At 55.0% G+C, this 127,717-nt stretch overlaps 1 protein-coding gene across 4 annotated transcripts; it reads left to right on the forward strand.

Annotated features, from left to right (window-relative positions):
- Positions 1–34,939: 34,939 nt before the first annotated feature.
- On the forward strand, positions 34,940–121,555 carry PTPRF (protein tyrosine phosphatase receptor type F). 4 transcript variants are annotated; one of them, XM_059374433.1, is made up of 35 exons: positions 34,940–35,124; positions 42,473–42,549; positions 49,410–49,545; positions 58,144–58,289; positions 58,440–58,581; positions 72,106–72,294; positions 80,979–81,089; positions 89,693–89,962; positions 91,449–92,030; positions 92,269–92,405; positions 92,870–93,014; positions 96,662–96,967; positions 97,574–97,767; positions 100,622–100,648; positions 101,915–102,032; positions 102,112–102,690; positions 103,328–103,425; positions 103,608–103,861; positions 103,958–104,051; positions 104,638–104,853; positions 105,171–105,325; positions 108,010–108,125; positions 112,165–112,197; positions 112,955–113,052; positions 115,660–115,783; positions 115,938–116,113; positions 116,825–116,944; positions 117,230–117,384; positions 117,466–117,751; positions 117,844–118,022; positions 118,240–118,366; positions 118,577–118,702; positions 118,963–119,117; positions 119,216–119,351; positions 119,779–121,555. In XM_059374433.1, exons 3-35 carry the CDS (start codon positions 49,455–49,457, stop codon positions 119,845–119,847), a joined length of 5,754 nt encoding a protein of 1,917 aa, XP_059230416.1. In that variant the 5' UTR covers positions 34,940–35,124; positions 42,473–42,549; positions 49,410–49,454; the 3' UTR covers positions 119,848–121,555. The 4 variants fall into 4 exon arrangements, with proteins under 4 accessions (XP_059230416.1, XP_059230419.1, XP_059230417.1 ...); XM_059374436.1 differs by lacking the exon at positions 112,165–112,197; XM_059374434.1 differs by lacking the exon at positions 100,622–100,648.
- The last annotated feature ends 6,162 nt before the right edge of the window (positions 121,556–127,717 follow it).

Here is a 127,717-nt window from a genome sequence, read left to right on the forward strand (position 1 = left end):
TTGTTTTAGTTTACCATCTCATTACTTGTTTCTATTTATTCCCTATGTTCTTTCTTCTCTTTGTTTTTTTTAGTGAATATTTATTTTTTTAAGATTTTATTTACTTATTTGACAGAGAAAGAGAACACAAGCAGGAGGAGCAGCAGAGAGAAAGGGAGAAGCAGACCCCTGGCTGAGCAGAGAGCTCAACACGGGGCTTGACCCCAGGACCCCAGGATCCTATGTGCTAGTATTTTTAAAACTATAGTTTTAGGGCTGCCTGGGTGGCTCAGTGGGTTAAAGCCTCTGCCTTCAGCTCAGGTCATGATCCCAGGGTCCTGGGATCGAGCCCCGCATCGGGCTCTCTGCTCAGCGGGGAGCCTGCTTCCTCCTCTCTCTCTCTGCTTATTTGTGATCGAGCCCCGCATCGGGCTCTCTGCTCAGCGGGGAGCCTGCTTCCTCCTCTCTCTCTCTCTGCCTATTTGTGATCTCTGTCTGTCAAATAAATAAATAAAATCTTAAAAAAAAACAACTATAGTTTTATTGCTTCACATACCATACAATTCACCTACTTAACGTATAATATTCAATGGTTTGAATACATTCACAGAGTTGTGCACCCATCACCACAATCAATTTTAAAACATGTTCAACATCCCCCCCCAAAAAAACATATACCCTTTAGTCTCCCTTCCTTCTGGGGGGGAACCATCGCCTAGCACTAGCCAACTACTAATCTACTTTCTGTCTCCATAGAATTTCCTATTCTGGACATTTTGTATAAATAGAATGTTCTATCATATGGCCTTCTGGGTCCAGCTCATTTCAGTTAACATAATGTTTTCGAAATTCATTCATGTTATAACATGTATCAACACTTCATATTTTTATTGTCAAATAATATTCCATTGTATGGATATACCAGTTCTGTTTATCCGTTCATCTGTTGATGGATGCTGGGTTGTTTCTCCTTTTTGGCTATAATAAATAAATTGCTATGAACATTTGTGTATAATAAGTTTCTGTGTAAACATGTGTTTTCATTTTTCTGGAGTATCTACCTTAGAGTTTAGTGTTGGGGTTATATGGGAACTCTATGTTTAAGCATTTGATGAACTGCTAGATTGTTTTCCAAAGCAACCCATTTTACATTCCCCTGGCAAAATATGAGCATTCCAATTCCCACATCCTCACAAATACTTGTTAGATATGTCTTTTTTATTATAGCCTTCCCAGTGAGTGTGAAGTGGTATCTCATTGTGCTTTTGATTTGCATTTCCCTGATGGGGAATGATATTGAGATCTTTTCATGTGCTTATCAGCCATTTGTATATCTTCTTTGGATTCTATTGACTTTTTACCTCTACCAGCAAAAGGGAGTGGGATGAGAAAATTCTAATAGCAAGTAGCAGGTGGACTGTGTCAAGATCACTTTCCTTTAGGGGATGGTAGGGGTCCATCAGGCAGATTACCTCCCTAGTGCCCACCAGCTGATTCCTGACTGACTGGTTTAATATTCCATTTCTGGGAAAGGCTGAAACTGTAATTAAGTCTCTGTTTCATGATGTAGGGCTTTACCTAAGTGACTCCATTTGGGGCCTATTGTCTAGTTTTTAAGAACTGCTTCTCCTAAAGTGGGCAGCTAGTAAAGTCTCTCTGCTCAGCTCTTTGAGGCTTCCAGCTGTTGTTTCTCCCGTAATCTCTTTGGAGTCTCTCCACTCATGTAGTTTAGGGATCAGCCAAGGGTTTTAGAAAAATTTATATATAGATTCAGTGCTGCCCCTTCTGTAACTCCCTCCTTTCTGATTTTCCCTCCTCAATGTCCTACTGCTTTGGCAATCCCAAACTCTGTCCTGTGACTACTCAGGCTAAGCTTTCTGTTTTTTTCTTTATCCCTCTGTTTTGTAACAACTGGGAAGTACTCTCGGAGGAGAAACCATAGAACTGTGGTTCTCACCCATACAGTTGCCTTCTTTCAATAATTGAATTCCCTTAAGTTTCTGCCAGCTTTTTGTCCTTCCAGGGCGTCCCAGTCATTTGTAAAAAATGTTCTGACCAGAGCTTATAATTTTTATCCACGAGAAGGCTAATCCGCTGTAAACCAAATTGCCAGAACCAGAAGTTAGGACCTTGTTCCTGCACGGTTAGTCTTTTACTATTGGTTGTAAAAAGTATTTATTATCGTATCGGGGTGCCTGGCTGGCTCAGCTGGAAAAACATACAACTCTGATGAATCTTGGAGTTGTGAGTCTGAGCCCCATGTTGGGCCTAGTAGAGATTACTTAAAAAAATAAGATCACAAAAAAGAAGTGTTTCAATCTATTTTGTTATACAACTAATAAATACTCCTGTTGAAAATTACCAAATAATACATAACTATGCGAAAGAAAAATTAATTTTTTAGTAATTAAAAATATACATAGCTTTAGTTCTTTATTTATTTATTCACATCTCACCCCCTTCTCCAATAATAGTTTGATATCTCTCCTTTATTAACACACACACACATTATTTTTACATGAATGGTATGATGCTATGCGTGTTATTGGACAATCTGCTTTTCGTTCACTTACTACATGTTTTAGAGCTTTTCTCTGGGTACCTATTTATTCTTTCATCACATATTCATAGAGCATTTACTGAGGGGCGCCTGGGTGGCTCAGTGGGTTAAGCCTCTGCCTTCGGCTCAGGTCATGATCCTAGGGTCCTGGGATGGAGCCCCGCATAGGGCTCTCTGCTCAGTGGGGAGCCTGCTTCCCCCTCTCTGCCTGCCTCTCTGCCTACTTGTGATCTCTGTCCAGTGAATAAATAAAATCTTTAAAAAAAAAAAAAAATAGAGCATTTACTGTGTGTCAGGCACTGTTCCAGGTCCTGGGAACCAACTCAGTGAACCAAACATACCCAAAACTTGGCTTCGCAAAGCTTACATTCTGCCGATGGGTAGGAAAAAGTGGACTGGAAATAAGCACTACATAAAATAAATAAGGCGCTAAGTGCTGCAGAGAAAAGTTAAACGAGAAAGGCAGTAGAGTCCTAGCCCTCTGGAAGCCATGAAGGAAGGTGGAATCTACATGACATTCCATGGAAGGGGACATCTTGACCCCTTGAACCATTAGTATGTTTTCTTTGGTTGATACCACATGGTGTTCCCGTTGAACCTGCCCGCGCCACCACCCCCTCCAATCCAGTGAATGCTCTTCTCCTCTGTTGAAGGACAAGTTGGGGCCTGGGTCTGTATTAGTAGAGCTGCAACCCAGTGATAGTGTCCCCAAAACAATGCCATGCCAAGGTACTCTGGCCTACAGGGCAGCTTTCCCTGTGATCTCTAGGATACTCATTTTGAGCCTGGATCCCACCTTCTTCACGGTCATTCCTCTCTTGGAAACCATGGTGTTCTTCCCTCCAGCAGACCTACATCAACACTTTGGTGCTCCATCTGACCAGGTCAGGTCTGCTTACGGTCCAGCATCAGAAAAGGAGGGCTCTCACCGCCATCCCTTCCTTTTCACAGGCCTGGGGCTTCCAATGCAAATCAGCTTACCTTCTCCTCACAGACCAAGTCTCCACACCAAGGGCGTATGTAAGAATCCTGCTTTTATGAAGCCACAGAAGGCTTCGTCCCTCCATTCCCTCAGGGCAAGGGGTGCCTATCTAACACGCATTCCCATAAATAATGGATACCGCTAAGGCTATCCTTCTCTGAATGGAGGAGACTTGTTTCAAGGTGAAGCATTAAATCTGCCTAAGCTGAGAAGAGGGCCAGCGGCCTGGCACTCTCTTACATATGGATATATCGTAATTTAATTGATTGTTCCTCTACTTTGGGGTATTTGTTCCCCTCATTTTTTTATTATTATAAATAATTCTGCACAAGTATCTTGGCATGAGTGCAGATATTTCTGTAGAAGATTCTTGAAAGCTCAACTGCGGGGTCAAAAGACACATGCATCTAAATGTAAACCGTTCCCAAATTGCCCTACAAAATGGCTTTACTGATTCTTATTCCTGTGCTTTGCCCCACTCCATCCTCATCACGAAATATTAAGAATCATTTTTCACTTCTGATATTAATATTGTTTCAATTTCCATATCTCTGATTACCAGTGAATTTAAATATGTTTTTATGTTTATTGACCATTTTTCTCTTGCTGTGAACTGTTTGCAACCTTTGCTTATTTTTCTATTGGATAGTTTGTCATTTGCTTATCTTGCACACATTGTTTTAAGTGTATTCCTAGGTATCTTGAAGTTATCATTGTTAATTGATTGCTACAGACAAATAGAAAAGCTATTGATTTTGGTATGTTGGCATCCTTTCTGAACATTTTTCTTGATTTTAATGGTTTTACAGTTGATTCTCATTCCTTTCCTACAGAGACCATCGTATCATTTTCAAATAAGTTTACAGTAATTACTGATGTATTTGGATTTATGCCTACTGTTTTATTCTATATTTACTATTGATCATGTTTTCTGATTTCCTTTTTTCCTTCTCTGCCTTTTAAGGTTTGATAGCACATCTTTGAATCTTTTGTGGTCTGGACGTCCTGCATTCCATTTCTATCCTTCTATGGTTGTCCTCCAAGTTTTGTTAAATACTGAAAAACACTTTTTCTATCAATGTCAAGAATCAAATTAGTTAATGACTTTCACCCAAGCAAGGTAAGATCATAATACACCTGAACTCCATTCCTGATCCCTCATGTCCCGTTTTATTGAATCATTTAAAATCTTAGCACTAGATTATTTTTCAAAATCTTTCTTCACGTTCCATCTCTATTACTTAGGAATCCTTCACTTTGTGCTTTTTGCTATACAGAATGCTCTGGGGGCAAGCGGCTAGCTCAGTCGGTGGAATGAGCAACTTCTGATCTTGGGGTCGGGAGTTCAAGCCCCACGTTGGGTATAGATTACTTTTTTTATTTTTATTTTTTTAAAGATTATTTATTTATTTATTTCTCAGACAGAGATCACAAGTAGGCAGAGAGGCAGGCAAAGAGAGAGGAAGGGAAGCAGGCTGCCCGCTGAGCAGAGAGCCAGATGCGGAGCTCCATCCCAGGACCCTGGGATCATGACCTGAGCCGAAGGCAGAGGCTTTAACCCACTGAGCCACCCAGGTGCCCTAGATTACTTTTTTTAAAAAGCCCTAGAATGTTCTGTTTTCCTTTGTCACCTCCTTTGGTTTAAAACATTGTGATCATTTTTTAAATTTCACTAGTGATTGACTTTTATATCAGCAGATATATTCTCAATTTTTTTAAAATTTTTTAAGAGAGAGAGAGAGAGAGAGCGCGCACATGAACGGGGGTGGGAGGAGACAGAGGGAGAGGGAGAGAGAATCTTTTTTGTTTTTTTTTTAAGATTTTATTTATTTATTTGACAGAGATCACAAGTAGGCAGAGAGGCAGGCAGAGAGGAAAGGAAGCAGGTTCCCTTGGCATGCCTATGCCTGTCTTGTCCTCTCCTCACTCACTTCTCAGACTTTCTAAATATAATGGGGTTTATAAATCCAACTTACATTTCAACTATCTATATCCTTATCATTGTTCAATTCTTATGATATATTTAGTTGGTTTTAATGCTCACAATTATAGTATTATAATGTTCTCACTTTCAAGTTCTTGATTTTAATTCATTTCTGGAGCAGCTGAAGTGCATCTTCAAGTTGTTTACTTAGAACACAGGAGTGGTACATTCTTTTGGACATTCTTCTCTGTAAATCTGGAATGTATTTCGTCATTTGTGCAAGTGAATGACAGTTCGTTGGGTACAGAACTCTTGTGTCACAGTCTTTTATCCCGAAGCTCCAACCATTGCTCCTTGTCGTCTAGTGTTCAGAACTGCTGAGGCAAAGCCTGTGTTCCCTTTGTCACCTGACTTAACGTATGGATCCATACAATATTATTCTCTCTCTTAGAAAAAATAATTTTTTCATTGCCAGGATATGCCCTCATACAATCCTTCATTAATTTTCCCTGAAACTCATGGGCTTTTATTTACCTCATCGTTTCTCAGCACAGGAAGGCATTTCCATTGGGTCTGTAAATATTACTTCCGTTCATTTGCTCCTAATGATTGTAAACATCGCTTGGCTGTGACTTCCTCTCTGTCATCCCTCTCCAGGGCCAATACAGCAACCTTCAAACTCTTCTCTGCGCTCTTCCTCGACCCCCTATTCCTTTCTCACTCTCTACCTTCATTTACGACCCTTGAGGCCGTGGACTCTGATCACTTTGTTCACTGCTCTGAAAACTAGCTCCCCACTGCTCTCAAAGTATGATCCAAATCCCGAGTGTGGCCACTGTAGCCTCCGGTTAGTGTCCCACCCCCACCCACCACCTCAGGGCCCACTAACCTCCCCCTGCTCCCTCCTCTTCGCCCTACTGGCCTTCTCCCTCCAGCCCCACCTTCACAGATCCTGTCCCTCTACCCTTGCGACCCGGCCAACCCCTCTGTGTTCACTGGAGGTCAGCTTAAACGTTGCTTCCTTAGGAAACTCTCCTCTTATGTCCGGAACTTTGTCCTTTGTTCTTTTTTTTTTTTTTTTAGTAAATATTTACTGAGTATCCCCTATGGGCTGGGCACTGTTCTAGACCCTGAAGGTAGGTCAGTGAACCAAAAAAGACACAGGTCTCGCCCTTAACGGGGCTTAATTCAGTAGGTATTCTGCATAGAGCTTCTTGAATGACTATGTAAAATTACTGATGGTGGAACTGTTTTATTCGGCCTCTCCCACAGCCCAGGCTTGATAACTGAAATACCACCCCCTGTGGAAGCTGGGACTCTGTTACAATCCAGCTCTAGCCGTAGCAACCAGAGAGGGGCAGGGGCGTGGATTCTTGAGGCCACTCCCGCGGGAAGTCTGCGGGCAGCTCCAGGACCACGCAGGGCTGGATTGAGAGCCTCCTCAGGCCCAGCAAGCCCCGCTCTGCTTCCCAACGGTGTGTCCATCCTCTCCAGCCCTGGATGGATCGCCTCCATGCTGCCAGGGCAGACAGCTGCCGCCGGTTCCAAACGCACACATTCTCCGCTTAGCAACCCCAGGGAGAAAAGCGTTTCTCTCCCCAGGTGCCCGGCCGCGAGGCCCAAACAACTGGTGATTGGCCCAGCTTAGGTCACATGACTTTCCCCGCCCTATCACGGCATCGGAGAACGTGGGGGCATTCTGATTGGCCAAGCCTGGGCGGAAGTCAGGTGGGCGAGACACCAGGACCTTAGCATCAGGAGGTCTCAGAGTGGGGTGCCTGGGTGGCTCAGTGGGTTAAGCCGCTGCCTTCGGCTCAGGTCGTGGTCTCGGGATCCTGAGATCGAGTCCCGCATCGGGCTCTCTCTGGGAGCCTGCTTCCTCCTCTCTCTCTCTGCCCACTTGTGATTTCTCTGTCAAATAAATAAAATCTTTTAAAAAAAAAAAAAAAAGAGGTCTCAGAGTTCAGGAGGGGATTCCCAGAGGAATAGCAGGTGATACCCGCAGGAAGAAAGACAGGTGCTCCTAGGCCAAAAACAATAATGGGCCATTCTCACACGATGGGTTTTCTTGTATTCTTTACTTCCTGCAGCTCATGTTTTTGCACACACCTCTCGTGCTCAACCTGTTCCTTCGGTTTTCTCTTTGGTAGCTGTTTCCAGGAGGTGCTGTCCTCACGCTGAGTGTAGGTAGGCAATGGGGGAGCCCAGGGAACCTTGAGCCCGCTCTGCACAAGGCCACCTGGTGAGGACAGTGGCTTCCGATGGCTCTTTCAGACTTTGGGGAGCTCTGTCCCAGACAGCTGCTCCCCTGGAGAAGTACTGTGCAGACTCAGCCGAATCACCCTGCACCTCTGAAATCACACCTGAAGACCAGGTCCGTAGAAGGCCCGGACCGATATCAAGCGCAAGGCGCTAGCCCATCTCTGGAGTGGGGCTGCCCCGACGTCCAGATGCCTGGCTGTGTTCAAAAGTCGGCAAGGGGGCGCCTGGGTGGTCAGTCGGTTAAGGGACTGCCTTCAGCTCAGGTCATGATCCCAGGTCCTGGGATCAAGCCCTGCATTTGGCTCCCTGCTCAGCAGGGGTCTGCTTTTCTCTCTTGTCTCTGCCTGCCACTCCCACCTGCTTTCGCGCTTGCTCTCTTGCTCTCTCAAATAAATAAATAAAATATTTTTAAAAACAAGTAAACAGCGGCGCCTGGGTGGCTCAGTGGGTTAAGGCCTCTGCCTTCGGCTCAGGTCATGATCCCAGATCCTGGGATCGAGCCCCGCATCGTGCTCTTTGCTCAGCAGGGAGCCTGCTTCCCTTCCTCTCTCTCTGCCTGCCTCTCTGCCTACTTGTGATCTCTGTCTGTCAAATAAAATAAATAAAATCTTTAAAAAAAAAAAAAAAAACAAGTAAACATAAGTCAGGCCCAGGCCAAAGCCCCCCGCCCGCCGTGTGCCCCTCAGCATTTGCTGCATCAGTGTGGCTGCCTCTGGCCCCAGGGCCACACTGTTTTGAAGGCCCTGCATGCTTCGCTTTCCTGCAGCATGGAGTTAGGGCCTTGGTTCAGATTATTACCAATAGGCCATCCATTTAGGTGAAAGTCCAGTGGGCTGGTCCCAAGTCGGGCAGGGTATAGCCTGCTTCTCTCCTGCGTAGGACTGTCCTAGGTTTGTGGAGCACCACCATCCCTCACGCCTGATCCCTGACTGCCAAGGACTCCATCCAACATGAAGGCAACCAAAACTATAGTCACACATTTTCCAAACACCTCCTGGGGGGTCGTCAACACACTCTTCCTCAAGCTTTTGAAGACTAACCTCTCCCCACACTCCCCAGTTTTGCCAGTATCCTTAGTGACTTCACTGTCCTCATGGATAACCCCTCCAGAAATGGAGCAAGCATTATGTAGAGAGAGGGAGGGAGGGTTGGCCTTGGTTTTGCCCAGAATTTTCCAATACCTGCTCACCATTCTGGAAAACCACAGAGAACAAACCCCCCAGAGATCTGTTTGTGCCACACACTATCTTTGCAGCCTTGGTGCTCCCAGTGATTCCATATTCACATATGGAAGCCTTCTCTGACCCCCTCATTGTGTCTTCAGTTGTGCCTGAGCATTTAGGTACGGATGACACACAAATACGTCATCTAGCACCATTCTCCCTATATTTCTCCTTTATATTACTCTTGGGGCCTTACTTAGACATTTTTGACATTTGAACAGTTTAGACATTCGAAACTACAATATTGTAGGTAATCTTACCTACGCATTTATTTCAGGCTAGTAAAGGAGATGTTAGGAAACATTGGTGAGAAATGTACGTTGAGTGTGAAGCATGGAGAACGACAGATCTAAAAGCTTGGCGGATGTCAGCAACAAGAAGGAATATTTTTTTTGTTCAGAGCTATCTTACTTCCCTTAAATAACAGACCCACAGTAAAGACGTAACCTGCCTTGGGCCAGGCTGATTGGTCTTTGATACCACTGGGGACCCAATGACAGCTAAAATTCAGGTTTTCCACCTTTTCCCTCACAAGCATTACACCTAGACACCGCTGCTCCCCAAATGACCCGGTCCCAGAGAGGAGAGTCCTGGCAGGGACAGACTCACACAGACGTGGAGAGAGGACTCCTCCTGTGTTCATCAGTGGTCTATATCACTCGCGTTTCCTGGGGTCTCATCAAGTTCCTCATTTTTTTTCCTGAACCCCCTATGGCTCTGGAAGTTTCCTACTTTGTGGGCCTAGGATCACATTCAGGGCTAGCACATGGGCTCCCCCATCCCCCTTTCCCCCTGGTCTTTGTCCCCTGAAACACTGCAGGACCTGGCCAGTTGGAGTTGGTCTCCAATGCAACAAAGCCCTCCCTCTCCATGCTGCGGGAGAGGAGAGCTGGAAGCCTTCTCTGAGTCGAAAGCTATTTCTCCTGGGTGAACCACCTCTCGGGGGCTGGATGGGGTCATGTTTGTCCTGAACACAGAGGAGCAGAAACAGGAGGTCTTCATTGGGATTCTGAGCACGGGGGCCTCTCTTACGCCTCCACTTGAACCTTCTCTGGGTTTTACTGGCTTATCATGTCGCCCGCATGTGAGTGGACCAAATAGAAGATCTTTCTCTGACTGCCCGGAGGCCTGTTCCTGTGTGTCTCTATGTTTCTGCATCCCAGACACACAGAATTCCAGCTCCCGAGGCAGCAATAAATGATTTGGATTTTCCTGCAGGTTTGTGAGATGACAGCGGAGTGCTAATGCTCCCCACGTGCTCCCTCGCCCAAGTTCTCCTGCCTGCAGCACGTCCCTCCCCTCTCTGCAGCCTCTCTTCCTTACTCTCTCTTCATGGTGGCTCCAGCCTCCTTACCCATTCTCTCTCAAAATCAGCGTGCAAACCTCCGGCATCATTAGCCGGACAGAAGCTGCTGGTCATTCACCCAGGCATCCCCCAGGAGGCCTGGGCTCACCTCCTCTCCCTCTCCTGCTTGGCAGATGGCTTGTGGTCTTCAGCAAAGTGCAGTAGGTGTGGGCCCCTGGGTGGCTCAGTGGGTTAAAGCCTCTGCCTTTGGCTCAGGTCACGATCCCAGGGTCCTAGGATCAAGCCCTACATCGGGTTCTCTGCTCGGCAGGGAGCCTGCTTCCTCCCCCTCCCCTCTCTCTCTCTCTGCCTGCTTCTCTGCCTACTTATAATCTCTATCTGTCAAATAAATAAATAAAATCCTTTAAAAAAATAAGTGCAGTAGATGTGTTATTGACTTGTGTCCTAGAGGCTCTTTGGGGTCAAGCCCCGACCACAGGCCCCTCCTCTTTCTGCTCCTCAGCCTTGCCCTCACCCCTGAAGCTTCCCTTGGGAATGTGCTTTCCAGCACCGGCCTGGCTATTCAGCTACTCTTCCTTCCAGGGCCTCTCCTTGGACCCCAGCTGGCCCATAGGGGACCCTCAGGGGTAACCAAAGCCTTTGGGTGGCACCTGGGAGCTAAGGACTGGGAGACTGTTAGGGAGGCAGGGAGCCAGCTTCTACCGGGGCTCCTGGTACCCCTTCCTCCTCCCTCACTCCCTCACTCCAAAGGGAGCAACCAGGGATGCTGCTCTCCCTCCTCCAGGCCCCCGTCCCCAGGAGGAAGGGAGTATTTGCCATGCCCCTTTCCCACGGGCATGGTCCGCTATAAGATGCCCTTCAAGGCCTCAGTCCAGTCTTGTTCACAGGCAGGAAAGAGTGCAGGTTTTCATGCCACAAAACCCTGGTGTTTGGACTTGTCTCGGAGACTGCCAGACTTTTGGTGGGACCTAGGGCTGCCGAGAGACCCAGTAATCCCAAAGGACCACTCTGAAGAAAGTAGGGAGCAGGGGTGAGCCAGGTCCAAGGCCTGAGGCGTCGTCAAATGAGGGTCCCTCTCTTCCCCCGTCCCCAGGCTTCACTTGCAGAGAACTGGAGCTACGTCCTCACCAGCCCCCTCTGATGCCAGCCCTGATCCTAACCGCCCTCTCTTGCTCCTCGTTAAGAGCTAGAATGCAGATGGCCCCTCCAAATTCAGGAGGGTCTAAAATTGTCCAGGAAAGCCTGGCTAAATCATTCCCACATTGACTGGCTTCAGCCCTCCCAGATTCTCAAAGCTGAGTTTGTGCCCCTTGTCAAACCGCTCGCCCAGAATGTTCCCAGAGACGGTGCACACGTGTGAGAGCACCTCCCCTCCCCGGGGTGATGTGGGGTTGCTAAGTCAGCACTGCCAGCTGACAGGCCCACAGACACTTGGGCTGGGGCCTTGGAAGCAAACCCTCAAAGTGGGAAGGGTATGCAGGTGATCTAAGAGTTCCCAGGAGAAACTAGTGGGGGCGGGGTGGGGGCAAGGCCAAGGAAAGGGGTCAAGTGAGGCAGAACAGAGAGCAAAGTCCCACAGAGGGTAACTTGGGCTGGATCGCACAGTGGGCTTGGAGGGTGGTATAGGCACTCCCAGGCCTGTCCCGATGGGGAGCAGGGGAACCCCGCCGTCACCGGTAAAGACTGCCCCCGCCCCAAGTCAGTTCTCAGGCTTAGCTGAAGTACAGGCTGCTAGGTGGGGAGGCCCTCGGGGAGCTGGTGTGCCAAAAAACAGTCCAGGGGAATGTGGACGGAGCGCTGACCGGGCCAGCCTCGGCCCCTCTTCCATTACCTCTAGTGCACTCTTCAGAGCAGAGACCATACTCCTCTGGCATGTTCTAGTCACTTGCTAACTCAACTCCCATCCTGGGGGCAGAGTCCCTTGTTGCTCCATTGCCTGTCCCACGCATCTGCTCCAGGGACAACTCCAAACAGTCCAGGGCTTTGTGGCATGAAAGCCTCCACTCTCTCCTGCCCTGAGTCCGGACTGAGGGATGGAAGCGTGGAGGAGGCAGAGCAGCGTCCCTGGTTCCTCCCTTTGGAGTGAGGGATTGAGGAAGAAAGCGTACTGGGAGCCCCAATAGAAGCTGGCTCCATTCCTGGTGAGTCTCAGGACTTGCAGGTGAAGCAGGACTGGACCCCAAACTAGTCCAGGTGTATTTCTTCCCAACTCTTCCTTCCTCCTGGAAAAGACCCAACGCCTTAAGGAATTGTAAGTCTGTCCAGGCTCAAGTTTCCTACTTCCTCATAATGGAGGGACACGGATCCCTTCTACACAAAAGGTATCAAGGGGAGCCCCACAGAGCAGGCACCCTCTAGACACGTGGGGTCTGTCTTGGATAAAGCCATCCTCTAATCCATCAGCCGAGTGACTGGTGGATTCCCCTGTGCCCCCTCTGTTCCTCCTGCCACCTTCCCTCCGTGGTCCTCTTTTCTTCCTCCTTATCCTCTGCTGTCTCCAGATGGAGTGCTGTAGAGAGGGCTGGCCACGGCCCCATGGACAGTCATGAATGTTTCACCCTGGCCTGGGATCAAGGCATCACCGGACTCCCATTCCAAAGGGTCACCAGGCACCCCCCTCACCATCTGTCTCCTCACCTTGTCCTGTCAAGGGGAGGCTGGCTTTTCCTTGGTTTCACTGGAGCATTTCCTCTTGAGCAGGCTTTGGGGTTTAGGGTCTGTGTCCCTCTAGGGTAGAAACTTGGGTGGACTGACAATCTTAAGAGCTCTGGCCTCTGGCTGCATGTTATAACCTTTCAGGGATCCTAAGCAGTGCCCCCTCTGATAGGGGGGTTCCTTTACTGCTGAACTGTCCCTTGGCTACCTGGGGCCACCAGATCCATCATGAAATCCAATCTCCAGTCTGCAGCCCTGGTTCTCTACATGGTGAATTAGCAAGAAACCTCTTCATTGTGTTGATGAGAACATCAGCTCAAATTGCTTTGAGTAGAAGGGGAACGTCCTGGTTTGTGAACTGAAAACTCACAAAGGCAGTCATTTCAGGATCAGCCGGATCCAGGATCTTGAACAAAAGGCTGGTCAACTACAGACCATAAGTCACGTCTAACCTATCGCTTGCCTTATAAATAACTTTTTATTGGGACGCAGCCATGTTGATCTGGTACACGTTGCCTGTGGCTGCTCTCTGAGCAACCACAGAGCGGAGGAGCTGCAACAGAGCCCATATAGCCCGCAAAGCTGAAAATATTGGCTCCTGACCTTATATAGAAAACTCTGCCAAGCCCTAGCTTAAACAAGATCGTCAGGAATCTATCTCTCTTCTTCCTGACGGTGCTGTCATTTCCCCTCAGTCCTGGCCCCCAAGCTGTGGAGACAGAGGAGCTGAGGTGTGGTTCCCCAAGTGCTGGTCAGAGTGTGGTCCGCAAGAGGAGAGATGGCTTCCGAGCAGGCCGGAACAACAGACGTCCACTCTTCAGGCTCTGATCTTGTCTTCTGAACGGTGTTCTACCAAGCTGCCACGGTGACGAACCCTCAGCCATCTGGAGGGGATCCTTCAGCCCAATGGCATACAAAGTGAGACTGTCCCTATGTGTCCCCTTGTTGTCAAACCCAGAGTGATATCGATAGTGGCTGTGGCTTGGAGACAACGGTCGTGATTGAAAAGAACATAGTCCGTGGTGCCGTCCCCAAGGAACCATGGGGATTGGAGTGGCCCTAGACCAGCACCGCGGCTGCTTTTGATCTGGATGGAACATCCCACGCACGTTTCATAAAGTTCTGTGAAATCGCTTGGCTTGGGGTCCCTTTGGGGGATCAATCCTCGCCTTACCATCACAACTCTGCCGGCAAGACCATCCTCAAAACCTCACAACTTCTTGGCCAGGATGCCTAAAAATGGGAAACCGGTAAACGGTGAACCTCTCCTGCCACACCCCTGCTGCAAAGGAAGCTTCTTGACCCCTGGTGGGAGACCCAGGCACAGGAGGAACTGTGTGGTTCTGATTTTGACCGTCTGGCTTCAGAAGACAATAATCAAGGCACACCATTTCTCAGAGTGCGCCACTCCGAGTCACCTCCAGATAGGCTGCTGGCTGAGTGGTGCTGTCCACATAGAGCCCTGGGCGCAGGTGTCCCATTTTATTTGGACATCTTCTGCCATCCTGGGCTGGAGGAACCATGCTCTAATTAGCCCCAGCATCTGCTCCCTCCCCAAGGCCCCAAAATCATCCTGCGTGGACCTCAGTGCTACGGGGCAGCCGTTTTGAACCAGTACCAACTGCTTCCACACTTCATTTATGAAGCCCACGGAATCCTGGATGCTACCCACTAATTGGGGCGGTCTCTATCCTCCCTGGAGTAGGACGTTCAGGCCATTAGAAGAGTTCTGTATCCCTCCTGCCAAAGGACCCACTTTTCCCCTTCACTGTCAACAGCTGAGCACTTCCTTGTAAAGTTCCTGGCTTGTCCCCCACCTCCATCTGGGGCTGGGAGGCAGACGTAGGTCACGTAATTCAAGGTTGCAAGGAAAGCTGCAGAGGGTTGCCCCAGGCTGTCAGCCGAGGCTCTTTTCCAGACCCTTCTGCCATTCCAGTTGGCCTGGACTCCCTCATTAAAGATGGTTCTTGCGACCCGAGGAGGTGACCTTTGTAACGCAGCAGCTGCACCTTTAGAGCTATGATAACAACACTGGACTTAATCCGGCCTTCCCTCTAATATCTGGTTCAACCCTAGGAAGTGAGGCGGGTAGCAACCCACTTTGGTGCGGGACTCCATATTCACATTCCTTAAGTATATTCTCGAGAATCCACTCCAGCATTAAAAACTCGATCGTCTGTTAACTCTGTAGTCTGGGCCTCACCGCCAGATGGGCTCTGATGAGCAAATATCATCATTTTATTCTCCCCACTGACCTACTCTAACAACTTTCATCCTTTCGTCCTAGACCAAGGTGGTTTGCATTGCCTCCTTTCCTTCAGAGAACCTCCCTCCTTCATTTCCTGTGGTTTAGATGGCACAGATCCCCACTCAGTCCCCACCTCTGGAGCCCAAAGGTGGATATGCGACACAGGCCTACAGACCATGCCTTTTCTCCAGCCTAAGTGATCAGTTCAGGGATGGGAGGGAGCACGCAGAGCTGGGCCAACCTGGTTCTTCCCTGGGAGTTTTCTGTCAGACCCATGAAGAGAGAAGGCTCTCCATTCCCAGAGAGCACCAGCTGGAGCTCCCTGTGGCCATTTCATTGTCCCCAGGGAAGAAAAAAATTTACAACAGAAGAGAATGAGGCCAACAGGCCAATCCAACCAGAGATTAAATAGAGCTGAGAGATGAACAGGCAGAAAAAGAGAGAACTCTGGTGACCATGATTTGAGCCTCTGGCCCCAACCATTTTAGAGCATCTATCCTTTGAGGAAATAAAATATTTCCCAGTACCGCAGTCTCTTATGCTGTCTTTGTTTAGAATTGTCTTTGAAACCAGAGGTTTTAGTAACAATAAATAAGGAATCATAAGAGAATGAGAAGTTACTGGCAAGAGGGCTTTTGAGAATACAAAGCATTGGCTGGATATAATTTTTTGTGTGGCAAAGATTAGGAGTAAGTTGAAAAGTACAAGGCAGGGTGCCTGGGTGGCTCAGCAGGTTAAGCCGCTGCCTTTGGCTCAGGTCACGATCTCAGGGTCCTAGGATCGAGTCCCATATCAGGCTCTCTGCTCAGTAGGGAGCCTGCTTCCCTCTCTCTCTCTCTCTGCCTGCCTCTCCATCTACTTGTGATCTCTCTCTGTCAAATAAATAAATAAAATCTTTAAAAAAAAAAGAAAGAAAGAAAGGTACAAGGCACAGAAAGAGAGAGGAGGGAGAAGGAGAATATTAACCATATGGAGTTAAGATCTTATTTCAAATTACATTTATTCTTATTTTGTATCTCGTTGTGATGATATTGAGTAGTTTGTATGCAAGAAGCTCTCCTATAATATTCTGCCCTAACTACAATGGTTTATTGTTTTATAACCCTTAACCTTGAGACTGTGATGCTTGTTTATTGTAGAAAATTGTATTTACTCATTGTACGTTTGTTAGAGGATATTGAACTTTCCATCAACCTTGTAATATTTAACCTGCTGAGGATGACTTCAGCGGTCTTGTTTTATTTAACCAGCAATACAGAACCGGTAGATTTTCTTGGCATTTAGGAGAAGTACTTGTAGGTTCTTTCCCCTGCACCCAAGTTGTGCAAGACAAACAGGTACTGATCAGAGCACAGTCACGTTAAAAGCACAATACAACGGCGAGCCCCGTTCGATGTAGGAGAGCTGGGAGTTCTCGCCGCAAGGAGAACACTGTCTTCCTTTTTATTTTTATTAATAATTTTTAATAAAAATTTTATTTATTTATTTGACAGACAGAGATCACAAGTAGAGAGGCAGGCAGAGAGAGAGAGGGAAACAGGCTCCCCGCTGAGCAGAGAGCCCAATGAGGGGCTTGATCCCAGAACACTGAGATCATGACCTGAGCTAAAGGCAGAGGCTTAACCCACTGAGCCACCCAGGTGCAACGCCCCTTTTCTTCTTTTTTAAAATTTTGTCTATACAAGAAGATGGTTGTTAACCAAATCTATTGGGGTAATCCTTTTGAAATATATGTAAACCAAACCATCACGATACACACCTTAAACTGACGGAGGTCAGTAATTTCTCAAAGGGCTTTTCACTTCTGCAAACCAATGGGTTTTTTTCCTTTTTCTTTTTAAATGTATGTATTTATTTACTTTAAGTAATCCTCTCTCCACCCAATGTGGGGCTGGCATTCATGACCCCGAGATCAAGAGTTTCTTTTCCAACTGACTGAACCAGCCAGGTGTCTCAAGGCACAGATATATTGACTCAACTTTCCCAAGGCCACACCAACTGTCCTTTCTTTGCCACGTGCAGGGGGAAGGATCCTAACTAATACACCTTCTGAGAAGGAGTGGTGAGGGAGGCCTAGGCTAGAGGGGTCAGCAGACTCAGAGGAGCACAGACGAGCTGATCCCTGGGATTCTGCATACACTGCCTTCTTTCAGGGCCCTGGGCTACACCAGGGATTCTTGGGCACTGACACTTGACCTAGCATTGATTCCTAGGGCTCTAGGATGCCCCCGAGGCTCACAGGTTAGAGAGGGAGTGGATGGGGTTGGCACAAATGGAAATCTGGACCTGAGTCCACCTTACAGGAGGCTCCGGAAGGCTCCAACCCTAGCCTGCCATCATTCATCTACTTCCCGAGAATGCAGCTGGAATGCCCAGCCCGAGTAGCTCCCCATCTCTGCCCACTGCCTAGATCCCTGACCTGTACAGATTAAGAGCTTTTTTCATAGAAAGGACCTCATGTGAGTTCCTGGATTCTCCTTCCCAGCTAAACAGAATAAAAGGCCTACTCCACGCCTGACCATTACAGATGCCAGTCAAATCACTCACCCCTTGAGATATACAAAGCTAGTGATTCCCATCAGCTGACAACTAATTCTCCAACCTTTTTTGACACAGCCAGAGAAGGATGGATCTTGGGGAATGGTAGGGGGTCACTACATGTTTCTTCTGTGATGACTTTGCAGCGACTGTTCACGGTTTGGTGGGATCGAACGTGTTCTCACAGCTCCCTGCAAGGGCTGCCTCCCATCCACGACGTCCATGGCTGTGTGGTTCTAGAATTACACCCTCCAGCCGTTCTGGAGCTAGGCGTGACTGTGGCCTCCACCTGGTCTCTCCGCCCCAGCCCTCTCATGCCCAGTGTCCACTGCTCCTCGGACGCCGCAAGGGAGCCCGGAGCTCACTCAGCTCAGTAGGATGTTTGGGTCTGGTCACAGCTGACACCTGCTTTGGTCAACACTTCTGGGCGGTTTTCCCTCTAATACTATGCTCTAAACACAACAGGGAGGGAGAAGCACTGTTTATCGTAAATAACCGTACTACTGGCCAGAAACACACATACCCAAAGTGCAGAAAAATATACAAAATCATGGTTGACTTCTGACTCGAGCTTTTCTTCCAAGTTCCACAGGCATCCAGAGAACTGAGCCACCCAGGCATGGGTGGGGGGGTGCTTTTCATGCAGGCTCTCCCTGCACCTAAAAGGCCCACCAGCTCCACACCAGGAGGAAGAGTTTTCTTTCAAACTCTCCTGCTCTCTGCTTCCGCTCCACCTGTTTGTGTATGCACAAACCTTCCCTCTGGCCCCGCTGGAGCCTGCCTCCTGGGACTCAGTCAAAGCTGTCCATTGTTTGGTCCCTGCTGGGTTCACACCTGGTGAGGGGAGGCGGTGCTGGGGCTGGGGCCACTGGTTCAAGTATCTACAGGAAATAAAGACCGACCTCCCTAATACCAGCATCCACATCCTCTTGGCATCCGGCCCACGTGCCATTTATGCAGAAAGAGCTGTTGATGGTCCATTTGGAGTCACGTGACCACATGGTCCTTTTGTCACTCTGGTCTTTGAATGTCCCATGCTTCGGGAAGGCAGCTAGGGGCCCAAAGGGGACCTCCTACCGCTGCCATTGTTATCTCTATCTCAGAGTGGTTTCCACAATTTCCCCCTGACTTTGAGATGGGATTCCAAATTTCATTACAGCTCAGGCTTGATCAATCATCATTTCTTTGTGCTTTTAAATCTGCAAGCTTGGCAGTCAGAGCGCGCTTCTTCTCCTCTGGAGCTTGAGAAGAAAGGTTTAATCCAAGATGTAGCCTAGAACCATCACCTGTTAAGTTAAAAAAAAAAGTCTCCGACTAGGCACCCCCACCTCCCACCAGTGGATTTCCTTGAACCATTGCTTGAAGTCATATACCATGAAATCCCCCCAGATACAAACCTAACTGCAGTGGGACCAGAAGTTTTGGGCAGAGTTGGGAGAGGGGGCTACATTAGTCTCTGCAGAGCAGAAACCCCTCAGACATGTGCTTCTGGAATACCCCTCTCCCCGAGTCAGAACTACACTCTCTCTCTCTCTCTCTTCAACCCCATGGCTTGGCGGTCGGTCCCTGCCAGCCAGGCTGGCTCAGGCCCTCCCTGCTCTGTGTATCAAAATCCTGCCAGCCTGAATATTCCACTCTGCAAACCAAACTAGAAGCCAGCCAAAGGGCGCTTTGCAAAACAAAAGCCCAGTCATTAGCTAAGCTGAACTAATCAAATGTTGTTCCTCAAATGTGTCCCCGGTGGGCCTCTGTGTCCCCCACCACTCCAGGACACGTACCAGCATCCAAATTTGTCCTGTGGTTTGAGATGACATTTCCACTCCTACCCTCAACCCATCTTTCTGCCCATCCCCTTCTCAATGCGTGCAGTTACGAAAATAGATTGAGAAGTTCCATCCCTCGTGTAATGTGTGTGTCGCTCGTAAATACTGATGGGGTGAACGGTGATTATCTGGTGCTCAATAATAAGATGTTTCATTGTGTGAATAAACTGGGTAAAATTACATCAGAGAATTGACCCTTGACTGATTGGGCTGAGAGGAGAGGAAGGTGGAAAATATACAGGAAGAGACCAGGACCACCCCCAGATCAAGGGTTCTGCGTGGGGGCACCTGGGTGGCTCAGTGGGTTAAGCTGCTGACCCTTGATTTGGGGTCAGGTCAGGATCTCTGGCCTGGGATGGAGCCCCACATCAGGGTCCTCTTTAGGCAGGGAGTCTGCTTCAGGATCCTCTCTCCCTCTGCCCCTTCCTCCTTCAAATAAATCTTAAAAGGGTTCCACTTGTTGCCATTAAATTGAAACCAAATGAAACACCTTTTTTTAAAAAAAGAGATTTTATTTATTTATTAGAGAGAGAGAGCCAAGCAGGGAGAGTGGCAGGCAGAGAGAGAACCAGGTTCCCCACTGAATAAGGAGCCCGATGTGGGGCCCGATCCCAGAACCCCGGGACCATGACCTGAGCCAAAGTCAGCCATCCAACTAACTAAACCACCCAGGTGCCCCCGCCAAATAATTTTGCTGCCTCACAGTTTTACTTTTTTTTTTTTTTAAGGTTTTCTTTACTTATTTGTCAAAGAGAAAGAGAGCACAAGCAGGGGGCCACTGCTGGAAGAGGGAGGATCCCTGCTGAGTAAGGAGCCCAGTGTGGGACTAGATCCCAGGACCCTGAGATCATGGCCTGAGCAGAAGGGAAACTCGTAACCGACTGAGCCACCCCAATGCCCCACAGTTTCACCTTCTCTACACAAGAAACATAGTTTCCTGAATATTTACATTAAATTTTAAGCTCACAACTTTAATCAAGTTTTATAAAAATTAAAAATTAAAAAGTTCTGCCCTTGCCAAGGTTGGAACAGGATCACTCTTTCCCCAGCATTCCAAGCTCTGAGCTTACCTGTTTTAATGAAACGACCCTCTGGCCTCACACTACCCAGTAGAACTTTCTGCAGTGACAGAAACATTCTATAGAGGCACCCTCCAATATGGTAGCCATGAGCCCATGCGGCTACTGAGCAGTTGGAACGTAGCTAGAGTTACTGAGGAAAATAAATTTCTGATTTTATTTAATTTTAATTAATTTTAATTAAAGTAGCCACAAGCAACTGGTTGCTACCATGTTGGGCAACACGACTCTAGCCTAATTCCACCAATGACAATGAAGGCCATCATAAGAAACTGTCAGGGAGGGGTACCTGGGGGGTGGCTTAGTCATTAAGCACCTGCCTTCGGCTCAAGTCATGATCCCAGGGTCCTGGGATCGAGACCCACCTTGGGCTCCCTGCTTTTCCCTCTCCAGCTCCCTTGTGCTTGTGCTCCCTCTCTTGCTATCTCTTTCTGTCATAAATAAAATAAAATCTTAAAAAAAAAAATAAGAAACTGTCAAAGGCAACTCAAAATTACAGTGATTGTAGGATAGAGGTTGGGGTGTTCCCTAGCTCATATGCCGTCCTCTCTCTAGGAGATATTTTTTCCTCGGACCTAAGGCCCTGAAGAGGCAAAGGTGCTCTTTAACAACTAAGAAACAACGTTTAAAAATGTTGTTTTAAAAACATTTTGGGGCGCCTTGGTGGCTCAGTGGATTAAGCCGCTGCCTTGGGTTCAGGTCATGATCTCAGGGTCCTGGGATCGAGTCCCGCATCGGGCTCTCTGCTCAGCAGGGGGCCTGCTTCCTCCTCTCTCTCTCTCTGCCTGCCTCTCCGTCTACTTGTGATCTCTCTCTGTCAAATAAATAAATAAAATCTTTAAAAAAAAAAAAGTTTTGTTTTGTTTTCTATGAATTACGTACTCAGTCATGTTTCCTTTTTCCTTCGGCTGTCAGGAAGCTCAGCCAACTTGAGACCCTGCGGTGGATACCAAGATCGCCCTGAGTTCCAGCAGTCCCTTTCCCACCCCGTTGTCTTTCTCACTTGTCTGTTTTGTCTTTAGCGTCTCCTTCAACGATTGTTAGTACATTTACAGAGTGGAGAGACTATCCCACACACGTTTCCATCACCCCAAAAAGAATCCTTGTGCTCATTTCTAGTCACTCCATATTCCCACAGGCAACCACTAATCTACTTTCTGTTTCTGTAGATGTGCTTTTTCTGGGCATTTTATATAAATGGAATCCTATCGTATGTGAGTTTTTGTGTTTGGCTTCTTTCACTGAACATAATGTTTCTGAAGTTCATCTGTAGAATCCATCAGTACTCCCTTCCTTTTTATTGCCAAATAGTATTCTACTATACACATACACTACATTTGGTTTATCCTTTCTCCAACTGATAAAACATTTGAGGTGTGTCGGCTTTGGGGGCTATTGAGAACACTGCTACTATGGACTTCCACTTGGGAAGTCCTTCTTCAGACATATGTTTGTGTTTCTCCCAGGCTCAAAGCTACAAGTAGGATTTCTGGGTCACCTGGTAAATGAATGTTAAGAATCGGCCAAGCTGGGGCACCTGGGTGGCTCAGTTGGTTAAGCCTCTGCCTTCGGCTCAAGTCATGATCTCAGGGTCCTGGGATTGAGCCCTACATTGGGCTCTCTGCTCAGTGGGGAGCCTGTTTCTCTCTCTGCCTGCCACTCTGCCTGCTTGTGCTCACTCTCTCTGACAAATAAATAAATAAAATCTTAAAAAAAAAAAAAAAAAAGAATCAGCCAAACCTGTGCCAAGTACTGTACTTTCATTCCCACAAGCAACAGGCGAAGGTTCCCATTTCTCCACATCCTCATTGACACTTGTTATTGCCTGTCTTTTTTATTATAGCCATTCTAGGGGGTGAGTGGTGGGATCTCACTGCGGCTTTAATCTCCATTTCCCTAACAACTAATGGTGAGCATCTTTTCACGGGCTTATTGGCCGTCCATATGTTTTCTTTGGCAAAATGTCTATTCAATGTCAACGTCTTTCACCCATTTTTATTTTTTAAGATTTTTAAGATTTTATTATTTGTCTCGAGAAGGAGAGCAGGGGGAGCAGCAGGCAGAGGGAGAAGCGGGCTCCCCTCTGATCAGGGAGCCCCACACGGGACTCTGGGATCATGACCTGAGCCAAAGGCCAAAAGCAAACCCACTGAGCTACCCAGGCATCCCTCACCCATTTTTTAAATTTAGTTATTTGTCTTATCATTGAGCGGTCTATTCTGGATACAAATCCTTTTTGGCAGACGTAAGATTTACAAATATTTTCTCTCCTAGCCTGAACCTGGTTTTCACTTAGTGTTTTTTGAATTGAAAAGTTTTTAATTTCTGTAAAGTCCAATGTATCATTTTTTTCTTCTCTTACTTATGCTTTTGGTGTCATGCCTGAGAACTCTCCTTAACCCAAGTTCACGAAGATTTATTTACTCCTGTGTTTCTTCTGAGACTTATAGTTTTAGCTCTATGGCCCATTTCGAGTTAATTTTTGAGTACGGCATGAGCTAAGAGTATAAATTAATATTTTTGCATGTGAATATACAATTGTCCCAGAATCATTTGTTGTGAAGACTATCGTTTCCCATCAAATTGCTTTGGCACCTCCAGCAAAAATCAACTGACCATAATTATGAGGGTTTCTTTCGGGACTCCCAATTCTGTTCCATTTATTGGTATACCTATCTGTATGCCAGTATCACACTGTCTTGATTACTATTTTTGGTTTTTTTTTTCTCACTTTCTTCATACACTTACTCTTAATTTTATTTAACTGGAAGAATAGGTCATCCCCTTTCTCTTTCCCCAAATTGATATTAGCTCTTGGCAAGAATGTAATTGGGGCTTCCTAAAATCAAGCCATCAAAACCTCTCGTGTGAAAATCATTGAGAAGTCATTAAAGGGACTATGACCATATTCTTATTCATACAAATCCCAAAGGGGATCAAGAAAGGAGCAGACATTCTACCCTTGCCACAATAATCGGATTTACTGATTCCCAGAGAGAGGGAAGACATACTGCTAATTATGAGGCAGTTAAGGAGTTATTTCCTTTCTCAATATGGCTTTAGAATGTGTTAGACCTAAGAAGTAACGTCTGTCTTTGAGCTACGGGTATGAATGCATTTGTTTAGCAAGTTCAACATTTAAGGAAACCCATATGGATATACCATATCAAGAAGAAAGCCCTCGAAGAAAAGAAACACACCTAGAAAGATGGGATGTAGGATGCCAACTTCCCTCACATTACCGACCCACTTAATGAAGCAGCAGACGTGACTCCCCACTTATCTTGACTTGAGGAACTGAAGGGAGCTGGGGAGATAGATGTGCCCTGCCCCATACCAGTGAACACCAAGGGAATTTTCTGTAAGTGGGTTACAAGGGGAAGTTAAGGCAGGATGAAGTCCAGAGAGAAGCTGTACAATGGAGGACAGGAGAGTAAAGTTAACATTTAATTATTGAGATACTAGGGGCACCTGGGTGGCTCAGTCAGTTAAGCCTCTGCCTTCCACTCAGGTCATGATCCCAGGGTCCTGGGATAGAGCTCCATGTGGAGGGAGGCGGGGGATCTGCTCCTCCCTCTCTCCCTCCTCCGCTCCCCCCTCCTCTCAAATAAACAAATAAAACCTTCAAAAAAAAAAAAAGAATTTTGAGATACTTTTCTCTTTGGTCTCTAGGAACGTCCTACTTATTGTCCGGGTATAATTTTCTCTTCCTGCATTATAATTACTCTTTGAAGCTGTCTTGCCCTTCACTAAAGTAAGACACATACGACAGCCCAGCCTCATGTGATGGTCTTGGGGAGAATTAAAAATGTGCTGTGATGAATGGAGCAGGGGTCCTGCTCTACCCTTACCTCATTGCTGGGGTTCGTGGGCAGGGAGCAAAGTTTTTTGTTGTTTTTTTTTTTTTCAAAGATTTTATTTATTTGACAGAGAGAGATCACAAGTAGGCAGAGGCAGGCAGAGAGAGAGGAAGTGAAGCAGGCTCCCCATCAAGGAAAGAGCCCGATGTGGGACTCGATCCCAGGACTCTGGGATCATGACCTGAGCTGAAAGCAGAGGCTTTAACCCACTGAGCCACCCAGGTGCCCCGGGAGCAAAGTTTTCTTAAGGTATCTACATCCCAAGCTCCAAGTGGTGACAAACATTATGAGATGTGATCCCCTTTAGAACTTAGAAGAACATTGAAAATGGCAGGCCAGCTCCCTGTTGAACAACTCAAGGGAGGTCTAAGACAGCCTTCCACTTCTCTGCTTATGTGAGATGAAACCCACCTTTGAAGGCGATATCGGGGAAAGGTGAACATCGATGCGGTATTTTTATTTTTTTTTTAAGATTTTATTTATTTATTTGACAGAGATCACAAGTAGGCAGAGAGGCAAGCAGAGAGAGATTTGGGGAAGCAGGCTCCCCGCTGAGCAGAGAGCCCAATGTGGGGCCCAATCCCAGGACCTTGGTATCATGACCTGAGCCGAAGGCAGAGGCTTTAACCCACTGAGCCACCCAGGTGCCCCGTCGGTGCGGTATTTTTAAATGCGTTCATTTATCCACAAAGATAGAGAGTCCTACTAGGTACTAGGCATCTTATAGTGCATGTTCTTTTCTAAGTCACCAAAATCCTTTGTGAAAGAAGATAAGGAAGAGAAAGAGGAAAAACACTCAATAAATCTTGGTTGAATGAATGAATTGCAGGAACCAGATGGCATGAGTCTTAAATGAGCAGGGATTTTTCCATGAGGCTGAAGGAATAATGATCTGGGAGTGGCTTTTGAGAGCGGGGAGGCTCTGCCCCTGCCTCATCACTCTGTGGTCCTGGAGGATGGCAGCTGCCCTGGAGACAGCGGCTGGGTCCTCAGTTAGGCAGGAATTAGAGGACCTCTGAAGGGGCTGAGGGCTTCTGGAGGGCTACAGGGAAGGTTGAGGAGGGAGCAGTGGGAGGCTGGATCAGGGGAGAGGAAATGCAGAAGGTTGATGGAGGGTGAAGTCAGCTCTCATTCAGATCGTGGCTGAGGATTACCAGGCTATGGGGCCCAGTGGGATTAGCTTTTAAACAGTCCTCCAAACCGGTGCTATTAGAGGCCTTGATTATGCTAATTCTAATAATCATCAAATAGCTTCTATTTTCAAGAAGCTGTGATTTGAAGCTCTGGTGAGCTCTTTATAAACACAGTTTCATGTCATTCTTACAATGCTGCAGAGTAAGTGGCGTCCCCTTTATATAAAGGGGAAACTGAGGCTCAGAGAAATAATTTGCCAAGACCACACAGCTCGTAAGTGCCGTGGCTGTAATTCAGATCAGGGATGTATCCCTCCGGATGCCAGGCTTCCCCCAGCATCTGGTCTGTCCTGACGGGGGCCAGTCCAGTCTGTGGCGCTGGTGGCATTGGCAGCATGTGGGGAGTCCCTGGAAACCTGGAGGTGGCCATGATATGCAGCTCTGCAGCTCCAAGCCCCCAGCCAGAAGCTCTCAATGCACCTTTGAATCCCATTCTCCACATTGCCTGAGATGCCCACAGACTCCACCCACCTTCCTGCACAGACCTGGGGTCCCAGAGAGAGACATACACGTCATTCCTGGTGGAAGAGACAGGGCTCTGTAAGAATGTCTAACAAACAACCCTGATCTAGACCAAGGGTCAGGGAAGGCTGCCCCAAGGAAGTGACGCTTGAACCAAAAGGGAAGATGAGGTAAAAGTAAAACAGGTGGGTGTGGGGCAATCATCTAGAAAGACTGGGGGAGGGGGGAGAGGGTTGGGAATGAGGTGTTCATGTGTGTTTGAGGAATTGAAGGAAGCTGGCACAGCAGAAGGGAACCACGCAGGGGGGAGGGTGATGCTGGATAAGGTGGTCATAGGCCAGGGGAGGGCATTCGGCACAGGGTAAAGAGCGGGCTTTTTATCCCAGGAGCAATGAAACGCCACCAGAAGGTCTTAAAGGGGAGTGTCTTATCCTTAAAAAGGATAAGACAGGAGAAGGGCAGGACAGGTGCAGTGAGATCAGTTAGAAGCCACTGTAGGAATCCAGATAAGCCGCAGTAGTGGCTGGGACCCGTGCGGTACCGGCAGAGATGAAGAAAAGAAGGACATCTCAGAGAGATGTTTTAGAAGTAAAATTAGCAGGATTTGATGGTGGCTCCTAGGACACTGGCTTGCCTCTTAGGTGGACTGTGGTGCCATTCACTGAGACGGACAACGTTGGAGAGCGAGGTAGGTCTTGGACACGCTGGGGTTAGGTGCCTTTGAGACATGCTGATGAGGCAGTTGGCCTGGCACCTGCTGGTCAGGAGCTTAGACAGGAGGTTCCCTGGGGCTGGAGACGCACAGGTGTGAATCATCAGCAGAGGCACGGTAATCGAAGCTATGGGCATGAATGAGATCTCCGGGGAGAGTCCACGGTGAGAGGGGGGAAAAGCCTGGGAATCGGCCTTGAGGCATAGGAGCATTTGGTGGAGGAGGGCGACCCCACAAAGAAGCCTGAGGAGGAGACCAAGAGACAAACCAGGAGAGTACAGTGTCCAGGGAGTCAAAGAAGCCAGTGTTTGAAGAATGTAGTAATCAAGAGATCTAGTAAGATGAATACGGGGTGGGGGGGGCATTCAGTTTGAGATATGGAGGTCATATCTCAAGCATCATGTTCTAGGAGAGCTGTGGGAGGTGAAAGCCAAATCTGACTATTAGAATGAACAAGAGCCCATAGGGGCCAGCAGTGAGGAAGGGAGCCAGGTGGAGGTTGCAGGGGGCAGGTGGAGAGCAAGAGGGGATAACAATGAGTGAGCGGCCTGGGGAATGGAGGATGGGCAGGTGCACCGGCCTGAGATAGGAGGAGGGGGGCTTTCTCTAATGCAGCTGGGGAGAGGGCAGATGTAGGGAGATGTGGGCTGTGCAGGTGGGAGACGGGGGCGTTCCAGTCTGGTGGCTTTAATCCTCTCTGTAAAGGAGCAGCAAGGTCACCTCTGCCATTGAGGAGGAAATGGGCTGGTGGGAGACTTAAAGAGAAAGGGGAAGGTTGGAAATAGCCATTGCAGGGATCGGGTGGAGACACATGTCGAGGGCCCATATGCCGTCAGGGGCTCTGATTTATGGGAACGTCAAGCTGACCTGTGGAGTCACTTGGCTGCTTGAGCACACAAGATGGGAGATAGGAGGGGCGCCTGGCTGGCTCAGTTGGTAGAACATGCGACTCCTGAAAGTTTGAGTAGAGATTACTTAAAAATAAAATCTTAAGGGACCCCCGGGTGGCTCAGTCAGTTGAGCTTCTGCCTTCAGCTCAGGTCATGATCCCAGGGTTCCTGGGATGGAACACCCCCCCACCCCACCCCACCCCTACCCCTACCCCGCCATCTCGTGGAGCTCTCTGCTCAGCGGGGAGCCTGCTTCTCCCTCTGCCTGCCACTCCCCCTGCTTGTGGCTTACACTCTCTCTCACTCTGACAAATAAATAAAATATTTTAAAATAAATAAATAAATAAAATCTTAAAGAAAAGGCAGTTAGGAAGGCTCATTGGGGCTGGGGTTGTGCGACACAGATATGATCAAAAGGCAGAGAGGCAAAGGGTTTGGGGTATTGGCAAGTGTTGTCAAAAATGCAGGGCGTTGGTGGGCACCTGGGTGTCTCAGTTGATTAAGCGACTGCCTTCAGCTCAGGTCATGATCCTGGAGTCCCAGGATCCAGTCCTATATTGGGCTCCCTGCTCAGCAGGGAGTCTGCTTTTCCCTCTGACCTTCTCCTCTCTCATGCTCTCTCTCTCTCTCTCTCTCTCATTTTCTCTCTCACATAAATAAAGAAAATCTTAAAAAAAAAAAAAAAAGTGGGGTGTTGGCATCTAAGTTGGCCCAGAAGAAAAGGGAAACAAGGAGAAAGCTGATATGTTAGGAGAACCCCAAGAGATGAACAGGGCGGGGTTCTGAGGAGAACCAATAGCTATCTTGAGGTCACATGGGCAAGGTGGGAGCAGTGAAGGTTGTGGTCAGAGATGAGGCCAGGGCCCAGGAAGGATGGGTGGCCTGGGGCGCCTAGCTGGTTCAGTCAGTGGAGCATGAGGCTCCTGATCTTGGGGTTGTAGGTTTGAACCCCACAATGGGTGTAGAGATTACTTTAAAAAAAAAAAAACTTAAAAAAAAGCATGGGTGGCCTAAATGGTCTGTGGAAGATGGACATTGATATGACGTCAAGGAACTGGCCTGTCTGCGCTTGGATGGAAGTGACCCAGGCAGCTGGCAGGAAGCAGCAAAGGCCGCTGGGAAGTCCACTAAGCTGAAAACAGAGTTTGGCCATTGGTTTTGCAAAATGGAGGTGAATGGTCATTATGTCAAGAGCAGTTGTCGTGGAGTGTTGGCACAAGAGCCAGGGTCTCACACCCAGGGAAGCTGACTGTGAGCATGAGATGGGAGAGGGGAGAGTTCATGGGCTCTTGGGTTTGCTGCGAAGGAGAGCAGAAAAATGCTCAATGTTTCCCACTCTGAGGGGAGTGTGCGGTCAAGGCAAGGAATTTCCCCTAGGATGGGAGAGATCTAAACATGCAAGCTGGTGGGAATGATACAGTAAAAAAGATGGGGGTGGGTGGTGGGTGGTGGGGGAGGGGGAGAAGCAAAATCCTGGGGGAGGGGGAGCTGGAGCTTCCTGCACCCAGGTGGGGATCAGCCCCTGCTGTGGTGGGAACCAGGAGGGAGTGGGGGGCGGGGGGGGGGGGGCCGAGGGGGGGAGGGGGGTTTGGGGGTGGGGGGGAGGGATGATGGAGTCCTCTGGTGGCTTCTGTTTCCTCGGAGAGGCTTAAGGCCAAGTCATCCCCCCCCACACACCCAGTGTTCTGTTGAGAAATTAACCCCTGGCTCATTTTCCCCCTTACAGTGACTCATCAGGAAGGAATGAGAGGCATTAACTGGGCTTTTGTGTTTGAGGCCTGAAGCCCCACACCTGAGAGGGTAAACACACTGCTTTGCAGTTTTGGATTCCCAGCTCTTTCTGATAGGCTAAGAGGGAGAACACCAAGTATCTCAGGGAGTTCATTGGCCAAAATGGAAGAAGAGGGGGCCAGGGGTCAGGCATTTGCCATCCCCCCGGGATGTGGCCTCTAGGAAAGTAGCTGTGTAACACCAAAAATGCCAAGATCTCAAGCCTGCCACTTTGAGCGTCTAGGGGGAAAGGCCCCCTTGAAAGGGCCTGGAGGGAGGGAGAGGGGGGGCCCCTTACCAAAGCCCATGCTGGACAAGGGAGGCCCTGCAGATGAGAGCATGCAGTGGAGGCCCCACAGCAGGGACAGCTGATGGCTGCAACAGTGCAGTGGCCTGAGAAAGACTTCAGCCCTTCCCGGCAAAGCTGTGGAGCCCACAGGGCACCTGGGTGGCTCAGTCAGATAAGCATCTGCCTTCAGCTCAGGTCATGATCGTGGGGTCCTGGGATCGAGTCCTGCATCAGGTTCCCTGCTCAATGGAGAACCTGTTTCTCCCTCTCCCTCTGCCTGCTACTCTGCCTACTTGTGCTCCCTATCCCTCTGCCAAATAAAAAAGCTGTGGAGCGCAGACTGACCATTTGGGGGTTAGGCAGCCCCTGGAGTTTTTACACAATTGGAGGGAGGTGGAGGAGTGTTGTGAGTGATACGGAATTCTTACAGATCTGCTGGGTAGGGACTCAAGCTGAGGTTAATCTGATTTAGATGGACTAAGAGATGTATTTACAACATGAGTTTGAGGAGTGCATCCGGTGGGCCCGGGCGCTGGACAAAGGGTGAGCAGTGAGTGGGAGCTGACATCTGGCTCTCCCCTCACCCTGCACCCTGGGGCTGAAACACAGCAGACACAGAACTACCACGTGGCACCGCTCGGCCTTCACAGATGAGCACAAGGACGTCCCTCCCCGCCAGGCCCGGGAGCAGGGAGGCAGGTCAGTCCCACACGGACCCGGTGCTCAGAGTCTGGCAATCTGGACAGAGCCTTGGCTCCTCTCCTTCCGTAGCTATCACGCACTCACAGGCCCAGACACCTGAGGTCCTTGCCTGTGTGGCCCTGGGGCCTGCAACTCCCGTTTCTCCACCTTGGCCTAGCGTCCGGTTGCATGTGAGGCCCCAGGCTGGCTGCACACGGCTATCCTCGTGCCCTGGCTCAGTCCACACTTGACCGCAGGAGGTACTGAAAGATGGGTGAGCAGGGGACCAGAGCCCAGAGGGCTGTTTCCAAGACCACTGTGTCCTTGTGGAGGCTGAAGAAGAGCCTGGTTAGCACAGCGGAGAGTGGGGTCTGCTGGCTTCCACCACAGGCCTGTAAAGGCCCTTGCCCGCCCCATAAAGGCCCTTGCCCACCCCTCCTCCAAGTGGTGTATTCATAGACCAGGCTGGGGTGGGCGGGAGGGAACTCAACAGCCGGAACTTCAGACCTCGTGAGGTCCAGGCTAGCTGGCATGTGGGTCAGCAGACATCACAAGCCCCTCTTGAACCTATGCTGGGCCCAGGTAGGGATGAGATCTGAGGCTTGGTCAGGGAGCTTTTTCCCTCCCTAGTCATTATGTCTGATGGATCCCTGAGCACAGAAGAGGAAAATTGACCTTTCCACTCCTCAAACAAATACCTATGGAACCTACTGTGAGTTAGGCCCTCATGTTGGCCACAAGGATATGGCGGTGGACAGCACAGTCTCATCCCTCCTGCCCTCAAGGAACCCACACTTTGTGGGGTGTTGGTATCTAGCACTTAGCTTTTAGGCAGGGGAAGCCCTCAACCGAGCCAGGGATTAAGAATGGCCTCCAGGGGTGCCTGGGTGGTTCAGTGGGTTAAGCCTCTGCCTTTGGCTCAGGTCATGATTTGGGGTCCTGGGATTGAGCCCCACATCGGGCTCTCTGCTCAGCAGGGAGCCTGCTTCCTCCTCTCTCTGTGCCTGCCTCACTGCCTACTTGTGATCTCTCTCTCCGTCAAATAAATAAATAAAATCTTAAAAAAAAAAAAAAAAAGGCTTCCTGGAGGAAGCAATGGCTATAAACAGGTTCCAAGTTACCTACTTAGGGGCACCTGGGTGGCTCAGTCGGTTAAGCATCTGCCTTCAGCTGAAGTCATGATCCCAGGGTCCTGGGATGGAGCCCCAGCCTGGCAATTGGGCTCCTTGCTCAGCGGGGAATCTGCTTCTCCCTCTGGCTGCTGCTGCCCCGCAACCTCCCCCACCAGGCTTGTGCTCTCTCTCTCTCTCATTCTGTCACAAATAAATAAATAAATAAATAAATAAAATCCAAGGTACCCTTTAAGGAAGAGCAAATTTTTTTTTTTAAACATTTTATTTATTTATTTCCTTGTCACAGAGAAAGAGAAAGCACAAGCAGGCAGAGGGAGAAGTAGGCTCCCAACCAGGCAGGGAGCCCGATATGGGACTCTATCCCAGGACCCCAGGATCATGACTGAGCCAAAGGCAGATGCCCAACCGACAGAGCCATCCAGGCATCCCAGAAAGAACAGATCTAAAGGGGGGTTCCTTAATGACTATGTGCAAGGGATTTTATGACCAACTGGTTTTGTATGGACTGAAACCCCCAAATCAGAAACTCTCTCTCTCCACCCCCTCACCCCTTTCCTTGTCTTTCCCCCTACCCCCCCCCTTTATGTCCCTCACAGAGCCACGTGGTCTCTAGTCCCTTTTGATTTTTCAAGATTTGCAGGACTGATGACTGATGGGATGGGGGTGCAGGAGAAAAAGAGTCTGTGTTTCTGGCCCTGTGACAAGATGAATGAGGATGCCATGGCCTGAGATGGGGACTCCTGAAGGCCTGCAGATCGGGGGTAGGAGAGAGAGTGAATTCAGTTTACCCAATAAACGTCTAGGAAGTGGTATGGAAAAGGTTCTCGGTTAGATGAGAACTGAAAAAGAAGAAAATAAGAAGAACTGGGCCAGATGAGAGGCCCAGACTGGAGACAGATTGGAAGCCAACAGCACACGGTTGACGGTGGCCAGGATGGTCCAGGGGTAGGAGCGGAAGGGGAAAAGCCACGTCCTAGGATAGACCCTGGGAGGAGCAGGAGATGGTAAAAGAGATTGAGAAAGGGTAGCCAGTGTGGAAAGTATAGGCCAATGAAGCCCAGGGGAAGTCAGCAAAGAGCAGGCATAATTGGCTAAAAAGTATGTTTTTAAATTTGGAAATCAAAACCAAGAAACTAAACGGGCTCCAAACTCAGAAAACCAGGAAAAATGTCTAAAGATACATAAAATTTACAATGCCTCCCCCGCAGTACACCAAAATTACCAATGGGTAAAAAACCACTGACTGGGAATACTCATTTTTTTTTTTTTTTTAAATATTTTATTTATTTATTTGACAGAGAGAGATCACAAGTAGGTAGAGAGGCAGGCAGAGAGAGAGAGAGAGGAGGAAGCAGGCTCCCTGCTGAGCAGAGAGCCCGATATGGGACTCGATCCCAGGACCCTGAGATCATGACCTGAGCCGAAGGCAGCGGCTTAACCCACTGAGCCACCCAGGCGCCCCGGGAATACTCATTTTTGATCTATTTGTCATGAGGATCTAATTGTTTGCCCAGAACCACCGGAGCCAGTCCATCCCCTTCTCACACACCAGGGGGCGCACATGCACTGCTTCTGAATCCAAGTGGGGGCAAAAGCAGGCAGTGAATTAGAGGAGAACCAGAACTTGACCCCTCAGCCCAGATCCCTAACCACCACCTACCTCCAGCCCTACCCTGCACATTACCCCCTGGATCCAGGAGCCTCAACAATCCCAAGCTTTATTTATTTCTCACCTGACCTCCAAACTCACAAAGGTATTAGGGAGACCCATACCCGATCAGAGACCCTGAAGGGGTCTACTGACTGAGGGCAGTAGGGGCAGGTTCCCATCTTTCCCAGGAAGGAGATGGTTCTGTGGCTGATTCTTAAATGGTGGTGATATGGACTGGGAGAGTGAGTCTGGAGCAGATGGGGAGGGGGTTGTTTTCGCGCCAAAGGGTGTGGCTTTTGGTTTGGAGCTCACCAAGTACCCCTCTGAGTTGGGACTTGGAATAAATCTTCACATAAGCTGTAGGTTTAGCCCAGAAATTTATAAGGTCAGCTTTTTTTTTTTTTTTTTTTTTTAAAGATTTTATTTATTTATTTGACAGACAGAGATCACAAGGAGGCAGAGAGAGAGGGGGGAAGTAGGCTCCCTGCTGAGCCGAGAGCCCGATGCGGGGCTCGATCCCAGGACCCTGAGATCATGACCTGAGCCGAAGGCAGCGGCTTTAACCCACTGAGCCACCCAGGCGCCCCTATAAGGTCAGCTTTTGAGTTTGTTAGGAGAAGTCATAAACTCCGTACCAAGGGTGTTTTGTGTGTGTGTGTGTGTGTGTGTGTGTGTATTTTGAAATCAGGTTTGGGGGACCAGTGAAAGACTTGATTCAGATTCACCGTTGGAACTGCTATAAGTATTAGGGTATCGGCCAGCCTCTGGTTGGGGTTGATATCAGGTCAGATAAGTACAGGGTGAGCACGGGGTGATTTGTGTGGAGTTTCCGCAAAGCCAGTCTCAGTAATCTCGCGTTCTAAGATTATTATTAAAGTTGGGGTAAGTTAGGGTCTTAAATTGTCCCAAGGATTTGTGTGGTTTAAGGTCAGTATCTGTGGTAAGGTCCTTTTCTGATGACCCAATTCAGTTGTGGAATCGGGAATCCCAAGGCAGAAAGTATTGGTGTTGACCTGGGACTCAGAGTTTTATGTAGGTATGTAAGTTTTGTGTTAGTTTTGGGGTTCAGAAGAGACTACTGGGGTTTTATGTAAGTCTTGGGTGCAGAAGAGAGTACTGGGGTCCATAGCAAGGTAGCTGTTGTACTTTAAGGTCCATGTAGGGATCTGGGGATCAACATTAGTGCTGGGGTCCATTTAAAGGCCAGAGTTGGTGCTGGTGTCACAATCAAGTTTAGGCGGGTAGAGATGATAAAGGGGTTTAAGACTCAGAACTGGTATTTGGGGTCAATATGGGGTGCAAATTAAAATGACTACTTGTGCCACTGCGGGGGCAGATTTAGGAGTTTGGACTCCATATTGTGTTTGGAGATCCATCTGGGCTCACTATCAGGTGCAAATTTGTAGACGGAGGAAATGTGGTCCTAGAGTAGTTATGAGGTTCGTATTATGAGTGGGAACCACTAATAGGATCTGGACTTCTTGTGGGGGTTTGGATCTGTCCATGCTCGTTACTGGGGTTCTGGTCCAATATTGGAGCTCCAGTCGGTTTAGACTCAGGGCTGGGTTGTGGCCTCGCTGGGCCTACGCGGCTCCTCCGCTCGGCGAGTGAGAGTGCACGAGGGGAGGGGCGGCGCCGGGGACGCGCACGGCAGGGGCAGGGGCGCGGGCGCGGGCGCGAGCGGGGGCGCGCGGCTGGAGCTGGCGCGGGAGCGGCGGGAGCGGTGGCGGCGGCGGCAGAGGCGGCGGCTCCGGCTCCGGCTCCGGCTCGGGCTCCGGCTCCGGCTTGGGTGGCGGTGGCGGGAGTGGGACCCGGCGGCGGCGGCGGCGGCAGAAGAGCAGCGGGAGCAGCGGCCCCAGCGGCTTGGGGGGGGGACATGCGGACCGACGGCCCCTGGATAGGCGGTGAGTGACCCCCGGGCCCCCCTCCAGTCCCCTCCGCGTCGGTTCCTTCCCGGCTCTGGCCGCCCCCTCCCCGCGTCTTCCGAGCCGGGCTAGAGGCGCCGCTTAGGCCGGGCCGCGCCCCCACCTGCCGCGCCCGCAGCCTCGGCTGGGCCCCCCCCCACGCCGAGCCTGGCGGCTCCTCCCCGCGCTTACCCCGCAGCAGACGGCCCCCCACCCCGCCACCGCCGCCGGCTGGCTAGCGGCTGGCTAGCTCCTCGCCGCCCCTCGCCGCCCCCCTTCTCCCCGCCCTCCGCGCCGCACCTGAACCGCAGCCCGCGCCCCCCAGTGCAAAGTTTCCCTTTGCATTTGTGCTCGGCGTCCTCGGGCCCGCCTCGTCTCCCCCCTGCGGCGCGGCCGCGCTCCGGGGGCGGCCCTCCACCTCCCACCGCCACCCCAGCCCCGGGCGGGTCCAGGCCGCGCCCCCGCCCCCGCCGCACAGGCGCCCCCTCCCAGCCGGCGGGGGAGCCGCAGCCGACGCGCCCCCGTCTCGCTCGCGGCCCCGGCGCACGTGCGGGCCCGGGGTGCGCCGGGCGCGAGTTTGGAGCCCCCCACCCGCCTCGGTCGCCCGCGCGGTTAGGGGAGGGGCCCGGGCGGGCTGTGCCCACCCCCACCCCGGCGCGAAGACCTGAAGGCCCCAGAGCGACCTGTCCCGGGAGGACGTGTCCACTCGGACCCGCTCCGGAAAGTTCACTCAGTCGCCGCCCTGCGTCCCGTCCCGTCCCGTCCCGTCCCGGTGTGCCCCGGTCCTCATCGCTGTGCCCACGTTTCAGGCTCAGCTTCTGCTTTCCTCGGTGTCTCGGCCTCGGTGCCCTTCAGTGTCTCTGTATCTCTGTCTCCCTGTGTCACTGCCTCCCAGACTCACCCCCCGCAGCCCCAGGGTTTCTCCCGCTGTGTGTGGCTCCCTCCCCGCGTCTCTCTGTTCTCCCTCCCCATCTCTGAGTGTGTCTGTCTGTCTCTCTCTCTCTCGTCTATACTGGCTTTTCGATGTCTCTGTCTCCCACTGACCAGGATCTCTGCCCGCGTGCTCTGCTAGGCCCCCTCCTCATTTCTCTGGAATGCCGCCTCTCTGGTTCTTCCACCCCGGGGTGGGGGAGGGGCTAGCCTTTCTCCCCATTTCCACAACACCCCCCCAAACCGCGCAGTGCAGGGCCCCTCAAGGTGGAGCAGATTGGGCGGTAGGAGCCCGGTACCTGAGCTGTGAACTGGAAGGGAGGGGAGTCTCTGGATTCCCCTGAGGGCGGCCAGGCAGAGCCTGCGAGGCTGGACTGCTGAGTGTTGGTGATGAAGGCTCTGCTTTGGTTCCTGAAGAGACAAGGGCAGGGATCCAGAGTGACCTGGTGCGCAATCCGGCCAGAAAATCCAGGAAAGTGCACTGGGGTGGAAGGCCTAGGAAAGGATCCAGGAGGATCTTTCCAGGGGATCCTCAATGGTGAGGGATCCCCTGGGAAGGGATCTGCTGAGAGATCCTTTGGAAAGCATGAGAGATCTGATGGGATCCAGAGGAGGGTTCTGAGAGGAAATCGCAGAAAATTCTATGCTTGGCACCTTATTAACTCTTGCTTCAGGGAACAAGAAAATCCCTGTTTTTCCACTGATTATATGAATGAGCCTAGGGCTTCAAGAAGGAGCAGGTGTAACTCCCTAAGCACAGCCTCCAACATCCGCAGCCCCAGGCACAGGCCACACAGTCTCTCTCTCTCTCTCTCTCTCTCTCTCAAACACACACACACACACACACACACACACCCCTTCATTCCCGCACTCAGCTTCCCTCCCCACCCCTTGCCTTCTTGCCCTCACTCTTGCACACTGGGGCCTGCCCAGCCCCTGGAGCGCAGGTATCTCACATGCCCATGCTCCGCTCCATGTGCTCACTTGTGCCCTCACAGCACCCCTTCGCACAGCCCGGGGAAGGGTGTGTGCACGCTCACAGACTAGTCTAGCACACTCCCCTGCACACACTTTCTTGTACATTTTGGCTGGCTCAGTTTCCCTCTTATGATCTGAAATGTGTCTGCAGGTTTGTTTTTCTCCCCAGTTGTTCTCTTTCCTCTTTCTTTTCTTTAACAAGGAAATCGCTTTCATATGATTCCTTCCTTCCTCCTTGTCCTTCCTCCTGCAGCTCCTGGCCTCCTCTGTTCTCCCTTGTTCACACTGTGAGCATGGGGGTGGTGTCTGGGGCGTTGATTTGGGGGCTGTTGAAGCAGTTGGAGGGGAATGGCTACAGTAAGAGTAGATGGGCTGGAAAGCTTTTCTGGGGAATTGGGTTGATATGCAGCAAAATGCAGGCCCTGGCAGTTTGTGATCTCTCCACTCTCTCCCATCAGCCCTGACTAGTAGGAGTTCAGTGTAGGGGACCCAGGCCTCTTTGATGGAGACTGTGACATATGTCCTAGCTTCTCCACTTTCCAGCTCGTTCTTCCCTACACCTCAGTTTCACCCCCTGTGAAATGGGACAGCTAATCCGACCCTGACTGGGTCCCCAGGCCATTGTGAGAATCCAAGGGACTGTATGGCAATGTATAATCAACAATGGCTGGCCCGCCTTGTGTGACTGACACTGTTGTGTGCTTGGGTCAAGCTTGCAGCTAGGGCCCTGCCCTTGAGAAGCTCATGGTCCCTGGGGAAACAGATTGCATCATGGGAATGCAGAGCAATTCACTAACCTCTTATTGATTGCCGACTGTGTGCCAGACACTGGGCTAGGCACTTTCAGCCAGGCTGCCCTGCTTCCTAGGGGACTAGCTAGGACTGCTAGGACTGCTGTATGGAAGAGGCAGCCCTCCCCAAAGGAACTGCCGAGGTTGAGCTCAGCATCAGCTCATCTGAAGCAGCTGCGGTCCCGAGCTGAAGTCACAAGGTTGGGGAGTTTAAGGGTCAAAGTCAGATGAGTTCCAGAAGAGACTGAGAAGGGGCTATCTGAAGTGGGTTTTGAGGAACGAACAGGAGTTTTCCAGCTGGACAAAGAGCTCTCCAGGCAGAGAATATAGTGTGAGTGAAGACTCAGAGGTCTTGAGGAATTCTAAGGTATAGCAGATCCCAGAGGGCCTTTAATGTCTTGTAAGTAGCTGTAACTTTATTCTGAGAACATGGAAGGGAGACGCCGAAAACTTAAAGCTTGGGCTGGGGCCGTGGAATGTGCTAGGATCTTACTGACGTTTCCAGAAGAGGATTCCGTGGCTGTGGGAAGTGGATGGACCCAGAATGCCCCGTGAGGAGGGTGCGAGTGAGAAGTGATGGTGGCTTGGATAGGGCAGTAGCATGGAGCCATCAAGAAGGCACATTTAGGGCGCCTGGGTGGCTCAGTGGGTTAAGCCGCTGCCTTCGGCTCAGGTCATGATCTCGGGGTCCCGGGATCGAGTCCCGCATCGGGCTCTCTGCTCAGCGGGGAGCCTGCTTCCTCCTCTCTCTCTCTCTCTCTCTCTCTGCCTGCCTCTCGGCCTACTTGTGATCTCTGTCTGTCAAATAAATAAATAAAATCTTAAAAAAAAAAAAAAAGAAGGCACATTTATCAGGACAGAACAATCTATTGGACGTAGAGGTAGAAGAGGGGAAGGAAGATGTAGGGGTCCAGGTTCCTGAGAGTGACTGGGTGGGGCCTTTATGCCCTGCAACGTCACTGAGCTGGGGATGGGGAGGAGAAGTAGACTGGGGGGTGGGGGGAGATAATGAACTTGAGGTCATGGTTGGACACGATGTCTTTGACATGCTTGGGATATTTGAGTTCCTTTGTGGGCAGGGGAAACATCCAGGAGGGGGCTCTGGAGTTTGTGAGAGAAACCTGGGCAGAGGAAGGGCAGAGATGTCTCTCAGAGAGTGCTGGGCTGTGCTTGTCAGTGGCTAGGGCAGGCTCTGGTTCCAGACTGCTGAGGCACCCCTCCGCTGACTAGCAGTGTGACCCCGAGCAAGTTGCGTAAGTCTCTGTTTTCTCCTTTGTCAGGTGGCGTATGAGACAGTTCCAAGCCTGGTGGGGTTGTGGTGAGGATTAAGGTTGGGTATGCAAGAGGTGCTTAGAACAGGGCCCGGCCTCTAGCGAACACGATAACTCAATGGTATTAGCAGCCAGTCCTTCTGGTAACCATCAGCGGAGGTGGTACAGACCCACGTTCCTCAGACGCATGGGGTGAGGGCTGGCAAGGGGGTGACTTTAAATCAATACCGTGTTAAGGTGAGGGCACCCGCTCTCCTAAAGTATTTGCTGTCCTGAAGTGAGGTTCGTGGGTTGGGGGAGCTCAACCAGGAGAGTGTCTGGCCCCCAGCCGCCTGCCTTCGTTGTCGTCCGTGGGAGCGTCTGTGGGAGCGTGTGTATTGCTAGGATGTGTTTGTCCTTCTGGTGGGCTGGAGTGAGACCGGAGGCCTCAGTGTGCCCCATCCCCACTTCCCCCCTCCCCGCCCAGGCGTTGGGTGTCTGATGAGGTGCGTCTGAGGTCTGGATGCGCAGGTCTCTACGTGTCCTTCACCTCCAGATCTGAGAACAGGGGCGTTTGCTGCTCAGCAGTGTTTTGGCTGCTGCTTCTGGGGACCGTCTCCGGTGTAGCCACAGGACCTGCCTGGGCGCTGCTCTGGAGGGGCCACAGCATTTCTGGTCCTGCTGCCAGGCAGGCATCCAGGTGTGGCACATGCCCGAGAGCCCTCCTGGGGGCCAGCTGTGGGTGGGTGCCAAGGCCTCTTACCTGATCCTGATCGTTGCCACCCCCCTCCGCACTTCCGAGGCCTTTCTGGGGGCCAACGAGGGATTCCAGACTTGGGTTCGGTACCAGTTAGGCCCTTTCTGAGGAGCTCTCCAGTTGGCCTTCTGGGTGTGTCTGGTGGTCCTGATTGTTCTGGGTTTGTCCCAGGATAAGTGTAGCGTGGTTCTGGGAGCTGCTGCAGGTGAATGTGAAGGGTGATTCTGATTGCCTGTCCAGGCTGTTTGGGGGCCTGTTTGATCCTGGACTGGTGTGGTACCAGGTACTGTTCTGGCTGTTCCAGAATCCTGCCCTTCTTTGTGCTTTAAGGTCTTCCCCAATGCAAAGTTTTATCTGTTCTCTGACCCACCCACCTCTGGGCCATTTTGAACATATACCTCTTCCAGGTGTGACTCCTGGTCAGTTTAGGTCCATGCCCCTAGTGCCAACTGGCTTAGGGGACCCTCCCCATTCCCTGCCTCAGACTCTATCCCTCTTCCCCTGGGTCCCTGAGCAATGGAGGAGCCAACAGCCCACATCTGGAAGCATGAGGCCCCGGCGGGTGTCCCCAGACAAACCAGCCTTTGAGTCTAGGACGTGGAAGCTGGTTTGTCTGGCCAGACCTGCCTAGCAGCCTATGTGCTGGGAGCAGCGGCCACAGGGAACGCTGTAGAAACTCAGTGGACCTGGGGAGGGAGGTGCACAGCCCTTCTGAGGGTCAGGGCTATTGGTTCGGGCAGGGGCAGGGGCCAATGGCGGCCCAAGAGGGGGTGAGCTACAGGGTCCGCCCGGGACAGTGGTGGGTTGGTGAGGCCCGTCGTGGTCCTTTATGATGGCCTTTCCATCCGTGAGGACATTCTCCGTGGTGGCAAAGGTGGTCAGTCTCAAGGGAGGACAGTTTCCAGGTGCGGGAGGCTGGCTGGGTGTTGTTGGCGAGGCCACCCTCTGACCCCCATCCCTGAGTGTCTGTTTTGGGAGAAGGCATGGGGCAATTGCTGTGTTCCAAGTGGGCTCCGTGGCGCCAAGTCACTGAGCGGTGGCGAGGTGGTGACAAGACTGTGTGGGCATGTCCGACCCCCCACCCCCAACTGGGCTGGCGCCCACGCTTCTGGAGGGAAGAGCCAGGCTGTGTGGCTGTGTGTGTGCCAACGGAGGAGGCATCCAGGGGCACACCTTCATTTTAAAAAATTATAGAGAAGCAGAAAGTCAAAAATAAATATTGCTGCTGAAGCTTCTTTGAGGGCTGCGCGTATGCTGGTGTGGTTCTTCCGAGCTAGGGTATTCTCTGTGCGCTCATTCATGTATTCATCCACTCATTCGGCATATCCTGGGGGAGCACCTACTACGTGCCTGTTCTCTGCTGGGGGCTGGGGACACGGAACTGAGCCGGGCACATGCCCAGCTTGTGGTCGTGACTCGGCCACCACTCAGCAATTATATAAAAAAAAGAAATTCGCGGGGTGCCTGGGCAGCTCAGTCAGTTAAGCATCTGCCTAACTGGTCATGATCCTGAGGTCCTGGGATCGAAAGCCACGTCAGGCTCCCTGCTTGGTGGGGTGCCTGCTTCTCCCTGTCCCTCTGCTGCTGCCCCAGCTTGTGTGCTCTCTGTTTTTCTTTCTCTCAAATAAATAAAATCTTTTTTTTTTTTAAGATTTTTATTTATTTATTTGACAGACAGATCACAAGTAGGCAGAGAGGCAGGCAGAGAGAGAGGAGGAAGCAGGCAGAGAGCCCGATGCAGGGCTCGATCCCAGGACCCTGGGATCATGACCTGAGCTGAAGGCAGAGGCTTTAACCCACTGAGCCACCCAGGTGCCCCAAAATATTTTTTTAGATTTTGTTTATTTGACAGACAGACAGAGAGATCACAAGTGGGCAGAGAGGCAGGCAGAGGAGGGAGATGCAGGCTCCCTGCTGAGCAGAGAGCCCGATGCGGGACCAAGTCCCAGGACCCTGAGATCATGACCTGAGCCAAAGGCAGAGGCCCAACCCACTGAGCCACCTGGGCACCCTTAAAATCTTTTTTATAAGTTAAAAAAATATTGGTGACTTTTGTGGCCACTACTCCTAGGCAAAGTCCAAGCGTGTAGTCTGGGACACCACAGAAGATCTCCCTGAGGAAGTGCCATTGGCTCCGCAATCCACGGGGTGCTTGGCAGAGGCATTTGGGCAGCGTGTTTTGGGCACTGACAGGGCTGGAGACTGCACAAAATAGGGCACATTTGAGGATCAGAAGAAGAGGTTCTTGTGGTTGCCTGGCAGGCCAGAGCTGGGGGTGGGGCACAACGGTGGGAGGGGCCTCTGCTCTGCTGGAAGGGTCCCAGAGGGGTCTAACTGGGGGGGGGGGGGGGCGGGGGGGGTAGCTGCAGGATTGATGGGGGCTTAGTCTGCGTGTTGCTTGCGGCATATTTGGGTACCTAGAAGAAAGCCCAGCGCATAGTAGATGCTCAGGAGTCTTGAAAAGAGTGAGTGAGCGAGTAGAGACGATGGGCATTTTTACTGAATGGGGAATGTCCTGCATGAATAGTTTCAAAACCTATTTTTTTTTCCCCACCAACAGATTTTGAATGTCTTTCTGTGTCACTATCTACTCTGCTGTTCTGACATTCTTGGTGTTTTCTCGTGCTTTCCTCTCTCTCCAGGAAGGAGCGGAGACCCTGGTACCCTCCCCTCAGTGCTGGTTGTCCAAGAGTGACTGACGTGAGCAAGCAGAGATCTGGTGAGTGTGCCCCAAAAGGTGGCAGGAGTGGGGTCACAGAGGGGTCCTGTGGCCAGGCTGAGTGGCTGGGACTGTGATGCAGGCTGGCAGGGAGCCGTGGAAGAGTTGCCACTGGGTACATGACACGGTCCGGGGTGCACACGGCTGAGGGATGCTGAAGGACCAGGGAGGTGGTGATGGAGGTGGAGAGAAGGGACGTGAGTGCCATATAGGGACATGGACGAGATGGGACATGGCGAAGGGCTGAATGTGGCACATGAGTGGGGAGGGGAGGTGTGAAGGGTGATGCCTGGGTTTCTGGCCAGAATGCTTGATGGAGGTGGGTGGGGAGTGATATCCAGCTCGTCAGCTGCTGTAGGTGTGAAATAGGCTTCTGGGTGACGTTCTGGGACTTAACACTGGTATCTGTCTGCTTCTCCATTTGTTCCCGTCAACTGGAGGCTGTGGTAGAGAGAGCAAGGCACTCCCGAGATCCGGGCACTTCCTTCCCTGTCTCTTTCACTTCTCTCACTGCCTTTCTGCGGGAAGCACAGAGCAGGTGGGTTGGGGTTGGAGATAGAGCGTGGTGAGCCTTGGGTGTCCAGCTAAATAAAGACTCTAGACTTTTTCCTGTGGGTGGTATGGAGACATTGAAGGTCCATGCGTGGAGAAGCATCAGCCATGCGTCCATCTCTCCGCTTGCCCACCCATTCAGTCCTGAAACACTGTCCGTGCATCTGCTAAGGAATCAAGCAGCAGAATGTGCTGGAGGGCCATGACTGCCTTCACGTTCTTATAAGCTGGGGTGAGGGAGCTTGTTTGTGGGCAGGGTGGACGGGAGCAAGCTGAGGGAGGAAGCCCCCTGAAGAGGGCCACGCTCCTGGGGTCTCACTGGCATGTGGTGGTTGGAGAAGAGCAGTAGAGCAGTGCAGATTCTTTGTATTTTTTTCTTTAAAGATTTTATTTATTTGACAGAAGGAGACACAGCAAGAGAGGGAGCACAAGCAGGGGGAGTAGGAAAGGGAGAAACAGGGTTCCCGCTGAGTGGGGAGCCCGATGTGGGGCGCGATCCCGGGACCCTGGGATCATGACCTGAGCTGAAGGCAGGCACCTAACCAGCTGAGCCACCCAGGTGCCCCGGGCAGTGCAGATTCTGACTTACTGCCCAGTTGGTTGTGTGGGGAGATGAGAAAGGAGAATTTGAGGAGGACTGACCGGCTTGGGGGACCAGGTATGTGGTAGTGCCTGTCACTTAGAAGGGGACCAGGGGGTGGGGATGGTTCTGGGGAGGATGAGTTCTGGTTGGGCCATTTTCCCTAAGCTCCTGGAAGGCCCAGCCCTTGGCTGTCTTGTTCAGGGCCCAGCAGGGCCCACTGAATAGTTCTGCACAGTCAGCGGATCAGAGGGGTCATGAGAGATGGGTCTGGCCTAAGCAGAGAAAGGGAATGAGCATGTATTGGGGATCTGCTAGGGGCCAGGTCCTATGCATGACGAAGTGGGCATTGGGATAAGGTGGAGGGTGCAGCAGGAAGGCTGTGTCACAGGTGGGAAAGGCCGGATGGGGAGGCATGTGTCCCTTCACCTGTCCATCCTCAGATGTTGGGTCTGACCTACCTGGGAGCCCCATTCGCAGCAAAAAAGGTGCCTGAGAGCAGAGTTCTCTGTCTTGTAGGGAGGCCACTTGCTGATGGCCTATGTGAAGGGGTGTGGAGGATGTCCTGTAAGTCCTGGCTTCCAGAGGCAAGGCTGACTTTGAGAGGGAGTGGGACATGCTCTACGATCCTGAGGCCCGGGGACAATGGATAGAAGAGTTAAGCCAGACTGGGATGTCTTTGAGTGGAGGGCCCAAGGTGCTCACTGGCTTCTGGAGTAGGCCCTGGCCTACGTCAGCAAAGGATCTTGCTGTCTATACCAGGGTTTTTCAACCTCAATAGTACCAACATTTTGGACCAGATAATTCTTTGTTGCAGGGGGCTGGCCTATTACTGTAGGGTATCTGGCAGCATGCCTTGTTTCTGCCTGCTAGTTGCTGGTAGCACTTGCCCCTCACCTCCAGTCTTGGTAGTAAAATATGTCTCCACACATTGCCCGTTAGTCACACGGGGGTTGGGGGCGGCTACAGAATCACCTTGGATTGAGAACCCCCGTTCTGGGGTGCCTGGGTGGTTCAGTCGTTTAGCTCAGGTCATGATCTCAGGGTCCTGGGATCAAGCCCCACATTGGGCTCCTTGCTCAGCAGGGAGCCTGCTTTTCCTTCTCCCTGCCTCCTCCCCTGCTTGTGCTCTCTCTCTCTGTCAATAAATAAATAAAATCTTTAAAAGGAAAAGGATCCCTGGTCAACACCACCTCTTGCTGCCTTCACTAAACTTGGGAGGGTCACTTGGGGGACTCATAGGGATGCGTCATTCGAGCTGAGTTTTGAGGGGTAAGCGCGTGGCTGGGGGCAGGAGAAGGGTGTTCCTCCCGGTAGGGGGATCAGCAGGTGCTGAGGCCTGGAGGTGCTGGGGAGCACTCACCCCAGGGAGGTTCTGCTGCCTGAGGGAGGGTGCCAGAGGGCTGGTGGCTTGGTGGGGCTATAGCTGTAGGCAGGTGCCTCTGCTGGACCTCATGCTGCTTGGAAAGGCTCTGGGATGCACTTCCTAAGTTCCCCTTCCATTCCCCAGGGAGCCCAAGGAGCCCAGGGCTTAAGAGGGTAGGGGGCCCCACTGTGGGAGAGTGGGCCGGCTGTTACAAGCTATGCTTACAGACTTTGGCCACCTGGCCTGCTGAGGGAAGCTGCCTACTGCTGCCTGCCGCCTTCCCCAGGGTTGGGGTCGAGGCTGAGGCTGATTTATTCCCGTCATAATCCCGCGGTCGGTTTGGTGAGAGTTGGAAACATGTTGGTTTTCCTTCCCAAGTGTAACAAGGCCTGTTTCCGCCTCCGCGGCCGCTGCTGCAATGCCACGCAGTGAACTGTCCAGGACATGACAAAAGGGCTCGGTTAGCTGCCCGCGGCTTTGAACGTGAGCGGCTCCCGGCTCTCCCTGCCCTCCCTGCCCTCCGGCTTCTCTTACCCAAGCATTGGTCTCTCCCTTCGGGGGCCTTGGGGACCCCTCCTCCTGTTGATGTCCATTTTGGGGCCCCAGCCTCCAGGGAGCCAGGGTCCTGCTCTGGGGGTAGGGAGCCATAGAAACAGGTGGTATTTGGAGACTAATTAATATTTGTGAATAATAACACGTGCCCAAGGGAAACAAATCAATCTGTGTTTGCATATTCATGAAGAGGACTCAGAATGATCCCAGCTGTTCTCCAGCCAGGGATACCCCCCACCACTGCTGTCTCTGGCGTAACTTGGTCTCTCAGGGCTGGAGGGACCCATTGAGGCTGACAGGGGTGCTTAGGTCGGGCTGCCTGGAGGTGACATGGCCTCTGTGTTACATATATTTCCAGGACATTCTTATTTGAGTCTTGTGGCTTGGTGTGGTGCCTGCCCCTTCCTTTTTCCTCAGAGCAGTGATTCGCAGGCTCTTTGATTTTGCAAACCAGTACACTTTCCAGAAGTACTTGGGGCTCAGACACGGGAATGGCAATTTTTTATTTGGCCAGGTAAGGATGCTATAGAAAATATTGCTATCTGCTACCATCCTTATTGCACACCAGAAAGGACATTTTAACACCAAAACACAATTTGAGAATAAAGGACAGTTCTTCCCAAGAAAGGGCATTTGCCAGCCTTACACTGACGTAGCAAAGGAAGAATGTATCCAAACCATTCTGAATGTAGAAAAATTATACCCAACTATATTCCTATAATGTCAGACGGTAGGGGGCTGTTTTCCTGCCCCAGTATGTCAGTTGGTAGGACCAGTGGGCCACAGTGCATTTCAGAGACGAGCCTTCGTTAATGTCAAGAGCTCAGGCCTTGTTCTCGTCTCAGTTGTGAGAAACAGACTCAGCCAGCCATGCTGCAGGGAGTGGACACTTGGCTCTTAACACTGTCGCACTGGATTCAGAGGGTGCTCGGCGACCCCAGCAGGGTTAGCATCAGCCTCACCTCCCTGCTCCTTTCCCACCTTCTCCCCACAGGTGACCTGGAGCACTCTGGGGTGGGGACAGGGCCAAGGTCTAGATTAAGGTGAGGCCCAGGCATCCAGGACTTGGAGGAGGGGGGCCCCGGGGCTGGGGGCCGGCTGCATTTCCAGAGTCGGAGGTGGGCAGCAGCTCGCTCTCGCTAGGAACTGGTGACCCGAGAACCCCTGGCTTAGATGGCAGTATGGTTGCTGCAGCAGTCCTCTGAGAATGTGTCTTTGCCCGTGTGTTCCCAGTGTTTCCAGTCTCTGGGTAGCTGTGTCCTTGTGTCCACGGACCTCTGGGAGAAGCTCTTTGGAGAGGGAATGTCTTTGTTTTCAACTTCTCTACCTTCGTCTGTCCTGCTTTGTGTATCTGGATAGTGTGCTAATATCCCCAACTTAGATACACAAGGGCCCTTGGAGTCCCCAAGTCAGTGTCACTTGTCTTTCTCACACTGGGGAGGGGCTTATCAGGGGCCCCAATTCTTTTGACACCCATGGCCAGAATCATATTCTAGACTGCACCACAGGACCTCTGTTCTGGAGTTAGGCCCCCTTGATGGCTGTCCTGGGGACTCCCGCCCCTGTAATGTCTGTCAGGTAGCTCCACCCCCAGGATGTCTGCACCTTCTGTCTACTCTCCTCTGATGTCTGGATTGGACAGCCGCACCTCCACAATGTGCCCACCCAAGAGTTTAGGGATCTGATTCCCATAGCCAGACAGGGATCTGCCGCCATGAGACGCGTGCTGGGGCGTTCCATGCGCTGTTTGCCGGGCTGTGCGCTTGTGCCTCCATGATCTCCCTTCTTTGTACCTTTGTCACCTTTAGTTCATACCAGGGAGATCTGCCCCCATGTTGTGAGTTCCTGTGGCTTCCACCCCCATGGGGTCTGCCCCAGGGAGGGGGCTCCAAGCCTCTCTGTGAATATGCTATCGTTGCACACTGTGATACTGGGACTAGCCCCCTCTGCCCTGTCTTTGGTGCAACAACCCACCCCTGAGCTGTAAACCCATGGTGTCTGTACCAGGGACGATAGGATGACGTGTCAGGGGGCCACAGCCTGGCCAGTTCGCTGCTGTATGTCTGCCTTAGAACTTGAATTCTATTCTTGGTGCCATGGCTTCACCCCAGCACTGTGGCATCCATGCTCAGTGGGACTTATGTCCCAGACCAGCTGTACCAGGCATCATGGTGGGGACCCCCTCTCCTGGTCTCCACCACCAGAACTTTGCGATCCCTGAGGGGAACCCTAGGCATGGTGTAAATGGGACCGGATGCCCACTGTGCCCCTTCAGCTCTTTTGCCTTTGCTTCTTAGTTGCTGTCTAAGGCTAGTAGCCAGCTCTTGGGACAAAGGACATCTCCCGCACTTTGCCCTCTGTGCTCAGCCCCGACCTCACTTCCCAGCCCTGCCTGTTTTGTCTTAGCACCTCTGCTTACCTACCGCCCTCCAGTCTTCTGACCTCTGACTGTCCCCGTTGAGAAAAGAGTTCGAGTTCCGGGCAGGAGCAGAGCCGTCTTCGAGCCCGGCCCCGGCACTTCCTTGTGAATCCTCCTACCACTGTGGGCCAGCTGGGAACTGAGTCTAACTTAGACTCTCCCCCCAGAGTCCCTGGGACCACTGTGGGGTGCCCGGGGGTGTTCGTCATCACCCCGGCCCCTCTGCATCCTGCTGTGCTTCCAGAGCATTATCAAGGGGCTTCTCGTGTGCCAGCCGCCTGCTCAGAGTGAACTGTGAGCAGTGCTGGTGGGAGCTGTTGTGGATTCCCTGAAGCCCCCTGCAGGGGCATCATCAGGGCTGTGGAGTGACAACAGTGCCGTCGGTGTAGTCAGTGTGCTGTGACTGTGCTGAGGCTTCACACAGGTGCCTGGCAGACTGGGAGGGCACACCTGCCCGAGGAACCCTAGGAGCAAAGGCCTGGGAGGCGTTCCACCAGTCCCAGACACAGCCTTCCCTGTGCACAGGTGCCTGGCTCAGGCTGGCAGGTGGTTCTGAGCAAGCAGCTCCCAGAAGCTGGATCCGCCCTAGGCCACTAGGGCAGGGGCAGAGGAGGTGCGGGTGGAATCTGAGGGTCCACCACCCCTATCCCCATCCACACCAGGGCCTCCCTGGGGTTTCCTCTTGGAGTGGGAAGATGCCATGGGAATTGGGTAGGACGAGGGTGGCCAGGCAGGGCAGCTACGACTTGTCAGGAGCATGTCCTGGCGAGCCTAGACGGGCTGTGGCTTTGGCTTCAAGCCTCTGATACCTGGATTCTGTCTGCTGCTAACAAGTCTGTGCTCTGGGGCCTGTCCTCAGCATGCGGGGTCTGGCCCACTCCTCCCTCCCTGCGGGGGCAAGAAGAGACAATGGGTCCCCCTGGCTGGATGGGTCTGCTACCTTCTCACTGCTCCCTGTCTCTGTCTTATTTTGTTTGGTCTGTATGTCTCTGTGTCTTCTGACCCTGTTTCGCCATTCGGGTCTCCTAATGGAGGCAGGTTGGAAACTCAGTCTGGGACAGAACAGCCCTGCCCATCCTCTGGTCTCAGTGGCCCCCTGCCCTCCTACTCAGGTTTAGAGAATGACCTGAAGGCCTCTTGTGTTGTCTCCCTATGGTGTGACTGTTGGGTTGTCCTTAGGGTCACTGAGGTGGGGGGATCCATGAGGAGCCTGGGTGGTCATCGCACAATCCGAGGTCGAGGAGGGGGCTGTGTCGTGGAACCGGGCTCTGGATGGTCAGTGAGGATGAGCGGGGTCTGGGTGGTGAGTGGGGGCTAGGAGGTGGCACAGGTGGGCGGTAGGGGCCTCGCTGGATACCGGCTAACTGACTGTGCCCTTCTCTCCATCACAGGTTGATTGTTCTGGGCTGTGGCCGGCCCTGGTGCTGGGGCCCTGGATGGCCCCTGAGCCAGCTCCAGGGAAGACGATGGTGCCCCTTGTGCCCGCGCTTGTGATGCTTGGTTTGGTGGCAGGTGCCCATGGTGACAGTAAGTCTGACCCGTCAAGCTGTTCGTTCCTCCTAGCAGGATCCTAGGGTGGGGGATAAGGGGCAGCTAGGGCAGCTACTATAGGAAGCAGGATCCTTAGACACCCCCCTAGGCCCCCTGCTGTTAGAGAACCTCCCCCAAGAAGTACTTCAGCACTGTGCTTCCTAGTAACTGGCCTGTGGAATGCCTGCATGTACCTTAAGGCACTCTAGGGTGGGGCATGGCTAAGTGTGACCCCATTTTATGGAACGGGGGTGAGACATGTCCAGGATTCATGTGGTCATCGGGTGACGTGCTTAGGCGTGTACTGTGTCTGCCACTGCAGATCTGTCCAGAAGATGCAGTGTGAGCTGTGTCAGAGTTGAGTGGGAATGGGAGGGGTGGCACACAAGCGATGTGCACAGGTGTGTGAATGGGACACTGGTGGAGTTCACAGGTCCAGGGAGTGATCAGAAGCCAGAGGCCCCATAGCCCTTTCCCTGGGCTGGACCCTGGGGTTCAGATGTGGGGACACTGAGCCCCTCCTTCCCCTTCCCACTGCCTTCTAGGCCAAGGGGCAGGAGCCCTCTTCCCCAGCCTCTCGGCCTAGGGAATGCGGGGAAGATTGCACCTGGTCAGTAGGAAGCTGGGCTGTGTGTGTGTGTGTATGTGTGGAAGTGAGATTGTCCCCTGCCCAAATCCAACTCCGAACTTTCATCCCTTTCCTGCTGCCCTTCCCCCTGCCTGGCACTATGAGACTGGCCGCAGCCCGCCCCGTCACCATGGTTACCACTGCTTGGTTACTGGTGGGAGGCGGAGCACAGGGCAGATTTAGCCAATCTGCACACGGACTGGGAGGGGTGAGGTCGGAGCCAAGGTCCCCGGGGAAAGGGGCTGTTCCCAGCCTGTCCGGAGCCCAGAGGTGGCCAAGGGCCAACCTGGGGGTCAGCGGGCCATAGGGCTTCCCTCACCCCCCCCAACTGCCAAGTATCTGGGCGCAGATCTCTCTCCTTGCCCCACCCAGGAGGTCTTTTCTTCTAACGGCTCATTAATTATTCAGGAGCAGATCCTGGACAGGGGTGGGACCAGGGCACCCCGCCTTTTGTCCTCTGAGGCTGGGCCCTGGTGGGGCTAGTTGGGCCGGGGAAGGGGAGCCTGTTCCCCCTGAGGGTTGGGGGAGGGGGCAGTGAAGGTCAGTGGGAGGTCTGAGGTGCAGGCCCACGTCTGGGAGGGGGTGATCTCCAGGCCTGGCTGGAGCTGCTGGGGAGAGCTTGCGCCCACATGGGCAGGCTGGGGTGGAAGTCACTGGGTGTGGCTCTGACGTTGGCAGGGTGGCAAAGGCTTGTCAACACTCAGGTGTGGACAGTCGCTCTTGGACACTGAAGTACTGTCCTTGCTCCCCGACCTCACCCTGGACAGTCTCGTGGCCTTTGGACAGGAGGTCAAGGGCCAAGGGAGGAGCACCCAGCTGGCCTTGCAGACAGCACACCCTGGGAGACTAACTGCTTTCCCTTCTTCCTGCAGACCGAACGTGCCCTGACGCGCCCCCTCATCCCCCCAGACCTGTTCCTCTTTCTGTGTTCACTCTCCTGGCGAAGGCATCACCACCCGCCCCACCTCACCCCCCCACCAAGTCAGAACCCCAGGGCCGCCTCCCTGTCTCATCCCCTATGTCCAATCCATCACCAGCTTCTGTTTCTCACTTCTAAATATCTTTGGAATGCATCCCCCTTCCCCTCCACTGCCTTCACCCAAGCCACCCTCAGCTCTTGTTTGGGTTTTTACACAAAGTTGCCTCCCCATGGCTTCCCTGCCTCAGTTCCCCCCATAAGCCATTCTTCTTTCCAGAGTAAGAGTCTGGTTGAAAACGAAAGCCTATGTTGCCCCTCAGTTTAAAATCCCTCACTCGGGGCGCCTGGGTGGCTCAGTGGGTTAAGCCTCTGCCTTTGGCTCAGGTCATGATCTCAGGGTCCTCGGATTGAGCTGTGCATTGGGCTCTCTGCTCAGCAGGGAGCCTGCTGCCCCCCCCCCCCCCCCCCCCCGGGGCCCCCCCCCCCCCCCCCCCCCGCCGTCTCTGCCTGCCTCTGCCTACCTGTGATCTCTCTCTCTGTATCAAATAAATAGATAAAATCTTAAAAAAAAAAAAAATCCCTCACTCTCCTCCCCTGTTGCCTCCAGGATCAAGCTTAGGGGTCTCAGTGCTTCTCAAGGCTCTGCATTTTCCAGCTTCTTCCAGCCTCATCCTTCACCCTGCGCCCTGCCGTGCTGACTTCTCTGTTGCCCATGCACTCCCCAGGCCCCTGTTCCTCCTGATGCCTCTGCTCGGAATACTCTTCCCTGACCAGTTCCTGTACCCTTCCTCTAGCAGTCTGGAGGTTGGGTCATGGGCCACTTGGGGGGCAGAGTGGAACAATATTTGGAGCAGAGTCCCAGAACCTCCATGCTGGTCCCCTGAGAACCCAAAGCCCAGGGTCTGGAAGGTAGGAACCAGCTGGAGATGCTGAAGTAGGGTGAGTGGGGCTCTGTTCCCAGGCAGACAGCCACGGGAGAGCGGCCTGGGCTGGGAGCCGTGGGGACCTGGCCCCTGTCTTACAGACCACCCTATGCCGTGTATGCTTTTGGAGCTATACCCTTCCCACCGTGGCCAGGCTTAGGGGCTTGGGAGCCTTCTAGGCAGGGGTGACTGGGCAAACGTGGACGGAGCTGCCGCAAAAGGTAGGGCAGGCGCCCCCAGAGAATTGACGACCGGAGCGGTGAAGCGCGGAGCGGACAAATGTGTTTCTATAGGCCTCTTAACGAGACAAATGAATGGGAGCCCTGGCCTCTGAAGGGAGCGGAGGGAAGGGGGTGGAGAAGCAGCTGCCAGGAGTTAGCCCAGAGGCCCCAGCGTTGCTGCCGAGTCAGCGCAGTTGGAGACCGAGGCACGCGGGGCTTGGGCAGTTCCCCCAGCGCAGGGCTTTGTGATTTCTCAGGGAAGCCGCTTGTGGGGCTAGAGGCAGTCCTGAGCAGGAAGAGGTTTCTCTACTGCCCTAACGTGCAAGTCAGGTGCCAGGTGGCTGCACAGGCCTGCCTTTGGACCCCGCAGTGTGAGGTCTCTGGCCTGTGCTCTGTTGGGGGGCAGCACTGCACAGAGGTCATGACCTAAGCCCCTGGTGGGAGCACTATGAGGCTTCCTGGAAAAAGGGAACCCTAAAGGGTGACTGGACATTTGCTAACGGGGGGTGGTGCCTAATGGGGTGAGATGTCGGGGCTGGGGAAAGGAACGGCCCTGGGCTTCTCCATGGAGCTCAGGAGAGAGCCACAGGTTGAAAACCTTTTGTCCCCAGACAGTGTGGGACAGAGGCAGGGATGCAGCACAGATGATCAGCTTTGAGCGGGGTCCCTGGTTACAGCCCAGGGACTGTTCCAGTCCAGGGACTTGGAATCCTAAGAGTGCGGAGCAGGATGCCCCACTGCGGGCGGGGTGGGGATAGGGTATGGGGGCAAGGGTATGGGGGTGTGTGTCCTGTTCTACCCCTGCCCTGCCAGCCTTGTGGTAGGCAGGGCCACCAGGTAGGTAGGGCCTGCTGGCCTGCCTAGACTCTGCCCTCTGTGGCACTTCCAGCAGATTGCTTGCTCTCTCTAGGCCTGTTTCCCTGTTGCACAACGAGAGTAATCATTCCTACCTGGAAAGGTTAACTGAGGTCCCATGTTCAAGGCACCTGGTACCTGGTGTGTGGTCCCTCGATCCAAGGCCATGACCCGGGGCTCCCTCTGTGTCCCCTGGGAACTCAGGGCTGTCTCTGAGCAGGATCCCCTCTGGAGAGCGCCGGGAGCAGTCATAGGAGCCAGAGTTAATGAGTCCCCAGCTCATTAGACCGTTCAGGGCCTGGGAACTCCACCTCCAGGAGCTCCCTCCCCTGCCTCGCTGTCCCTCACTCCCTTGTGGCTGTGTGTCTGTTTTCTGCTTCCGTGTACACCCATGTGCACGTGTGTGTATGTACTCCACAAGGAAAGCACGAGATAGCAGTCTGTCTCCCGGTGGAGGAGCCTCCAAGGGGGCCCACTTTGGCTGGCTGAGCACCCGTCACCCAGAGGCATGCCCACCCCCTCCCCAAGCTAGCCCACTGGCTTCCTTTATGAGGCCACTCATTCCCACTATGCCTGGGCTCAGTGGCCTGCTTGCACAGAGTGTCCCCGGACATACTCTGGGAGCTCTGCCCAAAGAGATGTATGGCGCCCAACCTCCATGCAGTGAGGAAGGGGTCAGGAGGGGTACAGATAGTCAGAAGTTCTTCAGACCCTCTCTGAACACCAGCTGAGAGTTGGCAGGAGGCCGAATGGTCAAGTGGCCTGACGTTGATGGCATGCCGGTGGCGGTAGTCAGTCTGTGTAGCTGTGATCAGTGCTGGAATGGGAACCCCAAGTGCTGCCGGACACAGGGCAGGCTCCCACAGGAAGTGGGGTACAGGAGAGGGGCAGGGCACACAAAGGCAAGGAGATGTCCATCGGCCTGCCCTGTCGGGGCAAGTCCCCCAGGGCTGAGCTGTGTGCCAGGCACAGTACTCGGCCCATGGTAGGTGTTCGGTTTGGAAAGAGTCAAGGAAGGTGAGCCTGGAGAGGTTAGCAGGAATGCGTCTGGGGGACGGCAGCAGGGAGACTGCAGTCAGCACAGAGATTATAGCTGGGGAGAGACCTGGTCAGATGTGTGCTCCCCAGAAGTTGGCTTATGGAACCAAGAGGGCAAGGGCTCAGCAGGGCTTTGGGACAAGGACAAGCTGGGCTTTGGCTGCAAGGTGGGTGCGGAGACCCTGGGTGGGAGTGGGAGTGGGAAGCTGGGACTGGAGGGAGGGGAAGTCTGCCCCCTGGGCACCAGGCTTGGGAGGTGCTGCCAGTCTGGCCGGTGGGTGGGCTGGGCGGGTCACTGGCTCCTCTCCAGCCTCCAAGGGGGTTCTGCCTCCTCTGTGGCCCTAGGCCTTGGGCCCCGTCCAGCCTCCATACAGTGCTCAGGCCTTTTCCCTTCTCCCTGCTCTCTCCTCTCTTATGACCCGGACCTGGCTCTCCTCCCCAGCTTCTGGCTCTTTGTTTGGCGGGGAGGCCCCTCCCCCAGGCGCACTCTCCCGGCCATTCCAGTTCAGCAGGTTCCAGCCTCTGGTTTCTGCACGTTCAGGCAAGAGCCCAAGAGGGTTTGGTTTCTACCCTGCGCTGCTTTCCCTGGTGGAACAGGAATCCCCCTGGTGTGGAAGGGACTGCAGTCTCCATCCTCCTCAAGCATTCCCTTGTCGGGTCACTCCTTCATTTGTTCCACACCCCTGTGTGCCAGGAGCTAGGTCGGGCACCGGGGACAGGGCAGGAAGCAAAGCAGGCATGGTGTCTGTTCTGCCCTGGGATATTGTTCTAGGTGGGGAACCAGCTGTGAGCCACATACTAGCCCCAAACATAGGAAAAGTAATAACCTCACACACAGACTATGTAATAAGCTGGAGCAGTGCTATTACAGAGGCAGAGGGAGTGACCAGAGAGCTTCAGACCAGGAACTGAGCTAATGGAGCAGGAGACAATGACAGGGAAACCAAGGAAGGTTTTCTGAGGAAATGATGCTTAAGCTGGGAACGGGAAGGCAAAGAGGATGTCTAAGAGGTTTGTGACAGCAGGAACAGCTTATGCAAAGGCCCTGAGGCCTCAGGGAACATTGTTTATCCAGGGGACGGGAAGCCAGGGCTGGGGCGGGGGGGTGGGGTGGGCATGGCATGATGGACAGTGGCTGGGGTCAGACCTGGCAGAGCTCTGTCCACCACAAAAAGACTTGAAATTTTGTTTTGATAGCATTTTTTTTTAAGATTTTATTTATGTATTTGACAGACAGAGATCACAAATAAGCAGAGAGGCAAGCAGAGAGAGAGAGGAGAAAGCAGGCTCCCAGCTGAGCAGAGAGCCCGGTGCGGGGCTCGATCCTAGGACCCTGAGATCATGACCTGAGCGGAAGACAGAGGCTCAACCCACTGAGCTACCCAAGTGCCCCTTGATAGCAGTTTTAATTAATCAGGAGTGAGGCAGTTCACTCTGGCTGCTGAATGGAGACTAGACTGGAGGGACAAGACTAGAGACAGGAACATAGCTTGTTGGGCTGGTGGAGTGTCCAGTCAAGGGAAGGTGGTATCTGGACTAAGGTGATGGCATTGCAGGTTGAGATCCACGAAGCTGCTGGTGTGCAGGTCCTCAGGTGTGGGGGAGGGCTGCACCGAGTGTAGGGGTGGTGCACGCCCGTGGAGCCTAAGTGGGCAGAGTCCTCTGCGAGAGGACCCATCTGAAAGGACCAGTAAACAGCGACAGGTTCTGCAGAACACCATAGAATGGGAAAGTCTGGAGCCTCCTTCAGAGTGCAGAGGAAATATGAAGCAAACTGAAGTTTCTAGAGGCTCTGTTATCCCCAGGCCACTCTGGCTCCCACCAAGGCTGCCCCTGGCTTTTCTGGCCCAGCTGCCTCCTGCCCTCAGTTGTAAGGGCAGTCAGGTGGGGCTGAGTTTCCATCCTCCATGGAGCCTTGGGTGCTAGTGCTAGAAGATGAGCTTAGGATTTAGAACACCAGTCAAACCCTAGCACCCCCCAACGTCACTGTGACTTGTCCGTTGCTTAGCCTTCTGAGCCACCGGCTCTCCATCTCAGTCAAAGATGCTAAGACAACCCACGTTGTTGTTTCAAGACTAACGATATGAATGACAGTCTGCATAGACCCTTGGGTCACTAGCACCATTTTGCAGATGAGAAAATGGAGGCTCAGAGATGACGAGTGACTTGCTTAAAAATTACATAAAAGCCTCCCTGGGCCCCGGGGTGCTCAGTAAGGTGGCTCCCTTCCTGCTTTCTGTACCTGCAGCTGTAACTGTTGACCCAGTGGTCCCCGGTCCCTCCGCTCCTCGGGGCCTGCGCCTGGCTCTTTCCGCTGGACCCTGGGTCGGCACCTCTCCCTCTCCGCTGCCTCCTTCCCATCAGCATGTAAAGGTTGTCCCTCATGTCTTAGGAAACCAAAAAAGAAACCAAGATGTAAACCTCCCTTGACCCATCATCCCCTCTAGGCACCATCTTTTCTGTACCTTCCTGTTGTAGCCAGTGTCCTGTACACGGTCCCTGCACTCTTTCCTCCCCTTCCTCACTTCCCACTCACTCCTCCACCTTCTTTGGTCCAGCTCCCCAAAGCATGCCACACACCTTGCCACAAGGCCCCTCTCTTCTGCCCCAGGTATCTTGGAGTCATACAGGCTTGAAGTCAAGTCTCAGATATGCCCCTCACTGGCTGGGTGACTTTGGGCAAGTGACTTGACCTCTCTGAGCCTGTAAAGTGGGAATAACAATAGCAAAGGACCAAATGAGATGAAGTTCTTGGTGCAGCGTGCGTGCTTTAGGGAGAGAGTGTCATCATGGCACACACACCCATGCCAGGGATGGGGTCAGGTCAGGCCAGGGCTCATCGGCACTGAGCAGGTGGTCTGAAAGGTCATTTCTCACGGTATTAGCCTTCCTCGAGCTGTTCATTGGCCTGATTAATAGGAAATAGATCCTCTGTCAGGATTAACGAGGCATTGCTATGTCTTAATGAAAGCAGGTTTCTCTGGTCTTGTGACCCTGGGAGTGGGGCTCACAGGGACAGGTGTGCCCATTCAGACCTGGTGGACATACAGAGGTGATGTGGGCAGGACAGTACAGTGGCTGGGACCCTTCTTCCTTCCCCTCCCCCGCCTCCCAGTGGCCACCTTGGAGGAGATGTACAGGCCAGCTGTGTCAGAAGGCAAAAGCCAAGCTAGTGGGGGCGGGTGTGGGTGCAGATTTACAGGAAAGCATTCACCTGGGAAGACGTCCAGAGACACTTAAGAGGTGGAATGTCTAGGCCTTTCGGGACTGCTGGTTATGTGGGGGCCGAGAGAGAGGAGGAGTCACAGTTTCTGGCTTGAGCTGTGGGGTAGATGGAGGTACCATCACCCAGAATGAGAGCAGTGGGGGAGGGACAAGTCTGGGAGAGAGGCTGGGGCTCTTTCCAGGCAGCTCTCTGCATGCCTTTGTCCTGGAGCTTGGAATTGGTTGGGGGATGGGAGACAGAGTGTAGCCATTAAAGCCTGGACTCTAGACTCAGAACTCCTGGGTTCAAATCTCAGCTCTGCCACAAACCAGCTGTGTCATGTTGGATAAATCCCTTAACCTCTCTCTGCCTGGATTTTCTTCTTTATAAGCAGATGTAATTATAGCCCCCACTTCATATGCTACAGCTCTTTGAATAGTGCCTGGCATGTAGTAAACACTTTATAAGGGTCAGGTGTCACTATGAGTATTTTCTTTCTCTCTCCCTTCTTTTTTAAAGATTTACTTACTTATTTTAGAGAGAGAGGGGAGAGGTGGGGAGAGAGAGAGAGAGTATATTTCAGACTCCTCGCTGAGTGCAGAGCCCAGTGAGGGGCTTGATCTCACAACCCTGAGATCATGATCTGAGCCAAAACCAAGAGTCAGATGCTTGACCGACTGAGCCATTCAGCTGCCCTTAATATTTTCTTTATACATCTTCTTGCCACCACCTCCCCCCATGACTGTGGAGTGTTGGCCATCTCTGTAGGACTGTACCGTGGTGACTCGGTGTCTCCGTTTCTCCAGGCAAACCTGTCTTCATTAAGGTCCCTGAGGACCAGACTGGGCTATCAGGAGGAGTGGCCTCCTTCGTGTGCCAAGCCACAGGGGAGCCCAAGCCACGCATCACATGGATGAAGAAAGGGAAGAAAGTCAGCTCCCAGCGCTTTGAGGTATAGCCTTGGGTGGGAAGGGGCAGGCGGGGCTCATGGTCTGCCTGGCCCTACATTCCCTCTCCTTCATCTCTCTGCTCGGGGGCCTTTTGGATGTGGGAGGATGTCTGAGCTGGAGCGGGCTGTGACCCTGTGTCTGTCCTCTGGCAGGTCATCGAGTTTGATGACGGGGCAGGGTCTGTGCTGCGGATCCAGCCATTGCGGGTACAGCGGGACGAAGCCATCTACGAGTGCACAGCCACCAACAGTCTGGGGGAGATCAACACTAGTGCCAAACTCTCAGTTCTCGAAGGTATGTGCTGGGGAGCCACATGGCATGGTGGGTGGGAAGAGTGGCACGTAGGAAGAGCCGGTCAGCCAGCCCTGACCCTGCTGTGAGCTGGCGTGTGTTTCGCAGAAAGGAGAGCTGGCCATCTTGGCATCGGCAAAGGTCAGATGTGGACAGGGATGGTCAGCGGCTGCGGCAGTATTGTCTAGCGTGCGCCTGGTGTCTCTGTATCCTCCCACGGAGCCATGCCATTGCTCTGGTAGGGTCTGAAGTCTGACTTGACATGTGGGTCTGCAGTTGTCCAACATTTGAGTTACGTGGCTCGTGGCCGTGGATGTGATTTTTCTGTGGAGCCTGGCAGGGGGCTTCAGAGAGGTGTGTTCCCTGTAGCCCTTAGGAACAAGGGCCCCAGGCTGGGGACTAGGACTCTATGGATTTTAGTGTCTTCCCACCTCCTGGCTCCTGCCTTCATTCACAAATACTCCCTAATGCTGCTGTGAAGTCCAGAGGGTCATCTGACCTGGGCCCTGCCCTTGAGACAGTCTCCAGTAAGTTTTATGGGGGCAGCTAGGGGAGTACAGAGGAGAGGAAACTGTTGCCTGAGCTGAGCCCGGAGGGTAAATGGGAGTCAGGGTTGGGGCCTAAGCAGCACATCCCAAGGCCCAGAAGCCAGAGAGAAGGGAGCTTTCAGGGAGCTCCGTTGTTGGTTCGGCTTGGGGGGAGTGGGTGGAGTTTGAAGGCACAGAGAGAAGGCGGGAGATCTGGAGAGGCTGGAGGGCAGATCACACAGGCCAGGGCTGAGAAATGAACACTTTCCTGGGGGCGCAGGAAACCGTGGGATGGGGAGTGACACACTCAGCCCCCAGCCACGATGGAGTCATCAGCCTGAGTATGTCTGTGTGTATTTTCAAAACATAGCCTTGGTTGTTGCCTTTAAAAAAAAAAAATTGCAGTAACAATACCTGTTCGTTGTTGAAGATTTGAGAAGTATAAAAGAGCACATAGGAAAAAGTAAAAATCACCCAGTATCCTGCCTCTACCAGTGACACTTGGTTATTTCCTTAGGGTCCATTTTCTGGGCAGGCATTGTGTATATAGTTGACCCTTGAACAGCATAGGGGTTAGGTGTGCTGAACCCCCACCCCCAACACCCCTCACTGCCAAGCTCTGGAAAATCTGCATATGACTTTTGACTCTCCCAGAACTTAACTACCAAGAGCCTGCTATGTACTGGAAGCCTTACCAATAACATGAAGTCAATCAGGATTGCCTGGATGGCTCAGTCATTTAAGCATCTGCCTTTGGCTCAGGTCATGATCTCAGGTTCCTGGGGAGGAGCCCCATGTTGGCCTCCCTACTCAGCAGGGAGTCTGCTTCTCCCTTTGCCTCTGCCGTTGCTCATGCTCCCTCTCCCCCCGCTCAAATAACATAAAATCTTCAATTAAGACATGTCTCGTGTATGTATTATATACTGTATTCTTATGTTAAAGTAAGCTAGAGAAAAGAAGATCTTACTGAGAAAGTCATGGAAAGGGGCGCCGGGGTGGCTCAGTGGGTTAAGCCTCTGCCTTCGGCTTAGGTCATGATCCCGGGCTCCTGGGATGGAGCCCTGCATTGGGCTCTCTGCTCAGCGGGGAGTCTGCTTCCCCCTCTCTCTCTGCCTGCCTCTCTGCCTACTTGTGATCTCTCTCTCTGTCAAATAAAAAAAAAAAAACTAAAAAAAAAAAAAAAAAAAAAAAGAAAATCCTGGGAGGGACACCTGGCTGGCTCAGTCAGGAGAATATGTGACTCTTGACCCTGGGGTTGTGAGTTCAAGCTCCACGTTGTATATAGAGATTACTAAAAAAAAAAAAAAAAAAAGGAAAAGAAAAGAAAATGATGAGAGTTCATACATTTGTATAGTACTGTACTGTATTTATCGGGAAAAGTCCACATATAAATGAACCCGTGCGGTTCAAACCCATATTGTTCAAGGGTCTGTTGTATAAGAAAAATGGGATCACGTCCTGCCCAATGATCTATAGACTGCCTTTTTTTTCCCCTAAGGTTTTGTTTTTAAGTAATCTCTATACCCAGTAGGGGGCTTGAACTCACAACCCCGAGATCAAGAGTTACATGCATGCTCCACTGACCGAGCCAGCTGGGCGCCCCTCATTTGTAGACTGCTTTTCAAGATAACGTATCAGGAACATTTTCCTCACCATTAAGTATTCTATATCATTATTTTTAATGGCTGTAGGTATCACACAAGGTGCCTTCATTTATTTAGCCATTCCTTTATTGTCGGACACATATGTTGTTCCCATTTTCTTGCTCTTATAAATAAAGTGCTATGCCCTTCCTTGCAGATAAGATGTGATCACCTTCCTGATTATTCCCTTATTCTAGATTCCTGGAAGTGGAATTGCTGGATCAAAGGACACATGAATTTTTAAGCCTTTCAGTATTTCCAGAAGATTGTGTCAGTTTACACTCCCACCAAGCAGGGCACGAGAGGGCCTCTTTTCTGTACATCCTCACCAGCAGTGGGAATTATCATTAAAAAAAAAAATTTTGCCAAGTTAATAAGCAAAAAAATGTCATCTCAATTTAATTTGCATTTTCTTTGATTACAAGAGCAGTTGAACATCTTTTCACATTGGCCATTTTTACGCTATGGCTTTACGTGTTCGCGGGCATCTGTTCAGTAACTCCCTGGTGCCTGTGTGTCTCCTGTGCTTATGTGGCCGGGGTCCACTTTAGAGGGGCAGTGGTTAAGAGCAGGTCTCCTGACCCCTTCCTCTCTTACCCAGTGACCTGGACAGGTAGTGGTGCCACAGAGCCTCATTTGCTCCATCTGTAAACAGGGAGGTGATGCCTATTGCCTGAGCTGGTTTGAAGGATGGAATATGATGTCAAGTAGTTCTTGGAATTCCGGCGCGAACGGTAGTGGCTGGCTGCTGGGCTGGGAGCTGCCGATACCTGGCTTCCATGGCATCATCTAGATGGTGCAGCCCCTCTGTCCATCCAGGAGTACTGACCTGTGGAGCAGGGACCCAGAGGACAGGCCCTGGGCCAGGACCTCAATTTCTGTAGCCACAATCAGGGGACAGAGTAGTTCTGCCCCCACCTCCACCCACCCCCCCCACCAACCTTTGGCATCTGCCCCAGCATGGAGCCATCTGTCCTACCCTGGCATTTGGGAGGTGGCTCCTGCCCCAGAGGGCATCTGATCAGACTCTCGGAGGGAAGAGGACCTTTGTGCTAGTGTTGAAAGAAAAGCACCCCCTCTCTCTGGAGTCTCTATTCCCCCGTTCCTTTGTGGGCACTTCTCCCCCTTCCCCACCCCCCACACTGCCCTGGGCAGCCTTATCTTTTAAAGGATCCAGGAGGATGTGGATGGTCTTTCAGGCCCTGAGGTGAGGAGGATTCAGACTTTGTGGGGGTTCCCCTCCATCCTGTGGGGCATTCTTGAATGAAGGTTCCTCTAGCAGGGGCCTGGGGGATGTCTGGGCTATGGGGGGTGTCTGATGAGGTTGGGGTCAGTGTGGGGCAGGTCCCTACCCTGTTAGTGCCCCGTCCCTGTGGGGGTGGGACTGTGGGCCCCCTCCTCCTCCTCCTCCTCCTCCTCCTCATTCTCCTCCTCCTCCTCCTGAAATGCAGCACCCGGAAGACGAAACGCTGACTTACCAGGTTGGTCTGTGTAACCTTGACCAGGCTCCTGGCTTGGCAGCAAGCAGTGAAGTGGGAGGCCTCAAAGGTGCCAGGAGGTGGGGCCCGGAGGAAGCAGCCCAGACTGCGACCATCCCCCCCACTCCTCCCAGGCCCCCGGAAAAGGTGTGTGCGGAACAGGACTGAAGGATGGTCTGACTGGGGCTGTGGGCTGGAGCCAGAGGTGAGCCAGGCCTGCTCCTGGGAGGCCTCTACAGGTTCTAAGGAGGCCTGGGGAGAGGAGGAGGCCGGTTTGAGGTCTGGGAATAGGAGTGAGTCCCTTAGGGGTATCACACACTGCACGTACGCCCAAAAGCACACGCACGTGCATACATGCTTACTACGCACTGGGCTGATCAGGGGAGTGGCTGAGGGCTGCCTGCGGCAACCTGGCTCAGGGTCTGAGGAGTCAGCACGCCCCGAAAGGGAGCCCAGGCTGACGATTTTGGTCCTGTGCCCCCTGTTCTGTGTCGTTCCCCACCAGGCCCAGCCTCCTGATACACGGCTCCAGTGGGCCTCACAGGAACACCCCTTGCTGCTGGAGGCCCTCCACTCCCTGGTCCCTCATCCCAGCCTTTGCCCCCTGGGGCTCCACTGACACGACTGGCACCCCCCACATGTCCATGTGTGGCCCATTGTGGCCCCACGGTGCTCTGTGGGCTGCCTCAGCAGTGCCCGCCACCAGTGGGCCGGGGGCGAGCCCGTCCGGACTGTGACGCGCGGGGCCTGCCGCCCAGTGTTCCTGTCTGAGTGGTAATTGAAGCCATTAGCGCGCCAGCCTCTCCCTCGCCCGGTAATGGCAGGAAAAGCTCTTCTCACTCCGCACTCTTGAGGCAGCGGCTGAATCACTCCCCCTCCAACCCGCCCGCTGCCGCCACTGAGACAGAGAATCTGACATTTTCCCTCTCGAGGAAGGGGGAGGGGAAGCAGGCTTTAATTCTTGGCCTTTCCTCCAGGAGGTTGTGGGGGGGCGGTGAGGGGCTTGGAGCTCCTTCTGGACAGTAGGATCTGCCTGAGCCGGTGGGCTCCAAGCCAGGCAGGACAGTGGTCAGCAAAGCCCCGGAGGAGGCCAGACAGCAGAGATGTGGGCAGGGCCCTGGTGACTTGGGTAGGTTCTGGGAGGGCTGCGGAGTGGGTGGAGGGGGAGAGGTGGAGGGCTGAGGGGGGAGCCCAGGAGCAGGAGGGAGCTGTTTCTGACTCTGTCCTGGGGGGACCTGACTCTGAGGACTCCACGTGCCGCTGGTGGCAGCACTCCCTTTATGATCAGGGACACAGCAGCTGCCCTGCACCCCGTGTGTGCTGCAGGTGCCCCGTGTGCCCTGGGTACGGCAGTGTGTGGGATATGTGGCATGTGCTGCATGTACAGCAGGGGGTGTGTGGCAGGTGTGTGCATGTGCACGCACGCACTCCCATCCAGCCCCACAGGGAGGGGTGGTATATCCAGCAAGCAGTATACATCAGGTAGTGCCTGTGGGTGTGTGCACATCGGGGTGTTTGTGGGGCGTGGTATGGTGTGCGTGGCAAGCAGCCAGAGCTGAATGTGTAGGGGTCAGTCTGACCCTGGGGGGGATGGTCAGAGAGACTGTCTAGCCTCATTGTCTTTTTTTTTTTTTTTTAAGATTTTATTTATTTACTTGAAAGACAGAGATCACAAGTAGGCAGAGAGGCAGGCAGAGAGAGAGAGAGAGGAGGAGGCAGGCTTCCCGATGAGCAGAGAGCCCGATGTGGGGCTCGATCCCAGGACCCTGGGATCATGACCTGAGCCGAAGGCAGAGGCTTTAACCCACTGAGCCACCCAGGCGCCCCTAGCCTCATTGTCTTGGGGACCCATGGGTTTCCTGCTCAGAGCTGGAGTTCAGCGGGACAGCTGGACAGACGAATGTGGGACAGAGCGGTCAGGCTGACCCGTTCTCCAGTACAGTGGCTCCCCAGCAAGTCCTCTGCAGCCAGGCCAGGACGGAGGGTGCAGAGGGATCCTGCTCAGATTTTGGGAGCCCTCCTTTTCCTCCCCTCCTCCTACCAAGGCTAGACTCCCTTTCCCCAGTTTCCACCCGGCCTCAATGCCTGCTGATGGACTAGGACCATACCGTCCTTGGATGCCAAATGGGCTCAGGGATCCAGCTGCCCACCTGGAGTGTGTCTGGTCTTCCTCCTTTTTTTTTTAAATTTACTTATTTGATAGAGAGAGATCACAAGTAGGTGGAGAGGCAGGCAGAGAGAGAGAGGGAAGCAGGCTCCCTGCTGAGCAGAGCCCGATGCGGGACTCAATCCCAGGACCCCGAGATCATGACCCGAGCCGAAGGCAGAGGCTTAACCCACTGAGCCACCATCCAGGCGCCCCTGGTCTTCCTCCTTTGTGGCAGGCTTTGGGGGGTGCCAGCTGATAGTCGTGTGGGACAGAGACTGGGGCAGCGGGGCAGTCAGTGCTGGGCCTGGACCCATGAGTTCTGCAGTGGCTCTGACCCTGGCTGGCTTTGGGACATGTGGGGTGATGACCTATCGAGAACTCACCCCCCACTCCTCACCCCCATACTCAGTCCCTTTGGAAATAGCCCCAGGGACAGGAGGGCTGATGAGCAGCCTGTGACCCTGTCCTGAGATCATGGGCTGGGCTGCATCTGGAGCAGAGTTGGTAAGGGAGCTTGCTTTCAGGATGGGTGGGAGTTTTCCCAGGGAGTTGGCACTCCTTACTCTCCCTTTCTCTCTGCCCCTGGCCCAGGTCTGACTGGGGTTGGGGTGTTTGGAAAAAGGGTTACTACAGGCAGAGGATGACTTCCCAAATGGCAGGCTGTGCCCTCTTCCTGTTGCCTGTGTATGTGTCTGGGTAACAGCCTGGTTTTGCAGAATCTGGACCTGTCACCTCCCTGATTTGCAGTCACAGAAGGCCTACAACCCAGGCCAGCTCCTACCCCACCCCTCACAGCTGAGGCATGACCTATGTACTTCTGGTCCAGTGACTATGGTCTCTGTGACCTATCCTTCCACCTCCCCCCACCCCCTGTCATGACCACTATAGCACTGGGGACCACACAGACATGAGGCTCTGCAACCATTTCCTGGAGAGTTCTGGGCCCTAGGCATGGGGCTGGGAGAGGTAGGCGGGCAGTGCCAGGAGGGCCTTCAAGTTCAGACTCTGGGTTTCTTGGTACGTAAAATCCCGCATTTTCTCTAGTCTTGATCCTTCTCCAAGAGCCCAACTGGACTTCCTTCTGAATGGCCCTCCTGTGGTGTAGGCAGTATGCTTATGTCTTCTATTAGCCAGACGGTAGGTACCTCCCCTGTGCCCAGCCTGCCCCTGCCACCCCTACGGTCACAGGTACTAACCAGGCCCTGCTGTGTGTTTGGCCCGCTCGCTGACTCCCTTCTCCCCCAGCCTCATGACTACAGAGTGGAGCCAGCAGCTCTGGGAACAGCTCACCAAGTCAGAGGCTCTCAATGCCCCTGTTCGTGCACATTCTCTGTCCTCGGTAAGGTGCTCCCTCTGGTTGCCAGGGGAGAGAGTATTTTAATCAGAGGAATGACATGATCAAATATATGCTTCAGAAAGGTCCCTGAGGATGCATAGTAGGGCAGCAGGAGACCAGTGAGGGTCTGGGGCAGCCCTGCAGCCCAGGCAGTAGTAGGTCACAATGGCCCAAACCCAGGCAGCAGGCAGGGGAGGAAGGGAGAATGGGTGGCCAGCGGTGGAGAGAGAGTGGTGAGCTGCCTGGCCACAGTGGGCCTGGGGAGGTGGGAGACTCAGGGTTATGGCTCTGGGTCCAGGTAGATTGCGGGACCATTTTCTGAGGCTCAGGACCTGGTCTGAAGGGGCAGATTGACAAGGCCAGCTAGAAATCTGTTGTAGTACGCATGTGCGGGCATCCAGGGGGAGGTATCCAGGAGGCCTTGTTCAGATTCGCCTGGCGCTCCAAGGGACATCTGGAAATGGAGTTTTGAAGGCTGAGAAATGGCACATCTCAGGGAGCCAGAGCCAAGAAAGGAGGAAGAGGGCCTGGATGGAACCCCAGCTGGCTAGTACTTCATGTTGGGGGTGGGGGGTTTCCATAGGAATCTGGTGAGGAGAGGCCTGAAGGGGAGGAGGGAAACCCAGAGGGAGGCTGTGGAAGTGGAGAGAAGAGAGGTATGTGAAGGAGGAGGGAGTGGTCAGTGGGGAGGGGTGCTGTCAAGAGGTCAGGCGACATGAGCACTCAGAAGTGTCCTTTGGACTTAGCCCTGTGGGGTCATGGTTGACTTTGATGAACTGGCCAGAAGCCTTAGAGGTGGCAGCTGGGTGACAGGGGTCTGAGGAGTGAGTGGGAGGCCATCGGAGGTCTGGAGGAACTGGGCCTGAACCTAGGGGTATCAATGGATAAAAAGACTCTTCCTGGCATAGGGCCAGGGTGGGGGAACCCCAGGAGGAAAGTCCAGTCTGGGCCTGGGCCCGCAAGCCGGAGGGTGGGTAGGGTGTATGGCTGGGGAGAGCACCAGCGTTCACTTGGGGCGGTGTGGTGGGGAGGCCTCCCCAAGCAGGTTGCGGAGGGCAGTGTGAGGTGCCAGGGAAGCCCTGGGGGAGGGGGAGGCCATGGCTGCTCTCCACTCTCACCGCCGCTCTTGGGCTCTCGCTGCCGACAGGCCCCAAACAGCTCAGATTCAAAAACAAAACAGGCTTTTAAGATGCCAAGTTTGATGAAATCTGAGTGCTGGAAGAGGTGGGAGTTTTCTCTTAGAAAAAGCTGAAAATCGAGACTGAAAGCTGAGAAAGAAGATGGGCCCAAGGCTCCCTGGGCCCCCCCTTACTGCCTGGAAGCAGGGTGGGGGTGCTCTCTGGGAGAGCAGGAGCCTCTGGGGCTGGGGAGGGCCTCCGGGTTGATAGCTGGTGTCTTGGCCCCAACCCTGCTGAGGATGGAGCTGCCTCAGGGACGAGACTCGGAGACTCGAGGTGGCCTTGGTTTCCTTAGAGCGCACAGGGGGTGGGGAAACCGCAGCCCCACTGCCCATGCGCTCCCTTCACACAGCTCTGCACATCTCTGCGTCTCCCGTGTCTCTGGGTACCCGTGCCCCAGCATCTGTGCAGCTCTGACTGCAGGTCTCCCCGTGTGTGTGCAGTGCCCATGTGCTCGACCTCTGGATCCACTTGCAGGAGTGTCTCCACAGGTGCCATCACTGCAGGTGCCCCTCCACACACGCATGGACATTTCTATTTCTGCACCTGTCTCTCTTTCCCGTGTACCTCTGGCTGCCTGGCTGTGCATGTTTCTAGGAGTCTGTGTTCAGAGACAGGGTGAGGTCAGGCTCAACACGCAGGCACAGGGGAGGAGGTCAGGCGTCCAGATGGTGCCGCCCCAGGGAGCCTGCGGATGTGTGTGCCGGTGTGTGCCTGCACGTGCACGGAGACGCCACGAAGCTGGGTAAACACGGGTGAGAAGGTCGTGCCGACAGACGGTGCCGCCCGCGCCAGGACCCTGCAAGGCGTCTCCATCTGTCGGCTTCCTGGGTGCAGCCCCCTCCCTCTGGCCCAGACTCAGCCCCAGGCATCCCAGGCTGAGCCGGACAAAGAAACCTGTGTGTGCTTTGTACGGGGCCTCACCAGCCTCCCTCCCGCAGCCATTGCAGCCAGCCTCAGCTCATCCCCTATCTGCCCCTACCCTAGCTTCATCTGCCAGGACCCCAACATTTGTCTTAGCTCCAAGCAGACCTGCCTTCCCATTGGCCCCCCAGTCTCCCGTAGCCTTCACCCAAGGCAGTTCCACCTCACCCCTCCAGAGCTCTCCCTGTGTCCCATGTTCAGGGGTTTAGTACCCTTGCATCTCTCTCCTTCCCCAGGAAGCCACCAAGATAGCAAGTGAATCATGGAGGTGAAGCAGCTTCACCACTGCTGTGGGGCCTCAGCCAAGTTTCTTCCCCTCTCTGAGCCTTCGTCTGGCAACACCCTCCACCCTCGCACACACATATACCCTGTCATGTTCCTCTGCCCAGTGGGGACAGCAGGGGAGGAATTTAGATCTCCTGTTGCAGTATCTAAAGCCCAGTGCAGTTTGCTGCAGGAGCCGTTAAAGTACACGTGTGCACCCAGCACGGTGTGCAGAGATCCGTGGGGGCAGACCCCTGGGAACGTGTGTGCACCCTACTGTGCATGCTGGCGGAATCCACAGACAGCTGTAGAGACTCGTGCTTCCTGATACCTCTGTAGTCCCTTACAGGCCTCACAGGCTTCTCTTCCCCTCCCAAGGACCCCCTTGTCGTAGAATGGAGGGGCCTCCGCCCTGCAGGCGCAGACTCCGGGATTGCCTGGCCGAGGCTTGGAGGCAGGTGTGGGAAGCCCAGGCTGCTCTTTGAGCGATTGAGAGGGAAGGAAGCCCAAGGGGGAGGGGAGCAGAGAGTTGTAGAGTTGGAATGGGGGAGCAAGGTCTCCGGAGGGGAGGGGGCCCACTCTGCCCAGGTGGGGGCCAGAGGGGCGGCAGCTGCTTTGACCAATCGCGGGTGCACGCTAGCTAGGACGCGGGCGCGCGCAGCCTTCCTCCTGGAGCCCGCCTCTCTGCCGTTGCCATGGTTACCGGGTGGCCTGGAGGGGGAGGAGCCCCTCCTCCCTTCCACCCGCAGCCTGCGGGACAGGTTTTGAGGGGACTCAATAAGCATACACTGGGGTGTGGGGATGTGGGTGCGTGCCCGCAGGTGGCCACGTGTGGGGTACAGTCGGGTTTGTCTTGCTGCTTGTGTGCAGGGGCTTTCCACGGAGCAGCTGAGCCCTGAAGCCGGAGGAGGGTGAGGTATGGCAGGATGGTGGTACCATTCCCCAGGGGCACCCCTGCCAGGTGTGGGGCCCACCCCTCCGGATCATCCCAGCCCCCCTTCTCATTTAGCTGGGTGACCTTGGCCAGGTCTCTAAGCCCCAGGTCACTCTTCTACTGCCTAGGGTTTTGGTAAGAGTAAATCATTTTTTAAAGCATTTTAACTCTCTACTTGGAACACAGTAAATGCTCCCTAACAGTAACCTTCTATGCCTCCTATCTGGGCCTCAGTTTTCCTGACTGTCGATGGGTTTGCAGTCATCATGTGATGTCAGACTGAGGGATTTCCCCAGGTCTGTGGCCCCCTGTGGTTGAGACTGTAGTGGACCTGGTCTCTGTGGGTCCTGCAGGGTGTGCAGGGGATAAATGTGCAGACTCATGGATGGGTCAGTTTCCACTAGTGTGCCCAGTGTCCAACTTGGCCAGACACACAACGGGCATCAGTAAGCAGCTGCTGACCTTGGCTGCGTTTGAATGTGGTAGAGGCCTCCCGGGGAGCAGAGAAGGAGGAGACAGCAGCGGGTCACTCCTGAGGGGCCGGTGTCCTCCTGCGAGACACGCTTACCCTGCTGGAGGTGCAGGACGGCAGCCTTCCGAGCTCTGCCTAGAAGCCGAGTTGGCACAAGGGACCGGGTTTTGGGTCCCGCTGTTTTATGGACAGCTCTTCACACATACCGATTTTAGGTTCTGGCGGCAGTGCCTGAGGCATTATCTGAGCCAAGGACAGAGCCATTGAGGGCGCGATAATTGAGGGAGGAAAATTAATTGTCCTTAATTTGGCGTAAATCCCCAAGACCTTCCCCGTGTCAGGAATTCAGAGTAGATTCCAGGACGCGGGGGCCGCAGGTGTCTGTACTTCTTCCCTTCTCCCTGATCTCCCTTGCCGGTGGCGATGGGGCTGGCGGACTCCTGGGCCCGGACTCTGGCAGACTCTGTCACCCCTGTGCCCCCATTTGCTCAGCAGGGCTGTGCAGGTAGGATTGAGGACTGTCACCCTGGTATGCTAGGGTGGCTCTGACTGTCCTGAGTGTCCCCCAGCTGCTGAGGAGGGCAAAGAAGGTGGACAGGGGCCCGGGGCCTCAGGCCCTGCCTGGGGCTTCCTGTTAAAGCAAACCTCAGCAGGCTCAAAGGCAGCCGCCTCCTGCTCGGTGTACCCCGAGTCCTGCTTCCTTGCCACATTTTCCTTTTAAAAATCAGAGCTGGAAGTCAGGACACCGTGGGATCATATTTACAGCCGAGGAGATGGTGGGTTCACATCTGGAGTTTAGAGGGCTGCAGGTGGGGAAGTAAGCATAGCGCCAGCTGCTGGAGAGGCTGGGGAGGCAAGGCTATGCTCGGAGTCCTACTGCTCTCCAGCGCAAGACCCCATCTCTTCATGCGGCCACGGTCCTTTTGGGATGCCACTGGCAGCTAGAGCCTTGGCAGAGCCCCCCGTCCCACCCGCCCAGGATCTGGCAGCAGATAGAGGGATGTTTTGCCCCTGCCTCCTGGGGCTCTTCCAGCTTCCTCTCCTGCCTGCCTCCCCAGTCGGTCCCCCTGGGTCTCCGAGAGTCTATAGGGAGGATCAGCCCTGCCAGTCTTTACTTTCTAGAATCGCTTCTGAGGATGCCATGTGCCTTCTCCCTGGCACAGGAGTCTGACCTCAGCTAGTGTTCTCACATACCCATCTTGTGCTGGGCCCAAGGGAGGAAGGTCTAGGCGGTGCCGCCTCCTGGTCTCTGCCACCACGGAGCCTTGCTCTCCCACTGGAAGACTGACAGTGTTCCCCAGCCTCCACTGGGCATGTCTGGTGTCCACACTGATAGGCTCTGCCGGGTTCTCGAACGCAGGCAGAGGCCCTAGCCCCAGGCCCTGGGCTTGGTACCTGACTACCCCAGTGGCTCAGCCAGGTGCTCCTTGTAGCGGTAATGTCCACTAATCCTCGTTGGTGCAGATTCTCTGTCACACTCTCCAGCACCTTGTGTGTCATTAGATGTGCTCCTTGCAATGGCTGTACAAGCTGGGAGCTTGAACCTGGTTTACAGATAAACGGAGGCGTGGAGAGGATGAGTAATGCACCCCGGTCACAGAGCTAGTTGGTGATGGAGGTCAAAGCCCCACTCCACCTGCTCTAGTCCAGAGCCTGTGCTCCCAGCCCCTTGTGCTTCCAGGGGTGGCAAGTGGCCAGCCCTGCTCCCCCAGCCTCAGGGGCCGTGTGTCGGAGTGTCTATGCAGTGGGTGTGGGGGTGTGGGGGTGTGCCGATGTCTGTTGCTTCCACAGGACAACTCTTGTGTGAGCCGCCAGCCGCTGGTGAGGTGGGAAAGGCAGTCAGGGAGGAATTTCACTTCCCTTCATCAAATTTGGTGTCCTCATAGAGCTTTTTTCTCTCCTTAACCTCCACATGCTCCAACATGGTCCACAGGCCTGACCACGACCCCCAAGGAGTGAGAGAAGAGGGTCAGGTCAAGGCTATAGTAGAGAATGGGCCAGGGTCAGGACCGGGAGATGCAGGGGGTCACTTGTAGGGCAGGGGTACCAGAGTCAGGTCCAGAATCCAGGCTGTGATATAGGGTTCTGCCATGCTGTGGGGCTCAAGGCCAGAGGCAAGCAGTGGAAGGGAAACGACGTGCAGAAAAGGGAGTGGGAGCTAGGCAGCACCCGGGGTGGGGGGGCTTTGGGCTGTGTTGTGGCCCTGGGTGCTGCCATATGAGCTGTGCCCCCCACCCCCAACAGCCCAGCATCCGTGTAGCACTTTCTGCTGTGGCCAGCAGAGCATCAGTCCTCGTTTTTCACAGGGCCCGGAGAGAGAAGTGCTGACGTCTCCAGTCTGAGGCATTGTTTCTCAGACCTGGAAACTCCCTGCCAGGGCCGGGTGTGCTCCATGGTCAACTGTACCCCCCACCCCAGGCCTGCAAAGGGCAGGCCTAGGAAGTGGGACTCGAGTCTGGGTCCTCACACAAAGCAGGCTCCACCCTTAGAAGTCAGAAATTGGGAGACAGGGGTCTCAAGGGTCCCGGCCAACCTGGGAGTCGGGAGCAGCTACCCACGGCCGAGGGTTCTAGGGTGCAGGCAGTGCCGGCCCTGACTTGCCCTTCTGTTCTTTGTCTACAGAGGAACAGCTACCCCCGGGGTTCCCCTCCATCGACATGGGGCCTCAGCTGAAGGTGGTGGAGAAGGCACGTACAGCCACCATGCTGTGTGCAGCAGGCGGGAATCCCGACCCTGAGATCTCTTGGTTCAAGGACTTCCTCCCGGTGGACCCTGCCACAAGCAATGGCCGCATCAAGCAGCTGCGTTCAGGTGAGCAGAGGGCGAGGGGCAAGGGGCCACACAGACTTCAGGAAGGATGTCCTCCTGGCGCCCAGCATAGCCTTCCCTCTTGGGCCTGGGAGCCTGGGGCTGGCCCACCGTGGCTGAGCGGATGGCACCCAGTGGGGGAGTCTCATCTCGGTACAGGCCCTCCTGGCCCAGGGAAGGGAGCTTGACAGCGAGGGCTCGTTGTCAGGGATTCTTCTCCCTTCCTGGGATCACCAGAGTCTAGACTTCGGTGTAGCCCAGCTCCTCGCAGCATGAGTGGAGCACCCGGCGTGGCGTTGGGCTCTGCAGAGGCGTTCCGTGGCTGTTCATCCTCCATCCTGCCTGGAGTCTGGCCTGGGAGGAGGCCTACTGGGTGCTTCTCTTTACTTCCCCAGATAGCAGGGCTTAGCCAGGGAAAGAGGCCGGAGATGCCTGATTCGTCAGGCTTCAGAAGGCCGGACCTCAGGAGCTTCGAGCCAGGAGGACTTACTGCCATCCCTTGGCCACCAGGGCCACTTGTCTCCTCTGGATATCTCAGTCGAGCCAGCTGGGAGCCCTTGGCAGCAAGGATGCCGTCATGACCAGGCAGGAGGTGTCGCCCTGTTGATCGATCTGCCTCCGAGGCTCCCGCCAGGATAATTGATTCAGTTTTTGTGGGAACGGTGCAGGCGGGAAAGGAGGCTCAGCATCAGTTTAGCTGCACTCTGCCTTTGTCGCCAGCGAAGGCTGAACCGATAGACCTTGATCCAGAAACTCTGCTGCGAGCTGCAGGGTGGTGGGCTCAGGCAAGACAGCCAGTGCCAGCCAGAGCCCCTGCCGCCCATTGGCTGTGAGGTCAGCACTGCAAAGGAGGACACAACTCTGCCTGTCAGGGCTGTGCAGGCGTCAGAGGTGCCCCTGCCACTCCCTGGGGTGCCAGCCCCTCCCCACTGCCTCCTACCAGGGAGCCGCCCCAGCAGCGCCAAGGGAAGGAAGGAGAGATGAGCTGCCCAGCGGGGGCCGGATTCAGGCCTAAGCCAGGGCCGCCTGAGACAGCCTACAAAGTGTTAGCTCATTTAATTTAATTAAAACTCAACAAGATGGAGGCAGCTGTAACGCAGTTAATTAAAACAGCCATAATCAAGGCAGGAAATGGTCCGGCAGCATTTGCAGCCACTGCCCAGCACTGCCCAGCGGCCTGCTCCGGCTCCTCTGCGTTTGCTTGCAGTCCCCTGGGCAGGCTCCCCAAACAGCCAGATGGTCCTCCCCGCAGGCCTGGCCTTCGCCCCAGCACGGCCTTGGCCGTCCGTGGCAGCAGTTCTGGGAAGGCTCACCGTCTCGCACGCTCGTCCATCAACTATTTATGTGGTCCTTACTGTGGGCCAGGCCCCGTGCCCCCCATTTGCTGCCTGTCACGCCGTTGGCAGCCGCTCCTCCCCCGCGCCTGGCTTTCCTCTCACATCTGTCTCCCTGAGGCCTCCTCTTCCTCTGCTCCTTCCGCCAGCCAGGGAGCCTCCGTCTCCAGCGCTTGCTCTGTGAGTGGGGCCTTCCCCCACCAGGCCGACTCACCCCTTCCTGTAGCTTCAGGTACCCTCTCCACACCCACACGCCTGGTTCTGTTTCCCAACACCACACAGCTTGCCCGAGTTTGAGACCAGAAAACTCTAACTGCCTTCTGAGTGTCACCCTGACTCTCCAGGAGTGGTGACTTCCTTCCCAAACGGCCGCGGCCTTCTCCCAATGACCACCTCCTTGCAGGTGGCCGTCCCCTCGGCCTGAATGCAGGGACACGTCTCAACTCCTGCTCCAATAAGAAAGCATCACATCCTCTTGTCACCCACATGGCTCCCATGCCAGACCCCCTTCCTCCTTCCGCTGCCTTGGCGGTAGCTGGGTCCGTAAGCACTGTGCTCCCTGCCTCCAGGCTCTCCCTGAGAATCCAGCCCCCCGCAGCTGCCGCGTTTCTGCTCGTGCCCCTCTGTGCTTGGATAGCCTCAGTAGCCCCTCCCTGCCGGTGAGCCCAGGCTCCTGCTCCTGAACGAGGCACACACAAGTCTCCTGTTCTTCCCAGCTCAGGTTGGCAACTTTACCTCCTCGGGTCTCAGCTATACCACTTACCAGCTCTGCGGCCTCCGGGAAGTTCTTTAACTTCTTTAAGCTTCTGTTCTCTCACATTTAAAAAGGACTAAGGGAGACAACAGCAGTTGATGCTTTAGTTCACTGCCTGGTGCACAGGGGGAAGGCTCTGGCCACCCCACACTTGCACGGAGCCACCCTGACCCCATCCTTGCTGTCTGCTCTGCTTCACCAAATCAGGAAGCCTCTCCCTTCTGTTCCTAAGTAAGGCCACCTCCTTCAGGACCCACCCCACTCGATGCTGTTACTGCCTGGCCCCATCTCTGCTCACTTAGGCTGGGCCCTCCTTACAGGAAGAGCATGGGTCTGGCTCCCCAGTGCAAGGTCCCCCTCCCCCCACCTCCCAGCACAAGCCAGCTATAGGACAGGTGGCTCTCAGGGATAAGACCTTTGGGCCCTGCTCCTGCAGACAGATGTTCACTCCCCCTGCTGCTTAGGCCCAAGGAAGACCTTGTTTCACCTTTGCTGCTACCTGGGAGCTGCAACATGAGGGTTATGGACCCAGGATCCAGTTCCTGAGGTGGCACCTAAGGGGTCTTCATCATCCTGTCTCTAGTAACACACAGGACTCTCTCCCCTCACTACTGCCTGGCTCTGGCACCAGGCCCTCAGCTCCAGGAGCTGCTGCCCCTCTCCTGTTACCATGTGAAAGGATGCTGTCGCCCATCTGACAGGGAGATCCCTTCATGCAGTGGAATCAGGCCCCCAAGTGCTTGGCTGTTTACAGGGACCTTCGCAGTTTACGCGTCACCGATGGATCACAAAGTATTTCCCTGCCTTTTGTTGCACTTGATTCTCCTGGAACCCTGAGAAGTGGGACAGGCTGTGATTATCATGCCCACTTCACAGCTGAATTAAGGGGTCACATGTGGAGATCCAGGGCCAGGGAGCTCCCCCGTGCAGTGACCCAGAGGCCTTTTGGCATCACAAATGCCAAGCCTGGGGCCTGGGGGATAGTTGGGCCCCGTGAGCACAGCAGAGTGCCACAGTCCTGTCCTTTCCCGACCTCACACCCTCCCTGACTTGTCCCCAGCACCTATCAGGCACCTGCAGGCTGAGCTACAGCCCACGACACAGGGCACGGCCCCCGAAACAGGAGCTGGAAAGAAGGGCCGCTGTTGTGAGAGCCGCCCAGGCCTGAGCTCTGCTCCATGGGTGTTTTCCTCACTAAAGTGACATGACATACTGTTACAGAGCCTCTTGGGAATTTGAACTTGAGGCCCAGGGTGGGCGCAGAGGACTGGAGACAAACTCAGGGAGAGTGGAAGTCAAGTCAGCAGCAGGCGGTGTCACCAGAGCAGCAAGGGGAGGCTCATCTCCAAGTGGGGCTCAGAGTCACTTCCAGGTCTTGAAAGGAGCTGGTGGCCCACACGCTTGGCCAAGCCCAGACAGGGTGCCGCGGAGACCTCCGGTGCTCCGCTCATCCCCATGGCCTAAACATGTAAGCCGCCATCCCTTTGCCGTTGAGGACAGCCTGACCACATCCACACTCTCCCCCAGAGTGCAATCTCCTCGCACACCCTCTGGACACCTGAGCTGAGACTACAGGGCCTGAGCAGAGGTGCCTGCATCTGGCTGCAGTGGGGGGAGCCCTCTGGCCCTGGCAGATGGGACACAGAGCCAAGCGCGGAGCAGACTCCGGGGGGGCCTAAAGGCTGCTGTCCCCGACCCCGCTGGCTGGACGGCCCAGCTCTGACCAGAAGAGCGTGTCCTCCCACTCGCCCCATCTCTCTACTGGGTCTGCAGGAGGGCATGCAGGCAGTGCGTGGTCAGAGTTTCCCTTTGGCCCGAGCACACGGGCCCGTCTCAGGAGCAGCGCTGACTCCTACTGACTCCTGGACCCCTCCAGTCTCCCACACCCACCCTGTGACATGGTAAGGTGAATTCTTCTTTCAGTCTGGTGGAGAAGTGACTCTTCAGAGAGGTCCAGAGACTGGTCGCACAGCAGGTTAGGGTTTGGGAGAGCAGAGGACAGAAGCTAGGGGACCAGTCCTGGACTGTTTACCCCGCCACCCCCTCCCAGGCCGGGCCTACACTGTAAAAGCAGATCAGCGAGCGGTTGTTGACTTTTTTGGTCTGAGGACCTCTGATTGTAAATATTAGAGGACCTCAAAGAGCTTCTGTTGGCGTAGGTTTTATCCATCAGTATTAACCATATTAGACGTTGAGAAAAGTTTTAGATATTGAAATTTTCAAATAATTTAAAAATCTATTACATATTAAATAGCATTTTTAAAAGAAAAATAATTATGTTTTCTAAAACAGAAACATCTCGTGAGGCGAGTGGCATTGTTTTACATTTTCACAAATCTCTTTAATTGGGGCCTTGATAGAAGATTGTTGGATTCTCATGTCTGCTTCTACATTTGGTGTATTGCAATATCACACTTCGTGGAGTGTCTGGAAAACTCCGCTGTATATTCATAAGAGAGCTAGAGTGAAAAAGGCAAATGACTTCTTAGTGTCATGAAAATAGTTTCAACCTTGTGGACCCTCTGAAAGGGTCTTGGGGACAGTCATGGTCCCTAGAGGATCATGCCTGGGGGATCACTGTGATAATGGTTTTTCCCAGTCTCTCTGCAGCCCCTCCACACCCAGCCCAGGTCCCAGCACCTGCCTTTGCCCCTTCTCCAACTTCTGTGTCTACATGAGGCAGCCTGATCCAGTGGGAAGGCTGTGCACCAGACCTGGTTAGTTCCTGCCACGTCACTCACAGGCCATGTGACCTTGGGCTTTGGGGAAGCCACTTACTGTTCCTCAGCTTGTTTCATCATTCTTGTGTGGGCCTGGATACTGCCTCCTAGGCAGGTGTCATCAGGGTCGATGAGGGAGCGATCACTGTTTGTCTCTTGACATACTTCCCTCTCCTGCAACAGGCAGAGAGGGGAGAGGGGCAGGGTGGACAGCACGGGACTCAGGGCCCCCCATCGGCTCATCGCTCCTGCGGATGAGGCCATGGTAGAAGATGGGGCCTGAGCACAGCCTCAGAGGAGGCCCCTGTTCGGACCGCATAGCAGCCCTGCACTGGGCATTTGGAGACTATGTGTCTGGCCCTTTGGGCTTGTAGCCCTGACCAGGTGAGGGGGAGGCCCTGGCCTCTGGCTCTCACCAGTCAGTTTGGGGGGAAGCTTAGTAGTCACTCACTTTTTTATCTGGGTTGAATGGGCTCTGCGGGGCATCTGTCACTGGGTTGTGAGTTCTCCCCAAGTCCCCCGGTGGGGCTGGGCTGGTGTGTCTGCTTGAAGGAGACCTGGCCTGGTGGTGGCCTACACAAGCCTTTCCTTTAGCCCCTACTGTGTGCTTAACTTGGTTTGTTTTGGTAAGTGCTTTGTTTTTAAATCGTGCCCACCTGGGACGCTGGGGTGCCCCTGAGGAGTGGAGTTGCTCCCTTTTTTGTTCCCTTTCCCCTCATTGACCTCAGCCAGCGCGGTCTGCAGGAGCCCTGGCTCCATCTTCCTGATCCCGGTTACCGCTGGCCCCACGACCTCAGCCTCATCCCCCACCCTTGCCTGCCTCCAAGCAGTGCCTGTGACCCGGGGGACACCGCTTCACCTGCACTCAGCCTGGCTCAGCCTGGCGCTTGCGCACCTGTCACCTGTGTCGGTCTAACTCAGGCCTCGATTTCTCCGTGTATTTAAGGCCCTTTCTCATGTTTTATTTGATCTGATTTGGCTTTTTGTGGCTTTCCTTCCTTTTGTACTAATGCTTCTCTCTGATCTTATTTGCATTCAAATTACCTCGCCAGGTGGTTCACCAATCAGAGGTAAGAATGCTGTCCGTGCATCTCGCCACGCCACGCCACGCCACGCCACTGCCGTCACCACCACTCCATCCCGTCCAGTCCGTCACCTCCCCCATCCCCATCCTGACCTCTCCAGCCTCCTCATCTCCAGCTCCAGTCCCCTCAGCACCACCGGCCACCACACACCTCCACTCTCGGTCATTCCCTCCTGTGGACTCATCCATTGCAAGTCTGGACTGTAGAAAAACTCCACTGAGCCCTGCCTTGGGGATGGCAAGCCCTGCTTCCCCAGCCTTTCAGGCCAACCCCACAGAAGGGACCCTGTCCGCTCCCATGGGGAAGCCAAGTGCTGAGCCCCAAGCCCAGCCACACAGACGGAGAGTCTTCCCAGGAGCTGGGGCAGTGTGACCGGGCCTCGCCTTTCCTCCCAAGAAGCCCCTATTTCTTGGGGCCCTCAATGATTGCTTGACTTCCCTTAACATCCTAGCCCTAGAGCAGGGTGAGGACTGCCCATACATCCCTGTGGCCCAGCATACACGAGGAGGAGCATTCGGAAGACTCCAGTGTAGGTGTTGCAGTGACACAGGGAATAACCAGGGTCCACCGTGACTAGCTCAGACACCCTGCCCGCCCTGGCTGATTTCATACCCCAGAGTCCTGTGGCCCCAGGCTTCAGAAAGCACACTCTGGACACTCAAAGATCCGGGTGCAAGTTTGACTCGCTGGCGTGGCCTTCAGAGAAGCAATCCCTCTCTCAGAAGTCTGCTTCCTCCTCTTTAAATAAGGGCCAGGGCCCACCTCATTAGTCACGAGGTTTAGAGGAGGGGATGAGGGTCCGGGCAGCATCTGGCTCGGAGCAGGCCCACTGGAAGACAGTTGCTTCTGGACTGATCGTATTCACCTCATTTCTTCATGCCTCTCTCAGCATCCTTGAGCACATCTAGTCCCTCAGTTCAGGGCCAGGGTGGTCTCAGGGCTGAGAGGAGCCGCTGCCTCCCTGCAGGGTATCTGGTCTGTTACCCTCAAGGAGGGACTCACCCTCCAGACCCCCCACCCATCCTGTCAGCCTGCACTAGCTCTTTGTGTCCCCACCACTGGGTTGTGGTGTTGGTTCCACATGTTGGGGTTTCTGTGTGGATCCAGGCTCAGGGGCTGTGTTGGGTCCCCCACCAGGTCCAATTCTCTGCAACAGGGGAGCCTCCTCCCCCGGGAGGGGTCTACTCCACCACTTGTCCCTGCCTGTGGCGTTGGCCACCAGGTCTCCCCTCCCTCCCCAGCTGAGCTGACCTAGTGCAACACCCCCCCACACACACACCAGCCAGAGGCCCAACCCCACTTGCTTGAAGGAACATTTTCTGTAACAACGTCCATCCATCCCATACACGTGACCTGTTGGGTGCCCATCGGGGCTGTTCTTGCAGAAGATGGATATTTGGCCTGCGCCCTGGGCCCTCATGCTCCCGGATGGCCGGTGGGGAGGGCTGAAACCAGGACCACAGAGCAAGCCAGCCCTTTGTCCTGCATCGAGGTTAAGCCTTGGCAGGCCCCTCCTCTACCCCCAGGCCCCAGCCCCCTGTGTGTTCAGGGCCCCTCCTGCTGCCCTGGTGCGGAAGAGGGGTGTCAGGCAGTGAAGGGGCTGCAGCTGGGACCCATGGTGCACCTCCCCTGGGGCGTGGACCATGAGAGTGTGACTTGGAACTCTTCCTATGGCTTTTATCCAGGCCAGTCCAGTGGGGTCCAACAGGTTCTGTCTCTGTCCTTTGTGGGTGTGGTGAGCGTCAGCCAGTCTGAGGCCTAGGAAGGGGCTGTTAGGGTCACTCTGGCTGTTCTGTGCAGGTGGCGGTTTTCTGTCAGGCCATGTGCTGTGGGGTGATTCAATGTCCGTTGGACTGTCCTGTGTGGGTTTGATTGTCTGTCGGCTTGTTCCAGGGAGGGGGTATTGCTTGTGGCTCGGGGTGTTACTGTCTTAGATGGCTTGCCTGGTGTGCTCTCAAGAACAGTGTTTTCAGGTGTTTATTGCCAGGGCTGGGGGTGGCCAGGTCGAGTGGTTTCACCCCCCGGACCCCCTGCTGCCTTGGGCTCCCCTACCTGGATCTGCCGGAGGGTCCTTGTCAGCTGCCCACCGCCCCCCCCCCCCCAGTCCTGGCTCCTGTCTGTCCGTCTGCGGCCAGAGCAGCCCCTCAGGGCACTGGCCCGAGTGGGAGCTGCAGCCTCCATTAGCCTCCTGAATTATGCAGCAGCCGCGGTGGGTCGAAGCACTTTAGCAGGACCAGGCTGAGGAGAGGAGCCGGAATGGGCGGCGCCCGAGGGATAGGGGTGGGCGCTGTAAGCGGAGGCTGCCAGATACCAGCCCCCCAGAGCAAGCTCCTTCCTTCCTGGGCAGCCGATTCCCAGTGAGCCCCATCGTGTGCTCGCGGCTCCCAGGCCAGCGGGGATCCAGGCTGCGCCCCCTCCACGCCTGGCTCCACGTTGCCTGGCAGGGCCGGTAGGTCTGGGAGCACGTATGGGCATGCTTACTGGCCAGTGGGCTCCAGGATGGGGAGTCCAGGACTGGACACTCCATGGAGCTGGAGGGGGATGGGATGGAGACCCTGGCCCAGCCAACAAGCTCTACGAAACTGCAGGGGTTAGGACAGGCAGTTTGTGCTCCCGATTGCAACGCCTGCTTCCAGCCAAGAGGCCGGGGGCTCATCAGGGAGAGCTTCCTGGAGGCAACACTGGTGCCCAGGTGTGGCCCCAACATCTTCAGCCTCTGGTCAACACAAGCCCAAATGCCGTCGAGACCCCTCCCCACAATCCAGGCCTAATCTCTGTTGCTGTGTCCCCGCAGGTGCCTTGCAGATTGAGAGCAGCGAGGAGTCGGACCAAGGCAAGTACGAGTGTGTGGCGACCAACTCTGCAGGCACTCGCTACTCGGCCCCCGCCAACCTGTATGTGCGAGGTAAGGACGAGGGCAGCACCCAGCCCTGTCTCCATGGAGCTGAACTGGCCCTGCTGGGCATGCCGTCTGGAGCCCTCAGTGGAGGCAGTGGGGGCTGCCCTCTGCCCAGGCTCTCCTTTCCCCGCCTCTCTCTGCCGCAGGAAGGACAGCCAGGACTGCTCCCACTGGGCAGACTCCCGATGTCCGCCGCTACTTTGCCTTCCTTCCCCGCAGGCCCTGTGGGACACAGCAGCTCTTGGGAGCATTTGTATCTCTTATAGGTCCTGCCCCGTGGGCCCAGAGCCCCATGGGAGTCTAGAGCCTTCCAAGCTGACTTTTCACTGTGTGTGTGTGTGTGTGTGTGTGTGTATGCGCGCGCACGCACACACAAGCGAACACACTTGTTTGTATGTAAACATGGGCAGACCTCCCTGGCATTCCTCAAGTCTGCCCACCCCAGCAAGGGGGGTACTCCAGGCCAAGTGAGCCTGCCCTCTGGCCAGGTCTGTGCAGAGCCTTCCTGGAGGAGGAGGCAGCTGTGCTCTGTCACCAGCCAGGATTCTTATAGGGAAGGCCAGTCCGAGACTGCTGTGAGCCCCTACAGGTGAGCATCTACCATGCTTCAGGTGTTTCTTCCTGAGACTTGGAGGATCCTGTGTCTTCACAAGCCCAGGGACCCACCAGAGAGGGCCTGGGGGCTGTTTTGGAGTGTCTAGCGTCTGCTAGGCTCACGGCCCAAGGGAGACCAAAGCTGGCCACTCACCCCTTCCTGAGAACATGCTGGGTCTTGTGTGCACAGTGCATGGGAGGGGCCCAGAGCCCCTCCTACCCCCACATCCCTGTCACTTAGCCCTCCTGCACAGATGGACTTCATTACGAGTGAAACTGTCTCCTCTCAGGGGATTTGAAGAGGAAAGTGGACGCAGCTTTTTTGCAGCGATGACTTCATCACGCTGAGTGCTTAGTGTACCTTCTCGAGGGGACCGTCTGCCTCTCCAGCCAGCAGTGTCCACTGCCTGTTCTGCTCTTTAGGGCCACCTGGTCAGACAGGGTGGAGAGAATTAGGCATCAACCATGTAGTTGGTGAGGAACTGCTCCGTGTCAGGGCACAGGTTCCCAAGAGGCCAAGGCTGCCAGCCCCTTGGGTGATGGGCAAATTGTGTCTCAGAGACCAGGGGTGACACTTCATTGGAGTTGGGGGTGTAGGGTGGGAGGCTCCCACTGGCCCTCTTGTGAAGTATCCTGCCCATCCAGGCTCGCCTAAGTGGCCCCAGGGCATATCTTAAGGAACAGCGTCAGAGCAGAGTCCGGGGGAGGGGAGCCTGAGAGCCCCGCCCCCACAGATGGCCAAGATGAGGGGAACTGTGATGTGCACAGCCTTCCCCCCACTGCTCCAGGCAGAGCTTCTGACAGGCACACGGGGCTGACAAGTCCTATCCTAGAGAGGAGCCATCGGGACAGCCCTTCTCAAAGACCTGCCTCCTTACCCCTGGACCGTTCCAGGTTCCTGTGGACCCTGACGTCCCCGGGGCCAGTCCTAAGTCTCTGTGCCTGAGACCTGCCTGATAGCCAGGCTCTACTTGTGCCTGTCCCTGCCCTGTTTTGTCCAGAGCGACTTGCCAGGAGCTTCACATGCCCTGTCCCGTAGCCCCAGGACAGGCCTTACTAATGAGACTTGGAGACACCTAGAAAGCTAGTTGCTAGGAATTTTGCCTCTGGTGTCCCCACCGCTCCTCATTGCAGTCCTAGCAAAGCCCGTGCGTTCCACCCCCAGCGGTGCTCAGGGCCCATTAGCCCCAGCAACTTTTGAGACCGCCTCTCCCCTGCTGGCCACCGGCTCTGTCCCGAAGGCTGCTTGTGAGTGGACCAACTGTGGTGAAGTCCCCCAGTGCCTGCCCACCTGCTGCCCTCAGAGCAGCTTCCAGAGCAGGCAGGTGCCTGTTGCCCTCCAGTGGGCACCAGCTGTCAGGAGCCTCAATATCCAGGCCCCTGTGGCCTCCAGCCCTGGTTTCTCAGCCTCAGCACCATTGACCCTTGGGTCTTGATGACTCTTAGTTATGTGGGGCTCTCCTGGGGGTCGTGTGATGTGTAGCGGCTCCTCTGGTCTCCCGATGGCAGCAGCGCCCCTGGACGTGAGAACCCACAACATCGCCATCCCTTGCCTGGTGTCACCTGGGAGGCTCTCTCCCCACCCTCACATTGGGAACCGGTGCTCTAGATGGACAGCCTCCCACCAGCATTCATCTCTCTCCATCTCCCTCTTCTCTCACTGTGTTCACTGGGCTCAAGGCCACATCTCCTCCTGGGATTGTCTTCAGTTTCTCACATCCTTCCTCTGTCCCCCCTGCAACTGCCACATGTAACAGGACAGCGCGTGTGACGCTCCCAGCACCGTGGCGGGCGCACGGGAAGCACCTGGGGGCCAGTGACTGCTGCTGCTGGCAGGACAGCCGTTGGGGGATACGCCATCCAGTTACATCTGCCTTTGTTCGGTTGCCCACAGCTCCACCCGCAGTCCAGCAGGCCCAGGCAGGCTGGGCGGACCAGCTTCTCTGTGTCACCATCCATCTCCCTCTCCGCGTGACTCACCCTCTCCTTCCCTCCACAGCGTCTCTCTCCTCCCGCTCTCAGGACACAGAGCTGCCAGGGGCCAGGGTGTGGCCATGCCCCACCTGCCCCCAACCGTCCCTCTTCGCTGCAGGGAGCTGGCCGCTGGCCACAGCTGTCTCTAAATGGGGCGGTGTCTCCACAGCCTTTCTCCACATAGGTGCCCAGACCAGCTCTTCACGCTGGTGCCGTGCAGTGTGGGGCTTCCTCAAGGTGGTGGGAATCTAGCCGCCCGTGTGCCTTGGTGGGTTTGCGGGCTGCAGGGGCCCCGACCCTACAGCCCAGCTCACTGGGTCTGTCAAGCCGTGGGGTGTGTGTGAGGCATGGGGGCCCACCTGTGCTCCCTTTCCAGCCCTCCCTGTCCCGCCCTTGGCATCCTGGCACCTGCCAGTGGGACCCAGCCCAGTCCACCGTGTCCTCCATGAGTCCTGAGTCTTTCGTGAGCTGCGTGGTCCGCGTGCACGTGCGTGTGCGTGGGGCACAAGAGTCTTGTCTCGTGTCCGTGCTGTGTGGGCAGATGAAGGTTGGCCTGTTTTTACTCTCTCTGTGTTTCTCCTTGTCTTTTTTTTATTCCCTCCTCATCCTCATCGCACTCTGCCATCAACCCAAACTCTCATCTCTCAGATCAGCGAGAAGGTTGGTCCTTTTCACTTCTTATCCATCTACAGTCCGCCCATCGATGGGATGCTCCTGTCAGTAGGGACCGGCGGGCTCGGTCAGCTCCCTCGGGCTCGCTCCAGCCAGGCCTGCCCGCCAGTCAGGCTCTGCTCTGCGTTGTTTGGGCCGGCAGGCCTGCAGGACTAGGGGTGGGTGGGCAGGCCCCCTGCCCTGCATGCCTCTGCTGCTTGGGTCCCTGATGTGCCACGTGTCTGCATGTCCCCTTAACTGGGCTCCTCTGCCGGCGCGGTCAGGCGGGCATGGTGCATGACATGACATGGTACTCCGCCGTTACGCCTGGGCTGGGCCAGCTGTCTGTTCCCGGTGGGGCTCAACCTTGAGAGCGGTAGTGCGTCACACGTGCCTGTGGGGCCTTCCTCCACATCCTGGTCCCCTAAACTCCGCCTTTGCCTGAGCTCACCTGCAGCTGCTGGGAAGATGAAGGGAAAAGCCTGATCTAGATTGAGCTCATACCTCAAGGTCCTGCAGCATAGGACAAGAGTCCCACAGCTCTGCCCTGACCTTGAGGTCCCCACCAAGCTCAATGGGGTGGCCAGCCCCAGTCTGCCTCATGAAGCTTGGTGTCCATGGCGCAACTGGGTGGCATTACCTTAGGCATGAAGGAAATCTACATTCTTGTCTGTTACCTCCCTAAGCGGAGCCAAGCAAAGATCTGCCCACCTGCGCACCCCCCCCCCCCCAGCCAGTTCTTGTTTCCTCAGGCCTGTGCTGGGTGCTGAGCATCACATTCAGGGAGCTCATACCAGACTGGACCGTTGATTGCAACTTGGGCCCAACACGGGAGCCCAGAGGATGTCCCAGCTGGGAAGGGCCCCCAGAGACCCTGCTCTAGCTCAGTTCTCAGCCCCACCCTCAGAGCCAGACTGCAACCCCTAGTCTTGGGGCTGGCAGCCGGGGCCAGCGGTCATTCCTGTATCACATGGTCCAAGTGGTCAGAAGAGACGCACCTGTCCACTGGACTTTAGGCTGAGCCCCAGGGAGCAGACTTCGCCACCTGCTCCTCTCTGCATCATATCTCCGTGGCTTGGGTTTCCTCCAGAAGGGGGAAGGGAGCCAGTCGGGGGGAGGGCTGTGGCCTTAGCTCGGGTATCAGCCCTGAGCATCCATCCATACGCACTCCTGTACTCTGGGGCATTTCGGTTATACCATTTCGCTGACCAGGCGGATCTGCTGGGGCGCTCAGAAAGCAGTCATCAGCAGAGACAGCCCAGCCCTCAGCCACCTCCCCCTGCCCCCCTTCCCCCACCACCCTGATCCCTTCCTCTTCTCCCCCTCTTTGGTCCCACCAAAAATAAAGCACGTACACAAATATTTAACGGGAAGGCAGAAATGAGTTTCTAAATATTCCAGGGGGATTTGCCGGGCTGGTAATTTGTTTGGCGCTGATAATTACATCTTACATTTTTCCAGCTTTACTTAAAACTGTGTGCCGAGTGCGCCGGCATTTAATTACTGCTCTGCGGCAGCCACAAGGTTATTTATTAAAGAGTTATTTTATCTTGATACAGTGGATCCTGCCCCTCATCCCCTCCTTAATGTTGTGTTATTTTCATCAGAGAAATTCCTGCGAGCGAATGCAGATTGCTGGGCCTCCCTCCCCCTGCGATCAGGCTGTCACTCCACTGAATGCTGATGCCTCCCGGCGCCACAACGCCCTATTATACGGGCTTGTCAGCGCAAATAATTAGACTTAAAAGTTACAGCTGAAATATAATCCAGAAATGGCAGAGCCCTGTTTTAGAAATTGTCTATAAAACGTCAGCACTGAGGATACACGGAGAACGGTAGTAGACCAGCATTGCTGAAGCCCAAGATGAGACCTTAAGTGCGTTTTTCCCTGGCCCTGGATCTTTCTTCCCTGCTGTTGCTTCTGGCAATAGACCGGGTCCAGGGCAAGTTCTGCCCCTTTCAGAGGCCTGGTGTCTGGGACAGCGGGAGGGGTGGCGGTGGGGCTGCTGTGGGGAGGTGGCAGCCACACCCGGCTGTTGGGATGGGGGTGACTGTCCAGGCAGGTCTGGGATGCAGGGCCCCACCGGCACTCAGGATCTCCTGCCCCCACCCTCCCTCTGTAGACCTACTCTAACCTCACTCATACTGCAGGGAGTGTGAGCCTGAGCTGCAGGAGATCTCACTCCAGAATGCCTCGCCTGTGCCTAGAGCCTAGTGTTCTAGCAAATGCGTCTGGGGTGCCGTCCCCAGCAGTCTCCAGGCTGGGGGCCCCTAAAGGTGGCTTCTGACTGCTCAAACTCATCCTTCGCTCCCGGGGTTCTCTCTTCTACCTGCGTGTAGGAGAGGAAACATAAAACTAAAAACAAAGCTATTCCCAGCGTTTGTTCTGAAAGGCCTCCGTTTCCAGGCCATGGAACAGAAAACTTTACCCTTCCGGGACCACTTGGGGTACGGTCCTATCAGCTTTCTACACTGCTTAGCTTGGGACCCGAGGTTTATTGGCCAAGAACCTACTTCCTTTCCCTGGGGCTCTTTGTTTTTCTGTCCAGGTACTAATCAGGCCCCAAGATTCTGCCACTGACCAGGGTCAAACTTGCAGCCATGACCTTTCCTGGCACAGGCTCTCTAAGCCCCATCCTTCTGCCTGCTGGAGAATATCTTCTGCCAGCCTTGGCTACCCAGAAGCCCAGGAGCTTCTCCATAGAGCCTCATGTGTGTCTTTTTTCCATCCCATCAGCCAGGCCTCAAAAGGGCGTGAGCTTTTCATCCCACTGACGCCCTCCTGATAATACATGAACTCAGGCATGTTACTTAAAAGTATCAGTCTTTAAAAGTCTGTTCCCTTGCCTATAGTCTGGAGGTGATGGGATCTATAGCAAGGAAACCTTCCTCACATGGTAGGAGCTCAGGAGTGGTTTCCCTTCGCTGAGCCTGTTCTGATGCCCATGAACGAAGAGCTCACAGGCCACCCCTGGCTGAGATTAAAGACCTGATCGGTTAAGGCTGTGCCCCTGTGCCTTTGTGCTCCAGCCAGGGCTATGCTGGACCCCTCCCTTCATTGGCAGGCCTGGGCCTGGTCAGTAGACAGACTTGCCTGCCTGGGCTTCTCCTCCCATGACCCGCCAGCCCACGCCCAGCTCCAGAGCTCGAGGATGGCACCCAGCACGAGGCTGGGTGATGTTAGTGTCCATGCCTCCTGGTCTCACTCTTGTGCCATCTGAGGGATGCTCAAAGGGTGCTCTTTGTCATGGGTCCCTCCTGCCAGCCATACCCAGTATCTACCTGTTGTCTGCCATGCAGATGTCTCTACGGATAACATGCTGTCATTGTTCCGGGACTCCCAGCATTGGGCCGAGTGACAGAAACTGACTTAATCAGCTTAAGCAAAACAAGCAGATTCTTGTCTTACCAAACTAAAATCTGTAGAAGTAGATTTGGCATCAGGCAGGGCTGGATCCAGATATTTAAACAGTTTGATCAGGCTTTTGGGTTTGTCTCTTAGCTCTGCTCTCCACAATTGACGTCTTTGTTCTCAAGCGTGTTCTCCCTTGTGTTATGAAAGGTGGCTCTCAGTTCCTCTAAGGCTCTAAGGTTGGCTGCTGTGGTATAGAGAGAAAGTTGTTCTCGTGGTTTTTGCCAAAGTCCAAAGGCTGTATCTTGCTAGCCGGATCTGGGTCACATGTCCCACATAACAAGAATGGCGGGGAGAGGTTCCCCTAAAGAAAATGAGGAGGCCAGTTCTACAAGGTAGAACACCAGGTGTCCATGAGACACACTGGGACCCCAGTGGGCACAGAGGGAACTCGGCCCATGATGCCAGGAACAGATGGCTTGCTTGGTGGTTCTGTCCAGAGGCCTCGGACTAAGGCAGTGTGGGACCCAGTTGAGGTGGGAGCCAAGTGGGGGGTCCAGTTGTGCAGCCTGTGGACTCACTGAGGGGATCAGGCAAGGGTTTTTAACAGACAGCTGATGTGAACAGACTGGAGCTAGCTGTTAGTGGAGGACCGGTCCTGGAAGAAAGCAGTGAATACAGCAGTGCCACGGAAGAGGGAGGTGGAAGAGGCACTGGTGGGAGCAGTAGCCTCTGGGTCTGAAGAGAAGTTAGTGGGTTAACGGGACCTGGATGTCTAGTCTCCGGGCCACAGCCTGACCACCCTGTGCAGGGAGGTCAGAGGTTGGACCGGGTGGCTTCTGGAGTTACTTCCAGCTCTACTTTGGTGGGCTGAGGCTGTCCGAGCAGCAGAGTCTGGAACCTACAGTGGAAGTGCCCCTGTTGTGACGGCACGGGTCCTCTGCATGCCAGGCTCCCCAGCGTGGGTCCTCGGAGACCTACACGCACTCTCAGCAGTGCCTTTCGGTTGCGTAGCCTCACTGCCTGCCTCCCACTGCCCTGTCTGTAGGGGTGCCCGTGGAGGACACACCTCGGCCACGGTCCCCCAGCTGCATGACCCGTCAGCACGCCCAGCATGCCTGCCCACTGCTAGGTTGCACCTGACTGCCCTCCCTCTGCATGTTCCAAATGTTTGTGTCAAGCTTGCAACTTTGAGGGGGGTTCCAGGCTGCACGCTGGCCTAGGAAGCTCAGCACGGCTTCTGGCCTGGGACGTCCAAGGCCAGAGGTCCTGGCCAGGTACAGCCAGCCTCCCCCTTGAGACCTTCGTTCATTGGCACAGAAAGCCATCTGTTCGGCGCCCTCATCATGTTACTGCCATCGTCATGCCCATCCTGCCCGCGGACCACATCCCTGGCCCGCCCTGGTCCCTTGCCCTGCCCAGCCCCTTCCAGGAGGCGGCCCTTTCCCTTGGATTCCCAGCCTGTGCCCTGAGCATGGCTGAGATCATCTCTTCCCTCTGGTTGTGGCTTGGTCGTGGAGGCAATGACTCCAGAGAAGGTGGCCACGCCCCTCCCGGCCAGCCCCTCTGCCCTGCCCCAGGTCCACTCTGAGGTCCTCCACCCTCCAGTGCCTGGACTTCTCTCACTGGTGCCCCAGTTAGCCCTTCAGGAGACCCATGGCGGGTGGGGGGCAACACTGGAAGATGACCTGGAATGTGGCCCTGATGAGCCCTCAATGTAGACCTGAGACCTGAACCTTGCAGAGTCCCTGTGTGACCCTGGGCAGACAGCAGGACTTTGCTGGACCTCAGTTTCCTAGGCTGTAAAACGGGAGCTTGTTTATGGAATCTCTCGTTTTCCAGTCTCTGAGCGTGGGGGCTACTCCTAGCCCAAAAGTGGAATGGGAGGGTGTAAGCCGGGGCCAGGGACTCTGCCCCACCTGCCTCTGAGGTGGGTCTGGCTCTGACGAGGGGGGCTTCCTGGATGAGGGGCCCCTGCCCTTGCATCCTCTTGAGTGTCTTGCCCGGCCGGTGAGTGCCTCTCTCCCTCCTCCCGCAGTGCGCCGTGTGGCTCCTCGTTTCTCCATCCCTCCCAGCAGCCAGGAGGTGATGCCGGGCGGCAGCGTGAACCTGACCTGTGTCGCGGTGGGCGCGCCCATGCCCTACGTGAAGTGGATGATGGGGGCCGAGGAGCTCACCAAGGAGGATGAGATGCCGGTGGGCCGCAACGTGCTGGAGCTGAGCAACGTCGTGCGCTCTGCCAACTACACCTGTGTGGCCATCTCCTCGCTGGGCATGATCGAGGCCACGGCCCAGGTTACCGTGAAAGGTGAGTACCACATGTGAACCGGCTGGGGCCTGGGGCCTGCCCCATCGCAGAGGGCAACAGGAGGTCGGTCCCAGCATCCGCGGCAGGGGCATATGGCCGTTGTGGGGATGCTTGGGGTCGAGGGGTCACTGTCCTCTCCTGGGTGCCCCCTGGAGTCCCACCGGCCCTCAGTGGCAGAGAGAGGGGTTTCTCTGATTTTTGGTGTTCGTAATAATAGCCAACAGGTACTGAGGTCCTGGGGGCAGTTACTGTGGTGGCAAGCACAGATCACCCTGTTCATTCTGTGTTACCCTGGGAGGTAGGCATTCTTGTTCCCCTTGTACAGAGGAGGAAACTGAGGCACAGGGTCATGTGGGAGTGAATGACAGAGCAGGGACTTGGACCCTGATGCCGCAGCACGGCCCCCTAGCCACCACACGCCACACCCTCAGGCTCACCAGCCCCCTGACAAGGATGCGGTGAAAGAGTAGCCAAGGAGACGTGGGCTCTCTGCCTGAGCCCTTGGGACGGGCACGCACACCCCTCCAGACTCACTGCTTCCACTCCCCCCTCAGAGCCATCCTCTGTTCTGCAGCTAGAATGGTCTCTTGAAAATATAAAGCAGGATCTCACCCCTCTGAAAGAAACGGCCCTCCAGTGACTTCACATTACTTTTAGGGTTAAAACCGGAATCCTCACGTACCTGGCTCGGCTTAGTTCCGCCTGGCTTGGCTTAGTTCTGTGCACCCTCTCCATGCTGGTCCTCTTCCTGCCCAGGTCTCGGCTCTGTGAGGCCTTCATGGGTTTTCTCTGGCTCAGCACCCTCTCTCCACTGGCCTTTCATGTCCCAGAGTCATGATTATGGACTCGGCGCTTTCCACTTGCCCTAGAACGTAAACTCCACGAGAGCAGGGCTGTGACCCAGCTGTGTGACCCTGTGTCCTCAGCCCCAGTGCAGTGCCCAACACCCAGTAGGCACTTGGTAATTATTTGTTGAGTGGTTGGCTGTAGATCTGGGACTGCTCCATGTTCCATCTGAGCCAACTCATAGGGGTGTTGGGTCAGCAGCCTCATCACTCTTTCTAAAATCCAGGCTGTTCTTTTGGGCACCTCTCTCACAGGCACCAGCCCCAGTTACAGGTGAGTGGCCACAGGTGAGCATAGGCAACCCCCAGAGGCAGACCTGCACCTTCCAGACTGTGTGCCTCCCACCTGCACGAGACGTGGTCAGGCCACACCACCTCTGGGTCTGTTGTTGGGTGTGGAGGGATTCCAGTGAGTTCTGGAAACAGTGCAGGCAGACACTAGATGACTGAAGGCCCCTGGGCGCACTGGCAAGTGTCACCCTTCTCCGCTAGGTGGGGCCCCTAGAGGTCACCTTGAGCTTTCCAGGCCATTCTTCAAGGTGGACTACAGGGGTTGACCACACTCTGGATAATACCAAAGGCAGGGTTGGTTTCTGGGGTCATGACCTCAGGCAGCTCTGAGCCTCCCACTTTGTTCCTAGCTCTGCCGAAACCTCCGATTGACCTTGTGGTGACAGAGACCACCGCCACCAGTGTCACCCTGACCTGGGACTCTGGGAACTCGGAGCCTGTGTCCTACTACGGCATCCAGTACCGCGCGGCAGGCACAGAGGGGCCCTTCCAGGAGGTGGACGGCGTGGCCACCACCCGCTACAGCATCGGTGGCCTCAGCCCCTTCTCAGAGTACGCCTTCCGCGTGCTGGCGGTGAACAGCATTGGCCGGGGACCGCCCAGCGAGGCAGTGCGGGCCCGCACGGGGGAGCAGGCGCCCTCCAGCCCCCCACGCCGAGTGCAGGCCCGCATGCTGAGCGCCAGCACCATGCTGGTACAGTGGGAGCCACCCGAGGAGCCCAACGGCCTGGTGCGGGGCTACCGCGTCTACTACACCCCTGACTCCCGCCGCCCGCTGAGCGCCTGGCACAAGCACAACACAGATGCGGGGCTCCTCACCACCGTGGGCAGCCTGCTGCCTGGTATCACCTACAGCCTGCGCGTGCTGGCCTTCACTGCTGTGGGCGACGGCCCCCCCAGCCCCACCATCCAGGTCAAGACACAGCAGGGAGGTAGGCGTGGGCAGCACGCCAGCTGGGCATCAGCAGCGGGGGCCGGGGAGGTCAAGCCTGTGGCAGGGGCCCCTGCCCTCCAGCCAGGGATCTGGGGGCCTGCGTTCCACATGTGTGTGGTCGCTGGGGATGCAGTACAGGGGTCCAGGGGCGTCTTCCCCTGCCTCCTTTCTCTGGGCACCCCTGCCATTGAGGGGAACAGGTGAGGCTCACAGCGCGTGGCATGGGGGTGTTGCAGTGCCTGCCCAACCGGCGGACTTCCAGGCAGAGGCAGAATCGGATACCAGGATCCAGCTGTCATGGCTGCTGCCCCCGCAGGAGCGGATCGTCAAGTATGAGCTGGTATACTGGGCAGCAGACGATGAAGGCCAGCAGGTGAGTGCTGGGTGGGGACAAGAGAGGGAGGAGGGCTGCTCTGTCCATGGGGGGCTCACGCACACCGGCTTTCTGGATTCTCCAGTTATACGGACACAGGACCCCTGCCTCCTCCCTGGGGCCCTGGGGCTCACGTGGCCCATATGATCCACAGTCTTTGTCACGCCTGTGCTGGGGGCAGGGTCCCCAGGTCTGTCCTTGGGTCTCTTGGGGCCTGTGGCTTACGTGGCAATGGCAGGGCCCTCAAATTCCCCACCAGAGGCCCTTGTATCAGGCGTTCATGGTCGTGTAGTCGGTGAGGTATCTGTGGCATGGGCTGCGCCAAATCCCCTGTGTGGTCCAGGTGGCCTTGTGACCTGGAGCCACAGTGGGTCCAGAGGGGTCAGCTACAGCCCGTGCTGGGTAACAGCATCTGAGGGACCTTTGGGGTCCGAGCAGTCAGTGAGTGCTCCCTGCTCTTCCAGCACAAGGTGACCTTCGACCCCACCTCCTCCTACACTCTAGAGGACCTGAAGCCTGACACACTGTACCACTTCCAGCTGGCTGCCCGTTCCGAGATGGGGGTGGGCGTCTTCACCCCCACCATTGAGGCCCGCACAGCACAGTCCAGTAAGTGTCTCCAGAGGCCACTGCCTGCTACAGCTGGGCTGGGACACAGACACACACAGGCTTCCCCCTTGACCAGGGGGGTGGTCTGGTCTGCTGGGCCCCGGACCAGACTCCGGTCTGGGCTCTGGGTCTGGACCCTGAGAGAGGGACAGGTAAGTTCCCGCCAGTCTGCATCCAGGCAGCTGCTGCCCGCGCTTCTCCCCACCCGACTTCTGCCCCTCCCCACCCCCGGCCCCTATCCCCGCCAGCCAGGTAAGTTCTGTGTCTGTGACTCATCCACCTCCCGCCGCGCCCCCCCCCCATCTGCGCTGGTCACACTAGCTGACTGGGCCATTCGCAGTGGTAGGACGGCCACGCTGGCCACGTCTCGGACACGTCCCCGCTTTGGCAGTTGTCCTCCCTCTCCATATCCCCACATCTCATCTCCCTTATCACCTGCATTCCCTGCCTCATGACCACCATGAGAGGAGCATGTGAGCTCGTCATCTTACGCTGAGCCAGCCACACGTAGGGACATGTCTGTGAGAATGAGCCTGTGTGACTGAGAATGTCTACGTGCCTGCCTTGGGACCACACAGCCTTCCGTGCGGGAGACAGTCTGCGAGACCGTTTGCGTGACAGCCTGCAGCTCTGACCATGTTGACCATGGTCTTTTATACCTGAGACGAATGCTGTGAGGCCGTGTGGGCCCCGTCTGACCACGTGGCTGTGCTATACCTGTAGGAGCACGTGTCTGGTGTGCCCCAGTGACTGAATGGCCATGAGGCTCCATGTCTTCACAGTGGGGGCCACAGATGTGTGGCTGGATAGGACCAGGGCACTGAGACAGGTAGCACATGTGACAGGCTTCAACACAGCAATGTCTGTGAGGCGGCTCAGGTGACATGGGACTGTGTGTGAATGTGCCAGTGATGTCGGGTGGCCACGTGTGACCTTGTGTGGACGGATTCATCCTACCAGCACCTGCGGGGGCCCTTGCACAGCGCGGCATGACAGCATGACCCGGACATGGCCTCTGCCTGCAGGGATGCTCATCTGGTGGGGCATATAGGTGTTAGACCTGCAATTACCCAAATGAGCTTTTAATTACATTCGTGTGAACTGCTGTGGAGGAGACAGACAGTGGAGCGGTGACGGGATGGGAGCTTCATCTGGTCTGAGGGGGCCGAGTGACATGGGCCCCAGGCAGGAGGTCAGCAGGTGCAAAGGCCCTAAAAGGGGAAGGCACTTAGCTGAGGTCAGGGACGAGCAGGGGGCCAGCATGGCTGAAGCAGCTGGCCAGCTGCTGACCGAGAATGCCCAGGACAGCCCAGCAGCGTGCCAGATACTGTGTAGGAGACCGTACAGCCATCTAAGCAGAAGATAGCAACTCGGACACAGTGGTGGTGGTGGTGGTGGTGGGTTAGAGAGCCATCTGGGGGTGCCAGCTGCCCAGGACTAGGTGATGGACTGGCTTTGGGATGCTTAGGGCAAGGGGCACGTCAGGCGAATTCTGTGCTTCTGGTGTATAGACCTGGGAAGAGGGTAGGAAGTGGGACCGAACCAGGCACCCCAGCCAGGGAGGCCTTATGCCATGCGAGTGGCGATGCTGGGCTAGAGGTGGGGGACCTGCGGGGGATGACCAGAGACAGTAGGAAATCCCGAAGAGGAAAGTGTCTCAGAGATTGGAAGAAGAGGGTTCAAAGGAGCATTCCAAGTGCTGCTGCTGAGCCCTCAAGTCCAGAGGAACACAGGAGCGACTGACCACTGCACTGGGTACCGGGAGGAGAGGGGTCCTGGGGCGAGGGTTGTGAGGACAGCTGGAGGGAGGGAACCACTGCAGCTGGAGGAGGGGTGCTGTAGGCCCGAGCATGGGATATGTCTTTTATTTATTTATTTATTTATTTATAAAGATTTTATTTATTTATTTATTTGACAGACAGAGATCACAAGGAGGCAGAGAGACAGGCAGAGAGAGAGGAGGAAGCAGCCTCCCTGCTGAGCAGAGAGCCCAATGCGGGGCTTGATCCCAGGACCCTGGGATCCTGAACTGAGCCAAAGACAAAGGCTTTAACCCACTGAGCCACCCAGGTGCCTCGCATCTATCTTTTAAAGTAGGAAAATTTGAGCATTAAGTGTTATTAGGAATGACTCCATACTGAGAAGTCGAAAATTCGGGAAAGAGAATTTTGGGGAGAAAGAGAAATTTGGGAAAGAGAATTTTGGAGACTCGGGACTTGGGGGAAGGGGAAGGAGCGTGGAGAGAAGAGTGCCGCCTAAGACAGGCAGGGCACGCCTCCCTCCTCGTGGGAAGCAGGGGTGGGAAGCAGGGGTGGCTCAGGGAGACTGCATTTGTTTGGTGGGTTTGGTAAAGATGAAGGGAGCTGCCGGTGGGAGGCTTCGGATTTCTCTGCAAAGTGGGAGAGGGTTGTGTGCTGAGAGCTGGAGGTTAGCAGAGCGTGGAGGAGGTTGAAAGCGTTCTGTGTACAGTGGCGGAGGGAGCTGGGCAGAGAACAGAGGCCGCAGACTGCAGGCAAGGCCCAGATGAGGCCACTGGGGACGTGCTCATAGGATCCCAGCCTTCCAGGGCAGGCACCATTTTTCTACCTGCCCCAGGGCCAGCTTCAAGAGGGCCGAGGATTGGGTCCAGGGTTTGGCACAGGCTGAACAGGAGGTGGGAGAAGTAGGTGAGGGAGTTGGGGGTATGTGGAGTGTTGAGGTGCAGGACCTCAGGGTCAAAGCCCAATACCAAGGGCAGTAAGGATGGCAGGTCCATGGCCTGTGGTCCAGGGTTGGGGTGAAGAGCCAGCACAGTTCTGGGACCTTGAGCAGCCACACTGGGACAAGGTGAGGGTCTGCAAGGGCATGTTGGAGGCCACAGTTTGGGGAGTAGGGCCATTCTGAGTTACGGCAATACCTAGAGTGTGGCCACAGCAGTGCAGGAGCAGGGAAAGCCCTGGGGACGAGGGGAGGGAGACTGCTGAAGTGCCCGGGGCAGAGGGTTGGGGCAGAGGAAGCCACATAATAGCACCAGGCTCCTCCGTGTGGATAAGACCTGGGAAATGGGGGGCGGAGGGTGCATAGACCTGCCTCCTAACCGTGAGTGAGAGCACCTCCACGGGGTGCGTTTTCTCCAGATTAGCCTGGGCCATTGGCCTCTTTCCTATCTGGCCTCTAGTCTCTGTGGCTGCTTGTGGCTCAGGCACAGGCACGCTGTCCAAGTAGGCCCAGGTCACGACGACCTTGTGCCAGAAGAGTCACTGGGGCTGCTAGTCCTGCCAGGGGCCACGGGCACAGCAGCAGGAGTCATGGCCCACGCCTATGTGTATTTGGCAGGGTGTGTGTTTTATGCGAGACAGCGTACGTGTGGGAGAGACCTTGTGTGTGTGTGAGGTGCTGTTAGAGCCCCATATGTGTGAAAGACACCATATGTATGTGTGGGAGACACTCTGTGTGTGTGTGTGTGTGTGTGTGTGTAGCCTGTGGTCCAGAGCGAGCTGGGCTGTCTGGCAGCAGTGGTGGCAGTCTGCCTAGGAGGGGCCCTGGGATAGCCATTCTGCATTCAGGGAGTAGCCTGCCTGGGTGAGTGTCCCATCCTCTGTGACCAGTCACCGTGCCTGCGACCCCCACCCTCCATCTGCCTGCTTCCCCCCATTTGTCTTCCCCAGCCCCCTCTGCCCCTCCCCAGAAGGTGACCTGTGTGAGCATGGGCTCCACCACAGTCCGGGTAAGTTGGGTCCCGCCACCGGCCGCCAGCCGCAACGGCGTCATCACCCAGTACTCAGTGGCCTACGAGGCAGTGGACGGCGAGGACCGAGGGCGGCATGTGGTGGACAGCATCAGTCGCGAGCACTCCAGCTGGGACCTGGTGGGCCTGGAGAAGTGGACGGAGTACCGGGTGTGGGTGCGGGCGCACACAGACGTGGGCCCCGGCCCGGAGAGCAGCCCGGTGCTAGTGCGCACAGATGAGGACGGTAGGCGGCCGCGCCAAGGGGGTGGGTGGGGGGAGGGGAGACAGCCCTCCCAGATACCACCCACCTTGCATCCCCAGGGCCTTTGCCTCACAAAAGCCGGGAAGGCCTTCCCAGTAAAGGCTGAAGAGCCCACACTGGGGAACTGTAACTAACTGATGGGCTAGCCTGGGCCCAGATCCCTGCCTTCAGGGTGAGCTCCGAGGCAGCTGGAGCCTGGCAAGGCTAAGACAGAAGGAGCAGCCCCGCTTCAGATTTAGGAGGTAGAGACTGGGAAGATGGGTGCAAGAGACACTCTGAGTAGAATCAAAAGACTCCGTCTTGGCCAGACATTGGAGTGATGGGGGTGCCCAGGAGAAGTTGGGATGGCTTGTGCTGACTTTAGGGTGGTCTGGTGCCTAACCCCTACCCTACTCCCCCGCCAACTGAGGTAGCTCAGGGCCTGAGGGGTGGGCAGGCCTGCCTTCTCGGCAGGGATAGTCTAGAGAAACTCTATCAGAGCCTTCCCAGGGCCGTGGAGTGCAAAGGCAAGGCCCTGGAGTGTGCTGTGCCCCCCTGAACCGAGGTCCATACCCCCAGGCCTGACTGTCTTCTCTTCCCGGTCCCCAGTGCCCAGTGGGCCACCACGGAAGGTGGAGGTGGGGCCACTGAATTCCACTGCTGTACACGTCTCCTGGAAGCTGCCTGTCCCCAGTAAGCAGCACGGCCAGATCCGTGGCTACCAGGTCACCTATGTGCGGCTAGAGAACGGCGAGCCCCGTGGCCCACCCATCATCCAGGACGTCATGCTGGCGGAGGCCCAGGTGCGCCGCTGGGAGGTGGCGGGGTGGGAAGGTGGACAAGGCCAGCATGCCTCTCTGCGTCTGTGGAGCCCAGGTTTGCCCCCTCCCCTGCCTGCCTTCAGAGGACTCGGACACCGAGATGTCCTGCTGTGTGTCAGGTTCCGATGGTGCTCAGACCAGGAAGTTAGGGCTGGGTTCCAGGAACACTCCCTCTTCCGTCTTGGGTTTGCCTGAGCTATGCCAGCCCCATCTGCCCTGGTGACTGTCCCAGCGTGGCAGTCAACCTCTGTGGCTCAGATACCAGCATTGGCAGTCAGGAGCACAGACCCCCACTTCCATTGTCTGCTCCTGCCCAGGCTTCAGCACCCCCAAGCCCTGCTTTGTGTTTTGCAGGAAGCATGTTCACTATCAGTTAGGCTGGGATTTAAGATTTGCCTTCCTCCTCAACTGTGCTGGGCTAGGTGACTGTTCCTCTCCCGGCCAGGGCAGGGACAACAGTCCTGCCACCATCTGCCCCCACTCAGCCTTTGGCCGTGGCAGATTTTTGTGAATGGCTGAGCTGGGGTGTTGCTCTGGGCCTGGAAGCCAGGCTTATGTCTTCCTCCGTGCACTTCTGTTCTCCAGGGGATAATGATTTCTCCTGTGAGCTTGGGGGGAAGGTCCCTCAGGGTATCCCGAGTGCTGGTTTGCTATTCCGGGAAAGAATCTGGATATTGGGAGGTGATGTGAATGGCCCAGAACTTCCCAGATAGTCAGTGGCTGAGCTCAGAGAAGAAACCCAGGCTCTGGACTCCTGGAAAGAGCGGTAATAGCTATGGCAAGTTTTCACCCCAGATATTCTGCCGACGAGTCCTGACACTGGGTGTGATGTGCTTTCAGGGTCTCCCAGCAAGAATTGGGACCCTGGGAGGGGATCCACAGTGGGCAGCATTGAGCCAGTCCTGGGAAAAGGAGCCCAGATTCTTTTCAGAGCCCATGTGCCCTCCCTGTTCTGCTTTCCCCCCCCTCTGGGCCGGGCCCACAGGTGCAGGAAAAGACCCCGTGTTCTCCATGCTGTGCTCAGGGTAGGCTAAGCACTTGGGCAAAATTCCTCTCTGGCCGGAGGGTGTTCTCCTCCTCCTCTCAGCCTGCCCAAAGAGAACAGGGGTGGAGGAGGCAGACATGTGCCCCCGCCTGCATTCCTGGGGCAGGTTGGGGGCTCCTCCTGGAGTCTCCACAGACACACCCACCCAGAAACATCCCGGGAATGGGCTCCCTCCAGCCCCTCCCATCCTTGGGGGCCAGCGGCACAGCTGCAGCCAGTGGGGTTCAGAGCCTCCCTTTCAGGTGCCCCCTTCTGGTTCCAAGTGGTTGGAAGGGAGCTGGGCCACAGGAGAAGGGACGCTGTCCTTGGGGCCTCAGACGTGCCATGACAGCAGGCAGATGTGAGCCCAGGCTCCAGGAAAGCCAACGGAACCTGGAGGACCTCGTTCCCAGCCTGGCCACAGGGCCTAGCTGTCCCCTGACCACTGTGTCAAAGAAACTACGGCCTGTCCTCCTTCACCCAGCTTATCTGGTCAGCTAAGGGACCCCTGTCAGTTCTGGAAGCACCATCATGTCCCCCTCGAGTGTGCAGCCAGACCTGTCACCTTTTACGTCTGTCTCCCTCTCGGGTGTAGCTGCTGCTTACAGCGTGCTTTTCCTTCCTCTCTCTGGAGGCCTCTTCTCGCCGCTCCTTCCCACTGTTCCACTCTGTCCTCTCTCCCTCCATTTTGCTTCATCCACTTTATATCTTTCCTTCTCTCTCACTTTGCCTCTGACACAAGAGAGGTGTTCCTGTGAGGACCTTCATGCCCAGGCCTGGCTTGGACAGTGAGCGTCTTACCCCTCATCCCCAAGACAAGGGACCTAGAGTGGAGATGGGTGCAACCACATCCTTGAAAGTGGCCACAGCCAGTAGGGATCCACGGATGGCCTCCTGCCATATTCTGTCCCATGTTCCTTGCAAGACCTTTCCAGCAGAGCTTCCCAGAACAGGGAGAATTGGGGTCCACAGGCAGAGGCCAGACCAGCACTTTGAGGGTGGTTGGGCCAGAGGACCTCATGGTACTTCTAGCCTGGGAGGGCCATCTCCTTGTGCTGTGCTGGACACTGGCCAACTTCAGCCCTCCAGTGCCACAGGACCACAGAAAGGACACCTCACTCCCTCTGTCCAACTAGTGCACCTACACGCACTGTGGCCTAAGGAAGAGCGTACTAGGAAACAGCAACATTGCCAGCCCTGAAGTATACCTTCCCACTGCAGTGAGATCTCAGGCACCCCCAGGAACGAACAGCAGCCTTCCCTGTACCTATGTCCCCACAGGGGAAGGGCCCAGGCTCCAAGCTTGGCATTCACACTCTCAACATCTTGCTGGCCAGCCTGCCCCTAGCCTCCTGGCCCCGGTGCAGCTCTCACCGTTCTTGGGATACGCTCCTGCCGGGGCCAGCTGTGTAATCTGTCTCCCAACTGGGAGATTTTAGAAAGTGAAAAGAGAATAATCATACCATGACAACAGGCATAGGCCAGGACTGCCCAGGCCAGACTCTCGCAGGCCCCATGTCTGGCAGCCTCTCCCTCAAAGCACCTGTACGTGGCACTCTCTGCTCCCTGCATGTCCTGGAGCTGGGAGCCCTCCCCCATCAGGCTAGGTGCCCTCCTGGTCTCCCTCCCCTCCTCAGTCCTGGCAAACAGCATGGGCTGCTGGGATCTGCGGATGGGGAGTGGGCCTGAGGTGCTACCCCAGTGGGCAGGCCCTTTGGATGCCCCCACCCTCCCTCTGCCCTGCCAGGGCCAGGCCCGCTCCAGGCAGAGTCCTTCACATCCTGTCTCCCTTTCTCTCCCTCCCGCGGTCAGTGGCGGCCAGAGGAGTCCGAGGACTATGTAAGTAACAGGTGTGCGAGCGCGGGCGAGACCTGGGTCAGGCTGGGCTCATGGGATGCTCCCCTCCACCGCCTTCCCCTCCCAGCCTGAGCCGCCGAGATCCACAGGGCACCAGCCACATCCAGAGAAAATTGGCGTTTAGACTCAGGCGGCGAGCTGAGCAGCGATTGGCGTTTCCTCTAATCCTCACTTCTCGCCTGTCGAGCAGCAATTTCAGGCCAGTGTTTGTGATCGACCAGGGCTTGGCCCCTGCTCTGGCCAGAGGGGGATGGAGTTAAATCCGATCCTGATCATTAGGCCTTATTGATCCCGGGAATGAAAAATCACCGGCTCCGGGGCCCAGGCTGGGAGGGAAACCCGGGGAGCCGGTTTCGGCATTGGTGCGTTCTGGAGCCCCAGCCCTGGGACACTCTCCAGCTGGGGCAGGAGGGTCTCTGCAAGGAGCCGGGGGTGGCTGCAGTGGCCCTCCCTGAGACTCAGAGCTGGAGGTGTGCCAGGGTTGGTGGTGACAGCTCTGTTCCCACTGCACGGTGGTCCCCTCCCTTCTTCCCACTCCCCACTCTGTGTGGCGTGGCTTGGCCTCCTGTGGGGTTTCTCCGCATGTCTGGAAATGATGCCTCGGCTGGAGATGGGCATAGGCAGGGCCTGCCAAGGCTGGGAGACGCTGCCTTGGCTGACTTCGTGGGCATCACCCGGGACAGTGGGGACGTAATGTTCCCCATGGGGTGGAGACGGTTTCCCATCCTCGTCTTTCCTCCCTGTCACACGAGGTGTCATGAGGCCTCCGGTGTTCACAGAGCCCATTCCCACATGAAGTCGGGTGGGGCCCTGGCCTGGTTCTGCAGGATAGTACCTGGGCCCATTTCATCTTGCTTGTGGGTATGGGTGTGGGTGTGGATGGGTGTGGGTGTGTGTGTGTGCCGAGAGCCGTGCAAGTGCTATGTGCGTGCAAAGCTCTTTGCTGTGTGTCCTCTGTGCACAGACCTCGTGATGTGGCATTTGTGGTACCGTGGAGTAGAGGAATGGGGTAGCCTTCTGTTCTTACCTGAAAGGAAGGGGGAGCTGTGTGCTCCAGGTGTGCAGCTCCTGGGATGGGTGGGGTCCTTCCAGGCCCACATCCCACCTGCCTGCCCCGCATCCAGTGGGGCACAGAGTCTGTGTGCCTCAGAGCCTCCCTGCCAGCTGAGGTCCCGGGGCGCCTGGCACCGTCTGGTCTCCTTGCTCCTCGTTCCTCGGTGATGGCAATGGGCCCCTCCTCCTCCTTAGGAAACCACCATCAGCGGCCTAACCCCAGAGACCACCTACTCCATTACCGTCGCCGCCTACACCACCAAGGGGGATGGTGCCCGCAGCAAGCCCAAGATCGTCACAACGACTGGGGCAGGTGAGCAAGGGATCAGGGATGGAGCCAAGGGTGGGGCGGCTGGGCAGGCAGCACCGGAGCCCAGCGCGTGGTTGTTCAGTCCCAGGACGGCCCACCATGATGGTCAGCACCACGGCCATGAACACGGCGCTGCTGCAGTGGCAGCCCCCCAAGGAGCTCCCCGGAGAACTGCTGGGCTACCGGTTGCGGTACCGCCGGGCCGACGAGGCGGAGCCCAACATCATGGATTTCGGCAAGGACAAACAGCACTTCACAGTCACTGGCCTGCACAAGGGAGCCACCTACATTTTCCAGCTGGCCGCTAAGAACCGGGCTGGCCTGGGTGAGGAGTTCGAGAAGGAGATCACGACACCCGAGGATGTGCCTAGTGGCTTCCCCCAAAACCTGCGTGTGATAGGGCTGACCACCTCCACCACGGAGCTGACCTGGGACCCCCCAGTGCTGGCGGAGAGGAATGGGCGCATCACCAACTACTCAGTGGTGTTCCGTGACATCAACAGCCAGCAGGAGCTGCAGAACTTTACCGCCGACACCCGCCTCACACTCTCCGGCCTCAAGCCGGACACCACTTACGACATCAGGGTCCGCGCATGGACCAGCAAAGGCGCCGGCCCACTCAGCCCCAGCATCCAGTCCCGGACCATGCCCGTGGAGCAAGGTGTGTGCTGCGGGCATGTGGCCGCGCCTGGGGAACTCTGCTCTCCTTGACCCACTGCCCTCTGGCGACTGTGATCCACCAGCCTCTGCTGTGTGACCCTCCAGTCTCTCATAACCGTGACTACTAACCTCTAGCCAACAGGCGCCACGTTCTCAGTGTGCCACCCTTGATCTCTGCTCTCCTTGACCTACTGACCTCTGCTGTGTGACTCCAATCTCTCGTGACCTTGACCCACTGATCTCTTTTGACTGCGTCACCATTCTTGGGTGCGGGACACTAATCTCTCGGGGTCGTGGCCCACTGACTTGTAATGAACGCGCTCCACTGTGCTTTGGTGTGGGGTCCCGTGCTGCTCGCGACCAAATCCAGTGACATCTGGTCACTGACAGCACCTCTGGAGATCCCGACCACGGGTCCTGTGGCATCTGCCCGGCTCGGTATTCACTGTGAAGAGGAGTTTGGGCGGAGAGCTGAGTGGTGTGATTGGAAGCTGGCTAGGAGTGGGGTACCTGGCCTCTGCAGCCATTCCTGACCCCCATCCCTGACCGGCATCTCCTCCTAGCAGGGAATCCTTTGCCCCAGCCTGGTTACACAGATGGAGCTGACTCCCCTCCCCACCCCCCATTGTGTTCCACAGTTTTTGCCAAGAACTTCCGCGTGGCCGCTGCAATGAAGACATCTGTGCTGCTCAGCTGGGAGGTCCCCGACTCCTACAAGTCGGCTGTCCCCTTCAAGGTGGGTGAGGCTGTTGCCAGCCAAGCCTAGCACACACGCAGGCCTGCCGTAGGCCGTCCCTCTAGTCCCACGTGTGGGCGTTGGTGACACAGCTTCCTGGCTGGGCGTGCACACCTGCTCGGCCTATGGGCCTGTGATGGGGAGGCTCATCTCCGTGCACTGCCTGTCCCTGTCCCCACCAGATTCTGTACAACGGGCAGAGCGTGGAAGTGGACGGGCACTCCATGCGGAAACTGATCGCAGACCTGCAGCCCAACACAGAGTACTCCTTCGTGCTTATGAACCGTGGCAACAGCGCGGGGGGTCTGCAGCACCTCGTGTCCATCCGCACCGCCCCGGACCTGCTGCCACACAAGCCGCTTCCCGCCTCCGCCTACATAGAGGACGGCCGCTTCACCCTCTCCATGCCGCAAGTGCAGGATAGCTCCCTCATCAGGTGCGCAAGGGAGGCAAGGCTGGGGCTGGGTGGGCCCAGGGGCCCGGGGCCCATGCAGGCGTGATGACCACCCCAATTCCCACTCTGCCCACCCAGGTGGTTCTACATCGTGGTGGTGCCCATCGACCGCGTGGGCGGGAGCGTGCTGGCCCCAAGATGGACCACACCCGAGGAGCTTGAGCTGGATGAGGTGCCTGGGCGGACAGGGCACCCCTCGTGATGGTCCCCATCATGCCGGTTGGCTGTGGCCCCGGTGACACCCCCAAATTGGAATCCCTCTTTGGCTGCTCTGGCTGGCAGCTTGAGCCTCTATACGACTCTGAAGCGGCCCCCTGGGAGTTCTCAGAAAGCTCCTGGGAGGCTGACAGAGACTCCCTGGAGGGTTTGGCTGAGGATCCCCCAGGATGGGAAGAAGCAGGGAACGCTCTGCGGGTCTATAGACATGAGGCAGTCTTGGGGGGCTGGAGTAGAACTCTCCGCATACCGGGACTCCCCGTCCTCCTCTGGCAGAGGTATGGAGCCAGCCCTGTCTGGTTAGGGTGAGGAGTATGGTGACTTGGAGGCCCTCCTCTGGCTGGGGTAACTGGAGGAGTGGGGGGCAGGGAGTGGCATCGGTGTGTGGTGTTATTCTGCAAGGATAGTGGGCCAGGCCAGGCTTGAGCCCCTTATACAGAAGGTGAACCTTGACCTCAGTCCTGGGGGAAAGACTCTGAGGCCACAGGCTCAGGGGCACATGGTCTGAGGTCAGGCATGACTCCCGTGCTCTGCTCTGTCAGCTTCTAGAGGCCATCGAGCAGGGCGGTGGGGAGCGGCGACGTCGGCGTCAGGCAGAGCGGCTGAAGCCCTACGTGGCTGCTCAGGTGGATGTGCTCCCCGAGACCTTTACCCTGGGGGATAAGAAGAGCTACCAGGGCTTCTACAACCGGCCCCTGTCTCCCGACCTGAGCTATCAGTGCTTCGTGCTTGCCTCCCTGAAGGAACCCATGGACCAGGTCAGCCTTAGCCACCTGGGCTCTCTACACCCTGAGAGTGGGCCAGACTCAAACACTGTGAGATCCCAGACCTAGGGCTGCCCCAAACACTCTGGACCTACACTAGGTTATCTCAAAAGCCATCAGACTCGAGGACCCAGGAGGCCAGACCTGACCTAGCCTTGGGGACTCAGTCAGCTGGCCAGGCTTAGGTCAGCCGCTCGGGATCCAACCCAGTATAGCCCAGCCCTAGAGCCCTTCCTCCAGGTTGGGTGGGCAGAGGGTGGGGGAACTCACACTGAGCTCATGACCCCTGCTTTTCCTCTGCTGGGCCACAGAAGCGCTATGCCTCCAGCCCCTATTCCGATGAGATCGTGGTCCAGGTGACGCCAGCCCAGCAGCAGGAGGAGCCTGAGATGCTGTGGGTGACAGGCCCCGTCCTGGCAGTCATCCTCATCATCCTCATTGTCATCGCCATCCTCCTGTTCAAGAGGTGAGTGCTACACTCAGGGCTGCAGGGGACAGCCACCTGCCCCTGGACTCGGAGGGCCTTCCTGGCATGGGTCATGCAGGTACAGGGCAGCCCCGCTCCTGAGCTCAGTGGGAGGCCTGGAACAGCAGAAGCAGCGTGTGTACACATGTGTGTGTTAATCTAGGTGTAACAAGGAGCCAAAGCTTCACAGCGGCTGGTTCACTTGCTTCCCTGGGCACGTCTGTCCATCTGTCTCTTTGTTTCAGTGGATGTGAGCATGTATGTCTTTAAGCTTCAGGACACTGCCCTCCCTGGTCTCCTACCTTCGCACTCGCTCTGCCGCCATCCCTAGGTGGCTTCCCAGCCTGGCTCCCCAACTTAGGCCTCGAGCGGTCTGGACCCACCAACAGGCCCCCCCGCCTGCCGATGTTCACTTGGTACACATGGTGACTGAGCTCCTGGTGTAACCACAGCAGCCACGGCTGTCCCCGACTCACTGTGTCTCAAACCTTCCTCCTTTGCAGTCTCTATCACAAGGGACTGGTCCCTCCACCTATTAGCAGCTGGAAACGTGGGTACCAGCCTCACCTCTCCTCTTCCCCCTCGTTCCGCCCGGTCCCCTGTGAGTTCTGTCCTGAGGATGGCTGCATCTCCCCCCCACCCACCCAGTGGGCTCCCCATAAGGCAACACATGTGCAGCCGTACTTGAGCACCTAGTCTGCAGTGCTCCTTGGTCCTCCTGGGTGACAGTAACTACCTACTCTTGGAGCCACCCCTTCTCTCCATCCACCTGGCAGTTGCAAAGGTAATTCCCAAAGATTTGTCACTCTCCGTCTAAACTTTTGGGGAGCTCCCAAGATAAAACATGATCTCTGTCAGCTGACGATCAAACGTCTGGCTAGTCTGGCCCCTCGGCTGTTCCCGATGTTATCACTGAGCTAATGCGCTACACCCCTGCCGTCCTGGGACCCTCTGGCTCAGGCCCACCCGCCTGTAGCCGTCACAGCCTCCTTGACTCCCTTCCAGGGTGCCTGGCTGGCTCAGTCAGCAGTATGTAACTCCTGATCTTGGGGTTGTGAGTTCAAGCCCCACATTGGGCATAGAACTTAATTTTTAAAAAAAAAAAGAAAAAGAAAATAGACTCCCTTCCAGACTCTGGTACCCATGAGACTCGCCTGGGTCCCTGCTCCTTCCCCACATTGTCCCCCATCTGCCTCAGTGGGTACATCATGAGGCCTGTGTTTCTAGCACCCACCTCACTGCTCAGCCTATGGCTATGTTCATGAACACTTATAGTTGAACACATGCTGGTCTGTATATCTGAACACATAGGCTTTCCTTGCCCTGTACCCCATCTCTCCCCTACCCCTGACCCCTGACCTGGACCGAGGGCCCCTTCTCAAAGAATTCATTCCTTTCCTCCTAGCATGAATAGGGGATAGGCTTTCCTGGTCCGGGGCACGGGGACGAGCGGGGTGGGGCGGTGGAGGGCTGCCCGAGGAGTGTCCCACACACCCGCCCATCCTCCTTCCCACCCCATCTGGGTCCTGGAATCTGTCAGGAGAGGTAACCCTTGCCTGTGAGTGCCACATAAGTGCCATAAATAGGTCCCTCAGTGTCCCCCTGGTCGTAAGAGGGCCTGAGTGCTTGGCGGAAACAATGACCATTCCTTTCTTCTGTCCTTGCCTGTCTTTCGGAACCTAGTAAACAAGAAAGGTAGGAGTCATTCCTTCTCTCTTCACACGCTTCACCCTTCACTTCTTCTCCCTGTGCACATGTCGGGTCTAGCAGGGAGGGATGGGGCTTTGACCAGAAGCCTCCTGGCCTGTGCTTGTCTGGTCAGCTCAGCAGGCTCCCGGGTGGGCTCTGTGACTCTCTCAACTTGTACCCTGCACAGGGGATGCCCCTTCCCCAGGGCGCAAGCATAGTGCAGACTTCAGCACCCTCCCTGAGCGCACAGACCGACTCCGAGCTCACCAGAGCCTTCTGCCAGGCTCCAGTTCTTTAAGATGACCCACTAAGCGCTGCAGGAGATAAAAGTGCAAAGAGCACTGGCTGCAAGGCAAGGGGAGGTGTGTGTCTTTACACACTCGTGCACACTTATGCACATACCCGTGTCCACATAGCAGGAGCAGCTCCTGGATGCTCGTCAGCAGCTAGACCCCACAGTCTGTCTCTGACCCTGTCCTCCTAGACAGGGGAACTGAGGCCAATGCGGGAGGACTCTGCCCAGCTAGGGTGACACCTTCCCTGGCCCTGCCCTGTTGCTCTGGATGTGGACCCTGATACCAAGAGACAGACAGCTGGGGCCCAGCTCTCTGTGATGTTTGCATATCTTATGTGTTGTTTGCATGTTTATTCCTGGCGGCCTTGGGGACAGCAGCCACTGCCCCACAGTGACCTGCCCTCTATTGGAAGGCACCGCCAGCCTCTGCCACCGCTCCCCCCTGCGCTCCTCGCTGCACTGGCCCTGCGTCCGCTCCCCAGTCCTGCTGTCTCCACCGCCCCCAACCCCACCCTGTGTTCTCCATGTGTCCGAGCTGCTGTGCCACTGGTTCCCCCGTGCTCAGGGACCCCAGGATGAGGGGGGAAAGGGGAGGGCCCGAGCTGTAGACACAGGGTCTCTGTCACAGCCAGCCATGCCACCCTACTCTGTCTTCCGCCTGGACCTCAAGTCCTCACCAGCCACCCTTCTGCCTGTCTAGGAAGAGGACCCACTCCCCATCATCCAAGGATGAGCAGTCAGTCGGGCTGAAGGACTCCTTGCTGGCGCATTCCTCTGACCCCGTGGAGATGCGGAGGCTCAACTACCAGACGCCAGGTAGGGTGGCTCCCCAGCCTACCTGCCCCAGCCCAGCCTGTGGATCCCAGAGTTTGTCCGAAGAGCCCCTGGCCTCGTGCTCCCATTTCCTACTCCTGTTTCTTCCTGCTGCTCACTCCCTGGACCCTGTGACAGAAGCGCCGATACGCAGCAGCTGCGTGGGAACCCTGGCACCCCAGAGCCTCTTGGGGCAGTAGGGGTCGGGCTGCTTAGGCCCTGCTTCATCTTGGGTCAAGGCCCCTGAGTACAGGCTAAGGACCTCGCAGAGCCCACATCCCAGCCACAGGGTGGCCAGCGTCTGCACCTGCACTTTGTCCTCTCAGCACAAAAGGGGGGTTCTGTTGGTGGGAAGTACCCCATCAGACACTTGTAGTAGGTGAGGGTGCCCAGACTTCACTGTGTGAGCACAGGGACCCCACGTGGGACGTTATACCTGCCCTTCCTTCTCCACCCACTCTCCCATGGCTCTCTGGCTGGCCCTTCTTCCCAAAGCGTCACTCCATCCCCGTGCCCCAGGAGACACAGCTCAGACCCCTCCCAGGGTGAAGTCTTCCAGCCCACATCAGTGTCGACACAGGCCTGAGGGTCTCCCCTGGCTTCCAGAAGCTCTCTGCTCCTTCCAAAATGACCCCTCTCACCCTGGGCTAGAATGGCCTCGATGACAATCCAAGTTCTTTGGAGCCGAGAACTGTGTCTTGTTCATCGCCATCCCTTGTACTGTGCACACGGTGGGCTCTGAGGGGATGCCTGTGAAATGGACACCCAGACAGTTGAGTTGAGGGAGTGAACTAACATACACACAGGGCATATTGTATATGTGAGCCAGTTAAATTAGTGCAAACCCCTTAGCCTGGCGCTCAGGTTCCCCTGTGGTGGACCTTTGTCTACCCTCAAAACTTAACAGCTTAAAACAACAATAGGTACGTGTTACCCCTTACAGTTTTTGTGGACTAGAAATTCAGACAGGAATATAGTAGGAATAGCTTGTCTCTATTCCCGAATGTCTGGGCCTTCACCTGGAAGCCCAAGATCCAGAATCATTTATTTTTATGTATTTATTTTTTAAGATCTTATTTATTCATTTGAGACAGAGAGATAGAACATGAGCGGGGAGAGGCAGAGAGAAAGGGAGAAGCAGGCTCCCCAAGAGCCAGGAGCCTGACACAGGGCTCGATCCCAGGAGACTGAGATCATGATCTGAGCTGAAGGCAGATGCTTAACTGACTCAGCCACCTAGGTGCCCCTGAGAGCTAGAGTCATTTAAAGCAGCACCCAGCAAACTTTGGCTCATGGCCAAACATGGCCCACCACCTGTGTTTGCAAATAAAGTTTTGTTGGAACGCAGGCATGTCCATTCATTGATATATAATCTATGGCTACTTCTATGCTACAGAGGCAAAGTTAAGTAGCATCTACCATGTGTCCACAAACCCAGGAATATTTACTATTTGGTCTTTATGGAAAAGTTTTCTGTCCTCTGAATTCTGATGACTCATTCATTTATACGCCTGGTGTTGACGCTAGAGTCAGCTATGAGCCCACCTGGGATTGTCAGCTTGTGACAGCCACAAGAGGCCTCGTCACGTGGCCTGGGCTCCCCCACAGCGTAGTGACTGGGTTCCAAAGGCATGCATCCTGAGAGCATGTGAGAGGGCGACCTAGCAGGCTGCTGCAACCCAGCATGACCATATCTGTGAGGCATCCACTCTCTAGACTGCTGGGGGCCTCAAGGACAGAGAAGCCCTCCTGTGAGAGGGGATGCCAAGCCCTGTGGGCGTGAGTCAAACGAACGGGTGGGGGGGTGATGGGAGAGGGCTCCCTTCAGTGGAAATAGCACTGTGGAGGGTGCCCACAGACGCTGGCTATCCTGCAGCATTGGAGTTGGGGTACTGAGAGCCCGCAGACGAGAGGGTAGACAAAGGTCCACCACAGGGGAACCTGAGCGCCAGGCTAAGGGGTTTGGACTTTATCATGAGGATACCAAAGAACCATTAGAAGTTTTCAGCAGGGCGGGGTGCCTGGGTGGCTCAGTCAGTTGAGCATCTGCCTTTGGCTCGGGTCGTGATCCCAGAGTTCCAGGGTCCAAGCCAATGTGGGGCTTCCTCAGCGTGGGGGAGGGGGCGTCTGTTGCTCCCCTTCTCCCCTCTGCTGCTCCCTCTGCTCCTGCCCCCAGTCTCTCAAATAAATAAAATCTTCTAAAACATTTTCAGCAGGGGACCTGCAGGGTCAGAACTGTGTTTTGGGGATCTAGCTCTGGCTGCCGTGTGGAAGTCAGATTGGAGGAGAGAAATGGGGAGACTAGAGAGCCACGGAGTGAGTGCAAGGTGCTGAGGCCTTGGCCGAGCAGGGTGGCGCTTCAGGCAGCGTGAGGAGCCAGCAGGGCTTGGGCTTAGGGCTAAGCAACAGGCAGGGGGGTTCCAGGTGGCACCCAGTCTGCAGGTCTGTACTCTGTGCTGCCTCCCGTCTGAAACTACGGGCGTGGGAGGTGGCGAGCAACGTGTGATCGTCCAAGCCAGAGAACAGAATGGGGCAACCAAGAAGGAGGTGCAATGAAGAGTAGCCAGGGAGGCCAAGAAGGAGCGGCCGGGGAGGAAGAGTAAGGGAAGAGTGGGGTGTCCCCGAAGCCAAGGCTGGGGATGTCTGTGCACCAGGAGGACTGTTGGCTTTGGCAGTGGTGACCGTGGAGAGAGTGTGGTGGCCGAGTCCTGGGGGCAGAAACATCACAGTGGGTTGAGGGGTGGTGAGTGGGGAGTGAGCAGGTGGAGAAACCCCTTTTGGAGGCCACAGTGTGACGGATAGGATGGACAGGACCATAGCAAGAGAGGTCAGGGGTGTGAACTTGAGAAAGGACTTTTCTTTCCCCCCCCCCACCCCCCGAAAGGACTTTTCTTTTTACCAATATGGAAATTGTTTACAGATGGTTGTCGTTCATGTGAGCATTTGAGATGGCAGCGGTGGCGATGCTCGCCTGTGGGACAAGAACCCGGAAGCCTGCTCGAGGCCCCGGCCTGCATGTGGGGGTGTGACAGAGCCCAGGGGAGCAGTGTGGGGATGCCTCCCTGAGCTCTAGGCCTGAAGAGAATGGGAGTTGGGGGAAGCCGGTATAAGGGAACATGCTGCTAGAGCTCTGGGCTGGTGGCCCCGATTTTCTCCAAAAGGAAAAGAAAGTGGTTAAGGCGCCAGGGAAGGTGTGGCCTGGCTGTGGGCACTAAGCAGGCATGTCTGGGAGGGTTGCCGAGCCGCCAAGGGCCCAAGGTTGGCTGCAGGGGCTAGAGGGAAATCTCAGGGGTCTGAGAGCAAAGGAGCAATGAAGAGGGGTGCACAGATGTGGTAAAGGTGGAGTACAGATGAATGGGGGTGTCCAAAAGGGGCTGTGGGCTGGGGCCAGCCATGGGGCCAGAGGTGCAGAGCTCAAGGAACTGGGGCTGCCAATGGGGAGAGACAACCCCGTGGACATGGCAGTCCCCAGCCTGTTGAAGGAACCAGGGACCAGAAGGGACATGGGGAGGGACCAGAAGGGACATGAGGAGGGATCAGAGGCATAGCAACTTTTCTTCCTATTTTTTAGTTCAGTAAAGTGGGGTGGGTTTTTTTGTTTTTTGTTTGTTTGTTTTTGTCCTATCATTTAATCTTTATTCCGAAAAATTTTCAGACCCACAGAAAATAGAGGTGCCATCTGCGTACCTTTGTAGAGATTGACCCTGTCGTTTCTGGCCTTACTTGCCCCATTTCTCTATGTGAAGGTGCACTCCCCTTTCGCCTGATCATCTGAGTATAGCCAAGGTCAAATTTTGATACCAGAGGGGATGAGGGTTGGTTCGGATCTAGAATTTCATCGTAGAAAGAGGTCCCCAAGGCTGCCCAGGGGGTTGGGAGCGCTGTGCTCTGGGTGGGAGATGGGGCTGTGTTCCTCGGGGAGGGGGGCCTGTGGTGGGGCTCCCCGCGCCCCCTCGGTCCCTCTATGTGTCCCTGCAGCCGGAGGCAGTGGACAGCCTCTCTCCTCCTGCCCCGCTATTTTTTGTGTTTTCTTTCTCTGCAGGTTCCGGTGTCCCCAGTTGCCCGAATATCTCAAGTTAGTTTTCCGAGTTCGGGGGCTCCCCTGGCTTCTGTGTCCATTTCCTCCAACTTTTTCTCACGCCATCACCTCCTTCCTCTCTTGACTCTTCTTTCCCTTCCCCCCTCTCTCCTCCCCAGCTCCACCCTCCCCTCCCCCCACCTTCCTCCAGTCCTGTCTTCCCTCCTACTGTCCCCTGGCCCTGTCTCTCTGCCTCTGTCCCCTCCATTCCCCGTCTGACACCCTGCCAGGTGCCTCCTGTCTCCTGTCTCCCCGTCTCCCTCCTTACTTCTTCTCTCTGGGTTCTTCCGTGTCGCTCTGTCACGCCTACTCCATCCACACACGCTAAGTGTAGAGACCACATGACCGAGTCTTCCACAGTGACTGGCACCAGCGAGGGGCAGGAGGGATGTCCACAGGCTGGGCCCGTGGGGCGGGTGTGTAGCTGCCCCCAACCGGGGCTTCCAGCCCCAGCCGGGAGGAAGGAAGCCTGGTGTCCCTTTTGTGAACCTGCCAGGCGGGGCCCTGGTGCCCCCTGACTCCACGCTCACACGTGCCCCCAGCACACACACTCCCCTCTGTCCTCTCCTGCCCTCCAGCCGCTGTGTGCCCCACCATCCCTGTCGCCGCATGTGCTGCTGTCCCCATGCCACCAGTGCCGAGTGCTCCATGGTCACACGTGTTCACATGTGCGCATCACATGCATCGGGGCTGTCTCTACCGCCTGGCACCAGCCTCAAGCTGACTCCGCCTTGATGTGCTCCCCCTCCCCCAGGTATGCGAGACCACCCACCCATCCCCATCACCGACCTGGCTGACAACATCGAGCGCCTCAAAGCCAATGATGGCCTCAAGTTTTCCCAGGAGTATGAGGTGAGATGTTTTCACCCCCTGCCTTGGGCAGGGCCCAGGCCTAGCCCCATGCCTGCTCTTGCCCTGCCTCCGGCCCCAGCTGGGGGTGAGGGGCTCCAGGCTGTGGCAGCTGGGGAACTCAGCTTCTCAGGTACTAGGCCTGGCCGAGGCCCTTTCAAGCACCCCAAGTCTGGATACTCGGATGCCTGCCCACATGCTAACAGAGGCAGACAAAAGTTCACCCCTATACACACGTGGATCAGTAGGAACGGCTTCTTTATCAAGAACTTATTGCAGGCAAGACCAGACTAGGCCATTTGCACGCATCCCTTCATTGTGTCCTCCTCGCGGTACGACGTGGTACAGTTATTACCCCATCTTACAGATGAGGAAACAGGCTCAGAGAGGGGAAGCGACTTGCCCCAGTCAAACAGCCAGTGTGTATTGGAACCAAGAGTCAAACCCAGGCCTGCCTGACAGCGTGTGGCCTGTACTCACACAGCCTCACGTGCGTTCTCAGAGCCACACGGGCCACAGAGCAGGGAGTCGGGGGACTCAAGGCCCGCTGCTCAGGCTGCACAAGCCTTCCTGCTCTCAGCCCTCCATGCGCTGTCTGCACTCTGGTCTTGACTCCTACCTGCTCCCTGCTGGGGGCTCCCACATGCCAGCTCCGGGGGTCTAAGGGTTTCCAGGCCACCCAGCTGGGGAGGGCTCTGCTGGAGAAGGAGGTGATGAAGGAGAACCCTGGCTTCTGTAAGGCGCACCCCCAGAGGTGGTGTTCTGCCCCAGCTCCTCTCCTGCAGCCCCCTGCTCCCATCCAGGCCTGGCCCAGCACTCACCGTCAATCAATAATGGATAAATAGGTGATTGATGGGCTTGCATAGCCCAACCTGTGAGTCTGCTCCCTCTGGTTGGATGTCCACTGCTGGCCGTACTTGGTACTTGGTGATTCCCCTTCCAAGGGCTGTGGGCCAGGTAGGTTCTGAGGGCTGTGGGCCAGGTTTCTGCAGAGGAAATTGAGCTTGGCAGGCAAATTGATGAATGTGTCTGCCATGAGGAAAGCATGCTGCCTCTACCTATAGAACCTCACGGGGGGCCTGCTTTGTAGTAAGACCCTGCTGTGAAGGTTAACAAAGTTTGTGAATTACATTTGCTGCTTTCAGTTCTCTCGCAGGCCCGGAGGGCCTTCCATGGTCTCTACCCACACCCACCCAGTCCCACGTCCTGCATCTTCCCACGGGACCCTGCACCTCTGTCCAGGCTCATGGTGCTCCCCCTCCCACGTTCTGCCCACTCCTCTCCTCCAGAGTGAGCTTTCCCTCCTCTTCCAAGAAGCCTTCTCTGCCTGCCAGGGCCTGCTGTGGGCTTTCTTTCAACCAGGATCCCACAGCTCTGTCACCTTTAACGGTCAGTCGGTCGTCACACTATGGAGCACACACCGTGCTGAATGCTGGGGACCTGGCAACGTCAGGTCACTCTGCTGGTGGGGAGGCCAGCTCAGGCAGATAACCAACACTGAATCCGACAGTATACCATCGTATTAGATGTGACAGAACGTGCAGAGAGAGCAGGCTGCAGCACCATGGCAGGCTGAGGGGTGGGGTGTGCTGGAGGATCTCACAGAAGCAGAGCCTGCCGTCCTGTGGAGAGTAACAGGCTGGTGTCAAAGTACGGAGGGCATTGGGTTCTGTCCTTCTGTAAAAGGAGGTAGTAACATAGCTTGCTTCTTCGGAGGATGAGGTGAGGGAATAAGTGCATAGTGCTTAGAACGGTGCCACGCACACAGTGGGTCTGCATGGAGACTCTGCTATTATGACCTGGGGCCCTGAGGACCCCTGGAAGGCAATGGAGCAGGAGAATGACAATCAGATCTGTTTTATCTGAGGATTGCTCTGGCTACAGGACAGAGAGGGTCAGAGTGGTGCGAAAGCAGAGAGACAGGGAGATGGCCAAGTCCAAAATGGGGCAGCCTGGCCAAGGGAGTGGGGAAGCACCAGGACATGGTGACCAAGGGGACAGGAACATAGAGGGGTTTTTGAGGATGACTTGAGGGTTCTGGCTGGGGTTTGGAGGTAAATGGGTGAAGGTGCCCCCCAGGTGGGGTTGCCCAGGAGGTGGCTGGCCATTCAGCTTCGGAGCTCAGGGAGGCCGGGCTGCGGCTGGAGTTGTGGGCAGCTCCAGCAAGTGAGTGCAAGATTCTACAAGGAAATGAGGCCCCAGAAAGGTTGTAGAGTGCAAAGAAGGCCCAAGAATGAACCCCAGAGGAGTGCTGTGTTCTGCCTGTGGGAGGGGCAGGGGGAAGAAGAGGGAATGACCAGGGAGATAGGAGGAGAGCTGGACAGAGTGATGCAGTAGGTGCCCAGAGCCTTCAGTGGTTTTGGGTGCGGCACGGCTGGCTGCCATGGCTCCATCTTGGTCTGTACTCATGTCATTAGTTGGGGTAGGGCTGGAGGGACCTCCCCAGCAGGAGCTGATACAGCAGCCTCAACTCCACAGCTGGGGGTTGGAGCTGGTGGTGGCCCAGGCATAAAGGCAGCATGTGGACACCGCCTGGCAGGCTGGGTCTTGGGGGCAGGAGGGAGACCCCAGCTCTTACCCTGCTCTATCTGCCTCCTCCATTTCCTATAGTCCATTGATCCTGGACAGCAGTTCACGTGGGAGAATTCCAACCTGGAAGTGAACAAGCCCAAGAACCGCTACGCAAATGTCATTGCCTACGACCACTCCCGAGTCATTCTTACCTCCATCGACGGTGAGCCAAGGGCCATGCACCCTCCCATCCCTTGCTCTCCTCCTTGCTGGCGGGGGTGACATTCCATCCCAGGAACCCCAGGGGTGCTCCGAGGTGCGGTGGGCTGGGCGGGGGCTTGGGGATAATGCTCTCCTGTGTTCCTTCCTGCTCACAGGTGTCCCAGGGAGTGACTATATCAACGCCAACTACATCGACGGCTACCGCAAGCAGAATGCCTACATTGCCACGCAGGGCCCTCTGCCCGAGACCATGGGAGATTTCTGGCGGATGGTGTGGGAGCAGCGCACAGCCACTGTGGTCATGATGACACGGCTGGAGGAGAAGTCCCGGGTAGGACTGTGCGGGGGGCCTTCCCTGGGAGGTGGGGTGGGAGAGACTGTCACCAGGTGACTTCCAGGCCCTCTTTTCTGTGTCTGTCACAAGTTCCTCCAAGGGATGCTCTTGTCTTCTTGGGGTGTTATGCTCCCCGGCCGCTAGGTATTCCCGGGATGTGGCCCATTCCCTAGATGCCGGCACATTCTTCGGATATTAATATGTTGTACCAGATGCTGTCATTTTCCGGGAATGTTAATATGTTTCCCAGTTGCTAGCATGTTCCCGGGATGTTCACATGTTCCCCAGATGCTGGAGTGTTCCTGGGGCATTAGCACATCTCCTAAGTTAATTAGTGGAAAGAGCTGCCGTTATCTGCTTTTGCACCGCAAAGCATCGACTGGAACGTAAAATTTACAGAGCTTGAAAATGGCGCATAAACGTTATGGGTAAATTTGGCAGAAAATGTGCCTGGTGCGATCTGGTCATGAATAAATAATTTTCAATTATGGCCCTCGTTCTCGCAGCTAGGGCAGGGATGGCAGCGTAGCATGAGAACCTGTGTGGTTTGGTGAGGGGGTGGCACTACCGGTCTGAGGGTTCAGGGCCGGGAACCTTGCAGCCAGGTAAGCTAGACCTTCAGCCTTCTTCTGCCCCAGTGCCCCCGCCTATCTGAGCATTTGAGTACCTCTGAGCACCCTTACACCTGCCTCCCTTGTTGCCCTGTAGGTGAAGTGTGATCAGTACTGGCCGGCCCGGGGCACAGAGACGTACGGCCTCATTCAGGTGACCCTGCTGGACACGGTGGAGCTAGCCACATACACCGTGCGCACCTTTGCACTCCACAAGGTACAGCACCCCCAGAGCTTGTCCCCCACCCGGGCCCTACCCCGAAGCGATCTGAGCACAGTGCACTGGGGATGGATGAGCGAGAACTTGGTGCCAGAACCTGGGGCTCAGAGGCGTGTGAGCACCTTCTGGCAACCAGTGTCATGGGCGGGATGACTGGAAACGGTGCCTCCAGCTCCTTCAGGCCACATTCCGTCGCTTCTGAGTCGGGTCAGGCGTCCCCTCCCGGAGCCTCTAGCAGACACGCTTCCCTGTCGCATCATGTCTTCTCACGCTTCTCCCCAGAGCGGCTCCAGTGAGAAGCGAGAGCTGCGTCAGTTCCAGTTCATGGCTTGGCCAGACCATGGGGTTCCCGAGTACCCCACACCCATCCTGGCCTTCCTGCGGCGGGTCAAGGCCTGCAACCCGCCGGATGCAGGGCCCATGGTGGTGCACTGCAGGTGAGCAGGGGGTGCAGCGCCAGCAAGGGGGGTTGGGAGGTGGGCTGGAGCTCTGCGCCAAGCCATGCCCATGTCATGCAGCGCGGGCGTGGGCCGCACGGGCTGTTTCATCGTCATCGAGGCCATGCTGGAGCGGATGAAGCACGAGAAGACGGTCGACGTCTATGGGCACGTGACGTGCATGCGCTCACAGCGGAACTACATGGTGCAGACGGAGGACCAGTACGTGTTCATCCACGAGGCCCTGCTGGAGGCCGCCACGTGTGGACACACAGAGGTGCCTGCCCGCAGCCTGTATGCCCATATCCAGAAGCTGGGCCAAGTGCCTCCTGGGGAAAGTGTGACCGCCATGGAACTCGAGTTCAAGGTGGGCTCGGGGGCTTGGACTGGGTCACAGGGATGATACCCCCCTGCCACCCGCCGAGAAGCCAGGCCTGACCAGCCCATCCCTCTGTCTAGTTGCTGGCCAGCTCCAAGGCCCACACATCCCGCTTCATCAGTGCCAACCTGCCCTGCAACAAGTTCAAGAACCGCCTGGTGAACATCATGCCCTACGAGCTGACCCGCGTGTGTCTGCAGCCCATCCGTGGCGTGGAGGGCTCGGACTACATCAATGCCAGCTTCTTGGACGGCTATAGGTCAGCATGCCTGTGACTGCCCAGCACACTCTACGGGGGCCTAGGCCTGCAGCTGGCTAACTGGGGGCCTGGCAGAGTAGGGCCAGCCCAGAAGATCAGAGTGGGCTTTCCCGGAGGAGGGGTAGGCCATCTGAGCGGGACTCCAAGGAACTAGGCAGTCTTGGGGAGACTCGGGCCAGTGGCACCTCCAGCATGTCCAGTCTTCTGTCCACCCCAGACAACAGAAGGCCTACATAGCCACACAGGGGCCTTTGGCAGAGAGCACCGAGGACTTCTGGCGCATGTTATGGGAGCACAACTCTACCATCATCGTCATGCTGACCAGGCTCCGGGAGATGGGCAGGGTGAGCCCACAACCCCGCCCCGGGCCCCTCCCATACCTGGGAGCGCACCCAGGGCCTCTGCACTGCTCTCTCCTTTCATACCCAGACTCCCCTCAGCAGAGCCTCAGACCCCTCCTCAGCAGCTGAGGCGTCCCAGCACACCTCTAAGTCCCGGAGCTCCCCTCCCCCATCCTTCCCTACCTGCTCATGGGGCGGGGCCTTTGTCCACAGGAGAAATGCCACCAGTACTGGCCAGCAGAGCGCTCTGCTCGCTACCAGTACTTTGTCGTTGACCCGATGGCCGAGTACAACATGCCCCAGTACATCCTGCGTGAGTTCAAGGTCACGGACGCCCGGGTGAGTGCCGAGAGGGGAGCGCATGTGCCTGCGTGAAAGTGTGTCTCTAGTGGCCTGAGTACCTGTGGGATGGGGCCCTGGCTCGGACTGCAGGAGTCTGATGTGAGGGTGCTGGTGTGGGGGCGTGAGCACCTCTCCTGGGAGCCTCGGGGGTCAGCATCTCATGGGTGTGGACGGGGGCACTGTATTGCCTGTCCAGCCCAGCAGGGCTGTGGGGTGAGGCACGGGTGCTGACCCTGTTCCCCACCCGCCTCTCCCAGGACGGGCAATCGAGGACGATCCGGCAGTTCCAGTTCACAGACTGGCCTGAGCAAGGTGTGCCCAAGACGGGCGAGGGCTTCATCGACTTCATCGGGCAGGTGCACAAGACCAAGGAGCAGTTCGGGCAGGACGGGCCCATCACGGTGCACTGCAGGTAGGGCTGACCCCATGGAGGGCTGGGGCAGGGCGGGGGTTAGGGAGGCCTGTGGGCTTGGTGGGCAGGACCCCTGATCCAGTGCTGTCCCTGAGCAGTGCCGGCGTGGGCCGCACCGGCGTGTTCATCACCCTGAGTATCGTCCTGGAGCGGATGCGCTACGAGGGCGTGGTCGACATGTTCCAGACTGTGAAGACCCTGCGCACGCAGCGCCCAGCCATGGTGCAGACGGAGGTACGCGGGCCCGCTGCCTGACGCAACAGGGCAGCCCTTCACCTGCACGCCTGGCTTATTGTTCCCTGCCCTGCCTGAGACACTAGGGTAGGGTGAGTAGAAAGGGCTCCCCCTCCCACAGCTCTACACTGAGCACCAGCAGTGTGCCTGATGCCCGGCTAGGGCTGGATAGCAGCCCTCATGGGGTGCTAGGTCTAGGAGCAGAGAGACATGATGGAAGTGGCGGGAGAAGTAGGTGCAGGGCAGCGGGAAAGGGGGACAGCTGAGCCTTCAGAGGCCCCTCCAGGCTCCTGGACACCCCCCACAGCAGACCTCGATGGCTCGCACCTGCTCGGGGCCCACCAGCTGCTGCGGGAGTGCCCTTGGCCAGTGTGGTGGGAGAACCCACTCCCCCTGCCTGCGGCTGACCAGCCCCCTGTCCTGGCAGGACCAGTACCAGCTGTGCTATCGTGCGGCCCTGGAGTACCTTGGCAGCTTTGACCACTATGCAACGTAACTACCGCTCCCCTCTCCTCCGCTGCCCCTGCCTGGGGCTCCGGAGGGGACCCAGCTCCTCTGAGCCATACCGACCGTCGTCTAGCCCTCCTGCACGGATGCTGTTGCTGGCAGAGCACAGCCCACTGGGCCCACAGCGTTTCAGGAACATCGCCACTTCAAACGGAGAGCCCAGAACACCCCTGGGCAAGTGGGTGGGCTGGCAGGCCAGTGCCGTGGCCCGTCTCTGTCCACCAGGCCCGCCCAGAGCCTGCTTCGAGCTCTCTGTTTCGCTGCCGCGTTTCTCATGCTTCTTCTCATGGGGTGGGGATGGGGACAAAGTCTCCTTTTTTATACATTAAGTGGGGTAGACTGAGGGATTCTAGCCTCTTCTTCTGATTTTCCTTTTGCAAATCCTTAACTGCAGAATGGGCCTCTGTGGGGGTTGGGGTTCAGTTGTTTTCTTTTTTGAGTTCACTTTGATCCTTTTTTTTGTATGACTTTTGCTGCTGAAGGACAGAACCTGCCTTCCTCTGTGTGGAGCTGGGGCCACCAGGCTGAGTGGAGGCCCAGCCGTGGGCCCGGGAGGCACCCCTGATCTAGCTGCTCTTCCAGCCCTGCAGACCAGATCCTGTTTCAGCCAAATGCGGGGAAACTCAACTCTTTTTTTTGTTTGTTTGTTTTTTGTTTTTTAGGTCTTTTGGTTTTTTTTTTTTTAGTTTAGTTTTGTTTTTCCTTCAGAGCCTTATTTGAGGCCGCACAGACAGTGGTGGGCGGGGAGGAGATAGGAAACACTCATCTCCAGTTGTCTATTCCCGTGTGTGTGTGTGAACATTCACAGCCCAGAACCACAGACGTGTCTCGGGGAGCCTGGCAAGGCGTTCCTCTTCACCATCGTGTTTGCAAAGGTTAAAAAAACGCAAAGACAAAAAACAAAAAAAAATCCAAAAAAAACAAAAACCACCAAGAAAAAACAGAGTCATCCCCCTGGCCTCTGCTTCCAGCCCTCAAGAGGGGAGGTGGCCCCTTGTGCCTGGGCTTCCCGGGGAAGCTGCCAGGCTGACCTCTGGGCCCACAGAGCCTCGCTTTTGTCCCCGGCATTGCGGTTTGGCGTGGTGTTGGTAAGCTGTGGATCCGGCCGTGTGGCCTTGGTGACTGACACAGGTCAGGGTGTGTATCACACCCCGCACACCTCAGGGCCAAGCAGGGGCACAGCTGGCCCTTCAGGTTCAGGTCAGTGGGCCTGGGAGCACATATCTGTCCTCAGAGCCGGGGCCGGGTGATTTCCCTCCCTGGTTTGCAGCTGTCTTCAAAGCCCCTGAGAATCGCTCTTTTCCACTCCTTCAGGATGCCCTCACAAACCAATGTGGCAAGACTACTGGACTTCTCTCAATGGTACTATAATCAATCCTTACTCTCTCGGCTCGCTGAGGGGCAGGGAGAGGGCCTCTGGGCAGCACTATCTAGGTAGGTAAGTGGGGGCGGGGAAGGGTGCATAGCTGTTTTAGCCGAGGGACGCGGAGCAGGCGTCCCCAGATCTAGCTAGGCTCAGTCAAGATCAACAATCCAGGGTTGGTAATGTTGGATGAAACATTCATTTTTACCTTGTGGATGCTAGTGCTGTAGAGTCCACTGTTGTACACAGTCTGTTTTCTATTTGTTAAGAGAACTACAGCATCGTTGCATAATTCTTGATGGTAATAAATTTGAATAATCAGATTTCTTACAAACTGGGCCTCTGTCTCAGCTCTTTCTGGAACCAGAGAGGGGGCTCTGTCAGTTCAGTACATAGGGGTAGATTCTGGAGATTTCCTGCTCCGAGGGAGACAGTGAGGATGGTTTGAGTGTGGTATGTGGGGCTCCCAGCGTGGCTGCTGACTTTCAGAAAGGAGCATCACCAGGAACTCTGAAAGCCAGCTGCCAGCATGAGTCCAGAGCAACGTACCAGGGACCCCGGCTCCCCAGGCAAAGAGTGGACGCTTCCCCTCTCCTCACACCACCCGCCCCTCCCCTTCCCTCTTCACACACCCCCCACCCCCCACTGTGAGGACAGAGATGGCACATGCTGGTGGAGGCTTGTAGGGGTGGAAATCCCTGCGATGTGGCTCCTGGACTCCCAGACACGCAGCAGCGTGGGTTCGTGGAGCCTGGCAGCCTCTCCACCAGTGATCCAAGCAGTCCTGCCAGCCTGTTGAGCCGTGGAACTTCCCCGGGACACGGGACAGGCGGTAGAGAGCAATAAGTCAGCAGTGACCAGGCTGTTAGTGCCCTGACGCATTCCTCCCCCTGAGATGTGGGTACACTGAGGCAGCACCGGACCCCCGCGGTGGAGTGGATGCAGGCTTCCCCGAGGAGGGGACATCAGCAGGATTTTGCGTGTTTCATGGGGGTGAGCAGGGATCACTTTTTAAAAAGTGGGGAAAGCATTTCCAACAGAACAGCTTGTGCAAAGGCTTGGAATTGTGAGACAGACGGACAGATGCGAGGAGGGCAGTTTCGGGGAGGAAGTGAGACGCAGCAAGGAAGGCAGGCTAGAAGCCGCCAGACGCACGGCTGAGGGGCTCCAGGTGACGGAAGGGATGCAGTCCCTGGGAGGCGAGGTCCCTCTGTCACATCCTGCCACCCCCACCTCAGGCCTCGCCGCCCTCCACTGTGGGCAGCAGTCTCCTTGGGGGCCGTGAGTGACCAAGACCTGGGATTTGGGCTCCCCAGCACCTCGGTCAGTGCCTGGCCTAATTCTCCCTGTTTAGAAAAAGGACATCATCATCACATTGCTCTTGATAGTGTTAAATTTGAGTGATTGTTTACTAAATAAAAGAAGGAACGGGCAGACATCTCCAAGTGAGGGGTAAATATCAGATTGTCACTTGAACAAGAGCGTGGGTCCTGCAGGGCAGGCTTTGCACAGAGTCCTTTAGGTCCTGATCACTAGGCCTCCGAACCAGCCAGCTGAGCAGACCCTCTCGTCTGCACAGACAGGACTGAGGCTTACATAGACTCATTTGTCCGAGACCACAGGGCAGGTGAGCACCAGAGCAGGGACCCACACGTGGTCATGCCCGCACCAGACTGCCCTTCCCCTCTCCCCTCCTCCCCTGCCCTGCCTCCTATCCTCCGGGCCCCCCAGCACACTGTGCAGCGCCCCATCCACTCAGCTTCCTCCCTCACCCCACATTTAGCTGATCGGCAAACCCCAAGCATTGGGTCTTCTCCCTCACCTGTTGGATTCTCTGCATTTCCCCTGCTGGTGTCCCCACACTACTCTCTTGCGGGGACGGCTACCACGCCTTCTGCCTGGTCTGCCTGTGCCTAGCCTCATCCTGGCCAACCCATTCTCAGCACAGCAGCCAGAAGGATTCTTCCTGAGGACAGACGTGACCATGTCACCGTCTTGACCGGACCCTGCCAAGCCCTCACAGTCGGCCCAAACTGCATGGGTTTTCAAGGTGGCAAAACCCGGCCTCTGCAGCTTCCTTGTGCCTTCTCCCCTTACCCCCTGCCCTCTAGCCATGACGCGGTCCACTCTGTCAGCTTTGTACCTGCCTCACCATTCTGCCTCTCCGCTCCGTACCTTCCCATAAGCTGTTCTGGAACATTGTCTCCCACCTCTCTAGCTGGCTAAATTCTGCTCATTATGTCTCCACTGAAATATTTCCTTCAGAAGCTATCCTTAATCATCCTAAATGAGGCTTAAGTGGCCCTCCTCTGCAAGTAATTTTGAAATTTTTTCCATGTAATCCTCACAATACGTACAGTGTGGGTCCTATTACGCCCATTTTGTAGATGAGAAAATTAGGTTTCATCCACTTAATTCAACACATACTTAATGAGCATTGGCTATGTGCCAGTTACACCAGTGACCTGAACAAAGACTTCTGGCCTTGTAGTATTTATACCATAGGAGAAAACATGGAGCCTATGAAAAATGACAAATGTCTATGTAGTCTGTTACTGATAAGTGCTGTGGGAGGGAATTAGAAAAGGAGGGACCAGGCACATGGGGAATGTGGCAGACGAAGCCTCACTGAAAAGATGGCATGTCAAGAAGACAAGCTGGTGAGGGGTTTTTGCCTCCACCAAACACAGGCATCCAGGCAGAAAGAACACCCAGAGCAAAGGTCCTGGGCAGGAATATGCCTGATTGTTGAGGCTGGTGTGGCTGTGAGGCTTGTGACACTGTGAGCCAGGGGTGAGAGAGTAGTGGACGATGAGGTCAGAGAGGAAATGGGAGCCAGGTCTAGGCCCTTGGCAGAAACCCAGGGGTGGTGAGAAGGGACCAGATACTGGTTCATCTTGGAGGTGGCATTAAGATAATTTGCTTACGGACCAGACGAAAAAGTCAGGATGACCCCTTAGCCTTGCCTTGAGCCACTGGAAGGATGAACATAAGTGTTGAGTAACCACCCCGAGGGACCCCAACTGGGACATGGTGGGGTTGACAGCACTGCCGGGTCCACCGACTCCAGGGCTCTTTAGACACTGCTACCCGGCCATAGCTAGGAACACAGACACACTGGGAAAGAAATATCTGGAAAGATACCAAGAGGTGTGAGGTTAGGTAATGTTCTTCATAATTTTTCAAATTTACTGCAAAGAATTACTATTGCTTTAATTTTTAAGAAATGTTATTCATTTGATAGAGAGCAAGAGAGCACAGGGAAGAATGGGCAGTTTAGGCAGAGGGAGAAGCAGGCTCCCTGCTGAGCAAGGAGCCCAATGAGGGGCTGGATCCCAGGACTCTGGGATCACGACCCCAGCTGAAGGCAGACACTTAACCAACTGAGCCATCCAGGCACCCCAATATCTCTTTAATTTTTTTTAAAGATTTTATTTATTTATTTGATAGAGAGATCACAAGTAGGCAGAGAGGCAGGCAGAGGGAGAGGGAGAAGCAGGCTCCCCGCTGAGCAGAGAGCCCGATGCAGGGCTCCATCCCAGGCCCCTGAGATCATGACCTGAGCTGAAGGCAGAGGCTTAACGCACTGAGCCACCCTTGAGCCCCTTTCTTTAATTTTTTAAAAGACAAACTTAAGGGGCGCCTGGGTGGCTCAGTGGGTTAAGCCTCTGCCTTCAGCTCAGGTCATGATCTCGGGGTCCTGGGATCGAGCCCCACATCAGGCTCTCTGCTTAGTGGGGAGCCTGCTTCCTCCTCTCTCTCTCTGCCTGTCTCTCTGCCTACTTCTGATCTCTGTCAAGTAAATAAATAAAATCTTAAAAAGAAAAAAAAAAAAGACAAACTTAAAATTATATAACGAATTCTTCTTTGTTAAAAAAAAAAAAAAAAAAAAGTCTTCTAAATTGGATAGAATCAGAAAATGTTAAAGTCCCCATTCTTTTCCCTGCCCCTGAAATCCCCAGAGGGAGTCACGATTTAGTCTACATCCTTTCCGGCATTTTCTATGAATATACAAACATGTATCTAAACTCTTTTTTAATAAAACTAGTTCTATCTTACTGCAGATTGTGCTTTTTCATTTCAATACATTGTGGACCTCTTTCTATGTCAGTACTTCATCTTTTTTTTTTTTTTTTTTTTTTTTTGATTTTTTTTTTTTATTTGACAGACAGAGATCACAAGCAGGCAAAGAGGCAGGCAGAGAGAGAGGAGGAAGCAGGCTCCCTGCCGAGCAGAGAGCCCGATGCAGGGCTCCATCAGGACTCTGGGATCATGACCTGAGCCGAAGGCAGAGGCTTAACCCACTGAGCCACCCAGGCGCCCCAGTACTTCATCTTTTAAACTGCCACTCGCTCGAATGTTACAGAAGTTTGTAAAATGGTTATTTTTAAATTTTATATTATGTATATGTATATTTTTAAAGATTTTATTTGTTTATTTGACAGAGATCACAAGTAGGCAGAGAGGCAGGCAGAGAAAGAGGAGGAAGTAGGCTCCCCATTGAGCAGAGAGCCCGATGTGGGACTCGATCCCAGGACCCTGAGATCATGACCTGAGCCGAAGGCAGAGAATTAACCCACTGAGCCACCCAGGCGCCCCTATATTTTATATATTTTTTTTAATTTATTTATTTATTTATTTGACAGAGAGATCACAAGTAGACAGAGAGGCAGGCAGAGAGAGAGAAGCAGGCTCCCTGCCGAGCAAGGAGCCCGATGCGGGGCTCGATCCCAGGACCCTGAGATCATGACCTGAGCCGAAGGCAGCGGCCTAACCCACTGAGCCACCCAGGCACCCCTATTTTATATTTTTTATACAGTTTTTTTTTAATTAAAGAAAAAAGGGAGCATGTTATAGGTAAAGTCTTGAAGGATGTAAAACAAACGGTCAGCTCTCCTCCCTCCTCTCCTCAGCTCTTCTGATTCTGTAAAGCTTCCGGGTGTAGTTTCTGGTGGGATAAGCACTGAAGGATGAGTTGTACCTTTAGTAGACAGCACCTGGTGACTCCAGGATTGGGTTTTTGTTTTTTGTTTTTTGTTTCCTGTAAGGTTTTTTTCTTTTTTTAAGATTTTATTTATTTATTTGACAGACAGAGATCACAAGTAGGCAGAGAGGCAGGCAGGGGCAGGGGGGGCAGCAGGCTCCCCACTGAGCAGGGAACCAGATTCAGGGCTGGATCCCGGGACCCTGAGATCATGACCTGAGCTGAAGGCAGAGGCTTTAACCCACTGAGCCACCCCGGCACCCCCAGGGTTGGGAGTTTAATGAATTATATGACCTTCCACTTATACCTCCTGATTTGGTTAGCTATATTATTACTTTTCATTTTTCTGGAACTCCCTTATTAAACATCTATGTCTGGATTTATCGCCTTCAGCAGTGCCTATCGATTGCCCTCTAAGAAGAACGAGGACAGGGGCTCACTTCCCTGAACTCCTCCCTCTTCCCTCTTCCCCCTACCATTTTTTGTTACTTCACGTTGTGAAGATTTACAGTGTTTTCTGTTCTATTAGTACAATTAAGCCTTTCTAGAAAGTGAAAACCGATAAACATTTAAATTGTATGTTTACAAAAAAATCTTTCAAGCACCAATTTCCAATAAGTCTTTTCCTGCCTTTTTTTTTTTCCTCCACTTGTGGGTCACACTTCGCTGCCACTGTTTCTCGTAGAACACGTTAATCTTTTTCTTTGGTGAGTATTCCCTTGTGAGGTGTTCGTACACAGGGTTAGACACTTTCTGATTCTTGTCTGTCTGAAACTATCTTTCTTTTACGCTCACTCGAAGTTTTAACTTCGAGTTTGATAGAGAGAAGCATGGGCTTCTTTATCAAAAAAAAAAAATTGTTTTCTGCAGAAACCTGAAGATATTTTTCCTAGTTCTGTATTAACCAGTTGTTGAAGGAGGAGGTGTTGTATGGCGACTGTAGACGGTTTGCTAATGGGTTTCCTTATCAAATTACCCTGATATTTGCCCTGTAGACCACTTTGATTTTTTATTTATTTTTTTTAAATATTTTATTTATTTATTTAACAGGCAGAGATCACAGGTAGGCAGAGAAGCAGGCAGAGAGAGAGGAAGGGAAGCAGGCTCCCCGCTGAGCAGAGAGGCCAATGCAGGGCTCAATCCCAGGATCCTGAGATCATGACCTGAGCTGAAGGCAGAAGCTTAACCCACTGAGCCACCCAGGCGCCCCAACTTTGATTTTTATTTGTCAACTCTGAACTTAAGAGCTATCCAAGCTTCTCATGGGAAAAACAACCTTTGACTCAAGTATTTTGGCTTTAAGAAGAACGTGGTGGGGGTGCCTGGGTGGCGCAGTCGGTTAAGCCTCTGCCTTTGGCTCAAGTCATGGTCTCAGGGTCCTGGGATGGAGCCGGGCATCAGGCTCTCTGCCCAGCGGGGAGCCTGCTTCCCACCCCCTCTCTCTGCCTGCTGCTCTGCCTACTTGTGATCTGTCTGTCAAATAAATAAGTAAATAATCTTTTAAAAAAAAAA

The sequence above is a fragment of the Mustela nigripes genome, chromosome 14 (assembly GCF_022355385.1).
Source record: "Mustela nigripes isolate SB6536 chromosome 14, MUSNIG.SB6536, whole genome shotgun sequence".
NCBI lineage: Eukaryota > Metazoa > Chordata > Mammalia > Carnivora > Mustelidae > Mustela > Mustela nigripes.

Excerpts from the sequence above, each read along its gene's own strand:
- PTPRF (XM_059374433.1), top strand. The coding sequence starts at position 49,455 with ATGGCCCCTGAGCCAGCTCCAGGGAAGACGATGGTGCCCCTTGTGCCC. Across the intron at positions 103,862-103,957 it reads CAGGATAGCTCCCTCATCAG|GTGGTTCTACATCGTGGTGG; the intron begins GTGCGCAAGGGA and ends CTGCCCACCCAG. Across the intron at positions 116,945-117,229 it reads GCACCTTTGCACTCCACAAG|AGCGGCTCCAGTGAGAAGCG; the intron begins GTACAGCACCCC and ends GCTTCTCCCCAG.